This window comes from Kogia breviceps, chromosome 10, assembly GCF_026419965.1.
Source record: "Kogia breviceps isolate mKogBre1 chromosome 10, mKogBre1 haplotype 1, whole genome shotgun sequence".
Taxonomy (NCBI): domain Eukaryota; kingdom Metazoa; phylum Chordata; class Mammalia; order Artiodactyla; family Physeteridae; genus Kogia; species Kogia breviceps.
The window spans coordinates 71,468,051-71,582,133 of record NC_081319.1 but is presented as its reverse complement, the minus strand read 5'-3'; the positions used below and the strand labels follow the sequence as shown (position 1 = coordinate 71,582,133).

The 114,083-nt window shown below is 50.7% G+C and overlaps 1 protein-coding gene across 1 annotated transcript; it reads left to right on the top strand.

Moving 5' to 3' along the window:
• The first annotated feature begins 5,707 nt into the window (after positions 1-5,707).
• Positions 5,708-63,180, top strand: MDGA1 (MAM domain containing glycosylphosphatidylinositol anchor 1). Its single transcript, XM_059077213.2, has 17 exons — positions 5,708-6,022; positions 34,185-34,324; positions 38,271-38,445; positions 39,541-39,737; positions 40,507-40,639; positions 40,881-41,150; positions 43,046-43,375; positions 46,254-46,550; positions 47,402-47,686; positions 49,267-49,418; positions 50,244-50,421; positions 50,665-50,688; positions 51,676-51,828; positions 52,186-52,320; positions 56,934-57,064; positions 57,283-57,391; positions 58,157-63,180. Exons 1-17 carry the CDS (start codon positions 5,956-5,958, stop codon positions 58,246-58,248), a joined length of 2,868 nt encoding a protein of 955 aa, XP_058933196.1. The 5' UTR covers positions 5,708-5,955; the 3' UTR covers positions 58,249-63,180.
• The last annotated feature ends 50,903 nt before the right edge of the window (positions 63,181-114,083 follow it).

The window sequence follows — 114,083 nt, the reverse complement described above, 5'->3', positions numbered from 1 at the left end:
GGATGGTGGATGTGGAATTCCTTGAAAAATTCAAATGTGCAGGCACTCTTGGAGGGTTGTAAAATAATTTACAAGAGAATCTAAATAAATTGGACTTTCAAAAGTGATCATGGTTCCCATTTTCACAATCTAGCCCCATCAATTTTCATTTGTCATTTTATGACAAGTATTTATGGAGCACCCACTAAGTGCCAGGCACCGTGTCAGGTGCTAGGGAGGTTGTGGCACCCCCTTCAATCAATTCCTCACACAGAGCCAGAACAAGCCTGCTAAATTAAAGTCAGATCCTGTCCCTCTTTTCTTCATAACGCTGTCATAACTCCCATCTTACTCAGAGTAAAGTCCAACATCCTGCAATGAACGCAAAACCCAAATGACCTGCCCCCTTACCTTCTCTGATCTCAGCTCCTACTACTCTTCCCTCATCTACTCAGCTATAGCCAAATACTCCTCATCACCGCAGGGCCTTTGCACTTGCTGCTCCCTCACCCTGCGATGTTCTTCCCCCAGACATTGGTACGGTTTGATCCCTCTTTTCTTTAAGGTCATGACTCAAGTGTCAATGGGGTCTTCTCTGGACACCTTCTCTAACATTTCAGGTCTCACATTTCCTGCTCCTCTTCCTAGCTTTCAGTATTTTCCTTATTATCTAAATACTATTTATAGACTATATTGTCTGTCTCTTAACTAGAATGTCACCTCCATAAGAGGAGGGGTTCTTGTCTGTTTTGTTCACATTGAATTTGCAGTGCCTAGGGTAGTGCCTGGCCCAGAGCAGGAGCCTATTAAATATTTTTTAAATGAATGAATGGTGAACATATGGTCAGGGTCCCTGCTCTGAATCCTGCATTCCATGAGCAGAGAACCTGTTGGGGGTATGGAGTGAGGGGGCTACAGACCCTTTGAACAACAGAAGTCTCTATGGCCCTTCCTTTCTGAGGATGTCATTGCAGGATTGCAATATTACTAGTCTCGAGCAGCACGATTTATAACAGGAGTTAACTGCTTACTAATTAGCAGCTGGAACCATTAATTGGCTATTTGTTAGAGCTGGAATTAATAAACTGGTCTTTCAGCGGGGTCATAACTCTCCCTGTTCCTCACTCCTCCCAGCCAGCCTTCCCCTACCTGACCAGAAAGTGGCTTGCCCCTAGATTGAATCAATACCTCTCACTGCACGATTTTCAGAGACAATTTCCCTTGCAAGGTGGTGACGCTATTCCCGCAAAGACTCTTTCTCTCTCTCTCCTTTTTTCCTCTCCCAGGCTCTGCCTTGCTGGAGACGAGTGAGAGAGTGAGCGAGAGGTGAGAGGAGATGGGAGAGCTTTCTAGAAATGCACTCTCACAACAAAAGCCCGAAGCTGCACTGCTTGGCTCAGGTCTGGGGCTCCTGGTTCCCTGGCCTCTCACGTACCCCCCCACTCAGCAGCTAGTTACTTAGTCTTCCTGGAGGTCTCAGGCTGGTCTTTCTCTAGGGCAAAATAATGGGGTTTTTCTTAGAATATCATGGGTGGAACCCAAGAGTTGGCAGTTGGGTGCTGACCATCGAGCCTCCAGGCAGCCTGTGCCCAGTGGTCCGCTTCATGGATGCCTCAGGTCCAGTGGTCTAGCTCTCATCCCCCACCCCACAAGAGCCCAATTTGGGGTCCAGAGGACTGTCCTCTATTCGAGAAGAGAATAGGAACACTTCTTGTGAAAATATTTACTACATACCTAGGCCCTTACGTCTCTTCTGTACAGAACAGTGGGAAAGAGCAAGGCCGCAAAGCCCACTTCAGCCACTTAGCAGCTGCGTGAATCATTAAATCTTTCTATGTTATTCTATGAGAATAACAGTCCTATCTCACATAGTTGTTATGAGGATTAAATAGTTAATACACGTGAAGGGCTTAGAACAGTGCCTGGCATGTGGTGTCAGCTATTACTATTATTACTTGCTTCTCTCAACCACTCTCCAAAATAGGGATCCTACTCACTTTACAGCTGGGGAAACTGAGGCCTAGAGAGGTTAAGACTGGAGCTCAGGACAGATGCTCCCAAGCCTAGTGCTCTTTTCCTTCTTCAGGCTGCCTCCCATTATCATACTCAGGGCTCTGTCAGAGGCAACAGGCAAGGCACACCTAGGAGAGGAGATGACTGAATTTACAGGCACACACAAGCAGGCTGTCAAGGTATTTACACTGCATACAATTAGCTGCAGAGTATTCACAAGTGGATTAGCTACAGTAAATGTTCAATCCCAGCCTGGCTAGAATTTGGTTCTCTGCTCCCCCTCCCTTTTATCCCTCCCCCATCGCAAGTCTTCTCTCTCTAGGCCAGTGTAGGTATTCAGAGATGGTAAATTCAAGTGACTGTCAGCTGAGTCAGTGGGGTTCCTTGTTCACCAGTAATGTGCCCCAAAGCCAAAGAGGATCAATTAACTGCTATTTGGGGTTGGACTAGCTAATTGAAAAATAGGAAGGCAGTTTCCCATGACATGGACAAGTGCTCATTCAACTCAAAATGGGCAAAGCCAAGGAGGGTGCGAATCACTGTGATCACTCCCTGAGAGCTTCCTGGAGGAGGTGATGATTTTTGAATACTGGGACAAAGATGACAATAAAAGAAGCTACTCACCGTCACATCCTCAATTGGTGCCACTTCCTTTTCAGACTGGTTGGGGGAGGTGGGTGGGAAGATACAGAGCCTGATAGCTCTGTATCTCTGTGGGGCAGAAAATGGATTTTTCTCTTTGGTTTGGGGGGGGGCGGTAGTGGGGAGTAGAAAAGATGGCGGCATTGAGGGTATCCTAGGTCTGTGGTATCTGGCCTTTGATGGGAATCACTCATTCATTTAACAAATCTTCAGTTGGCATCTGCTGGGTGCCCAAAACTAAGTTGGATCTGGTTCCCTTTATTCAGCCTTGGACACACAGGTAAGGAAGGAGAGGAAAAAAAGGAGGGGTTGAAAGAGGACCAATCAAGTGGAGGGTGGGCTGCAGAATAAGATTCTTCCGACAAAAGAATATGAAAAAGAATGTATGTATTGGGTTGGCCAAAAAGTTCATTCAGGTTTTTCCGTAAGATGTTTTATATATATAACTGAATCAGTTTGCTGTACAGCAGAAATTAACACAACATTGTAAATCACCTATACTCCAATAAAATAAATTTTAAAAAAAGATTCTTCCGATGGTCTCGGACTTTCTGAGATGGACAGAAAGAAGCTGAGGAGATGTAACCTGATGGCACGCCGGCCCCACCATGCTGCCTGGAATTTCTCCAGACACCTCATATTCCTGCCACCCCATCTCCGAAGCTGGGGGCACGTGCTCCTGTGAGGGTCAGCCCCTGGAGGGTCAGGAGAGGAGGGAACCAGCAGGACATGGGCCTGGGAAAGGGGTGGCTTTTAAAAAAAAATTGTGTTTTAATTTGCGTACTGAAAAATAAAGTCTTTTTTTGGTATACAGTCTTTGAGTTTTGACAAATGCTTGGAGTCGTGGACCACCATCACAACCAAGATATTACGCAGTTCCGGGGGGTGGGGGAGGAGGGTTTGTAATTTCCCCGCTTGTTAGTTGCTGCGGTTTTCCGCGCTCCCACGGGCAGCCCGAATACAATCCTTGCGCACACGCCAAGATAAATAACGGCGACAGGTGGAGCAGGTGAGATTAGCAAGACCTGGGTAGAGGAAAGCGATCGGAGGTGCGGGGGAGGCCGCCCGCCTTGCTTCCTAGCCTTTACCTCTCCCTGCCGGCGTTGGGAGGAGCGCTCTCCCCACCTCTGCTCTCGGAGGGCCGGTTTGAGGTAGCGGAGTCCCGGGAGTGCGGGACCCCGCAGCTGGAGCTGGTCCCTGGCTTGGCTGCTGAAAGAGAGGGCGCCCCTGCGGGGGGGGGGTGCTGAGGTCCTGAGGGGAGGCAGGACGGAGAGAGGGGCGAGCTGGGGATAATGGAAGGTGGCCTGGGGAAGCTCCGGCTGCGGGGTCCTGCGGACAAACCTGTTGGCAACCCGCGGGCCGATGCAAGGGCAGGAGCTCTGATCGCGCCCTTTTCGCCCCGGGCTCAGCCAGCTGCTCCGGCGGTGGCCCTCACGCCGGACGCCGGGAGAGACCGAGGCTGCCTGGAAAGGGGCGGGGCTCGGCCTGGGGCGGAGGGACTCCAGGGCCGCGCAGACAAGCCTGCAGACCCACAGCAGGCGACCGGCTCGCGAGCCTGCAGGACCCCAAGAGCCGCGGGCGCTCCGGCCCCCGGCCTTTCCCTTCGACCCCCGCTTCAGTCCCGCCCCCCAAAAAGTGCAAAACATTTACAAAGTGGGCAGTGCCCTGCAGGCTAGGCTAGAGTCCCCGGGGCGAACCGCCGTGCTTGCCCAGCGAGAGTACTGGGATCCGTGCACCCGGCTCGGGCAGCCGGTCTGGGTGTGCAAGGGCGGGCGAAGAGCGAGTGTGCGAGCGCGCTGCAGAGCCCGCGCCGAAACCCACGTCTCTTCGCCTCTGTCCTCGGGATAGATGGATCCATTTCTGCTTTTTGACATTTTCCTGCTGGGGGGATGGGGGGGCGGAGAGAGGGAGAGAAGGGGGGGGTACAGAGAGGGGGAGGGGGGTGGGGGAGGGAGAGAGAGAGAGAGAAAGAAAGGCAGTCTGCTTCCCCCAGCCCTGTTTTGTTTTCTCTAATTGGTCCTGGGGGAGGCGAGGAAATTGGACAGAGGCTGGGCCCGGCGAGCTGCGCTGCCTTTAATTGGCTCCTTTTTTTTAACTGGAGGGGAATCAAACAGGAGAGCGAGCGACAAAGGGTGGGAGAGCGAGAGACCGAACGAGGAGACGCGAGGAGGAGGGAGGAGAGGGGGAGGCGGGGGGAGCGCGGAATGAAAAGCTCGGAGGGGGGAAAAAGCAGCACAGCGAAGCCCAAGTTGCCGAGCGAGCGGAGCGCTCCCGCGGCCCGGAGCCCAGCTGCAGCCGCGCCCGGCAGCCCGGCCCGGCCCCGCCTGCTCTGGGCCCCTGCCGGCGGAGGCCGCTGGGCGGGGGCGGGGACGACCAACTTGGGTCGCGGCGCAGCCCGGCTCTCCCGAGAGCGCCGAGCCCGGGAGCGCCACCGCCACGGCCAGACGGCGGGAGCGGAGCGGAGCGAGGCGAGAAGAGGCGGCGAGCGGCTCCCGCGTCGCAGCCCAGGCCTTGGCGAGAGCGCGAATATTTTTCAAACGACTCAAACTTTCCTTCTTTCCCCGCGTTCTGGGGTCTCTCTTGGATGGAATTGCTCTCCTGATTCCCGCGGGGCGCTGGGGAGCGATTCGTCCCCGGGGTTCCTCGGTGGCTCGGCTAACTTCGCGGACCCGTGGACCCGTGACTCTCGCCCCTCCGCGGAGCCTAGCCCGCGCTTCTCGCCTGCTCAGGAGGGCCAGAGCCGGGGCTTTTCGCTTTCGAGAGGACGCTCAACCCGGCCCCCTTGGGTCGGGCCATTGAGCCCCCAGCACCGGCCGCAGAACTGGAGACAGCGGATTAACCCCAGCGGAGCCCCGGCCTCCCCGCCCCAGCTCCGCGGAGGGGCGTCCCCTGGGCGGGGAAACGACAAGTTTGTCAGTCGTCGGTGGCCTGTTGTATCGAAGCGCCACCGCCTCCGCAAAGGGGTCCCTGGCGCCCAAAACCCCGAGCGGACAGCCCTGGGAACCCGGAGAGGCTCGGCGGCCGGGCTTCTCGGGCCGGGGCGCTGGCTGCTGCGCCGGGCGCGCCGAGGCACCCGGGGCCGGGCCAGCGCCCCCTGCGTTCCCACGCGGGCAGCGGCCCCGCCGGAGGAGAAACCCGGGTCGCTGCCGCCGCCACCTCCGCCTCCTCAGCCTCCTGATTTCCGTCGCCGCCGCCGCCGCCCCCTCCGTCGCTTCTCGGGGAAGGGGAAGACGCAAGGGGCATCGCAGGGCCCCGGCGGAGGCGCCCCCCACCGCCTCTCGGGCTGCGCCGCCTCGCGGGGATGAAGCACGGGCCGTGAAGATGGAGGTGACCTGCCTTCTACTTCTGGCGCTGATCCCCTTCCACTGCCAGGGACAAGGAGTCTACGGTAAGAGCCCGCGTCCCGCTCCATGCCGGCTTAGCACCGCGCGGAAACTTTGCAAGAGGCGCAAAGTGCGCGCTGCCCGGGTTTGGTGGATACCCCGGCTCGGACTCTGGAGTGGATGCCCGGGTCCCCGCCCTTTTCCAGAGCGCGAGGAGATCGAGCTATCTGCTTCAGAGCACGGAGATAGGTTGTAGGGTCTGGCGTGAAGCCAGGGATGCCAGGGGGAGGTAGTGCCCACTTTACCAAACCCTGCCAGGGGCGGGAGTGAATCGGAACCCTTGAGAGCACCCAGTTGGCTCGAGAGACCCTGACAGACCGCACACCGGGGGCTGGGAAAACGACTTGCACCGAAACCTCATCCCACCCTGGCTCGGCCTCCGGAGTGGAAGCCGAGCGATGCAAGATGCGGAGTTGCGCCCGGCTGGCGAGCGAGCTGGCTGCCAGTACCGCGGCCCGGCGGCTGGCTCGCCTTCCCGGCTTTCGCTGGGCTTCGCTGCTTCGCTTCTAGACAGCCCAAGCGGATGCAGGCATCCCCTAGATCCGGCTCGCAAGACCCCAGAATCCCTTCTCGGACCTCTCCTGAGCCAGTTAGTTCTTCCTGTCCCCGGTTCCCAGCTACAAAACCCCAGCCCCACCTTCCTTCTGTCTTTGCGCACACATTCAGCCACAGTCCCCAGGAAAGCACGCACCCATCAGCCTACGTGTCGACACTCTGCCTCCTGCCACGGAGCTTTGCTCCCGCGTCCGCACCCACGCTCTCAGGTGCCAAGGGAACTCTGGTTACCCCTTCTCCCTTCTCTCTCGTGGGTTTTCCGGGAGAAAGATCCCGGGAGCGGGCATCATCCGTTCAAGATCACGAGGGCTCATCCCTCTCAGGGACTTTCCCTCTGAGTTCTGGCAGCCAGCAATGCCCTGACCCACAGCACAAAAAGTCTTTGGGGCCCGGTGGCCCCTACTTTACCTTATTCTGACTGCAGGGTGGTCTGTATAGGTCATTTTTTAATGATGTGTAGCTGGAGTGGGGGAGATTCTCTTTCCTTCTTTCTCTAGGGTTGAGGACCTAATTATTCACCTTTAGATAGGGAGAGGGTTTGACCTATTCTGTTGAGGGGGTGGGGCCAGAGGCATTGTCCCTCAGCTGCCAGCTTCAAGTGCAGATGCTAAATGCTTCTTTCTGGGGATGCCTGGCCTGTCTCCCTGAGCCTGGCAAGAGGGAGGGGTGTCCTGGGGGTATCTGGGAGGTGACATCCTCCTGGCTCTACACAGCTAACTGGCTTGGGCTTAATTCCCTGGGGAGGCTGGCCCAGGCATCTGGCCAAACTCTGCTTCTTAATTAGTTTGTGTGTCTCTTACTGCCTGGCCCTTTACATAGGCCAGAAAGGGAAAGAAGGAGGAAAAATGCAGCAGGGACTGAGAGAGGCTGCATTGTGGAGAGGAGGCCACTGAGCGTCTTCCAAAGGCCTTGGCCTCCCCATGGTAGGGGAAGACATCAGGGTGTACTGGGGGGTCCTCTTTCTTTTTTCTCCTCAAGGTTTCCCTATGGCTTCACTGTCTCCTTCAGAGGTGGCCTAAGGAGCGGCCTGCTGAGGTCTTTGCCTTCTCACCACACCCCAGGAGCTCTGGAGAGCGATGGGGAGCCCTCCGCCTCTGCTGCTATCCTCCACCCTGCTCCTCCCTCTGAGTGCCCTTGGGCAGATCTGGCAGGCCCATCTCCTGGCCATTCCTCTTCTCTATCCCTTCCAGTTTCTTCAACCTTATCCGGGGCTGCATGGGACCCATCTTGAAGAAGCTCCCCTGAGCGTAGCCTGGAAACCCCAGCAATGAAGGCAGGGGGTGGGGCAGTAGTTTCTGTGGACCCTGATTCAGACTACTTTGGGGCCAGGATTTAGCCGTTGGCTTGTAAGTCCCCCTTTCTCTGTATTTTCTCCACTCCCTCGTGTGCCTGGATCCCAGCTGCTCTTCCTCAGAGCAAATCAAGGTGTGTTGCTGTGAACTGGGGCCAACCCAGAGCTCTTGGGTGACATTCTTTCTACTTGCCCTTTGAGAGCATGAGTCCAAGAAAGGCCTCAGGGGAGCTGCAGGGTGAAAAGTCTTAATCGAGGTGGTTGGAGAGTGGAGGATCCAGTGAGGAGGAGGACCACAAGAGGCTGCTGAGTTCCTTGTGATGCTAGAAGCTTTGGCCAGATATAGCAGAAGGGAGAACTATGGTATCACTGGGTCTGGGTTAAAGAAATGGTACAGGCAGGGACTTCCCTGGTGGCACAGTGGTTAAGAATCCACCTGCCAATGCAAGGGACATGGGTTTGAGCCCTGGTCCCGGAAGATCCCACATGCCGCGGAGCAACTAAGCCTGTGCGCCACAACTACTGAGCCTGTGCTCTAGAGCCCACGAGCCACAACTACTGAGCCCGTGTGCCACAACTACTGAAGCCCGCGTACCTAGAGCCCATGTCCACAACAAGAGAAGCCACCGCAATGAGAAGCCTGCGCACCGCCATGAAGAGTAGGCCCCACTCACCGCAACTAGAGAAAGCCCGCGTGCAGCAACGAAGACCCCACGCAGCCAAAAATAAATAAATTAATTCTAAAAATATTAGTTCTTTAAAAAAAACGAAATAATATGGTGAGCTAGTTCTTCTGCTCCGCGCCACCCCCCAAAGCAGATGAAGCAGTTTGAGAAAGGGTAGAGCGTAGGGGTGAGGGATGGTCACTCATGCCCATCACTGCATGTCAGCACCTAGCATGGTGCCTGGCACACAGCAGGAGCTGGCCAATATTTGTTGCATGAATGAAGGGCCATTGCTGGGGGGAAGTTGAGGAAATGCTCCTTGAAATTCTTTCTCTCCAAGAACTCTGTCTAGGATGGTTTCCAGCAGCGTAGTGGGGTCTCTCTGAGAGTCTCTGCTTAGGGAGAGTCATAGAGTCCTAGGCTGGCAGCCGTAGGGGACCTCAGCTTCCCTGGCAGTGAGAAGGGATGCAGGTTTTACTCAAGGCACTAAAGAAAAAAATGTGCCGGAGGGAGGGAACCCCAGCATCTCCCCAGCCTGTGTGGCTGAGGGAGGGGCAGATTAACATGGAAGCTGAATTGAGGAGAGGGAGGAAGAGCAGGATGTGGAGGATAAACCCGTCAGGATATGGCCTGGGCTGTGGGTCTCTGATGAGGCTGGTGGGAGGCAGGTGCCTAGAGCCCTATGCCTGGCTTCCCTCTGGGTGTGCTCTTGTCGTCTCTGAAGTCCTCTGTCTACAATAGGGCTGAGAAAGTGCTCTCAGTCTGGTCAAGTGGTTTTGCTCTTCTTGGAGGCACAGATGCTACAGGAGCTGAGTACTGGACCAGATGGTCCATTTGGAGCCTGTCCCCACTTCCCTCCTGCCTCCCAATCTCCTGGTCCAGTTTGTGGTGCTCCCAGTGGATCCTGTTATCTGCTTTCTGGCAAGCCAGGGAGGGTGGGCTGGCCCCAGAGGCCTAGTTCTGGGGCAGACAGTAGCTAGGTGATGGAGGAGGAATATCCTATGTGTGGATAGCATCAGAAAACACCCCCTCCTCCATCCTGGCTTCCTCTCTTCCTTCCATAGCTGCTGGACTTCCAGCCAGGGGCAGGTCAGTGGGACTCCTTTACAAAAACACAGCAAACCCCTGGATTATTTAATATGCAGGAGTACGAATTGACATTATCCTTAAGACAGGTTGTTTGCAACTTAACTGGTGGAAGTCAAAATATTTCACCAAAGGTGTCATCAGAAACTACTATCCTATGCTAATTTTTGTGGGAACATGAAGACAGATGTTGAATAATTTGACAAGAGCAACATAGCTTACAGAATTATCACCAAGTCAGGTTTTTTTCCCGTCCTCTAATGGGTGCGGAGAGGGAATTTCAGGAAGTGTGTTTCCCAGTGCCGTCTTCTGGGTGTTGATCTGCGTGTGGGCACCCTTGGGATTTTTCACTGGCATTTCTACCCCATGCCTCGAAACTGGCTGTCCCCTGGAGAAGGAAGGCATCGCATCAGGAAACTCTGGCCTCCCAGGGCAAGCAGAAGGCTTGGGGGTTTCTAAATGTCCTCAAGAAGATCCCTGCCTCTGTCCCTTCTTCCTTCTCCGTTATAGAAACTACGTGAGGGAGAAAGAGGGCCTTGTGTCCACAAATCCAGGCTGTATTTTTGCTTTGTCAGCATTTTCTGCACCCCTGCCCCACCGAGTTTAAGTTGACCCCTGTGCTAGTCTGAGGGCTCCAAGGCCTGACGTCAGGCCGGAGAGTCCTCCTTCAGGTCAAGAGCCACATGATGTCCCATCCTACACTTCAGGCTGCAAATTTGTGCCTCCTGACTGGAAGGGGGCTCTGGGGATTATGGGGCTGGGGGTGGTTAGAGAGGATGAGTTTGTTAGCCAGGAAGGCACCTTCGAGAGGCGGGCTGGGGACATGCCAATACCCTACTGGTAATTGGCCAGGCCTGGCTGTGAGCTGCTGGGGCCAGGGTGGCAAAGCCTCCGTTAGAGCCTGGTATTAGCTCTGCTTTGCTGGAACATGGAGGGACGGGTGAGAGCTCCATAAGGAGAATGGAGGGAGCTAATCACAGCTGCCAAGGCCAACAAATGAATGATGCAGGAAATCAATACTTGGGGGTGGGAGTGGAAATCCGGGCAGTGGTAGCAGCCATGGCTTCTCCTGCTGCCCAGGAGGTGCAGGTGGGCCTGGGAGGAGTGAGACAGAGGCGGCAGTGTGAGGACCCTCCTCTCCCCCATAGCCTCCCCCCTCCCCTTCGTCTGCCTTCCTCTCCCCCACTCCTACCTTTCATCTCCTTGTGGCTGGGCTCAGGGAGGATGGGCCAGGAGATACCCCACCTGGCAAACACAGGGGACCTGGGAGATGGGACCTTGGGCCACTCAGTTCTGGAAGAGCACTCCCCAGCTCTGACTTGCCTCTGGACACCTGAGCCTGACTAGGCTCCAGGTGTGAGGGTGTGTGCCTGGGGACCCAGCCCTGTGCCGCGGGCACTGCGACTCCAGAAATGGCCAGCAGGGGGAGGGCTTGGCTGTCACATTGCTTCTTGCCTTTCCTGGGCTCTCTTGGCCTCAAGCCTCCCAGTAGGATGAGCTTAGCCTGGGGCCCATGGGAGCTCCTTGGGCCTTCTGAAGCTCCAGGCCGCCCTCCACCTCCCGTGTCCCCACCCCAGTGTCCCAGGGCATTCGCCTGTGGCCAAAGCCACACTTCCTGAACCCTAGGCTGGAGGAGAGCTCTGTGGTGGGGCTTGGCTGAGTTGTGTGCAGAGCAGGGGCTTGTGCCTTGGCAGAGCTGCCTCTTTGTGAACCTGGGTATGGCCCCTCTTCTGCATCTTCCTTCCCATAGTCAGAGACCCTGCTTTGCAGACACACGTCTGCTGACGGCTGAAACTAGGTATTAAGGGGCCCCTATTGCATTTAAATGCTGATATGGAAGGCAAAAGCAATGCTTAACCCAAAGGAATGAATCTTTTTTCTTAAGCAACGCAATCTCCCTTTTCCCAAGTCTATGAGTAACACGTGTTCTCTGCAAAAACAATCAGAGTAAACATAAAAGTATAAGGAAGAAAGTAAAACTCACTTGTCATCCTGCCTTGCATTCAATGATGATTCTTTCAGGCATCTTTTTGGGCAAGTAGGAATGAACTTTTTAGGGGAGAATCGTTGGTGATTACGACCATATCTTATATGTGTGTACGTACCACGTGCATTGCCAAGCATTTTCATGCGTCTACCTCCTTTGATCCTGTAACATTCTGAGAGGTCAGAACAGGGGGTCCTATTGTCCCCATTTAACAGATGGGAAAACCAAGGTTCTAAGAGTTTAAGAACTTGCTTAAGGTTACACAGCTGGTAAGAAGTGGCTTGTAGACTCAATCCCAGTGGATCTTCTGATTTGGGGGTTGGAAAACAGTATGGTGTCCCTCTTGCCATTCATTAAATATTTACTGAGCACTTCCCTTGAGCAAGGCCCTGTTCTGAGCATTGACAGGGCTACTGAGATACATAAGATGCCCTCAAGGAGAAGGGGAGAGGAATCACATACAAGATGGTGGTTCCTGGATGATCTTGATAAATGCCATGTGGCAAGGGCAGATAAAGGGCTGTGGGAATTCGAAAAGGGAGGACATTACTTCCAAGACCTGGTAGAGGAGGGGGCATTTGAACCGGCCTTGACAAATAGAAGTAAGGAGTGAGAAGGACATCCCAGGTGGAGGACTCATTATGGCAAAGGCATGGAGGATAAAGAACCTGCGTGTGTTGGGGGGAGTCGTGAGTCGTTGATTTGGGCTGGAGCGTAGGTTGAAAGGGAGTCAGGGCAGTTAGAGTTGGAACAGTAAAGGAAAAATAATAAAAACTGCTAACATTTGCTGCCCAGGCTGAGATCGGGAATATGTATTGTCTTCTTTAATCCTTACCATAATCCCTTAAGAGAGAGTCACTCATCAGCCCATTTTACCAATGAGTAAACTGAGGCCTCAGAAGGATGAAGTTACTTGTCCAAGGGACAGAGCTGGGCTTGAACCCAGATTTGCTGATTATAAAGCCTGTGCTTGTGGGGAGTAGGCTGGAATCTTGGGTTTGTGAGGGTGTTGAGCAGGGGAATGGGTTGATATGAGCCCAGGTACCTCATATCAGGCTGGGTAGCCGTGCAGCTGTGTGTTTGAAGACGCTGCGGTCAGGCGGAGGGAGACTGGTCAGGAGATCCAAAAGTTGTCTGGGGAAGTCGTAATGAGAGCTTGATCCAGGATGGTGGCTGTGAGAATGGACAGGAGGGAGTGGGTACAAGAACTGCAGCCAACCAACAAACATGTAAGTGAAGCCTCTGTGAGCGGCACTTGAGATATTTGATGAAATAAACATGCTCTTGTTCTCCTAGAGTTTAAGTTCAAGTTGAGGGGAAACAGGCAGTAAACAAGTCAGTAAATAAGTAATGCATTGTATGGTGATGAATTTTATTAAAAAAGGGTAAAGCAGCTAAGGGGACAAGGTGTGGTAGGCGGTGGTTCAAGTTCATACCCATTAGTTGGGGGTAGAGGTGCTCCTTGAGTAGGTGCCACCAGAGCAGAGACCTGAAGATGCCCGAGGGAGGAGGGAGGAAGCCCCGTGGATGTCTGCCGGAAGTGTGATCCAGGCGGGAGAATAGCCAGTGCAAAGGCCCTGGGGTAGAAACATGCCTGGACTATTTAGTAACAATGAGGAGTCCAGTATGGCTGGAGCAGAGTGAGCCATGGGGAGGGGAGTAGGAGGTGAGGTTAGAGAGTTAATGGGGGCAGATTGTTTGCAGCCTTGAAGGCTAAGTAAGGACTTTGGATTTTATTCTGAGAGAGGTGGGGGCCATGGGAGAGTTTTGAGCAGAGGACAGATATGAACTGACACCTTTTTTTTTTTTTTTTTTTTTTTTTTGGTGGTACGCAGGCCTCTCACTGCTGTGGCCTCTCCTGTTGCAGAGCACAGGCTCTGGACGCACAGGCCCAGCTGCCATGGCTCACGGGCCCAGCCGCTCCGTGGCATGTGGGATCTTCCCGGACCGGGGCACGAACCCGTATCCCCTGCATCCGCAGGCGGATTCTCAACCACTGCGCCACCAGGGAAGCCCATGAACTGGCACCTTTTTAATAGAATCCCTCTGGCTGCCATGTAGAGAGCATAGACTGTAGGAGGTTGGGTAAGGGGGAAGGATCCAGTCAGAGACTTACAAAAGACGAGAAGTGAGACTGTACAGTCGTTGGGTCCTGACAGTATCTCAGAGCTTGGGCAAGGGATGGGGGCTGAAAACGGCTCTGAAGTTTGGTGTTGGGAGGCTTGGCACACAATGGCAATGAGATGGAGCGAAGGCCATGGGAAGTCAGACAGGTTTGGGGCAGTGGAGTGAAGCAGTTAAATGCCTGGACTTCTGGGTAAGGAACCCATGTTTGAACCAGCTGTGAGAGCCCGAGAAATTACATCTGCTTTCAAAGCCGTGGCTTTTCTGCTTGTCAGATGGGTTTGTGATAAGCATGCAATAAGCCGTAGCTGGCAGGCCCTGAGCACTGTTCTTGGCACTTAGCAAGGCCTTGGTGAATAGTTTTATTTGAATGACAATATGCCAGTGCAGTTTTGAACTTCATGGGATTCTGGTGCTGGGGTGTCTGGGAGAGATGTTGATGGACATGAGTGGTGGTGCTCAGGAAAGAGATCTGTTCTGAGAGGTGGACTTGCACATCTGGATTTATGTCTACACAACGATGTGAGGTGAGACCACGAGGTGGGATAAAATTGCCTAGGAAAAGAGAGTAGAGTGAGAGAGGAGACTGGGCTGAGACCAGTGCCCTGGGGGTGAGAGGAGGCAGAGCAGGTGGCATCAGGGAGGTAGGAGGAGACCCAAGAGGGGACAGGGACCAGAAAGTCAGGGAAGAGATGGAATCCAAGGGAGGAAGGGCCATCTGAGGTGAGGGAGGAGACAGAGTGAGGGCTGTCTGGGGACTGGGAGGTTGGTGGGGATGCGGCTGCAGCACAGAGCGGGGCTCCTTCTCAAGGGGACTTCCCAAGGAGTCCCCTGGGGATTTTGTGAAAATGCAAATTCTGTCTCAGTGAGTCTGGAGCTGAGCAGAGATTGTGCATTTCCAACAAACTCCTGGGTGATGCTGGTGCTGCTAGCCCGCAGATTGCTCTTTGAACAGCAAGGGCAGACAGGGAAGAGGATTGGACTCAAATGGGAAGACTTGGGTTGGAGGGTCAGTGGGCAGCTTGCTGCCACTGAGAGACTCTGGCCCAGAAGCCTCACCTCTCTGAGCTCAGTTTCCTTATCTGGAAGGCTGGTTCAGGCACTCCCACCTCTTGGGATTGCAGAGGAGCCGAGAGTGATAGCACTTCGTGAACTCTAAGGCAATCTATGGGAACTTTGTTTCACGAGAGCAGAGGTGGATGGCAGGCAGATGGTAGGGAGCCCTGGGTGTGGGTGGTGTATGGAAGCAGGAGGTGCAGGCTGCTCTTTTGAGAAATGTCACAGGCCAGGGAGGGCTGGAACCGCAGTTCCCCTACCCAGGCCAGGCCTTCTGCCTGTGGGAAGCTGGGGTTGCAGGGCTGGGTGACCTCCCAGAAACTCAGCTGGGATTGACTTTGATTATCTGGAGGGTTGGGAGCTGTGTAGAGAAGTGTTTCTCAGCCCGGAGGGGGGGGGGGCATGTCAGAAACACCTGGAGAGCTTTTTCAAGAACAGATGCCTGGCTCCATCCCCGGATCTCCTGTATCAGAAACTCTGCAGGTGGCATCAAGGCAGCTGTGGTTGGAAGCTCTCCAGTTGATTCTCAGGCACAGCTGGTGTAGACAGTGCATCTGAACGAGTGAGGCCCAAACAGATGCCTTCTTCCCTTGGGCTTTCTGAGGGCATTTCTGGGTTTTCCAGGTCACCACCCAAGCTTTGTTTCAGCCATGCTCATCTAGACCCTCGGGTCTTAAAAAAAGCTCACTTATCATTTTTAAAATTATGAGCCAGGGGACTTTCTAGTTTAGTAGTCTAACTGGAAAGGTCAGGAGCTTGGGAGAGTAGCCTCTCTCACTCTGCTTCTAGCCAGGGAATTTCCAGACCTGAACCTAAAGAGACCGAAAGAAACTGCTCCAGAAATGTTGTTTTCATTGATTTTCAATAGGTAAATTCTGTTACCTTTTTGAAATGTGGCCCTTTTGTTTATTCTCTTCTCTTTTTGGTTTAGAGAAAATGAAAATTTCAGAGCTGGGCCACATCCTAGCAATTCAGTTCAAATGTAAACCGAGCAAATGTTTAATGAGCAGCTGCTAAGTGTCTGGATGGGAGGTGGGCGCTGTGACTTCAAGGAGGGCTGAAAGATACCTGCCCCCAAGGAGCTCGCAGTGGCGCAGGAGAATGCAGCCTTTTCCAGCATCCTCATTTTCCAGATGGCGAAGCTGAGGCTCAGCTTGAGAGACTTGCCCAAGCCCCTGAAGTTAGCAGGTAGTGGAGTCAGGATTTGAACTCAAGCCTGCCCAATACCAAGTCTGGTACTTGCCTACTGCCCCCAGTGTGAAATTCCTGAGGGCAGGATCTGACCTTTTTTTTTTTTTTCCCCAGACTTAGCTGTGGAGAATGGGTTGCTAATGGGAGCGGCTTGAGGACCCTCAGTCCCATATCAGTTAGGAATCACATTCTGTTGCCAGAACCAAAGACCTGACTACAGAGTCTCAAACAAATTAAAGTGACTTTCTTAAGTCTAGAAGTAGGCTATCCATGGCTGCTCTGGTGGCTCCTTGGTCACTAGAGATCCAGGCTCCTTTCATCTTGTTGTTCTGATCTCCTTACAGTGGTGCTTCTCAAACCTTGCTGCATATTAGAATTACCTGGGGGTGTTTAAAATTTGTGATGCTTCAGTCATACCTCATATCAACTAAGTCAGAATGTCTGGGAGTGAGAACCAGGGATCAGCAATTTTTTTTTTTTTTTTTTAAAGAAAGATCCCGAGATGATTCAGATGTGCTGCAAAGTTCGGGAACCCCTGCCTTAGAGCATTTTGTCTTAAAGTCACCAAGGGGCTGCTGGGGCTCAGCCATCATGATACATTCCAGGCAGGAAGAAGGGAGGAACACTTAAAAGGCTGAGTCATTTACCAGTTGAGTCAGTTTTTCCAGAAGCCCCCTCCCAATGATGTCTGCTTACATCTTACTGGCCATTCTTTTATTTTTTTTTGGCTTAGTCGGGTCTTAGTTGTGTCACATGGGATCTTTTATTTATTTATTTATTTATTTATTTACTTATTTATTTTGCAGTACGCAGGCCTCTCACTGTTGTGACCTCTCCCGTTGCGGAGCACAGGCTCCGGACGTGCGGGCTCAGCGGCCATGGCTGGCTCACGGGCCCAGCCGCTCCGCGGCATGTGGGATCTTCCCAGACCGGGACACGAACCCGTGTCCCCCGCATCGGCAGGCGGACTCTCAACCACTGAGCCACCAGGGAAGCCCCACAAGGGATCTTTCATTGTGGCATGCAGGCTTCTCTTTATTTGTGGCGTGAGGGCTCTGTAGTTGCGGTGCGCGGGCTCCAGTTGCCCTGCGGAATGTGGGATCTTAGTTCCCTGACCGGGGATCCAACCCATGTCCCCTGCATTGGAAGGCGGATTCTCAACCACTGAACGACCTGGGAAGTCCCTTACTGGCCATTCTGAGATGAAGGGAGGCTGATAAATGTAGCCTATAAGATGGACATATTCTCACCTAAGAGAATATCAGGGTGTATTTAGATAGAAGGGGAGAATGGAAGTTGGCAAGGTAATGAGCAGTCTTTACCACAAATCCCCACCTCAGGATCAGCTGGCATTTCTTGAAATGAAAGGATTTAGATGGATGTGAACAGCTGTTCTTCTCTCCGCCTCACTCTACCCTGCCAGCCTAGCTCAGATTGGGTGGGGTGCTCTGGCGACTCTGAGGATGGCCAGAAGGAACCTTAGAGAAGACAGAGAACCAGAGCAGGGAAAAGGCTTGCTTGGGGCAACCCAGACGTTCATGTGAGGGTCCAGCTTCCCATCTGCTAGTGCTTGTTTTCTCCTCCTCACCCCAGCACACTGTTCATTCACATTTCCATGAGGTTGTTCATTTCCACTGGTTGGTACCTCCTTCCACTAGCAGGTGGCTTCTTTCAGTCCCAGCCGCAGGAGAGCTCTGTGGACCCTCCTGGTTTGGAGGAACCAGAAACTGAGGGACCAGAAACCATGATCTACCTCATCTTTCTGCCTCTCAGCAAGCCCACACCCACATGAGCCCAGGCAACCCCACTGCTGTTTGCTCAATGTCTAATCCTTTGTTGGGAAGTTCTTCTCATGTCTGACCTTACTTCAGCTTGTTGTAACATAATCTCTTATCAGAAAGATTCAGAAGCTGAGGCCTCTGACCTGAACTTGAATATCTCTTTAGCCCTGAGACTTTTCCTATGTGAAACTCTAAATGAAGGCCCTTATCCCGTCTCTGAGAGGGACATCTGGAGGGTAGACTTGGGGAGGGAGCTGGATTCTGGTGTTCCAGTAAAATGCAGGGGGCCTCTGGGGAGGTCAGTTTATCTCTAGAAAAATACATAAGCCCACAAAGCAAGCTGAAGGTCTCTGCCATCACAAGACCTGGCTTTACTCTCCTTTCTGGAATAAGGCCATGTATTCTAGACACAGAGAAGGCCAGGAGATGGAGCTTGAGGGTGTGGCAAGAAGTGAGCTCAGCTGCGATACAGTGGCCTTAACTGACCCAGAGGCACTTGAATCTCAAGGTGTCTGTGCAGGAAGAGACTGAGACCAGAGAAGGTAAGGTCAAGGTCACACAGCAATTAGATGCCAAGGCTGAAGTTAAAAGTCACGTCAAAGGACTTTCCAGCTGGATCTTTCTCATTCTCCTATATTATCCTGTGGGCTCAGGAGAAGCAAGGACACATCTGCATGGCATTTATAAGCTCCCATGAAGTTCAAAACTGCACTGGCATTGTCAGAACCAGAAGGGAACTTAGATCAAATATAATAATTTGTTAGAAAAGCAACCTGAGGCCTAGAGAGGGCAAAAGAAGTCCCCAGACCACATAGCAAACAGGCAGCCCAGCTTGGAATCATGGAAGGTCAGAGGTAATGGGCTTAGAGGTTACCTGGCCCTAACTGGTCAGTTTTTAGAGGCAGAAACCAGTGGTCAGAGGTGAAGCGTCGCTCCAAGATCTACCTGCCATTGAATACACGCTTCTCTCCCACTTCTATCTCCCAAGTCATATCTGGGCTCTAGGATACCAAGAGGAGTGTGTGTGTGTGTGTGTGTGTGTGTGTGTGTGTGTACGCGTGCGTGCGCACGTGTGGCTTAACGTGCCAGGGACAGCAGGCAGGAGACATAAGAGGCTTTCTCCAGATCAAGCCACCCACCTCCTTCTGGGGCATTCAGAGGCTACAGTGAGTTCTCCCCTTCCCTCCTGGCTTCCTCCAGTTCCCCATACAGCCATGGCCCCTGGCGTTGCCCCACTGGCACAGTGGCCTCTGGGGTGTTGGGAGGGCTCAGCCCTGAGGGATGCCCTAATCTGCCTGAAGCACCGACACCCTGCCTGGTTCACTCCCTCTATTTCTCAGGAGCTGAGGGAGCAGGGGCGGTGAGGCTGTCCAGGGCGAGGGTGGGCTGCATCTCCCCACAGTCTCCTCCCCTTCATTCTATCGGAGCTGGGGCCGATGAAGCTCCTTCAGGCTCCCTTGCAGAATTATAGAGCCAGGGATGCAGGGCTGAGGGGTGAAAGGAGTGATTGGTGGGGAGGCCTGGCTGCTGGTGGAGATCAAAGGAGTGATTGGTGGGGAGCCCTGGCTGCTGGTGGAGATCAGTGTGTGTGTGTGTGTGTGTGTGTGTGTGTGTGTGTGTGTGTGCGTGTGCGTGTGCGTGTGTGTGTGTGTGTGTGTGTGTGTCTTTCTATCTGTCTGTTTGTGTATGGAGAACCATTGGCAGGAGATAAGCTGTTCTCACTGGGTACCTCAGCAGGAGCTTAAATACATTCCCCAAGTCCTCTCTACACTGGGCATGTACACTTCATCAGTATTTTTCGTGCACACGTAAATATACGTGGGCATGCATGTGCTGAAAGTGTGCATATGTGTGATCATGCCCACAAGAACATGGGTTTATGTGCAGGGAGTCATGTATGTATGTGTGGGGGGACTGCAGACCTCTTTGGGGGCTTCTTTGGGTCTACCTTTATCCCACTGCTCCTCTTGGCAGCCCCTGGTCATCCAGGCAGGGGGCGGGAATGGGCATCCAGCACTCTGGACCGTCAGCCCAGCTCTATGTCCAGCCTGGGTTATAACTGCCCACCACCGCTTCTGGGAGACCTGAAGTGGGGGCCAGGGACAGGCTGAGGCTGGCCTGAAGCTCCTGGCTAATTCTCCCGGCCTCCATCGATCCAGAAACTTCTCCTGAGTCTATTAGCAGTCGGCAAGTGAAAATATCCCCCATTTCAAGCCCTGACCTGAGACAGGGAGGAATCCATAGCAATTTGTTCAAACAGAGGAAAGCATTTCCCTCTGATTTGTATTCCAATTTATTCCAGGCAGGAAGGGGGTCAGGGTAGGGGAATGGGGAGCCCTGGCACGGCCAGAGCTGAGCCCAGGCTGTCCCCCTCAGCCCCCCATGCCAGCCGGGGTGGCAGCTGGTACTCCCTATGGCTCCTGGGGGGTGAGGGCTGAGGAGGGGAGGGTGGGCCCCAGCAGGGGGATGGGAAGAGAGACCCTTCCCAGTAGGCCCTGCTTGGCTAGAGAGCTTAGCTGTGGATGTGGTTTTTGCAAAATACAAAGCTGCCTGCTCGGAACCTCTCTCCCCGCACCGGGGCCTGTGCCAGGTGTGCACTCACCCGCTGTGCCCGTGCCAGGGTGGGGGCTGGGCTGAACGCATGGGCACAGTGGCCCCGGCTGGGCTGAGTGGCAGGGGGGCCTCTTCTTCTCCTGAAGCCCTCCCCAGTCATCCTTGCAGGAACAGAACTGCCCAGGCTCAGAGGGGAGCTGGCACGTTGGAGAGTCCCCTTGCAGGGCAGGGAGCCCCTCACCACGGGAGCCCTGAGCACATCTGCCTGACACAGCACTCACGCTTCATTCCTGGCCTGAGCAGACTGGAGCTCACGGGTGTCCTAACCAGGGAGTCTCTTTTGAGCACCTAGGATAACGATAGCTCTGGCTGACATTTATTAAGTACCAACTACTTGCTGGGCACTGGGCTAGTGCTGCCAAGCACCCAGTTTTGGCAGGGTCCAGGCGTCCTCCTGCCCCTCACTTTCCTCAACCTCTTGCATACTTCTGTCACCTCCCTCAGCCCTCTCTGCTCAGTGTTTTCAGTTTCTCCTGGGAATCACTTCTCCCTTCCACCTGCGGCTGGCCCTAGTGACCGAGGGTCTCAGGACTGATGCCTCTGCAGCCCCCCTTTTCCAAGGGCCTCCACAGACATGCCAGCTTCCTTTCTTCTGGATCACTTTCTTTGGCGCCACCTGGTCTTCCGCTCCCCGCCAGGGCCCAAGCCTCTGCAGAGGTGGCTCCATGGCAACCAGAGAGGAGGATTCTGGGAACGGTCAGCCAAGTGGTCCTGCAGCTTTGCCCCCAACCCATGCTCTCCACTGTTTCCTTCCCTCATGCCTCAGTGCCCCAGGGAGGAGAGTAACCAGAGAAGTTCTTCACACCAAGCTGTCAGTGACTACTGGCAGCTCTGAGGTCAGCTGTCGCACATGACTTGGCAGGCTCCATGACACCACCGAGGTCTAATTTCAGAAGCAAGCAACTAAATATATCAAAGTCATCTCTCGCTCAGGTGGGAGTGTCAGAAGCAGCGTGGCCTGAAGGCTCATAGCAGAGGCTTCTGCAACAGGTCTGGGTTCAAGTCCTGCCCCAGTCACTCACTGGCTGTGTGATCTTAGGCAGGGTATACTCTGTGCCTCAGTTTCCCTGTGCACAAGCAAATGATAATTATAGTGCTCCCCTCAGGGGGCTGTGGTGAAGAGGAAATGGGAACTTGTGGAAAACCATTCTGAGCCCAGTGCCTGGGGCTTTTCAGAGGAGGCACTGCTAAGTGAGTGATTCCAGCGCCCAGGCCTGCTCAGGGCTGATTGAATGAGTCACAGAGGCTGCCACCAGGGAAGTGGCAGGTGAGGCTCTACGTACAGGCATGTGACACAATACTGGGGGACAGACAGAGACCCTGGTCCTGGAGAAAGTGTGGCAGAATTCCACCCCTCCTCCCATCTTCCTCTTGGGGAAGTTTATAGCAAGAATGTTCCCTTTGAGCTACTTTATGAGTTGGGAGACAGGTGTGTTTTGCACCCAGCCCTTTACTGCCACCCACATGGCTGCCCATTCCAGACCTCACTTTCCTCCTAAGAGGCAGTGCCCCCCACCTCCTGTCCTTAGCCCCCAGGAGCCTCCTAATGGCAGTGACTTTTCTGTCCCTGGCTGTGATTGAACTTAGGTCCAGTTGGCCTCCCCCAGCCGACTGAGTTTCAAGTCATTTACAAGTTGTTCAGAGACTTGGCATGCTGAGATCCTACAGTGCATGCCACGTATGTGGTTTCTCAAATTTCAGCCAAAAAAGGAGAGAAACCCTTCAGTGATGGAAGAAAAAACTAATGACAATACTTAAGCAGGGGGGCAGGTATTACGTTTCCTGATTTATAAATATACCTGATGCTGAAAGAAAATATGTTCCCAAACTTTATGCTTCTGGAATTGACTCTTGAAAAAAAAAGAAAAAAAAAAAGATTGGTCATCCCTTTCAGAAATTTAACGTGCTTTCCCTCCCAGGGGTGTTCTCCTTTTGAAAGGGACACAGAAAGAGAATGCACAAGTGACTATTTATTTATTTAAAACATTTATTTATTTTTTTGGCAGCGTTGGGTCTTTGTTGCTGCACGCGGGCTTTCTCTAGTTGTGGCGAGCGGGGGGCTACTCTTTGTTGTGGTGCACGGGCTTCTCGCTGTGGTGGCTTCTCTTGTTACGGAGCGGGGGCTCTAGGCACGTGGGCTTCAGTAGTTGCAGTGCACAGGCTCAGTAGTTGTGGCTCACGGGCTTAGTTGCTCCGTGGCATGTGGCATCTTCCCGGGCCAGGGCTACAAACCCATGTCCCCTGTATTGGCAGGCAGATTCTTAACTACCAGGGAAACCTGTGAGTGACTATTTAATATGCTGGTGCTGATGAGTGGTATGAAGAACACACAAAGCAGGTAAGGGGATTGAGAGTGATGGCGGTGGGGGCAGGAATGCTGTCTTAAAAAGGGTGGTCAGGGAAGGCCTGTCTCAGAAGAGAGCTGAAGGAAGCGACGGGGTGAGCTCTGGAAATCCGGGGAAGAGCAATCCAGCAGGGGGAGCTGCAAGTGCAAAGGCCCTGAGGTGGAAGTGGGATTGGTCTACGTGAAGAACAGCAAAGACAGCAGTGTGGCCGCAGCTGGGAGGAGGGCAGATGCAGGGTGTGGCAGGCTATTGAAAAAGCTATGGCTTTGACTCGAAGTGAGAGGAGACCCACGGTAGGGTTTTGAGCAGAGAAGGGACAGGATCTGACCTAATGTTGTAAAGGGATCCCTCTGGCTGCTTGTGGAGAACAGACTGTGCCAGGCAAGGGAGGAAGCAGGGTAGAACTCTCTGGAGGCTGCTGTAAAAATCCAGGCAGGGGATGGTGGTAGTGTTTTCTAAGACCAGGTTGGTGTTTCAGGGGTCGGATGCAGGATCAGTTCCGAAGGTTGAGCTGGTGGATTGGGCATGGGATGTGGACGGAGAGAAGGCAGGGATGACTCCCAGGTTTCTGGCTGCCAGTGTGTTTTCAGTGACGGAGGGTGAGGAATGGCTCTCAGGCCTTGGGGGTGTGGCGGGGTCACTAAGTGCTGTCCTCCTGAGGTCAATGGATGTGGACAGAGGCATAAAGTTAATCAGGCCCTTGCATCTCTGATCCCTGGTTTTTAAACCTTCAGAGGCAATCCTCCTCCTGCCTCCTGAGCTGGGGTGAAGGTCCAGCCTGGGGGAACTACACAGGGGCTGCTTTAAGAGGTTTCAAGCAGTCAGGTTGTGAGACCCATAATTCTAACCCCCAGCTGGGCGGGATGATGCCCAGGAACCCACAGTAGCCTGGGGTGGAGGTGGGGGGAAGCAGAGTGCTGCCCCGCCAGAGTGGCAGTGGTAAGCTCTTCAGAAACACTGTCCTTCTGTCCCCTGTCCTTCTGTCCTGGCGTCTAAGGCCCCGCCTGCTCTTAAGCTGCAAGATTGATTTTGCTTTCAGGGTTGTTATTATTATTATCCACTTAAACAACTTCATAGGAAAAAAAAGGAACCCAATGACCATCAAACATTAACCATTCATTCTAAATTCCCTGCCCATACCTGTCAATATATTTTTACATAGCAGTAAACAGTGGTCCATTCTGCTCTCTTGGCTGACTTTATCTCCTACACACATCTCCTGGTATTGACTGAGCCCTCAGACCTGTCAGCTTAATGGCCACAGGGCACGCCCTGCATTGATGCGCTGGAGTTTGGTCACCATTTCACCAGTGCTGGGTATTTGGGCAGATGCCAATTTCTTCTTCTAAATAGCTCTGCCATGAATATCCTTATGTGAATTACTTTTTCCTTTTAAATTATTTCCTTGGGGCCTATTCCCCAAAGTGAGATTGCCTAATAGGTCATAAGTTAGGAACAGTTTTATGGTTCTCATTTCGCACTGCCGGCCCATGCTACAAAAAGTTTGATCCGGGCTTGTGCACAGCCCAGCCACAGTGGATTTTTAATCATTTTAATTTATTTTCACTGGTTTAATAGGTGCATTATGGCCTGCTTCTTAACTTCCAGAAGCCATATTTGGGTCTTTTGAACACCAAATAATAATAAGATCTGATCTGTGCAGAACTTTACAGTTTACATGGCACTTTCTGATATGTCATCTCAAGTGAGATGACATATCAAGTGAGACACTATGAGCCTAATATTATTGGCCTCTGTTTTATATGGCGAAATGGGGGTTTAGTCAAGTTAAGTGCTGGAGTGGAACTTCCAGCCAGTTCTTGCAGGTTTTTTTTTTTTTTTTTTTTTGGTGGTACGCGGGCCTCTCACTGCTGTGGCCTCTCCTGTTCCGGAGCACAGGTTCCGGACGCGCAGGCTCAGCAGCCATGGTTCACGGGACCAGCCGCTCCGCGGCACGTGGGCTCCTCCTAGACCAGGGCACGAACCCATGTCCCCTGCATCGGCAGGCGGACTCTCAACCACTGCACCACCAGGGAAGCCCTTCTTGCAGGTTTGGTTGGAAAGAACTCCCACCCACTTGCCACCATTCCGTTCTTTCAGAGGCCCCAAACCCCCCGCCCCCCCACCATCCTGTTCTTTCTGAGGACCCAGGTCCCCAGATGCTCATTTCAGCCCAGTCCAGTGCCTCAGCCCCCTGTCTCCCTCGGTTCCCACAGCCAGGCCTGTGTCAGGCTGCAAGCTGTGCCCTGTGCTTCAGGCTTGGGTCTCAGCTCGGGGGGTGAGAGGAAAACACTGGGCTTTTGGATCATAGGAGCCTTTGAGGGTTCTTTGCTTTAGCGAGGCCACTGCTCCCTCCATTCCCTCGCCCAGGGCTGGCCAAGGCTCTGCATTCTGGGTTGGGGGCCTGGACCTGGCAGTGTGTCTCTGGCCCCACCCAGGATGTGCCCCGTCCCTAGTGTTGGTCACAGGTACACTGGTGCCCAGGTGACTGAGCCTCAGGCTCCAATAAACAGGGTTACTCAGGGGCCTGTCAGGCTCTACACTGGAGGCTTTGACTCTCAGACTAGGGGGACCTTCTCATGGTGAACACACCCTTAGGTATGAGTTTGGTTTTATTCTGCTCCCTTCTAACTATACTTCTAGAGCATCTACTAGGCAGCATGTGCTGTGATTGGTGGATTCCATTCTTATTGTATTTAACACTCTCAATAGGGAGTATTCTTATGCCCATTTTATAGGCAGGAAACTGAGGCTGTAGACTAGAGAGTTAAATGATTTGCCCCAGGTCACACAGCAATTATTGCAACAGTCTGAATGAGAACTGCTGTGTCTACTCCAGCCCTACCCCTCCCGTGGGCTTGGTTCAATAGGTATGCTTTGTCAGTTGGAAGCTTGCTCACCTCCAGAATTTGGCCCACTGCCAGGGTCCAGAACCAAGTGAACTGCAGTGATGGGGTCTCCAGGACTGCAGATCTTGGTTGGGGTTGTGTAGCGGGACCCCAGCAGAAAATTTTTACACGAGAAACCCTATGTCCATGAGCCCCACAGCCCTGGGCCAGGAAGGCTCAGGTCCTGGGTTCCAGAAACCATTCTCTGCTCTGATGGGTGGTAGCCTCTCTCTCTCTCCATCATCCTGGATGTTCTCCTGGGGAGAGCTTTCCTTCCAGTGATTACCTCTTTCTGTCCACATTGACGTTCTGGTCTCTCGGGATTATGGCTCTTGCCATCCCCCCAAAGTAGACCTCTTCATTCAGTTTTACATTTTCCTCTTACAGGCCCTTGGAACAGGTTCCCAAAGGGTCCCAGGCTATAGGATCAAATGGAAAGGGAACTGAAATTTATCGAGCACTTACTAGATACTAGTGATTATGCTCTGTACCAAATGTGCATTATCTCATTTAATCCTCACAACCCAGAAGTTATTTTCACTAGAGCTGAGATGTAGTATTATCCCCATTTTACAGATGAAGAGACTGAGGCTTCAAGAAGTTAAATAACATGCCCAAGGTCACAAAGTTATTAGAGGAGAGATAGAGCCCTACCTCCTGCCCCTCATACTACACCATCTGGGCAGCCCCTCAGACTTGCATTTACAGCTTCGGCTCAAGCAGTGCCCAACTTGAGGCATGTGCCTTTCTGATCTCTCTTCCCTGAGTGTCCTGCCTATAATGTTAGCACTGTCCTAGGGCACCTCATTTGTTGATAGTTTTGATCTCCCTGCCCACCAGGGAGAAAGTCCCTTTATAGTTTCCTCTAGGGGACCTCAGAGCCCCCACTTAGAGGGCTTTCTGGTGGCCTGTCCTAACATCCCTGAGTTCATTAGTTGTGTGCAGATTAGACTTCCACTGGTATGCAGACAGTGAAGATTCTATGAGTAGAACCTGGCACTCTCAAAACCTGTGTGCCTTCTGATGGGGCCGGGATGTAGGTGCAGTGGTGCCAAACCTTCCCAGGGACGGGGGCACAGATGGATTGTCCACCACTTTCAGCAGTGCCAGGCTCTGCCAGAAGCATCAGGCTCTGCAAACAGCATCACCTCCTGAAAATGGAACCAGGCCTTACACACAGCAGCAGACTCTGCGAGCCCTACCAGGCCCTGCCTCTGAGAGAGCAGAGCTTGTTTTCATGCTCAGTCATGGTGATAGCCTGGCACCTGTGCCCTGATCTTTCAGCTGTGGCTGCTTTCCACACTCAGTGACAGTGCTCTTGGACCCGGAGGTCAGAGATACATACATACTCAGGTTGGGGAGAGATTTTTGAAGCCAAAGGCGAGGTCGGCTGAATGTGGATCTGGTTTTGGTAAGCAAAAAAGACTTGCTGCTGAGAGCAGACTTTAATAGAGTCGGCAGCAAGGGGAGGGCAGAGGTGCTTCAGGGAGGGGCATGTGCCTGACTGCCTCTGCATTCTAAAGCCGAGGGCAGGACAACAGGTGCTCAGGAAATGTTACAGAAGGGATCCATGAATCAATGGTAAGTTAACAGGCAATTGTATGTGCCTTTGAAGGGCTGGGAGGCCAGGGAGCAGGAGGGAAGATGGAGAGAGAATCATCCTGGACCAAGGTCTAATGCCCTGAGAGAGTGACCAGAGGTGGATGGGGCAGGGTGTGCTGGTGCTTTCCGTCAAGATGACTGACATTAAGGTGAGGCCAGGGGAGATGGTACTGGTGGGGGGACTGGTTCAAATGTATTTTCCCAGCATGGAATTGGAGCCTCCCCTAGACTCCAGAACTCCCGAGAAGCCACCTGGCCTGCCCCCTGGCCAGTGGCCGAAACAGAGGGCAGGCTTCAGTCAGCTCTGCAGACAGGGCTGTGGGGAGGGCAGGGCGAAGCCCCACTGTGGAGAGCACAGAGAGCAGGGTTAATTTTCCCGAGAGGTACACATCTGATGGCCTGTGGTCTGCAGGAGAGGTGTGTAGCATCATCCCTAGCAGAAGGAGGCCCAGGCAGAGCCAGCCAAGCGCCTGCCCTGAGAGCCTCCTTTCAGACCCTGGCCGCCATTCTCTGAGCAGCTAATTAAAAGAGAAAAGGCTGTTAATATTTCAGCACTGTTAACTCTGCTAAATTATTAAGTGTCCATTTGCATTACATACAAAAGAGGATCGATAAACATGTGTGTACCAGGAGCTGGGAGAATGAGGGAGGAATAGTTTCTAAGGATGCCACGTGGGACAGGCCCAACCAGTGACTCAGAGACTATGTCCTGCACCTGGACCCCTGTGTCCTCAGCACAGTGCCAGGCACTTGCAAACTGGAAATGCATGGAGCTTAGCATAAAAGTCAGAGAGTCAGATGGACTCCAAATCAGCAGTGTCCTTGGGCAAATTACTTAAACTTGCTGAGCCTCAGCTTCCTCATCTGACTAATGGGAACAATAATAGGCTTGTTGTGGGCAATAAATAAGATAATATATATAAAACACTCAATAAAACGCTGGCACAGAGTAATATTATTATTATGTATATATTATTATATGATTGTTATATTATGGTGATAGGAAGACCTGAGACATAACTCCAGCTCACAGTAATCTCTCTTTGTTTTCTTTCTGCCTCTCAGCAGGCCTTTATAGGTATCATTCTTATCCTACCTCTTCTAGACTATGCACTTCCCTAGTGCAGGGCCTGGGTGCCATAGCTCTCTGTACCCCCAGCACCAAGCTCAGCACCTCACACTTACAAGGATTTGTTGAATGACTATCTGATGGAAGCTAGGACCAGACCACAGATTCTGTTTCCATATCGCCTGGCCCGGAACACTCAGTGATGCTTCCAGGAGGTGGTTAGGGTGATGGTACTTGCCCTGCCATCCAGTAACTGGGAGATAGAACCAACTTCAGGTTGGGGAGTTGGCAGCACCCCCTTCTTCTTTTCTCTCCTTGCCTTCCCACCACTCTGCTCTGTTTGGAAGTTTCCGCAGCCTGCAGACACACTTCCCCTGAAAGAGTCAGGAGGAGGTGGAAGCAGGACACCAGATCCCACTTGGTCATGATTAACCTTTTAAAATTTAGGGTGGGGAAGAAAGCTGAAGGAAAGCTGATGTGATGGGGCTTTTAATCAAGGGTTTTCATTCCCTTTGCTGTCTGTCAGCCTTGTTTGGCTCTACATCCTACTGTTGCATCCTCGTGTACTTCGCCAGCGTCCTCCACCCCCTTGGCTCGCAGCTGGGGAGAAAATTCTCTGATGGGGGACGGGGATCCTTGATGAAATTCCCCTTCTAGGTTCCAGTGAGAATTCTCTTCAGAAGGCCGCGGATCAAGCTGGAATTTGCCTTAACATGTGTCCTTGAGAGTTTGTGGCTTCTTCACTGGGCCTCCCGGGTGCTGGCAGTCCCTACCCCTACCTACGGTTTGGGGTGTACACTTTTGGAGGTAGAAAGGAGTGAGCTGATAGACCAGAAGCATCTGCCAGGGACTTGCCATTTCTGCTCAGTTGCCCTCCTTAGGATGCTGCCTCATTGGTGACATGTCTCATGCTGCTGGTTACTCTCAACCAAGGGGCTGGGGAGGGGAATGTTACTTGACTCCACAGCCATTATACTATGTTAAGAGCTTTATGGTCAAGTGGAAAGCACTGGATTAAACCAAGTTACATGGATGTGTTTACTGCAGGACTTTTCAGGCCCTTTAATAGTATACTCTTGTGTGCTAAGACTCTGAGAGGGAGAAGATGCAGCATCCTTATTTGGCGATGGGCTGTCTGTGAGCATTTTATGGCACACAGGTTTGGCAGACAGTGTTTTCCTTTTCCATGGGGTTTGTTGCTAAAGCTTGGGAGAGTGAAATAGCAGAAGTCTCATAGGCCAGAGAAACAGGGAAATTGTTCCACAATCCTTCCTATTTTCTATCCACCAACGTGGCCTCAAGCAGAGATAAACAAATCCAGCAGTGCCTCTGAAATTCAAAGGGAGTGTGTTACAAATACAACCTCTGAGGCCTGCCCCTGAAGAGTCAGGGCTAGTGGTTCTGCATGGGCCTGGAATATGCATTGCAAAGGGCTCCCCTAGAGACACAAGGCAGGGGTAGAGGAGTCCATGGAGGGCAGTGAACTGAGTTCCAGGCTAGTGGGCAGAAGGCCTGGGTTCGAGCTCCAGCTCTGCTACTGTCCTGTGTCTGTGAGTAGTCCCCATCTCTTGCTCCTATTTAATCATCTCAGGAGCTGTCATTTATTGACAGAACACATACTGTTTGGCCAGATGTTTTACATATATTGTAGTCAACCCTCACACCAGCCCTGGGAGAAGGCATTATTGTTCCCATTTTACAAATGAAGAGGCTGAGGCTCAGAGAGGTTAAGTAACTTGCCCAATGTCACCCAGCTAGTGGGTAGCAGAGCCAGAAATTAGTCCCAGATTGTCTGCTCTTTCCACCTCTCTCCAGCAGATTCCTCCTCTGCCCACTGTTCCTTTTGTCACGACGCCCTGCTTTAGGGTCACCTTAGCACTTAAACACACTCTGAAACCATCCGTTCATTTCTGTTTCCTTGTTTGCCATCCATATCCCCAACAATGCTCTTTCAGAGCTGGTCTTTGTTCGCTTTTCATGACAGTCTCTCTAGCGTCCAGTGCAGCGGCCTGCTTTTGTTGTTTGATAGACTGAATGAAGGGATTATGTCATGGTGCCTCTTGACTCAGGCCCCGGCCTGGTTGCCTTTAGAATCAGAAAATGTTGCTTCTGGTAGTGACTTCCTGGGGTGTGTAGAGCGAGAGGTTGAGGCTCAGTGGGACAGAACCCCTTTGGGGGTCTGTAACTTGGTGGGATCTCTGTTGGTTTAGGGTCAGAAAGCAGTACCAGCCATTCCAGGGGTGAGCAGAGTGGGGGAGGCTGACTCATGTTAACAAAACTCAGTGGGGGTGATGGGCAAATTGGAATGTCTATGCCAAGGGGGCCTGAGTGCTTTGCAATTAGGCAGCACTTGCTCCAGAAGGAAAATCTGAACCGGGAAGAAGTCAGCCATGGGAAGTGGCTCATCAAGTAGGACTCAGAGTAAAGGGAGTGGGTAATTGTAATGGTTAGTGTCAACTGAGGAAGCTGGATAACATCAATGGACAATGTCATCAAAGGGGGGGGTGGGTGGATGCTCTTTTTAAAAATCTAATTGAAGTGTAAAGTGATGTAGTAAAATCTTAAGCAAATACCTTGATGCATTTTTACATGTAGATCCACCCGTGTAACAGCCGCTCAGATTAAGACTATGAACATTACCATCTCACTAGATGGGATCCCATCTCCTCCCCAGAAACTTCTCTCGTGCCCTTCCTAGTAAATAATCGCCTACCTCCACCCAAGGGCAATCACTGTTTAGATTCTCTGTTACTATAAGGTTGGTCTTTCCAGCCTTGAATTTCAAATATATGAAATCATACACTATTTCCTCTTTTATGTCTGAGCTCTTTCACTCAAATTGTGCTGTGAGATTCAACAGGGTTGTTGTGTCTATCTGTAGTTCTTTTTTCACTTCTGTGTAATATTCCATTGTATGAATATGCCAGAATTTATTCATCCTTGCTGCTCTTGATGGACATGTGGGTTGTTTCTTGTTTTTAGCTGTAATGAATAAAGCTGCTATGAATATTCCTGGACCTATTGTTTGGTTGTCATAGCACTAATTTCTATTGGATACATACCCAGGAGTGGAATTCCTGCATTATGGGGTGTACACTTGTTTAGCCTGAGTAGGTGCTGCCAAAATCTCTTCCAAAGTGGTTCTACTATTTTAGAGTTGGACAGTCTTAGAAGTTAATGTCATTAAAGGGCGTTAGATAATCTTAATGATGTCATCACCCATGATGCCAGCTCATAGCCCAATGTCCAATGAGGAAGAGTACCTGTCAGGCGGCCAGAGGCCTTGTGTCTGCTGGCCAGGCCCCATCTTTTCTGGCTTGAGCTGGCCAGGCCCTGAGAAAGTCCAGCTCTCCAGCTCTTTTTCAGTATTCCTTATCAGTCACCAAAGTGTCTATCATTACAACACTGCCTGGCTACGGGCAAGCCACAGTGTCCAAGATTACAGCTTATCTTCCATTGGAGCCTGTTAAATCAATGTCTTCCTTGTTGAGAGGCACCCCAGGCCTCTTGCAGACATCCACGCAGCCTTCTGGGCTTATCAACAACTGGCACACACATCACACATTGGTGGGTTGTTTCCTGAGGACCTTGGCCACAGATGGCTATCTTTTCCAAAGCATTTTCATTGCAGGGTGGGGTGTGATAGTTTCAGACCCATTCCCTAGATTCCAGGGTGCATCTTATACAGGGACCATGTGCTGTTTATAAAATTCATAGAAAGTATGAGCTGAAAAAAACCCTCAGAAGTCATCTAATACACTCCCCTCCTATAGGTGGGAAAACTGAGGCCCATGGGGTTTGACTTGCCCAAGGTTACACAGCTTGTCTCCTGACAACTAGCCTAGGTTCATTCCTCCATGGCAGCCAGACTGGACACTCAGACTCTGGGTTGGTAGCAGCTGCCACTGTTTGCAGAACTTGCTGCTGTTTGCAGAGACTCTCATGGTTAAACACAGCCTACATCACCCCCAGATAGCTACCCCACAAACGTCTTGATGTGTGGCCGGGCTGCCTCTGTGGACCCACCTCTGTAAGGAGTTCATGACTGTCCCATCAGTGTTGGTTGGAGAGACGCTGTTAAGGTGCTATTTGTGGCAACAGTAGAACACATCAGAGTTCTACTAAGCACTTCTCATTTATCCTGTGTGATGATCACATCCACCCTGTGAGTTCTCAGGGTTGGTAGCATTCTCTCCATCTTAGAGATGAGAAAATGAAGGTCCAAAGATCACTAGTGTTTTACCCCGGGTAATATGGAATATAAGACTGCCCTGTCAACCTGCAGGAAGCCCCCCTGTTTTCTGAGGGCTGGTTCAAAAGCTGCCTCTTCCATAGAGCCTTCTGTGATTCTTTCTCCAGCAGACAGTGATGTCTCTCTCCTCTCACCTCCTCTTTACCTTTCTTACAATGCTTAGCAACTTCACCATGGCATATTCCTATAAATTCATTCATTCAGTGTTCACTGAGTACCTGCTGTATTCAAGGCTTTACGCTGGGGATACCAAGGTGTGAAGCTCATGGTCTGGTAGGTAGAAAGATAAGAATGCTGAATTTGGTAGACACGCAGATTGATGCTTTGTTGTTGCACTGGAAAAGTGATGGATACAGAAGGAGGGAGGTAGATCAATCATGGAATGCTTCCCGGAGGAAATTACACATTTTATGAACAGGTTTTTATCTCACCTCCCTGTACCTCTTTAGGGCAAGGACTCAGTTTTCACCCCCTTGTGTCCCTCTCGTGCCCTGGATTAGCTCTCCTGCCTCCACTCCCTCCACCCTCATATGTGAGCAGACAGGTTTGAAATTGGGGGCCTTGCCCTCCTTCCCAGAGCCCAGGTACTGGTGGGCTGGGGGCTGGTTTGCCTTTAGGACAATGGGGCTAAGACACTGAAGGAGGGCTATGAACTTTTCTGGTTCAATCATTTTCCCTTTGGGTCCCCCAGCCATTTCCCAGCTCTGGTCCCCCAGCCCTGGCCACTGTGAGAGAGGTTAGGGAGGATCCAAAGTCTTGTGAGAGCTTCCAGGCCCCCGGTGAGAACTTCTCTCCCTTGGAGAGGAGGCTGGCATAGGTTCAGAGAGCAATGAGGGAAAAGTAACAGGCGTTTGGGTGAGGAGAATGTGCAGTCCGTGGGGCTGGGGGATATCTTACTTAGGTTCGCTGAAGGTTGAGCCTTGGATGGTTGGTGGCAGTGAGTTCAGGCAAGTGATTTGCTGAGAAAGTGCTCTAAGGACCAACTGAAAGGGGACAAGGGAAACAGCCAGGTGAAAATGTGGTTTAGTTGACTTAGTCTCAGCCTGTTCCCCGGGGTGGGGGTAGGGGGCCTCTGGAGCATGAACAGAGCCGTGGTCACCCCAGCTTGAGGCAAGGTGGCTGGGCTTTTGCATGATGTCCACCAGTCATTGGGGTGTGTATGTATTGGGGAAGGGATGACCTCCTAGGCATGTCCGGTCCAGGCAGCTCCCACTGGTTGAGGGCAATTCCCTGGGGCAGGTGAGCTCTGCGTGCCTAGCAGCTAACACAGCAGCTGGGAATGGAGGCACCTGCCAGATACAGGGAGCTGGGCAGAGCACCAGCAGCCTGCACGACAGGGGGCTGCTAAGACATGATGCTCACTGGGTGATAACCATTCTGTACAGATTACAAAGCCCCCTCACAATCCTCAGCTCATTGAAGAGCACAGATCTCTTGCAAGGGCCATGGGATGGGGAGGAATTGCCCCTGTCCTGAGTCCCTGGCCCTTGTGGTCTGGCCCGGGGCCCTAGGAGGATTCTTTCCTGAGCTCGATGGGATCAGGCCTCTGAGGGATGTCATGGAGAAGTCTGGGCTGACCCCTCCCCTGACACACTCGGGAGGGAGCCTTAGACCCCCTCTGGCCTCGGTGCCTCCTGTCTAAACCTCCCCGTCTCCCGCCAGCTCCAGCCCAGGCTCAGATCGTGCACGCGGGCCAGGCGTGTGTGGTGAAAGAGGACAACATCAGTGAGCGCGTCTACACCATCCGGGAGGGGGACACCTTGGTGCTGCAGTGCCTTGTCACCGGGCACCCTCGGCCCCAGGTAAGCCCCTGGCCTGGCTTGAGCAGGCCCCTCCTGACCCACCCGGCTCTGGGATCAGAAGAGGCAGTGGGGAGCTGTGACTAGAGACAGACAGCAGCAAGTCAACAGAAGACAGGAGCCTGGGGCTGGGGAAATAGCTGGAACATAAACTCTGTGGGGAAGGGCTAGAGGCTGTGGGCTTACTCACCTGGAAATACTGACGACTGAGGGCAAAAACTGAATGTCAGTTGTTCAGTTCCACTCCATTCCCTGTATCTGTTGAGCAGACACTCTCTCAGATATACACCTTCAACCACTGTTTGAAGGCAGACCGTGTGCCAAGCATGATGCTTGTTACTTTCTCTCAGTGTTTTCTCTTTGGAGCCTCGCAACCGTGCTGTGAGGAAGGCATCAGGGCCTCCATTTTAAGCTGAGGAAATCGAGGTTCAGAGAGGTTGGATAAATTCCCAAGGTCCCCAGCTCTTGTGAGGGTGGGAGAAGAATTCGAGTCCAGAACGAGCATTCTCTGTAGCTTGGTGCACTTCCTCCTACTTCCGGAGGCTTCCAGTAGGCAAGCCCCACACTTTTGACATTAAGAGACTCAAAGCTATTAGAAAGTAACAGAAGGGGAGTATCTGGAGAATCTGGGTGAATTTTGTCCCAGACTAAGTGTTTGGTTCAGGCAGGAAGTATTGGCTCGTTATCACTGAGAGCTGACAGGAGGAGGCAGGAGGGTAGGCTGGAGGGATGGGTAAAATTTGCTGGCGAGCTATGGTGACCTTTAAAAGCAGCAGCAAAGGTTTTGATTGGATCCTAGGAAGCACAGTGATTGCAAAATCCTTTTTTGGGGGGACAATTTTGGGAACAGGGACAGCTTTAGTAGGTTGGTCTTGAGACAAAAGCAGATGGACAAGAAAACTCCTAAAGACTTTTTCAAACTGAAACTATCATCACCGCTTCCTCCCTCTTCACGGGTTTTTTTTTTTTGGAAGTGGAAACAATGCTGCCAGTCTTCAGGTTGGTGTTTGCATAGGTGTGACTTTAGGGATGATCCTCCCTAAAGCCAGGGAGGCAGCTGGGCCACCTCTCCCTCAGGCTGCACTGGCCATCTGTGTGTGTCCCCTTGTGCATCACATGCAGGAGTCGTTTGTGGCTGTGGCTGTGAGTCCATGGACCCATTTTCTATTTCCATTTGTAGTTTCATTATTCTTCCTGCTACCTAGGCTCAAACCCTTGGGCTCATATTTGACTCAGCTGCATATCATTCCCCACGCCTAGCCAGGCTCTGAGGCCTTTCTTTTTACGTCTCTTGCATGGGTCTCCTATTCCTCATTACCCCTTGAGGTCAGATGTTTAGTCTTGTCCCTTGGACCACTGTAATAGAACTCTAACTGGCCTCCCATTCTCCTACATCTCCCCCTCCAATCCATTCCTGCACCCTGCTCCCAGAATCATCATCCTTAGGCCTGCTACATTATATCACTCCCCTGCTCAGAAACCTTCGATGGCTCCACATTACCTACCAGACCCAGTTCAGTCTCATAGGGGTGGAACTAAAGACTCCCCCACAATCCAGCCCCCACCTGCCTGTCCTGTCAGATCTCCCACGGCCATCCTCCTCACACCCTGTCTTCAGTGAACCTGTCCAAATACACCCTGTTCATTCTTGCTTTAGCCACTGCTCTTTACCTGTCCTGAAATGCCTTCTAGTGCCTTTTTGCTCATTTCATTACAATAAATATTTATTGAGCACCTGCTACGTGCCAAGTACTGTGATGGGTCCTGAGGATACAGCTGCAGTTCCTGTTGTCATGGAGCATCCAGTCTAGGGGTGGAGCACGTATCATCTCATAGCCCACTTTGTTGTCAGATAGAGGAATGAGTGTGTATGGAATTCCCTACTCCAAACTAATAGCAAGAGAGAGGGACTCTCTATGGTAAAAATGAAGAAGAAATCTATAGCGATGGTAGTGAGCAAAAGCTGAAGAAACTGGTACTTGGAGGGACTTAACTGCATACTCACCTCAGGGGTAGTAGTATTAATACACATATAGGGGGTAGGAGCTGAGGCCACGGGCTCATCTATGACTGGAGCTAGAACTGGACTTCTTACCTAAAGCTGGAAGCTTGATAAGAGTGGCATCACCTATGAATGGGGACCAGAAGATCTCTGCCCCATAGTCCAGAGTCACAGCAGGGAGCAGACTTTCTGCTTCAGGGTGTGGGTGCAAACAGAGTCACCTATGAGGGAATAACCCTAATCCAGTCTGTGTCTTGCACTATCCAAGTGGTGAGGAGACCTAAAGCTGAGAAGCTCATATAAAAACTGGCACTTCCCTGACGGTCCAGTGGTTAAGACTCTGTGCTTCCAGTGCAGCGGGCATGGGTTCGATCCCTGGTCAGGGAACTAAGATCCCACATGCCGCAGGGCACGGCCGAAAAAAACCCAAACTGGTTGAAACCTGTGAATGCATATATCTTGGGCATAGGCAACCATAAAGCTACACCAACAGACAGGCCTGTCAGGGCCCAAGTGGGAGTTCTGAGGAAGAGAATTCCTACTGAATACAAGCCCATGGGGTGAAATTTTAAAGCATATCTAAAAATACAGTGCCAGGAGAGCCATTCCATAGACCCAAATAATTGAACAATTCACATCTGAGAAAACAAGAGATAATAGAGCAATATGAAAGGATCTTTAAAATAAATGTTTAAAATGTCTAAAGAGATAGTAGAAGGAATAGAATCTATAAGACAGGAGATTATAAAACCTGATCAGTTAAGATATGGAAAAAAGCAAACAGAAATCCTAGAAATAAAAAATAATATAGTCTTTAGAAAAATTTGGCCTCAATACCATAGAAGTAGCTAAAGAAGAAACTGGTGACTTGGATAATAGATCCAAGGAAATCAGCTACAATGCAGTATAGAGAGGACAAAGGGATGGAAAATGTGAAAAGGAAGTTGGGAGACATGGAGGATAGAATGAGAAGCTGTAACAAATTTAGGCATTCTAGAAGAACTAGAGAAAACTTAGAAGAGGCAATATTTAAAGAGATAAAGCCTGAGAATTTTGTAGAATTGAAGAATGGTATGAACTCTCAGATGGATAAACCAAGTCCTAAGCATTTGTAAACAAACCCCATCTAGATAAATCATGGTAAAACTGCAAAATGTCAAGTACGAAAAGCAAAAACATTTTCATGGTCTTGTTCTTTTTCCAAAGCACCCTCTGATCTACGTCTGAATGTCCTGAAACTGCATGTAGCCGTCCCCAAGTTTTGTAACCCCTGGGTCCATGAGGGTAGAGTTGAGGGTGGTGAGGAGATGAGAACAGCGGTGACACACCATCACTCCTGCCAAATTATATTGGTCACACAGACCATCCCTGGTACAAAATGGGAGGAAAGTACAGAAAGGTGTGAATACCAGGAGGTGGGGACCAAGGGGGGCCATGGTGGAGGCTGGCTATCACATAGACCTCTTACACAGATGAGAAATCTGAAGCTAGGAGATGAGTAACCTACCCAAGGCCACTAAACTAATAAGTGGAATAACAAAAATTTAATCAAATTCTTACTTTTCCAGGAATGAATTTTATACTCCTTTAGTCTTCTCAGTAAGGCTAGAAAGGGAGTAATATTTCCATTTTACACATGCGGAAAGGAAGGCAGGAGAGGTTGGGTAACTTGCCCGCAAATCCATGATGTTAACAACTGCACATACTGCCTTTTTAAAAGCCTCCTCCACCTGACCCCAGATTCCCCAGGCTCTTCACTGAGAGGTCCTACCTCCAGCATGCATTTCCACGAGGCTGTTTGGGTTAGTTTCGCAGGCCTGTGTATACCTTATGTACACTCGTAGAAAAGTATGTGGGTGGGCGGGGAGCCCCCCACCCCTCCCCCCTCCCCCACCCCCACCCCTACCCCTCTGTGCGGTCTGACTCTGCGCTGCCTGGCTGGCCCAGGTGCGTTGGACCAAGACCGCGGGCAGCGCGTCGGACAAGTTCCAGGAGACGTCGGTGTTCAATGAGACACTGCGCATCGAGCGCATCGCGCGCACGCAGGGCGGCCGCTACTACTGCAAGGCTGAGAACGGCGTGGGCGTGCCTGCCATCAAGTCCATCCGGGTGGACGTGCAGTGTGAGTCGGGTCTGCCTCTTAGTACCCGGGCCAGGGGCCTGCTTCTGGGGGCTCAGGCTGGGAAGGAGGAGTGGGGAGAAGGGTGGAGAAGTGGCACCTCCGTGGAGAACAACTGTAGAGACTTTCTCTTTTCCGGGATAGAGAAGGGCATCCCTGATGTTCCTTTGATGTGCACTAGCTCATACCATTCACCCATTTCTATCTTTAATCCCATATGAACCTTGAAGCATCCCTGCAAAGTGGTCAGGGAGGACAGGACAGGTTGGATTATACCCATTCCACAGATGAAGAAGCTGAGACCAAAGGCTTGTGACTTGCTCACTGCATAGGTCTCTTCTCATTATGGTCCAGTGTCCTTCCCACAGTACCTCATGTCTCTGCTTTTGTCCCAGGGCAGCTCTGAAACTTCCCTACCCCAACACCTGCAGGACCAGGCACCACTCAGTCCTTGCTGCAGGTTGAATGGGAAGCCCTCAGTCCCTGCCTGCCCTCCACGGATATTCCCTTGACCACCCAGAGGCTATCTCCCTTCTTGCCATCTGCCTCTGTGCCATCCAGGCTGACCTAGGTACCCAGAAGCTGTGGGGCCAGGTCCAAAGGTCTGTCTGCCACCATCTTAATATCTACAATGAACCTATCCATTAAATACACCCCCCTGCCCCAAGTGGGACCTGATAGAGTGGTGGAACCCCAGGCCCTCTCTTCTGTCCCCTTTCAGCCACCCAGGGGCCTGACAAACCCTGGGGCTGAGGGTCGTTTCTCAAGTTATTGCAGCTGGAAGGGTCTGGCAGGCATGACCTGATTTCCAGTGTGCAGCTGCTTCCTCCATCCCATGATAGGAGGGTGAAGATAGACACACACATCCCCCCACCCCCGCCCCACCAATGCAGGTCCCTGGGGAGGGACTGCTGAGAAGCCAACACATCCAGTCCCCTGCCTCTGCCAGGTTGCTCAAGCTTTCAGGGCTGGGAGAGCATCTGGCTCTCTGGAAGCATCCCATGAGGGTAGCTTAACTTTCCCTGAGAGCTGCCAGGGGCCCAAGCCCTCCACCTAGAGGGTCACGCATCTGACGCCACTGGGGCTGTGCCCTTGCAGACCTGGACGAGCCAGTGCTGACAGTACACCAGACAGTGAGCGATGTTCGAGGCAACTTCTACCAGGAGAAGACGGTGTTCCTGCGCTGTACAGTCAACTCCAACCCACCTGCCCGCTTCATCTGGAAGCGGGGCTTGGACACCTTGTCTCACAGCCAGGACAATGGGGTCGACATCTATGAGCCCCTCTACACCCAGGTCAGGATGGGCGGCAGCTGGCTTGGTCTCCTCATGGCTCACCCCACATTCTTCCTACTGCACCCCACAAGGGAGGGGGCCAGCGGGGGCTGAGGCCTCACCATCTGGAGTTCCAGGGACTGCCCTGACTCCAACAAGTTTCTTCTGACATCAGAAGCAAGCATTCTGATTGGGCTTCAGACCACCTGGGGCAGACAAAATCGAGACAGAAAGGTCAGGGAGCAGTGGTGAGGACAGGAGAGTCCTCAAGGCAACATGTCCTCTAAGAAATTTGCCAGTTAGGAAAGGCACCTCCTGGGTCAGACAAGTCATCCCTGCCTGTTGCTGGCTGGCAGAGTCTTTGGAACGCATGGGCAGGAACAGCAGGAGTTGGGGTAGAAAGATGAGTCACTTCCCATGGCTCTCCTGCAGTCCTAGGAGATGGTGATGAAGCCATCCTGCAAGAGGGAGTTTTCAGAGGCAGCTTTCCTAGGTGGCTGTCAGAACTCCACATGTAGCCATGGCCTGTGGGGCCAGCCCTATATTTATATGGGTTGTAAGACAGAGCAGGATTCCCTCCTTATCTTTCCATTTCCTAGAATGGGGAAACTGAGGCCTGGTCCTGACCAGTGTGTACCAGGAAACCCTCAGACCCATGGAAGCCCAGGGTATGGGGAGTGTGCCATCCACCCCAGGCTCAGTCCTGAATAGGAATTTGCTTTAGCCTCTGGTGCTTGGTGAATGTGTGTGAGACCCAAGCAGGCCCCTCACCCCAGTGGTCACTGCCCAGGGGGAGACCAAGGTCCTGAAGCTGAAGAACCTGCGGCCCCAGGACTATGCCAGCTACACCTGCCAGGTGTCTGTACGCAACGTGTGTGGCATCCCGGACAAGGCCGTCACCTTCCGGCTCACCAACACCACGGGTACAGGCACTTCCCCGCCCATCCCCTTGCCCACCTGGGCTGAGTCCTCAAACAGGAGGTGGTGCCCACCCCATGCAAGACTCCAAGCACATCACCACGAGTGTTTCCCCTCCTCCCTCCTGCCTGCTCCTTCCCTTCTCCCCCTGCAGGCCTTCCCCGGCCCCCATTCCCTCCCTGATTCTCCTCCCCCACATCCGGCCCTGCCTCACGGTCCCCTAAGACCCCATTCTTCTCCTCCTAGCACCACCAGCCCTGAAGCTGTCTGTGAACGAAACTCTGGTGGTGAACCCTGGGGAGAATGTGACGGTACAGTGTGTGCTGACAGGCGGTGATCCCCTGCCCCAGCTGCAGTGGTCTCATGGACCAGGCCCGCTGCCCCTGGGTGCCCTGGCCCAGGGTGGCACCCTCAGCATCCCTTCAGTGCAGGCCCGAGACTCTGGCTACTACAACTGCACAGCCACCAACAATGTGGGCAACCCTGCCAAGAAGACTGTCAACCTCCTGGTGCGATGTACGTGGCTCCGGAGGGGTGGAAGGAAACTTGGGAAGCAGACAGGGTCCCTGTACCTTGAGAACTGGAATGGGAAAGGGACCTGTCTGCTTCTCCTTGGTAGGGGAGGTAGGCTGAGAAGGCAGATTCCAGGTACTTTGATTTCCCTGCAATTCAGGTGTCTGCCAGCAGATGGCAGGACTAAAATTTGCATAAAGTTTTATTATAGTTTACAATCAATACATTTTCAAATATAACCTCAACAACCCAAGAAGTAGGAAGGGCTGGTGTTGATTACCTAGATTTTTTTAGATTGGGAAACTGAGGCTGCAAAAAGCTAAATGTGGACATTTCAGACTCTAAGAGGAAGTTTCTGACTCTCGCCCTGTACAATGGTTTCTACATGATTAATAGAATTAAAGTGAAAATAACACACATTTCCACATACCTCATATGTAAATCTTTATTAGCAAAGCATTTCAGTGAGTATAAAGATAATTACTAAATGTAAAAATGATTAAAACTTGGAGCACAATATAAAGAAGTACACATACTTTCCTAACTAAACTTCAGCCTCAGTAATTATCATGAGCTGCTGGATGAGATCTTGAGTTTACTAGTCTGCTTTAAGGAGAAAATTTTAATTCTTCTGCTTGTGCAGCTTTAGGTGGTTGTTTTAAAATTTATTAAAAATTTTTTTTTTAAAGATCCAGCCTTGTTTCCAGCTCTTTAGCACTTGAAAGTAAGATACAGCTTCTGTCAAATTCAATTGAGCATCTTCTGATGAACACTCTTCTTTGTTCATCTGTCACTGACCAGTCTCTCCGACTCTCCTCACCAAGAGAAGCTAGCTCTCTATGACTTTTTACTTAATTATGATTAAGTAGTGAGAAAGATAATAGTCAAACTGTGGTTATCTAATGACTACTGTTTCCTTTGATGGTACTTTTCCCATCAGAAGATTTTTCTTCCCCACCTGATCCATATGCCCTTTAAAACCTGGGTTGATAAGATTGCCATTTTCATCAAATACTTGTGGTCACCTCTCGGGGTGACATACAGCCTGCTTCACTCAGCCCAGTCCTGATTCATGGCTGTTGTACCAGAGTCCTTTCCAATGAGAACCTATTATTAAGAATTCTGTCTAACTCTTGGCATACATAAAACAATATTTAGATTTTTAAAGGAGGCCAGACCATTTTCTTTCTAAACTCTGTATTTTTATGTAATTGCATGTAAAATGATTGTATTGGTCTTTTTTTTTTTTTTTTAATGACACAAACTTGTTGCAAAGAGCTAAACAGCACAAAAGGGCAAGTTAAAAATTTCCCCTCAATTTCCCTCAGTCCCATTCTCTAGATAGAACCAGTATTACATTCTGGTGCCTCTTTCCAAAATTTGTATTTTGTATATTCTGGGTTTAAAACAACAATAAAAATAAAGCAGCATAGTAGTTAAGAGCACAGGCTCTGAGTGTGAATTCAAGATTGGCTATTTACCAATACTTCTTTGAGCAAGTGAATTAAACTGTCTGAGCCTCATTTCCCTCCTTTGTAAAATAGGGACAATAAAATGCCTCCCTCAAAGATTGTGGGATGGGCTAAATGAGGAAACTCACATACAGTGCTTAGAACGGGGCCTCTCATAGTGTATGTTTGGTCAACAGTGGCTGTATTGATTACTAAACCCACTTTTCTACAGCAAGCTTTTTTTTTAACTTTTGGAAACACATCTGAGAGAGTAGAACAATTTCCAAGCAGATAAAGTGATGGTTTCTCCTGGGAGTGGGATCGTAGCCCCCAAACTCCAGGAAGGCCAGTTGGAGGGTAGAAGCTGCATCTCGATGGGGGTGGTGAGACAGGGAACTCTGGCTTTGGGCCAGGTCCAGCCACCTTTCCCTCCCCATCCACCCATAGCCATGAAGAATGCCACATTCCAGATCACCCCAGATGTGATCAAAGAGAGCGAGAACATACAGCTGGGCCAGGACCTGAAGCTGTCATGCCATGTGGATGCAGTGCCCCAGGAGAAGGTGACCTACCAGTGGTTCAAGAATGGCAAGCCAGCGCGCATGTCCAAGAGGCTGCTGGTGACTCGCAATGACCCTGAGTTGCCCGCTGTCACCAGCAGCCTAGAGCTCATTGACCTACACTTCAGCGACTACGGCACCTATCTGTGTGTGGCTTCCTTCCCAGGAGCACCTGTGCCCGACCTGAGCGTCGAGGTCAACATCTCCTCTGAGACAGGTGGGAAGCTGGAGGGGGGCAACAGGGAGGTATGAGGGGGCTGGAGAGACCCACAGAGGGGAGGTGGGGGCAGCAGCTTGGGAAAGGGAGGCCAAAGTGAGGAGGATACCATTTGTTCATGCCATATGCATTTGTTAAACACCTGTTATATGCCAGGCATTATGCTAGGCACTGGAGTAAAGTGGTGGGCAAAACAGGCCACATTGAACTTAGTAACAAATGTTTTTCAGATCATCCCACAGATAAATGTATCACTGCAAACTGTGATGCATGAGAGTCAGGAAAGAGTTTTCTAAGATAACAGGTTTGATCTGAGATCTGAGGGAGGGGCAGGATTTTAGCAGGCAAAGGAGAGCAAAGGGAGGGTGGAAGAGAAAAGCAGGCCAAGGAATCAGCATGTGCAAAGGCACCAAGGCAGGAAAGTACATGGAGCATTTGGTGCACTGAAAGAAGGAGAGTATGGCTGGGAGAATAGAGTGAGATGAGAGTGAAGAGGTTGGCAGGGGACAGATTTTGCAGAGGATTTGGGTCTTAATTCTAATAATAAATAACGATAATGAAATAATGGCCAACATTTACTGAGTGTTTACTATGTGTTCTGATGATTTTATATTTATCTCATTCGCCTTTATGATTTACTTTATGGGGTAGATGGTTCATCTTCAGTTTTTAGAGATGAGGAAACTTAGGCTCAGAGAGTTTAAGAATCTTACCTAAGGTTACACATCAATAAGTGGTGGAGCTGGGATTCAAACCCAGGCAACCAGACTTCAGAACCTGCTCTCAGCCACCCCTGAAGGGTTTACACTTTGAAAATTACAAGAGTTTGGAGGGAGTGACTTTGGAGGAGGTCTCTGGAATCTCATCTCCAGTCCCCAGTACCTTGCACTGAGTTGCTGGCTGACTTTGGCTAAGCCTCTTCAACTCTCTGGGCCCCAGTCTCTCCTCTATGAGACATTGAACCAGATGGACTTGGAAGCTCTTCCCATCCTGACATCTGAACAGGGAGAGGCCAGGTGTAGCTGGAGGTGTCAGGAAAGGCTTCCAGAAGGAGACAGACATGAGCTGGGCTTTGGGAGTGGACTAGGCCTCCATAGATTCCACAAATCCATTTTGCAAATCACAGAGCCATGTCTGGGGTGAGGGGCTGGGGACTCAGACATGAATGCCACAGCCCCATCATCAGAGCTCACTGCCTAGACAGAGAGATAGACCTGTTGCAGAAGGGTCAGGCAGGGTGGAAGAAAAGGAAGGACAAACCTTAGATAAGACTCAGGAGCTAAAGGTGGGGTCTGCAGAGCATCTGGGGGCACAAGAGGAGTACCAGGCTGCCCGGGGTCGTCAGGGAAGGCTTCTTAGAGGAGCCATTTTCCATGTGAGCATTTGCCCATGCTCAAGCCCATGAGAGGAGGGACAGGGAGCTCCCAAGGCATATGAGACTTGCTGTGTCCAGGAAATATGTTCCTTACAAGTGATCCCACAGCTGGAACACAGGATGGGAAAGGAAGATGAGGCTGGGGGTTGACAGAGGACAGAGCACAAGGGCCTTCTTAGAAGAGCCAAGGAGTTTGAGCTTTAACCTGAGGGCAGTATGGCCTCAAAATGGGGGAACAGCCCTTTATCTTGTGGAGGCAAAGAAGGGTTGGGAGCTGGGGTGTTTTAGAAGCAGGGAAATCAATGGGGTACAGGGCCATTTCCTTCATTTCACTCGTCAGCTTGATGCCTAGGACATAGAAGCTTTTTAAGGACCTGTGGAGATGGTTTAGAATTGGAAAAATAAGTTAACTGGCTCCAAAATACAAAGGGAAAACTGCAGAATTAAAGCCAATAAATGTATAAATGTTTACAGAGTATAAATTATGCTAACTAGAGAACTGGACTTCAGCTTGCCTTGTAGAGTTATTTACAATTTATATTTAATGTAGACATTAATTAGCTTGATGTGATGTGGGATGGGACCCATGGAAGTTTTTTAAAGACCCTTAATTTGGGCAATGTGTTGGGTTGGATTAGGTTTGGCTGTGAATAACAGAAAAAAAACCTAAATAATGGTGTCTTTAAATGAGCTAGATGTGTATTTCTTCTTTATGTAAAAGTGAGCAGTCCAGGCTGGAATAGTGGCTCTGCTCCACCAAATCCTCAGAGCCCCAGACTCCATCTTGTCTTGCTTTTCATTATCTTTAGCATGTGCCCCCTCGTCCACGATGTCAGTGCCAGCTGCAGCGATCAGTCTGCATTCCAGCCTGCAGGGAGGAAGAGAGGCACTGCCTCTCCCTTTAAAGACTCACACCACCTTGGCCAGGATTTAGTCACGTGACCACAGCTAGCCATAAGGCAGGCTGGGAAATACAGTCTTTATTCTGGCTGTGTGTCCTGCTAAAGCCCAGATATTCTTTCACTTTTGAAGAAAGGGTAAGGATGTTGGGGGACAGACTACCAACCTGTGATAACACTCCAGAAAGAGAAGATGGAGGCTTTCACTAGAGCAGGGCCAGTAGGCAGGAAGGAGGGGATTGAGGGAGAAGATATTTAGCAGAACTATTTAAAAAGTGGAACCCCCCCAAATAAATAAATAAAAGGTGGAATCCCCCCAAACTTAGTAATGTTGGGGGGGTAAGGGGATAGAAAGAATTGGCCTGGATGACTTCAACACTCTTTCTGAGTTGGGAGACCTTGAGGTAGAGACCCAGGAGGTGGAGAGGATTTGGAGAGGGGAGTTCTGCTTTGAAGATACTGCAGGATCTGTGGAACATCGCAGATGGGAAAGGAGGTTCGCACTTAGTGGGAGGGAAGCAGGAGCCCCAGAGGAGAGGCCGGGAGATGGGGGGGCGGTGAGGGGAAGCTCTAACCCCGCTCCTACCTCTTCCCTGCCCCGCAGTGCCTCCCACCATCAGCGTGCCCAAGGGCAGGGCCGTGGTGACTGTGCGTGAGGGCTCGCCCACCGAGCTGCAGTGCGAGGTGCGGGGCAAGCCGCGGCCGCCTGTGCTTTGGTCCCGTGTGGACAAGGATGCTGCGTTGCTGCCCTCGGGGCTGCCCCTCGAGGAGACCTCGGACGGGAAGCTGCGGCTGGAGCGCGTGAGCCGCGACATGAGTGGAACCTACCGCTGCCAGACGGCTCGCTATAATGGCTTCAACGTGCGCCCCCGCGAGGCCCAAGTGCAGCTGAACGTGCAGTGTGAGTCTCACCGCCCCACCCAGACTACCGTCCAGAGCTGTCCCTCCCGGTTTACAGTCAGGCCTGCCCCCTCTTCACCCCTTCACCCACCCTGGTCCAACCAAACCCCTCTGGCTGATAACCCTACACCCTCCTTGACCCCCGTGCTCTAAGACATGGAGGTCCATGACCCTTGCCGCACTTCTACTCCATCTTCATTCCCAGGGACCCAGTGAGCAAAGAAATAACAGATTTTGCCAAGTGAAACTGGGAGTTTGAAGGAGGAAGGAACCTTAAAGGGAACACACTGCCTCTGATAGTATAATGACGAGAGTTAACTTACCACGGGCCAAGCACTGAGTGTTTTAATGCCCTAACTCATCTAGCCTTCCACAGCCCTATGTATAGATTCTGCTATTCACCCATTTTTACAAATAGGGAAACCGAGTCACACAGATGTTAAGTAACTCGCCTAAGATCTCACAGCTAGTTAGAGGCAGAGCTGGGGTTTGAACCTAAGCTATCTAGCTCCGGAGATCATGCTGTAAATCCCGATGTTATGCTGCTTTTCATTACACGGAGGGTGAGGGGACCATTTGAGGCATGAATAGAGGCCCAGTCTGGAAAGCTCGGCTGGAGGTTTTGGCCGGGAAGGAGCAGGTATCTGCAGGTCGGGGAGGTATGAGTGTGGCTATTTTGTATGTTGTGAGTGTGTATCCGCCCTGAGACCATTCCAGAATGCTGGGGGGTGGGGGGAGGGGTGGGGGGAGGGGTGGCGGGAGTAGGGGCGAGTACGTCGCCTCCCCATGGGGCTGCTCCTCAGACCCCACTCGGTGGGGAGAGGCCCCGCTGACCGCCGCCCCCGCCCCCAGTCCCGCCGGAGGTGGAGCCCAGCTCCCAGGACGTGCGCCAGGCACTGGGTCGGCCAGTGCTTCTGCGCTGCTCGCTGCTTCGAGGCAGCCCCCAGCGCATCTCCTCGGCTGTGTGGCGCTTCAAAGGGCAACTGCTGCCTCCGCCGCCTGCCGTCCCCGTCGCCGCCGAGGCCCCCGACCACTCTGAGCTGCGCCTTGACGCCGTCACCCGCGACAGCAGCGGCAGCTACGAGTGCAGCATCTCCAACGACGTGGGCTCGGCTGCCTGCCTCTTCCAGGTCTCGGGTGAGTGTCCCGACTGCCCCGCCCCAGCCAACCCCGCCCACCTGGGACCAGGCTCCGCCCCAACCCCAGCTCTGCCCAGGCTCCGCTTGGGGCCCCGCCCTTTCCGGCCTAACTGCACCTGGTTTAGGGCTCTGCCTTTCCAGGACCCGCCCATGCCAGGTACAGATCCCGCGCAGGCCTCTCGGATATAACAAGGACCTCCTCTCACAGCCCTGAATCCTCCACTTGCCCACTCTAGGTCTAGGCCTTCCCCTTTCGAGGCCCGCCTCGACTTGGCCTAAGCCTCACCTGTTTTAGCTTGCCCGGCTCCTGGGATCTGACAGGCCCGCTCCCTTCACCAGGCCTAGACTTCGCCCCTCTAGCCCCAGGAGCACCAGGTATGGGCCCTTGCCTTTAAAGGCCCATTCACACCTGGCTTACGCCCCGCCTACGTGAGGCATAGGCTCCACCCCTTCCAGCTCTCTGCTTCCACCTGTTTGAGTAGCAGGCATCGCTTTCCCTCCAGCTCTGTCCACGTCAGGTTTAGACCAACCCGCTCAAGCCCTGGGCACTGCCGCATCTCAGCCATCACTTCTCAATGTCTTCCTGACTGCGGGCCCAATGTGAGGGGCCTGAGCTGTAGCTTAGAGGAGGGAAGAAGCGCCTCAACAGCTTCTCTGGAACCTCGTGGGTGGCGCTGGGCCAGCCAGCACACATTTCCTGAGCTGTCACTCTAGAGGTTCATGCCCCTCGGTGTCCAGAAATCCCTTTCAGCCCCATCTCTTCATGTCATTCAGGTGGGCATTTGGGGGCTGCAGATGGGCATGGGTGGGTCAGAAAGGAGGGAAGGTCGTGGTGAGAGTGGAGGGGAAAGGCCAGACCCACTCCCCTCTCTTCCTCCCTTGGGGAGAGCCGGTACCCTGTCAGAAGCAGCACCCCAGAGGAGAGTCCCAGGTGTGCCTGTCCCCCATTTTACTGCACCCCCGCTCTCCCAACAGCCTCCGACTGACTGGGTGCCCCTTTAGCTCTTGTTTGGATCTCCTCACTCAACAGTGGGGGGCTAGGGCCACAGGTCACTGGCCACCTACCCAGCCCCTCCCCACCCCATCCAGCCCTGCCAGCCAGAGGCCCCTGTGACATTTCCCACCTCCTTCCCCCTCCCCTGTTCTCCCACGCTTTCCCTGTCTCCCCACCTTTTGGCCACTCTCTATCTCTCTTCCCTTCCTTCCACCTCAAAATCCTTGACCCTTCTTGGTGTCTTCTATCCAATTCTCTTCCCTGTGTCTTCTCTAATATCCCTTCTCTGTGTCTTCCCACATTTCTCTTTTCCGTCCTTACCTTGGCCTTTCCACTCCCTTCTCATCAACACCACCTCTTGGATTCCCAATCTCCCTTTCCTCCATCTCCCACCTTCCCACCTACCCCTCATTCTCCCCAATCTCTTCTCCCACCATCTCCTCTCCTCACAATATTCCTTCTTTTTGTCTCCCCCCCTGCCCCGTACCATGCATCCTCTTCTGTCACCCTCTCCCGCACCTCCTCTCTGTCTCTCCTCATCCCCTGCCCCTCACGGCCCCATGCCCCCCTCCCGGCCCTCTCAGCCAAAGCCTACAGCCCGGAGTTTTACTTCGACACCCCCAACCCCACCCGCAGCCACAAGCTGTCCAAGAATTACTCCTACGTGCTGCAGTGGACCCAGAGGGAGCCTGACGCTGTCGACCCTTTGCTCAACTACAGACTCAGTGTCCGCCAGGTGGGCCAAGGGGGACAGGGGCTCAGGTGCAGGCTGGCCCTGGGAATGCTCATCAAGTCAGGGGGAAGGGGTTGGAGACACATTGACCCTCTTATAGATAACTCTTCAGAGCCAGGGAAAAAGTGTTCTGGACACAGGAGCTGGGAGGCTCTAGGGACCTGTCCCCTTTGAACCCATGCTCTGAGAATTAGGCAGGGGTCTGCTGGGTTCATGTGGGGGTAGGGAGGCAAAGCCAGTCCTGCTCACAAAACAGAGAATCTACTCTTATATCAGAAGCATAAAGCATGAGCTTAAGTCTCATCTACAGGGTCTCTAGGACACAAGGCCAGAGCCACTATAGGAGTCTCGAGTCCAGTCTAATTGCATGTGGTTCTGCCCAGACTAAGGGGTAGTTGGGTGGAGGGTAAGAGTGTGACTCTGAGGCAGACTGCCTAAGCTAAAATTCAGTTCTGTATTCACTTGGGCAAGCTACATCTGTTTGGCCTCAGTTTCTTCATCTGTAAAACGGGGGTAATTATACTATTCCAACTGATAGGATCATTATTTTGAGGACTGAATGAGTTAATAATTGCAAAGCATTTAGAACAGTGCCTAGCACACATTAATTTTTCAATATGTGTTACTATCACTTATTATTAAGACAGCCCTGGGAGGTGGGCATGGAAGAGGTGATTGCTCTGTCTTACAGATGAGGAAACTGAGGGCCTGGCTTCCTAGTCCTTTGCTCTTTCTGCTCCCCTATGCTGCCCCCCAAAGTTACACCAGGGCCTGGGCTGGTGCTTAGGTGGAGGGTGTCGGGCATCTGGGAACTCCCTGTATCTACAGTTGAATCAGCAAAATGCCATGGTGAAGGCCATCCCGGTGCGACGTGTGGAGAAGGGGCAGCTGCTGGAGTACATCCTGACCGAGCTCCGAGTGCCCCACAGCTACGAGGTCCGCCTCACGCCCTACACCACTTTTGGGGCTGGAGATACGGCCTCCCGCATCATCTACTACACAGAGCGTAGGTGGTGGTGGCTGTGGTGGTGGGATAGGTGGGCCCATCTCATGCCCAGGGGACCCCTCCATATTCCCCACGTGGTTCCTGAGCTTGGGGTTCTCCAATGTGCAGTGTCCTACTCTGTCACTGCAGGCCAGGAGCCTCTGGCCCCCAGGCCTACTCTGGGGACCCTGTTCCTAAGCCCAGGCACCCTCTGCACAGCCCCACACCTTGGTTCTGACTTGGTTTTCCTGCTTGCTTTCTCAGCCATCAACTCTCCCAATCTGTCAGGTGAGACACCCCTACCCACTTCCCCTTCCCTTTAGAGGCACAAAGGCTCCCCTGGTGGGAGGGACCCCAAGAGATAACCCAGAGAGAAAATAGTGTGGAGGCCAGAAGTTGGCAGAAAAAGCAGAAGGGAGCAAGGCTGGGCTTGGAGATATTTGCATCCAGGATTTATTCTGGGGCTTAAAGGCTTGAAGTGAGGGTGGAGTCAAGAGGACATCTCTCTCACTCAGGGCCTTTTGTCCTCACTCAGCACCATTCACTGTCCCCAAAATAAAAATGGAAAGACCAGGCTAATCTACATTCTCTGTTCCCTGGGGCAGAGGTCCTTAATCTGAGATTCATGGACCATCCCTACAAAGGATGAGGAGGGTCCATGAAACTGGACCCTGGAAGGGCATGCAATTACTTCTTTATTTTCCGTAACTTCTAGAAATTTAACATCTTCAATGATGAGTGTAGGAATGTGGTATAATCACTACCTGTGACTCTGTCGTCAGTGGAAATCCAATCACCTAAAAGTTTTTGCAGCCATCTCTAAATATCATTTCCATTTATTAGTATTTCAAACTACAGTAGTTAGACCTAACACTGGATCCTGTGATTTAATTAGATAATAGAGAAGCCCACTTATTATTATATCACAAATCTATTTTTTAAATATTTTGACAACTGTATTTCAATATAATTGATTTCCTTTGTAACCCTGTGTTTTGCATTTTATGCACCTAAATAATTATTCTGAGATGAGATTCTTAACTTCACTAGACGCCAGAAGGGTTTGTGGTACAAAAAAGATTTAAAAGTCCTGTTCCGGGAATAGATTTGTCAGGGGTTCCATTGCCTGGTTTCTGAGGCCCTGGGATCCTGGGCCTGCTGCTTGGATGCTTGGGAGCTGTCTCAGGGGTGACCAGGAAGGCAAAGCTGCACCAGGGGACTTGAGGAGGCTGACTCTCTTTGTCTCATCCCCTCCCAACTCTGCCCTGAATACAGACAACACCTGCCACTTTGAGGATGAGAAGATCTGCGGCTACACCCAGGACCTGACAGACAACTTTGACTGGACCCGGCAGAATGCCCTCACCCAGAACCCCAAGCGCTCCCCCAACACTGGTCCCCCCATGGACATAAGTGGCACCCCTGAGGGTGAGGACATGGCCTGCTGCTAGGAATGGAGAACAGCTTCAGGGAGGGGTCTAGCCCTGGGGAGCCCCGGTCTGAGGGGAGACACAACCCTGGCCTCAGGGAGCCCCGGTCTTAGAGGAGAGAAATAGCTCTGAGCTGCTAGAGGATTGGGAAGAAGAGAAACTGCAGCAGAGCTAAGAAGTCACAATTGCTGGCCTAGACTCCTGTGTTGTGCCATGAGGCAGGGAGGACTGGGTGGGGTGGGGTGAGGCACCTGGGATTCAGGCAGCTGATACTAAGGCCAAAAAGGAATCAGATGGAAAGAGGCCTGAGAGGGGTGAGGGGGAGGCTGTTGGCACATCTCCCCCTTCCCTGCAGGCTACTACATGTTCATTGAGGCATCAAGGCCCCGGGAGTTGGGGGACCGTGCAAGGTTGGTGAGTCCCCTGTACAATGCCAGCGCCAAGTTCTACTGCGTCTCCTTCTTCTACCACATGTACGGGAAGCATATCGGTGAGTCGAGGGACCAGGTAAGCTGCACGAGTGGGTGCTGGGGCAGGGAGGGGTGTCCACAGGAAGCTGGGGACTGTCCCAGGTAAGGCCTGGGCATCCCAAGTTGGCTGAATCACAGATCCTTGTAGGGAATATGAGCAGAATCTGGGCAAGGGGAAGTCCAGAGCCAACCTGTCTGAGGTTTTGAGATGATCAAGGCTTCCTGAGTCTGCAAAGAAAATGGATCCACCAGGACGAGTCTTGCAGGGGATGGAGAAATCAGCTAAGAGGTTGCATATTGAGTGCCTGCCAGGTGCCAGGTGACATCCTGGGTTAGGGATGCATCTGTGGTCTTATTAACCCTCACAACCACCACATGTGGGAGGTGTTATCATATAGACCAGAGAGGTTAAGCATTTGCCCAAGATCACACAGCAACCCAAGTCTGTCTGACTCTCCCAAGCCCTAAACGCAAGGTTGGAAGGGAGCTGCTCTGTGAGCAGTGAGGGGAGGTACTACTTCCTAAGCATGACCATGAACCTAAGGAGTGCCCTTTGGGAAGAGATGGCACTGGTAGGAGTGCCACATTAGACAATGAACTCATCAGTTCAGCCATCATTTCCAGAGCTCCTGCTCTGTGCCAGGCATCCAGTGCTGCAGTGAACAGGATGGACAAATCCCTCATCTTTTTGGCACCTACAGTCAAGTGGGAGAGACAGACATTAATTAATTGCACCAGATAGGATTTGGTGACCACTGTAATGTGTGTCTGCAGCAGAAGGACAGTGGCCAAGACAGCTGTTAAAAGGAATAGTTGACTGACTCTGGGGGCTGGTTATGGAAGACTCTGCTGAGGAAATGACAATTTTAATTTTATTTATTTGTTTGTTTACATATTTATGGGAAAAGGTAATGTATTTTGCACAGGTCAGAAGGTACAAAAGGGTGCATAAGGAGAGTCCCTCTCCCATCCCAGACCTCCTGCCACCTAGAGTCCCTTCCCAGAGGCAATCAATGTATTAGATTTTGAGGCAAACTTCCAGAAATGCTTTAAGCATGTAGAAGCCAGTACACATATATTCTGTTTCCCTACATTTTACACACACTGTTCTGTGCCTTGCTTTTCCCTCTAAACTGTGCATCTTGGTGATCAGGCCTTAACAGACCATAGAAAGCTTCATTGTTTTCCTTAGCTACAAGGTAGAGGAAGTGACTTTAAGCCAGTGTGGACCTAAAGGCTCATTGTGAAGTGTCCACAGCTAGAGTGATGGGTCGGGCCGAACTGATGAACTAGAATGAGGTGGGATGGAACCTTCTGCATCCACTGGGGTCCCCCGGGCCATCCACACAATCCGATTCACCCATGACTGGGTCTGGACTTCGTGAGAAGCTTACTGTGGGGTAGGTGGGGGTGACGGTGACCAGGACCTCCCTGCCCAGCTAGAGTAACCACTTCAAACCAATCCTGGTTTGCCCCAGCGTTTCCCACTTTTAACACTAGAAGTCCCACATCCCAGGCAAACCAGGACAGTTGGTCATTTTATCTTCAGCTCAGGAGGGGCACGGGGGACCCAGCTGGCAAGAAGAGCATGTTGGACACAGTAGGGCCCTGGGAGATCAAGCCTGAAGAGCTGGGATGCCCAGGTGCCTGGGAGCAGAAAAAGCCCTGAGGGAGCCATCTGTGCTTCAGAGCTTGCTTGGTGTCCCCCAGCAGGTGGGACAAACACCAGTCACTGAAAGCTTCTGGGAGGCAGGTGTGAAATTCCACCTGAGGAAGATCCTATAAGTATCAGTTCTTCCCAGCAAAGGAAGGGGCTATCCTGTGCCTGGACAGGAGGACTGTCCAGCAGGGGTGCTATGGAGGTGACCCCTGTCCCAGGTCATGTACTCCCCTGCTCGGCCCCCTTCCATCACCATCTTCTCTAGGCCTACCGTACCGGATCCACCCCTGCCTGCTTCTCTGACCTCATTTTCTGCTGCTCTCCCCTGACTCTACTCAGTTCAAGCACACCGGTCTCCTTGCTTTTCTTTAAGTACTTGAGGCCTTAGAAGCCTTTGCTTGTGATATTTCCCCCCGCCTAGAATGTTCTTCCCCTCCCCTCATTCAGGCCTCCTTGGAGAGGTCCCTGACAGCCCCATGTAAAATACCTCTGTGTCCCTTTCCTGCATTATTTTCTTTATAGCACTTACTGCCAAAAGAGCATAAGCTTCAGGATGCAGAGTTCTTTATCTTATTCATGGATGTGTCTCTGGTGTCTAGAATAGTGCCTGCTTGATTAGATGAATGAATGAATGAATGAATGATAGGGAGGTAGGGAGGGCTGGGCTTGATGAACCCTGAGAAGCCTCTTTTCAGTCAGTCCTGATGACAGTGTTGGAAAGTTCTTCATTGAGCATTCAAATATTGAGAACAGATAGGAATTCAATGGGGACTTTCCCTCAGGAGCCAAATAGGTAGAGAGAGGATATGAATCCCAGGAACTGCCACACTGTAGAGCAGGGAGTGGTTTGGGTATGGGGAGCTGAAGTTTAAGGTCTCCGAGTTCACAGGAAGCACAGAGGGCTCCCAGCTCAAGCCTGGGAAGACTTCTTGGAGGAGGTGACATTTCAGAGAGGGCTTGAAGCACAAAAAGGATTTGGTCAGGGAAACATAGTAGGGGAGGGCATCTCAAGCTGTGGGAACAACGCTGGCAAAAGCCCAGAGTCTGGAAAGCTGGACTGTGTCCAGGCTGCAACATGTAGCTCAGTGTGGCTTTGGAGGTGACAGGAAGATAGGGAAGAATGTAGTGAGCAGGCACCCTTAAGGCCCTGTGAAACGCTGTCAGGAAGAGGGGAGATCTTGTAGCTTGTGGGATGATCAGGGAAGGGGGCAGAAATTCAATTTTGGTTTGAGTAGTGAAAAGGTGGGGTTCCCCCATTAGGGTCCTTGGGGCAGGGTGGTGGAGGAGGAAGAAACGGTTTGGAGATTGAGGTTGGACCCTGGAGGTTGGGGGATTGGAACCGGGGAAGATCTTCAGGAAGGGGAAGAGAGGGAGGTCCCTTTGGGGCTGGTGAGAAGCCCAAAAGTCACTGGGGCTTGGGCCCTGCCTAAGCCAGTGTGGCATCTCCCAGCCCACTGGGTGCTGGCTTCAGCCCTCTCAGGGCCCCATCTGCTGGTGAGGGTTCTCCACATGCCTTGAACCTTTGTTTGCTCCTCCCCCAGGCCTGGGCCTGCTGCTGGGGAGGGGTGGGTGTTTCTTGCTATCCTGGTCCCTGCTCTCCCCTCCTCTCCCACCCCACCTGGCAGCTCCGGGCACCAGCTGTCTCCAGTCCTTGCGTCTCACTGGCTCTCCTAGGTCCAAGCCAACTCCTTTAATCTCAGGCAGGTAACATTTGGTGGCCCTCCCCCACTGGGGGTCCATCTATCTGGTGTCACAGATGGTGTGGCTTTGTCTGGGGCAGTGCCATGGAAATGCCAGCTATCAGGTGCCATCTAAGATTGATTCCCCTTCTCTCTGAGCCAAGTCTTTTTGTCATAGGGGGCTTGAGACAGGCTAGAAGAGCTGGCGAGGGGGCATGACATTGCCTGGGTGCTCTTCATCAAGGCCTGATCCCTTCCTTCTCTTCCACTGCCCCTCAGCATCTCCACAATCCCAGGCCCCTGGGTCTGTGGGCAAAGGGGCTCAGCATCCCTAGGCTAATAACTCCAAAATTTCACATTTTACCACAGCTGTGTAGCACATATACTAATACCTTTCTTTAAATCAACTCACTCCTTTTTTCTTGGCTTTGTCCTAAGCATCAATATTAGAGAAGTTGTGGGTTTGAAAGGCTAGCTTTATTCACCTCTTAAAACATATATATAAGTATGAAATTTTTCACTGAGGTATAATGGACATTATATTAGTTTCATATGTACAACATAATGATTTGACATTTGTGCATATTGCAAAACAGTCACCACAATAAGTCTAGTTAATAACCATCACCAGAATTTTTTTTTCTTATGATGAGAACTTTTAAGGTCTATTGTCTTAGCAACTTTCAAATATGCAATACAGTATTATTAACTATAGTCACCATGCTGTACATTACATCCCCAGAACTTATGTATTTTATAACTTGAAGTTCGTACCTTTTTAGTCCCTTCACCCACTTCACCCACCCGCCACCCTCCCTCCAAGTGTTAAAGTTTTAAAGTCCGTTCCTGTACCTCCAGAAATCATTGCATGTATCGTGTACCACCAAGCGTGTGCATTACGTGCTTCGGGAATCCTGCTCTGTGTTCAGATATGGGCCCCCGTGTCCTGGGACAACTCCCCTGTCTAGAGGGGGGAAGGGTGCTGTGTGTGGGTGTGTTTGTGTGTGTGAGTGAGTGAGTGAGTGTGTGGGGGGAATTAGCTGATTAGGAAGGAAAGGAAGAAATGAAAGAAAATTTGCCAGTCGTCCTGATAAATTGAAGGCCTGCTGCTGTCCCCTTTCTTTCCCATGCTGAGGTCCCCTCTGGGATAACAGGACACTGAGCCAGTCTGCGATGGGGAGAATGTCCGGTCCAGCGGGGACTCTGCTGCGGGCAGTGGTAGGGAGTTGAGCCTGGTGAACGGGGAAAGGTGAGGGTACCCCCTCACTGCCCCCTCTCCTCACACCCACCACAGGCTCCCTCAATCTCCTGGTGCGGTCCCGGAACAAAGGGGCACTGGATATGCACGCCTGGTCCCTCAGTGGCAATAAGGGCAACGTGTGGCAGCAGGCACATGTGCCCATCAACCCCAGCGGGCCCTTCCAGGTGAGTCTGCTGGGCCCAGGGCTCCTCACAGCTCTCCAGGCCCTGGGCCATCGTTCCAGCCAGGGAGCCCTCAGGAGGGCCCAGGGCTTGCTCCCGGGAGCTGAGGAGAAAAGCTTGCAGGGATGGGCGGCCTTCCAGGGAGATGGAGGCTAAGGGCTGAAAGTCTGTGGTGCAGAACCTCCCTCATCCCTGCTCCCTGCTCTCTGACCCCACCCCAGATTATTTTTGAGGGGGTTCGAGGCTCGGGCTACCTGGGGGATATCGCCATAGATGACGTCACACTGAAGAAGGGAGAGTGTCCCAGGAAGCAGATGGATCCCAATAAAGGTGCAGGATGGAAAGAGGGCGGGGGTGCTGAATCTCTGGGGGACTGTGTGGGTGGGTGCCTGAGTCAGGGGAGGCGTTGCTGTCTGAATTGGGGTTCAGAGTGGCTGGGCGATGGGATGCATGTGCTGGTGACTGTGGGAACAGCTGCTGGTGTGTATGGTACCCACCTTGGGCCCCACCCTGGCTCAGGCTGTGGGCCGTATGGAGGACAATGAGACCACCAGACCCTCCTGTGAGCTTACTAAGTTTACAGTAGCAGCTACAGTAGCAGCGTCTGTGTCTGGGTACATCCGTGTGTGTGTGTGTGTGTGTGTGTGTGTGTGTGTGTGTCTGTGTGTGTCCAGGTGTGAATGTGTACCTCTTCCCCCTCCGCCACTGGGGGCCAGGTGTTTGCAATAATAACAGCTGGAGTTTACCAAGTGATTACGATATACCAGGCAAGGTACAAACACCTGTATATGCGTGATCTCATTTATTTCTCACAGCAGTCCTCCGGGTGGCTCTTCCTATTAGACTCATTTTACAAACGAGGAAACTGAGGCCACTGAGGTTGAGTGAATTGCCCTGTGTCTTATTTAGTGAGCCACAGAGCCAGGATTTGGACCTGTGCTCTGCAGAGCACACCACCTCATGTCTTACGAGTGTGTCTGTGAGCACAGAGAGGGGGCAGAGGAACAGCCCTCCCGTGGCCTGCTGGCTGCTGCTCCGTGGCCCTGCTGAGCTGACCGGAGCCCTGGCCTGTCTCCCTTCTCTTTCCCGTCACAGTGGTGGTGATGCCGGGCAGTGGAGCCCCCTGGCAGTCCCGCCCACAGCTCTGGGGGCCCGTGGCCATCTTCCTCTTGGCGTTGCAGAGATGATGAGCGCTTCGTGGCCCCCCACCCCGCCCCCGGCACACCAAAGTGTCCGCATCGTACCAAAGACTGACCCCATGCCAGCCGGGGTGCCCAGGGGCAGAGCCGCCCGCCAGTGAGGGGGCCTGCACTGGCTGTGAGGATGAGCAGAGAACAAGGACAGCGGCCCAGCACTGAGGCCCTGGAGACGTTCGTTTGTTCGACACACGCACACACCCACACCCACACTCACACACACAAAGATATATTAAAGCACAAGTTTCTATCTGACCTGCCAGCACCTTCTTTGCTGCAGAGACAGGAGACTCGCCTGAATGGCATCCACCACCCCAGGGACCTCGGCGCCACCTAGGCCTTGTCCTGGCTGCACCTGTGGTGTGTTTCTGACCTTCCGCTGTCCCTGACTCAAGGCTGAGCTCAGCCCCATGGCTTTACCAGAAGGAGCCAGAAGGGGAGCAGACACAGGAGCCCTGCCCTTGGCTGGACTCTGGGGCCCCCTGGGATGGCGGAGGCCGGGGTCAGAGGGGGCCAAGCGGGACTGACTCTGCGAACGACAAAGGACATGAGGCACCAGCTGCACACAACTCTGTTCCCAGAGTGAAGGCCAGAAGCCGGAGAGCCCAGGCCACCCATATCCCCTGACCCATTCATTCCTGGGATGTCATATCCCGCCCCCCTCACTGTGCCCCCTTCGAAGGGACCTAGCGCAGGGTCTTTGGCCCGGACAGTCTGGAGACTGACCCCTTCCCCACCCTCCCCATCCCACTGCACCCCACCCCACAAGCAGCTGTATTCCTGAGAGCACAGTCCCTGCCCTGCTTGGCTGGCCTAACCTCAGTCCCCAGCTGAGCCAGGGGGGGAGGCATGGTGGCCAAGCCATTTTCTGGGGTGAGGCTTGGCTCTGAGAGGGGCAGAGGAGAAGTCCTGCTTTTATGATTTCACGCCCCTATATTGGACATTGATTTTAGGAGTAGAGTGGAACCTCCATTTCTTATATACTTGCCACAAAGGGGTGCTCTGGATGGGGTGTGTGTAGGGAGCTGCCCTGTCCTCCTCCACCGCAAAGCACTGTCTAATGGGCTGTTCCCTTCCCCGCCCAGGGTCAGTGAAGGAGGAGGGATTTGTAGAGCTGGGGGTGGTGTGGGGGGCAGTTGCTGGTCACCATGTTCCCTGGGAGCTGAGCCTTGTGCCCTAAAACTGGGAAAAGGCTCCGTGCCCTTGGTCCTGGGTTGGGAGACTGAGACTGACATGATGGGACCTAGACCTCCTCCTCACCGTCATCCCTGAGCCCCCCTCCTAGCGGTCCATGGGAGAGAGGAGGCCCAACCCATTCCAGGGTGAGTCATCACGCGTGTGTGCATGTGGCTGTGTGGGTGTGCACGTGTGAGCATGTGTGGGCCCATCTGTTGTCTGTGTACCACTGTGGGTATATCTCTGGCATGAGTGTGTGCAAATATGCATCTGCCTGTGCAGTTATCCATATGTGAGGCTGGGTCTAACCCCCGTCTCTTGTGAGTGCCTGCGTACGTCAGTATGTCCATCTTCATGAGTGACATGAATGTTTGTGGAGTGCTGGCCAACTATGCCGCTTCATCCCTATTCTGTAGTCTCAAGCTGCCTGCCACCACCTGAATTTCTACCTTTTATCCCCTATGGGTGACAAAGAGCTTACAGATGACCCTATGGAAATGAAGGCACCTTTGGTGGAGGTGTCACAGGGCTCCTCCTGGAGCATTTGGTGGGGACAGCTGCAGAGAAGAGGCAGAGCTGCAATGCCAGGAGGCAGGCAGGAAACCAAAGTAAACGCTGCCCATCTCAGCTCTGCCAGGCTGGTGTTAACATCATCACCAACAGCTGGTGGGTGGCCAGGCCAGGGCTGGAGTGGGGACTCCTGATACCCGACCAGCGTGGCTGCCTTCCTGGCCCAGCCAAGGCCTCTGTCCGAAATGAGTGGCTCCAGGTTCCCAGAACGTGCTGCCATTTTTCTGCAGGTATTGTTCCTTAATTGTCCCATCTGTGCAGGGTCTGTTGTCCCAACTAGACTGTGAGCTCCTCCTCTGAGCCTTCCAACCCTCCCCTGACCCCATCCTACCCTCATGCCCAGCACAAGTGGGTCTGTTATGGAAATCTCTCAACGGACTTTGCCTAGCGGAATGGATTATAGAAATCAGTGGTTCCCAGCCTGGCAGCAGAATAGAACCACCAGAGATTCTTTTAGAAAGCACCAGTGCTTGGGGCCCTCTCCAGAGATTCCAGTTTAATTGGACTGGAGTGCAACCTGGCATCGGAGATGTTTAAAAGCTCCTCAGGAGAATCCTAGAGTAGGAACCACTGGCTTATCACCTGCCAGGTGCTTCCCCCGTGCCCTGGCTGGCGTGGGTGCTGGAGATCCAAAGCGCTTGTCCTTGGGGCTCCATGGTGCCCCATGCCTACTGCCCTCAGATGACCTTTGAATATATCTGTCCCCTGCTCTGGCTGCTCCATGATGGAGACCCTCTCTCCCTTGTTCACCTCCACATCTGTAGAGCTGGATACAGAAAAGGGACTCAGCATATGTCAGCTGAGCTGAAGCACATACATGTGGCCCCTGAGTTCTGGTCTGTTTGGAGAGAGGGGACATGGTCACGTGGACAGAGAGTGTGGGGTGGGGGAGCACCAAGGAGCACTGCCAGAGGGAGGTCGGGGTGGGACCGAGACAGCCTTGACTCCAGGGTCCTTGACCTGGGCTAACAAAGTGCCCAAGGGAGCTGCTGAGATCCTTGGTCCTTGCGTGTGTCTGCATGTGCCAGCAGGTCTGCAGCGGATGTGGGTGTCAGTGTGTGCTGACATTAACAGTGTGTGATGTGAGCACCTGAGGGTGTGCTAGCCTGTGTGTGTGTGGGAGGGGGTCCTGCAAGGAATGAGTGTCTTTGTGTGTCCCTGGGTGATTTGTGAGTCAGTGTTTGTGTGCCTGTGAGTCAGCACCTCTGTGTCAGCGTCACCTGTGCCATGCGTGTCTTTGTGTGCCAGTGGGTATCAGCGTCCATGTGTTGGTAGGTGGCCCATGAGGACCCCCAGCCCGGGGGAGACCAGCCTGGCTGGATCCAGTGCATCTCCCCAGTGGCAGTCTCACCCTCTGGGTCAGGGTGGCTGAGGCATTTTGTGGCCTTAAAACAGGGAGTCCAGGGTCAGCCCTCAGGGTGTTAGGGTCCTCTACCCCTGTCCCCTCCAGCTTGGTGTCTGGGGGACAAAGGGACTCCTGGGGCCAGGTGCTGTGTAGGTAGGAGACAGGGAGCCTCAGCTTGGCTGTCCTGCCCCTGGAACCATAGATGGCCACCCGGGGTGCCGAGCTAAGCCTGCAGACCAAGGCCCCTGCTCCTGGGACATAGCCCTGACTCCTCTTTTTCATTCACTTTGCCCTCTCCCTATGCTCAGTGAAAGCCCCTGGCTCAGGCTGTCAGTGCTGGGATGGGCCGTAGAGGTCCAAACTCCTCATGGTAAGAATGAGAGTTAAGCCCAGAGGGGGCGAGGGACTTGCCCCAGGTCACACAGACAGTTAAGGTGGAGTCAGCCTTGGAAGCCGGGTACTACAGTCCTGGGCTTGTCACACCTCTGGCCACTGCACATGCCAGGCAGCAAGGCGGAGCTTGGTCAAACATCCCTGTCTCCGGGTGCTGGTACAGATGTTACAGATGTTACTGGGCCCTGCACCGGGAGAGGTACTGTCTCCCTGCCCCCAATTCTTGCCCCGCATCCCAGGCCACAGCCCCTCCTGCCTCAGGTCAAGCCTGGGTGCCACATGGAGGCTGACGCCCTTTGCCCACACTGGCTATGGCTGCTGCCCTCCTCCAGGCTCCCAGATGAAAGGGACTCTGTTTCCCCTCCCCTCTGTCTTCACATGAACCTGGGCTGGGAATGAAGGCCAATGTGTCCTGGTGTCCTTATCCTGTTGACTTCCCCCTAAGGACCAGGGGAACCTGGGAGAGCAGGGCTAATCCTTGGGTTTTCCTCTCTCTGGACAGCTCAAGGGGGGCGTGGGTATTTTCAGGGTCTGTCCTCAGGAATGGGGTGGGTGAACCTGCAATGGAGGGTCCCTGTAGGGCCACTGGTTGAGTTTCTGGGTTCAGGGGAGCCCTCCTCAATTCCAAAGGCAGGATAGCACCCCCCTCTCTGTTGAGTCAGTGCTGCTGTGTGTGTGCGTGGATGCGAGGGTGTGTGTGAGTGAGAGAGAGAGAGAGAGAGAGAGGGTGTATGTGTGAGTAAGAGTGTGTGTGTGTGTGTGTGTGTGTGTGTGTGTGTGTGTGAGGGTGTGTGTTGGGGCAGAAGGGCCACTCTTTCCTGGGGATCCCTTGACCCTTAGAGCTGGAAGGGATCTTAGAGACCATTTAATCCAGTGTCCCCACTGTACAGGTGAGAAAGCTGAGGTCCAGAGAGATGGCCCTTACCCACCACCACCCCCTCCCCTCCTGTCACCTGCATTCATTTCCCAGGGGCCCCCCTAGGAGTGCCCTCCCTCCTGGCATCCCCCCCACAGCTGCTCACATAATCACCATCTCAGTGCAACTCTGCTGGCCCCTTTGCACCCATGGCCTCCAAGCATCCTTCCTGCCCCAGGGTAGCCAGCTCACCAAGGCCTTTATCTCCAACCCAGGAGAAAGGGCAGGGGAAGGAGGGGACTGCTCCAGCCCTAAGGCCTCAAGACTTGGGAGAAAGCCAACCCCTCCGTGCCCAGGCCCACCCTACCACCAAGGTAAAAGCACAACAGGAGACCCTCATTAACGGGTGAAAGGGATTGGGGTTGTTTTAGTCACATGACCCCATCCTCACCCCTTTGCCTTGCTCTCTGTCTCCGCCCCAGCCTCTGCCCTCTTTTTGTTCCCCTTCCCCCCAGACACCCCCCAGATGTAACCTCTAGTTGCGGACGCGGTTGTTTCAATCAATAAAGCTGCAGTGTTCTAGCGTTCTGGGTCAGGCGGTGTGTGTTGGCGGCAGGTGGGCTGGGCCTGGAGGGGGTATGGGTGAGATCCTGGGGGTTCCCCTTAGGCCCCTGGAGGGAGCCCTTCTTCCCTTCGGCCCCAAAATCATGGCTCCTGCTCTGTGACGTGGACAGTGGGGACCTGCAGCCTGGTGTCCAACCCAACTAACTCATTCATTTGTTGCTCCAACAAATAACTAGCTAAATGCTGCCTTCGTGGAAGCTCCTGTTTAGTGGACACTAAGCTCATAATTGCACTGGGAAATGTATCCTTCTGAGCACAATTAATGCTGTGGGGGAAATTGGTGCTCTGGAAAAAGGTAAGAAGAGGGTCTTATCTGGGATGGGGCTCCAGAGAAGACTTCTCTGAAGAGACATTGAGAAGATACCTAAAGAATGATTGGAGTTAGCCTTTTGGCGACAGAATGAATCTTCCAAACAGAGGAAACAGAGTACGCACAGGCCAAGAGGGGTGAAAAAACTTAGAAGGCTCAAGGAAGAGGAAGGAAGACAAAGAAGGAGGAATAAAATTGATCCACTACCTGTACCAACTCTGCCCTTCCCTTCTCAGCACCCAGCCCCACCATCCCTCCTATACACTTGTACTGCCCCCCCAACCCCCAATCTCTGTTTCTGTCCTGGCCCCATAAGCCCCACTCTGCACTCTACTTGGCCTCCCTTATTCACCACCAGTTAGCTGCCCACTTTCCCCCAAATCATTTTGTGCCAACCTTTCCCTTTTTCCAGACCTCTCAGAATGCTAAAATTTCAGAGCTGGGATGTCCTTAAAGTCACCTATTTCAATCATCTACTCCTATGCTTTCCTTGGGAGAAACAGACTTACCAAGATCATGGGGACAGGCAGTGATGGGGAACGTTCACTTCCCTGTGAAGGTTTGTGACATGACCCCAAATCAAGGGCACATGTGTTATGATATGAACTACTGGGAGATCAGGCAAAGAACAGGAAGAGAGTTTATCGTGTTACTCGGTAGTAACAGGTAGGTAGAGCAGAGAGTTTCATTTCCTTGTTTCAGATGGGCAAACTGAGGGTCAGAAAGGTGACAAGACTGCAGGCTCCATGCCCCACCTTTGTCAGCTCACATCTTGGGTAACTTGTTGCTGCCACACCTGGGATTTCTCTCTGGAGCTTGGAGCCCACCACTGCTTTGGGTGGGTTGGCTCATTGGGTACCAGGAAGAGAGACTCACTCGACCTCACTCAAGTACAGGAGCATTACTGTGAGTCTCTATGTAGAATGGGGGACAGACTTTCTCAGAAAGCCAAATACAAGAGCCATAACAGGGATGAATTTCTTGAACCAGATGGGTATTCTGCATTCAAGGTAGTTTTAGGAGTTTATGGCTCCTCACCTGGCAGAGTAAAGATGGCCACAAATCTTTTGTTATCCTACCTATAGGGAACAGGACTCTAATTCCCTTCCCCTTGAATCTGTATTGGTCTTGGTGACTTGTTTGGCCCATAGAATGTGACATTCTGAGTTGAAGATGCCTTGCAGTTTCAGCTCAGGCCTCTTGGAATGTTCTGTCTGGGAGCCCTGAACCAGCATGTAGGACATCCAACTCCCCCAAGACCGACATGCTGGAGAGGCTGCGTGAAGGGCTCTAGTAGACCATCCCAGCTGAGTCCAGACCTCCAGCTGTCTCCTGCAAAGCACCGGACATGGGCATGAAGCTGCCTTGCACCCTCCAGACCAGCCCATCCACAAGCTGAACACCTCTGTCGATGCCACAGGGAACAAAAGAATGGCCCAGCCCAGCTTGCCCAAATTCCTGACCCATGAAGACATGGGGTAAAATAAAATAAGTGTTAAGTCCCTGAGGTTAGAGATGGTTTGTTACAACAGCAATCGATAACCGCCCTGGCATGACTCAGCCACTTTCCAGCATCTGCTTCTTTTTACCCACGCAGTTCTCTCCTGACTCATAGTGTCTGCGCTTTCATGACTTCTGCTTTCCAGACATCTCCAGCTCTAAGTCTCCCTCGCAACCTTCCAGTGACAGCTGCCAGCATTCACAGACTCAAGTTCTCGAGAGAAAGAGCCCACTGGACTGGCTCACCATTTTGTGCCCGGTCATACGTACATCACTGGGAAACCTGTTGATAAGTTGCCCTTGGGTTAAGTGCCACCCCTGATCCAATCCACTGGGTTGGAGGAGAGGGTCATGAATATAAAACATGGCTGCCTGTGGGCCACTGCTTCAGAGAGACTGCGCGTGGACCCACTTCAGAAGGGCAAGGGGCTGGCAGGCACCATAAACGTACTTCCTTGGTTCTTCCCTCTCGTTCCTCCCCTAATGATGATCTATTCCCAGGGTCACAGTTATGCAGTGTGTGCACCATGAAGCTGATCCCATCCAAGGGTGGGTCTCAATGCAAATTGTACAGGTGGGTCAGGTAACTTCCAGGAACGGAGTCGTGTGTTATGCACTTGTGGTGACTCAGATATTTTTATTTTCGTGTCTACAGATGAGGAAACTAAGGTTCAGAAAGATGCCGTGGTTACCCAAGCTCATACAATTAGGAAGGGGAAGGACCTGGAGATGAATCTAGATTTTTGACTTTTGGTGCAGTGTTTGTTTATGTCAGCCAGATCCTCTCGTCTTCCTCCCCTTTGGGGTCATTCTGCTTTTCTCACTGGCTCACCCCCAGGAGCTGGGAGAAGCACGGCCCTTTCCTGTGTGGCCCTTCACTTCAGATGGAAATTGTTCCTGGGCCTGATTTTCTATTTCTAGCTGCCTGACCTTTTTGCATATGTCCTTTGTGGAAAGCTACTATAATACCTTTTTAGAAAGAGGTTGGGTATAAATAGATCCAAGAATAAAGTCGAAACTCTTCTTGAATTCACCCCAACCCTGCATGGAGGTATCCCTCCATACTGCTTCTTGAACTGCCTGCTCCCAAATTCACCTTTCTGGGCATGGAGCCCTATCAGCGCCCAGCAGATCTCTGTGCTCTGAGGTCAACTTGGCAGGCCCCCTCAAATGCAAATCCTACCACTCCATCCATCACCCTGTCTCTCTAGAAGTTCTGGTCTTTAAAAATATTTTGAGTTTCCCATTTCTCTGAGGCCTCATGAGGCCAGCGAAAGCTCGGCCGAATGGACTCAGCACTTTGCAAGGCCCCATTGCACCTACACATGCTGTCCTAAGTAGAGCCCCACTCTCAGTGTCCCCACCTCCCAGGACACCCACCAATTCACTCTCAACTGTGAGGTGTGAGAAGTAGAGTAAAACATGAGTCAGAGAGGTTGCGAGTGACAAATGTCCACGCAGTGGGAGTCGCTGCTGCCATTTAGAGATGTCTATAATGTATTGTTGAGAGAGAAAGGCAGACTAGAAAAGAGCATGCTTATTACTCTGGGATTTTTTAATATAAAAATATCTGTGTGTACTTGTGTGTGTGTGTGTGCATTTTTTTTTTAAGTCCAGAAGAATATTCACCAGGTTATCTGTCGTTCTCTCAGTGGTGAAATTTCAGATGCTTCTGGCTCATATCTTTAGACTTTTCTGTATTGTCTGAATACTTTTACAGGAACATGTATTATTTTTAATAACCAGGAAAAAAATCTGTTTCCTTGAGAAAAGAAAAGCCAGAAGTCATCAAGGACTAGGACTATAGATTATAAATAAAGGTCACTTTCTGTTCTTAGCATTATTTTTATAACTACACATCACAAAGATTGGGAAAGGGCTTTGAACTTAGGCCTTGAAATCTTTTTCTTGCTGATTTATTCAAATAAAAACAGATAGTCAGAAAGAAAGGGAGAAGAATTGGCCTGCGTTGATCAGGAGTGAGGAGGTGGGATGGTAAGCCAGGTTTGTTTTTTTTTTTTTTGCGGTATGCGGGCCTCTCACTGTTGTGGCCTCTCCCGTTGTGGAGCACAGGCTCCGGACGCACAGGCCTAGCGGCCATGGCTCACGGGCTTAGTTGCTCCGCGGCATGTGGGATCTTCCCGGACCAGGGCACGAACCCGTGTCTCCTGCATCGGCAGGCGGATTCTCAACCACTGCGCCACCAGGGAAGCCCTAAGCCAGGTTTTGACTAAGAGAAATCCCAAGGAGAAAGAGTAACACTACTCGCAGCAACAAACACTAACATTTGAGGTATGCCCAAGCCCTGCGCATGTGTGAGTGTATGAACGGGTGCATGGGTGTTGGTACATGGGTGAGTGCGTGTGCATGCCCTCTTTTGGACACTGTGGTGTTGGCAGCCCCCGTGCAGTGCTGGCATCTCCCTCCTTCTCATGAATGCAGGGCCATTTAATGAGGCTTCACTCCAGCCGAGGTGAGTGTGTGGACAAACACACCCACTGGTGGGGGGAGTGGGAGGGCTGGCCTGTGTGGCCTGGACAGGGCCTGGAGGGGATGGGCAAGAACTGCCTTTGGGCCCTTCCCAGACTCCTTCCCGACCCAGGTGGCAGAAAGCCCCTTGGAAACTCTCAGACCCTTGACTAGAAGCATCCAGGCCTGTGCTGATCTCTGCCTCAAGACTGGGGTCAGAGAAGGTGTCCTGCTTCCATGGGAGAGAGGGAGAGAGAGGGGTTGAGGAGAGGTGGAGAGAGACAGAGACTCAATAAGCCAGCCCCATCTGGGCCTCCGTTTCCCTGTAAATTGGGGGACAGGATGGGCAAGTTTAAACTTAAAGGGTCTTCCAGCTCTGGGATTGAATGAAGTGAGGAGGTGGGGTGTTCCTGAGAAAGGGGGCTCCCCCACAGGGGTCAATGGGAACCCCAGCGACATAGCCCTGTTTCTGTTTGTGGGACTGAGCATCTTTCTGTCTATGTCCCCCTTCCCAGAACTGGGGACCCCTGTTACCCAGGTCCACCCCCAATCCCTGAACTGGGCCCCACCCCTGCCAAGGGGCAGGCTGGGGTCCTTGTGGGGCACTGGCGGGCAGATGCCGACTGTACCAGTGCTGTGCTGGGAGTTGAGTGGGACCCACTGGGGTCTGGCTGAGACCTAAAGCAGGGGGTCTTAGCAGGGTGGGGTGGACATCAGGGTTGAGCCAAAGACAGAGGAGGAAAGAGGGACAGTCCTCAGGGAGGATGGCTTCTGAGTGGGAGGTGGCTACAGGTGGACTTGAGGGGTTGGGGGGTGGCAGCTATGAGGATGGGGGGAGGAACTCCTCCCATCCATGGCTCCCCAGAGGTATCAGAAAAGCCCTCTTCAGCCTGGCCTTTCTACCCTGGTGGTGGGGACAGCATAGTAAATCCAGAAGTCTTCCAGGAGGTCATTGGCCAACCCTGGACATCCTCTCCTGGAGTGAGGGTGGAAGTGAGTGAGAGGCAGGACCTAACTGGGTCTCAGAGATGTCCCTTCACCTCTTCACCCTGGGTCCAGAGATGGGGACAAGATGGGGGAGGGGGGTGGTGCAAATTCCCCATTTCCCCTCCCCCTGAAATGGGAATCTGAGCCCCTTTTTCTTTGTCTAAAACTTGAGAAGCAGAGAAGGTCAATCTCCCGCCCCCCACACAGGTTGCTACTGCTGTGGGGACTCTGGCAGGAGGCAAGTGCAGCGTCTGGTGACTTCTGGCCTGTGCAGTAGTGATGGTGGGGTGGTGAGGTGGGAGTCCTTGTCTCCGACCCTCTCTCCAGACCCCCAATCTGTGAGGGAAGTGAGCAGCCTGCCTCTGTGGGAGCCCCCTCCGCTGTGGCCTTAACCACACCCCTGCTGGCACAGAGTCACACCTTTAGAAGCCTCCAGACATCTCTCCTCTGGCCTCTTTCTCACCTACCTGTCACCATGGGGACAGCCTCCAGGGCTGGCAGAGGTGTCTGCTGCCTCCAGAACTCAGCAGTGCCCAGCCCCTCTTGGCTGGTGAGAACTGACTCAGTCTGGAGATTCAGCGCTGAAGAGAACCTCTGGTCACCCCCTCCATGGCTGGCCAGAGTCTCCCCTACAATATCCCTCCAGCCCTGCTCGAACTGTGCCAGTGGCCAGGAGCTCAGTACTTTGCAGGCAGGTCACTCCCTCTTGGCCAGCGATTGTCCCCTACCAACCCTCTGCATCTTGTGTGATGGTGGGGAGAAGGCTGTGGCAGAATGGGGGTGAGGGCTCTGTTCCCCACTCTAACATTTCAGAGTGGTCTGGGGAACCCCAGACTGTCACTCCATTGAGACCGTGGCTCTGCCTTGAGAAGCGATGTAATGCCCAATGGGAGGGGCAGACACTGGGGTCTTGGCGCCTGGGTTCTGGCCCAGGCTCTGCCATGGACTTTCCTTGGTTCCTGTCTCTGAGCCTCAATCTTCCCACCTGTAAACTGGAAGGAGTTTGGATTGATTGATTTTCTTAGGGTCCTAAAGCTCTGACTTCCAGTGTTATTTGCTATTAAGGTAAAGAATTGGGCATGAAGAACCATCACTAATAGCCAGAATCATTGTTTGTTTGTCTCTCTGGGTTAGAAGAGGATAGGTTCCTGCAACACACATTTAATCTGAGGGCCACTGCCCACACCTGGGACGCAGCACCCTTGTCTGTCCCCCAGGCTCTGTCCAGGTTCTTAGGTTTGACTGAGCCCTGTTCCCTTTTCCAGGAATTGCATCATCTTCAGGCCAGGGTGGATTTCTCTCTCTCCCCTGTTGTCATGTGGGTCACCCCGCCCAGCTTCCAGGTTCCCTGTCCACTCTGGATGCATCTAGTTATTTCTGAGCCTACCACCCTCTCTACCCACTCTGACTGCAGAAACTCTGACCTCCTTCTTTCCTCTAAACCCAAGGAGAAAAAGAGTGGATATATGTATTTGTATGGCAAATTCACTTTGCTGTACACGTGAAACTGGCACAACATTGTAAATTGGTTATACCCCAATTAAAAAAAAAAACCAAACATGAGCATCTCTATCCCTTTCCCTCCATTGTCTGCTTCTCCCTTCTTAGATTCTGACCCTGAGAGGACATAGTAGCATTTTTTTTTACTATGTAGTATTTGTTCATTTATTCACTCATTCACCCACTTAGTCACTGTTGCAGACATTGCTGTTTACTGATGTCAAGTAACTCCCTTCTTTTTTGCCCACCTCCCACCATAGAGCTTGAAAATCTGAGGTACTCATTTTTCAGTCTCCCTTGCAGCTAGAGCTGGCTTATGTGACCCAGTTATGACCAACAGATACAAGAGGAAGTATTCTGGGAGCTTTGGGGAAAGGTTTTCCTCCCTGTTGAAAGAAGGAAACTCTGGAGAATAATCGTATCTTACTACCCTGGCCCTCAGCCTGCTTCCTGCCCATGGGCATGATTCTGTGAGCTCATGATGCCTGGCACAGCGGTAGCCACTTTGTGACCATGAGGCACCAAGCACAATGATAAAAACCAACACTCTGAAGATGGTGGAGTGGAAAAGTAGAATGAACTTGGAGTCCTTAATGACTGTTTGAGCTGTTGAGTCATTCCTGAAACCACCCCATGACCCCTTCATACTACTTGTTAAGTAAACAAATGTCATAATTGTTAAAGCTTCATAAATATTATTATTATTATTTTGCTGTCACCATAACAGCACAATTTAGACATTCATTCAGTTGGTCATTTACTTACTCACGAATTCACTCATGCATGTATTCACCTTCTTACTGAATTGATTAGGATAGTGGTTCAGATGTTCTAACAGAGACCCCATGTAACAGTGGCTAAGTTAAATAGGAATTTATTTCTCTCTCACATAATAGTCTGAGTGTAAGTAGTCAACAGCTGGGGTGGCAGCTCTGAGATGTCAGGGACCCAGGATCCGTCTAGCTCATCGCTTCACCAGCCCTGGGGTGTTCTCTTGTCCACATGCTTCAAGGTGTCCCCACTGCATCACATCTCAGCTTGAGGGAAGGGAGAAAGGCAAGAGGGCCTTGTTCTCTCTTTCCAAGGTGTGATCTGGAAGTTAACATATCCCACACTTTTTTGTTCACGTGTCATTGGCCAGAACTAGCTACAAAGTTCTGGCCCCTCCTAGCTACAAAGGAGACTGGGAAACGCATGCTCTATTCTACATTGCTATGTGTCTAGCAATAAATTATAATTTTTGTTTTACTGTAAAAGAAAGTGAGAAAAGATATGGGGGGCAATTAGCAGTCATTGATTTTTTCACTCATTCACTCACTTGTTCATTCATCAAACATGTATAAACACATACTTTGTAGAAAGCACTGTGCCATGTGCCAAGGCCCCAGATTTCAGGAGCTCATGATCTAGTGGGAGAATAAGGCAAGTCTAGACATTCACATCCAACACACTTTTGTGAGCACCTCCTCTGCCCAGACACGTATCCAAACCTAAAAGCAAAGAGCACCAATGACATTACATGTGGGGGACTGTGTGTTGGCCCACCTGTCCTCTCACGTGGACTACCCCTACTGAACCAGTGATGTAGAATGAAGGAAGGGAGAACAGTGACGATGGCAAGTGAGAGCATGTCTCTCAGAACAAATCTGTGCTTAGAAAAACCATTCTTGGGGACTTCCCTGGTGGTCCAGTGGGTAAGACTCTGTGCTCCCAATGCAGGGGGCTTGGGTTCAATCCCCGGTCAGGGAACTAGATCCCTCATGCATGCTGCAACGAAGAAGTCCGCATGCCACATACTAAGAAGCCCATGTGCCACAACGAAGATCCCATGTGCCTCAGCGAGACCCGGCACAACCTAAATAAATAAATTAATTAATTTAAAAAATCCTTCTTAGGTTCTAATGAGAATCCTGCCTGCTGAAATGTGACCTCTCTCTGTTCTTGGGTGTGACGGGCATCAGTACTGGCATCTCCTCCAGGCCCCCTTCTGATGCCTCTGAAGATAGGCTGTCAGTCTCCCACTCTCAGGGTTGCAAAGTGACTCACTTCCTTTGGGAAGCAGAGACTCTGTGTGAATGGTCCTCACTCTGTGTTTGGCACTCCTGGGCATCACAGGAGTTTGGTACATGGATGAAGAATCAGGAGTGTGTGCTAGATTGTATTTTGCAAAATTGGCATCAGCAATATTTCTTCCAGGACCTGACCACTCCTCATCAAAAGTGAATCCATTTTGGGGACTTCCCTGGTGGCGCAGTGGCTAAGAATCTGCCTGCCAATGCAGAGGACACGGGTTCAAGCCCTGGTCTGGGAGATTCCACATGCCGCGGAGCAACTAAGCCCGTACGCCACAACTACTGAGCCCGCGCGCTGCAACTACTGAAGCCCACGTGCCTAGAGCCCATGCTCCGCAACAAGAGAAGCCACAGCAGTGAGAAGCCCGTGCACCGCAATGAAGAGTAGCACCCACTCTCCACAACTAGAGAAAGCCCGCACACAGCAACAAAGACCCAATGCAGCCATAAATAAATTTAAAAATATATATATATGTAAAAGTGAATCTATTTTCTCTCCTCTCGAAATTGGGCAGATTGTGACTGTCTCCACCAAGAAAATGTGATACAGCTCTGCCTGGGTCCATCTATCTGCCACTCTCTTTCTGTCCGACTCTCGACACTCTCCCTGGGAACCCATCTCCATGCTGGGAGAAAGCACAAGCCGCAGAGAGGGACCACATACAGGTGTCCAGGACAGCAGCCCCAGGTGAGGTGTCAGCTGAGAGCCAACATCAGCCCCCAGTCACCTGAGTGAGTTTCAGATCATTTCATCCCCATCCTTCAAGCCACCCTAGCTTGAAGTGCTGGTGGAGTAGAGATGATCTGTCCCCACAAACCCTGTCCAATTTGAAGATTCATGAGCAAAAGAAACACCATCATTGTTTTAAGCCACTTAGTTTTGGAGTGATTTGTTATGCAGCAAAAGACGACCAGATTTTATTTATTTATTTATTTGTTTGTTTATTTATTTATTTTCTTGGATTATTTAGGCTGCATCGTGTCTTAGTTGCGGCATGTGGGGTCTTCATTGAGGTGTGAGGATCTTTCGTTTCAGTGCAGGCTTCTCTCTAGTTGTGGCATGCAGGTTGTCTCTCTCTAGTTGTGGCGCCCCGGGTCCAGAGTGCGTGGGCTCTACAGTTTGCGGCATGCGGGCTCAGTGGTTGTGGCGCGCAGGTTTTAGTTGCCCTGAAGGATGTGGGATCTTAGTTCCCCAACCAGGGATCGAACCCACATCCCCTGAATTGGAAGGCAAATTCTTTACCACTGGACCACCAGGGAAGTCCCAGACAACCAAGTTTTAAATGGCCACAAATTCTTTGCCGCTCCTCCCATCAAGAGGCAGAGACTGCTTCCCCAGCCCTTGAATCTGGGTTGGCTTTGCTCAGTAGAATACAGCAGAAGTCATGTGCAATGGCCAAGCCTAAGTCTCGAGGGCCTTGCACCTTCTCTTCTCGCTCTCTTGCTGAGCTATCCTGCTAGATGCTGGAGACAAGGCCCAGCTGACGGCCATCACCAACCTCCAGACATGTGTAAGTGAGTTCACCTGAAAGCATCCTGCCCCAGTCAAGCCACTGACCACAGCCACGCGAGGGATCCCTGGTAAGAACCCAGCCCAGATTGCGGACTCCCAGGATTGTGAGTAAATAAGATGGTTCTTATTTTAAGCCCTTCAGTTTGGCACATACCAGTAGATAATTGATAATATCAGCTTCCTATTTCTGAATCAACATATGAATTGAGAGGTATTTTGAGTGCCCAGTGCTGTACCAGGTGTGGGCACAGGTAAAGTGGATGAGATCGTTGACCCCAGGAGCTGACTGCCTAGTTGAATGTCAGGGAAAATGAAGTCTCACACTGGAGTACATTGTTAGCTGACAACCCAAACCATTCTCCCTCGGTGATGGGATAGTAGCCCAGCAGCACATGGCTGCCCAGCTGCACATTGTTCTCAACCTCCCTTGCATCCATGAACCATGGGACTAAGCTCTCTCTGTGAGATGTGGTGGGAAGTGATGGAGGCCAGCAGACTACGAGCGTATAGTCAGGGTCTCCACATCCCCTTTAGAGAAGAGCTTCTTACCACCCTGGCACTCAAACTGCATCGAGGAAATTATAATCCTCTTACTTGCATTTTGGATTCTCTGTTATAGCAGTTTAGTTTTACCCTATTTAATAAAACCAGCCTCTGCTGCAAGGCGGCCTGCAGCAGCCCAAGTCTAAATACTTGGAGCTGGGTCTGGCAATGGAGGTTGTGGGAAAGTGGGTAATGCTTCCTTCTTAAGTGTGAGTTCTATAAGGGCAGGGCCTTTATTCTTTTTCTTTAGACTTATTTCTTCAATCCAGTGCTAGAAATGCAGCATGACACCCAGTAGATGCTCAATAAGTACTTGTCCAATGGGTAAGTGACCCAGGGAAAAAATAGTATTTCCTAATCCAAGGACAGTGCTTATATGGCCTCTTCAGACTGGGGCTCCTGAGGCCGGGGCTGTGTCTCCCCTCAGACTGGGGCTCCCTGAGGGCGGGGCTGTCTCCCCCACCCTGTCTGGAAATTATTGAGTGCAGATTATTGTCTCCCCATCATGCTAGGGCTTTCTGAGGGCTGTGATGTATCTCCCCCCTAGACTGGGGCTTCTCTAAGGCAAGGCTGTGTCTCTTCCTCCTGCCCAGCCTTCATAAATCTGGAATCCCCTGAGGGCAAGTCTCCTGGTCCCTTTATTTTCTCAGGACCAGAGCAGTGCCTGGCTTCTGATACCAGTGCAGGCAAGAATATTTGGTCTTCCGCCCTGCTCCTAACCCCCTCTAATTTGGGCAGTGACTGTGACACGGGCTACAGATGGCATCCAGTGATGGCAGAGGGTGGTTAAGCACCCTTGGAATGAAGCTTAGCCTCATTACAGCTTGTTTGAGAGAAGAGCCAATTAAGGAAGCAATTTTCCTTGAGCAGTCTGGAGAATGGAGTGAAAAGATACGCAGACAATAAACCAGCAGCCTCTCCTAGGCTGGCTCCATGGAGGCCCCTGCCTACCCCCTTGCCTCCTAGGAGTGCCCCCAGCCACTCAGATGTGGCCAGTGGGTAGAGAGGGGCAATGACGCCCCACCTGAGGTCAAGGTTCTAGAGTACTTCATGACCAGCCCCTCCCCCATGCTGCCCTCCACTAACTTATCATGGCAATAAATAAACACTCTCAGCTTCTGAACTTCATGCTCACGGCATTGGGGAGTTTTTCTTGATCACTAATCAGCCTTCTTTGGGGCTGCAGTTTCTTTTCCTTAGATCCTTTGTGAGGAAGGAAAACAGGAAGCACTCTGAGGAGATGCCCAGAGGCCCTCTCACCTCCCCTTCTCCATTCACAAAGTCCTGTCCCTTTTGTTCTCTGGCAGATTGCAGAACGATGGTTTCCTGGGAGTTCTGTGTTGGCCAGAACTACTGGATGGGGAACAAATGACAGAAACCCAGCTTAAATGACTGAACTAAGGGGAAAAAAATAAAGAAGGAGAGAGTGGGGGACTTATGAGAAGGATTCAGAATATTTCTCATAATCAAAGAAAGGGAGGGCCGAGCAGGCCGGAGAGCCTTGGTGAGAACTGGATCCCAGGACTCAAACGCTGCCAAAACTTTCTGTCATTTTCCCCTCTGGTTTCTACCTCTCTGCCTGTTGACTGAAGTCTCTCAGACCCTCTTCCTCCACATGGCAGGCACTGTGACTTTCTCCCTCATGTCTCCCAGCTTCAATTTGAAGAACCCCAGGGAAGAATTCTGATTGGCCCCGCTTTGGGCACTGGTTAACTCCTCAGCTGGCCATCTATGGCCAACGGTGGGAGGAGGTGCCTGATAGATGCTTTCTACCAGGATCCCAGAGCTGGACAGGTGGGGTCCATCCCCCAGAAGAAGGGGCATGCCAGTCCCAGGAGAGCAGGTGGGGGTGGGGGCTGGGAAGAACATATAAGAGTTATCAGGAGGGCACAGCTGTCTCCTTCCCTCACAATGTGCCTGGCAACTGGTCAAATAGTTTATCTGTCTCATCTCCTTTATTTCTTGAAACAGGCATGAAATAAATTCCTATTATTATCATCCATGGTATTCAGATGAGGAAACTGAGGCTCAGTGAAGTTAAATCACTTGGCCCAGGTCACACAGCTGTTAAGTGAGAGAGCCACAATTTGAATCCCAAACTTTGGGTGGCACAAGTGGGGGAGGAAGGAAGAATCAATCCATATGATGAGCTGAAGTTGGACATGTGAAATAGAACTTCTAATACCAGGAGGTCTATGCCAATTGTCAAAGCAGAGTCTACACAGAGCTGAAGGAAGCCAGATTCCATGGGGCAGAGTTGAGCAGGCTCTAGCAATCAGGATAGGCTTCCCAGAGGAGGTGTCATTTGTGAGCATAGCAGGATGTTTTGGGCTGCTCCAGAGAGTGAGCAGGCAAAGAGCTGCAGGTGCTGGCAGTTGGGAGTTGGGCTGGTGCCCATCCTGAGGCAGCACAGGCCTTAGTCTTGGAAGCCAGCCCTTTAACTAGCTGAGCCACACTGGAGGAGCAGCGCCTAGCACAGTGCCAGGCACAAAATAGGCGCTCAATAAAGAGGGGTAACTATTACCCAGACTAGGTGGTGACAACACTGCCAGGACTACTCTGTCAGCCTGATCATGAATGGAGACCACGAGAGAGAACACTCTCGACTACTGAGCACCTCCTACTGTGTGCTACACACTTTACCACATTCTGCAGAAGGTAAATCCTGAGAGCAGGGATTTTGTATGTTTGTTTTGTATGTGTCCTGCACATAGTAGGGGCTCACTACACATCTCGTGAATCTGCAAGGGGGGCCTCACAACCCCTCATTTTACAAATGGAGAAACTGAGGCTCAGAGAATTAAAGGGACTTGTCCAAGGTCACAGGGCTAGAAAGTGAGGGAATCACGTCCTGCTGATTTCTCAAAGCTATTTTTTCAATGAGCAACCCCAGTTGCTTCCCCAGGGACAGGTGGTTGCCAGGCAGAGGAGGAGGTTGGGGTCCTGCCTCTCCCATCAGACTCACTGATGAGAGGTGTGTTTTGGTGTCCCTCTATCCTTGTTGGGCCCTGCTCAGGGTTCAAGCTCTTCAGACCTGGATGAGGGCCAAAGGAGAGAGGGGACCAGCAGAGGCTTCATAGGTCTGGCCCCTGCGGTGTACCAGCCGCTTCCTGGGGAGTCTGAGGGAGGTGGCATTAGCCACAGGGGCAGCCTGCTAATTAGGACACGGTCTTTATGACTCAGTACTCTGAGATGTCATTTTCTAGACTTGGGGTTGGGGGTGGGAGTGGAGAAGGCACACACAGAGTTGTTTTTAATTACATTTGGTTTGCTAATTTCTGATAGAAAATAAACATTTACCAGGAGCCATATTTCTTCATTTCACGCCGGCTGACTTCTGAGTTTATCAGGAGCCCAAACTGGCACCTCCAGCTCACCTCCCCACCCCCCTGCTGCCCCCCCACTGGAGTCACACACTGGAGCTCAGAAGTTGGCCGGGAAGGGAGAGAGATGGGAGGAGATGGAGGGGTGGGGGAGGGCAGGCCCTGCTTCTGTGGGTGGCAGGTCCACTTTTCGATATGGACAGAGGGGAAGGGGGCCTGAGGACGGGGAGCTCCTCACTCCTGATGCCCAGGTAGCACAGTGGCTGGAGTGGGGGCAGGGAATATGGAGGGGGCATGCCCTCCCCTTCCACCCATGAAGATGATCTCTAAGGATACTTCTGGCTTCCACATCCTAGAGTGGTGATGGGTCTCTCCGAGGACTGGCCTTGGAGGGCTTTTTGGTGATAGGGATGGCAAGGAGCTATGCAAGGTCATCCTGTACACTCCTTGGTCTCCAGATGGGCCCATGCAAGGGAGTTGGAGGGAGGGAGAAAAGAAGAAAAAGGGGAGAGGGGGAAAGGTATGGGAAGAGAGGAAGGAAGTCAGGGTGAATTCCCCAGGGGGGAGATAAGGGGTCCCCATAAAGTAGAGACATCTGCCCTTCTCTCTGCTGAGGGTGAAGGTCTTGAAATTTACCGGGGACACATAAAAAAGAGGGTGCCTCCTAATGCTGGAGAGGGGAGAGGAAACTAGTGGTCCCTTGGTTGAGGGCTGGGCCTAGGCAGGGTGGAGAGCTGGAGCGGGGCACTTTTTCAGCCTCAGCACTGTTAACATCTGGGGCTGGATAATTCTTTGCTGTGGGGGGCTGTCCTGTGCCTTGTGTCCCTGGTCTCTACCTACTAGGTGCCAGTAGCACTGACCCACCACCCATCGTGACAACCAAAAATGTCTCCAGACATTGACAAATGTCCCTTGGAGTGTATATGTGGGCAAAATTGCCCCAATTGAGAAGCACTGTCTAGGATGCCTGGGGGTGAGGATGGGGGTAGAGAGGAGCTGCAGGAAGATAGGAAGGAGCTTGTGGGGACCCTGGACTGAGAGGTGATGGGGTCCCCTGAGGGATGGGGAAGAAAGAAGGAGGTTTGGAGACTAGAGATTAGAGAGTCCCCTGCCCCCAACCTGGTTTCTAAATCCATGTTAAGCCATGATTGGTTTTTTTTTTTCCAATTACATTTCAATTTAGCTCAATTACTTTTCCATTATTGTTCAAGCGACTCGGTTTTAATTGAAGCTGCTGGTTCTTATCTCTCTCATTCTCCCACATAGAAGAGGGGAGGGAGGAGGACAGCGGGGGTTAGAGGAAGCCCAGGTTGGTGGAGTTCTGGGGGCAGTGGGCATCTTCAACAGAAGGACCAAGGCCTTGAGGGGTGGAGCACACCCAGGAGCTCTCTGTGGCACCCCCCGACAGACCAAAGAAATCTGCAGGAGGGGAAAGGGAGAGCAATGATAATAACACTTGTCAAGTACTGGACATCATTGTAGCTAAAAGCAATAAGGTATCTACTATTATCAAACTCACTTTCCAGATGGGAAAATTAGGCACAGAGACATTAGAAAACTTGCCCTGAGTCACACCTGGTAAGTAGCAGAGCTGGAAGGTAATCTAGCTCTTTTCCTCTTGAGTTTAGGTGCTTAGCCTCAGGCTCTACTCCCTGTCCGTTGAAGTTATGCCCACTGGCCCCCTCCCAGCCGCAGCCCCATCTCCCTGGCACTCCCTCCCTCCCAAGGTCTGAAGCTCTAACTCAGTTCCTTCAAGGATGTTTGGCTTTTCATCTGTCTCTAATTTCTCCCCAGGCTTCGAGGCCTGGCCTTCCCTACCTCTTCCAGGAAGTCTTCCCTGATTGCCTCTGACCTCATATATGCCCCCAGCCCCAAGCTGCCCATCATGGTGAGGTGGGGTGGGGGCTGGGAAAAGGCAACGATTTGAAGTTGGACAGATCTGAGTAAAGTGTATTAAGTCACTTAAGAGCTGTGTGATTTGGGCAAGACATGTAAGCTCAGTGAACCTCTGTTTCCTTGTCTGTAAACTGGGTATTAATAATACCCACCCCACAGGATGTGGGTGGATTACACTAAAGGAGATGAAGTATGTAAAGCACCAGCAAGGGATAAGAGGCTTAAGCAGGATAAGGGGTTTTCTCAGTCAACCCTAATGTCAACCCTGAGACACAGGTATAGCAGGGATCAATCTCTCCACTTCACAGAGCAAACAAATGAGCCCCAGATATGTATTCAAATCCTGCAGGGAGATGGAACAGAGACTGGGACTGGGATCTCTCTTAACCTTGAATTCAGCAACCCTGTGGCAGAGGAGATGAGGGTCGAGTATAAACAGCTGTGGACTTTCTGAGCCTATGAGGGTGACGGGTTTGGATATTTACTCTTCCCCCACCTTCCTTGTTCTTCCTGAGATCCCAGTGAATGCACAGAGGGGGTGCCCCTGAGACTCTGAGGGTGGATAAGTGATGGAGGTGAGAGCAGACAAGCCCCCTGCCGCGCAGTTGTGGTGTGTACTTGGTTTTCTCAAGTAAGAGAGATGTCTTCCACTAGAAGGAATAGGATACTAGACCCAAAGTGGCTTTAAATGGTTTTTCTCAAAGAACTAAAAGTCTGGAAGTGGTTCCAGTGTTGGTCAATGACCTGGCTCTTCACAGATTCCTCTGCTCTGCCACCTTCAGCATGTTCATAGTGTCCACCTCATGGTCACAAGATGGCTGCTAGAGCACCACATCACAACTTCCAAAGACAGCATCCTGAGCTGCAAAGGAGAGAGAAGAAGGGGACTCCCCTCATGCCCTCTCTCCTTTCATCAGGGAGAAAAGTCATTCCCAGAACTTGTCCCACAGATTTCCCCTATGTCTCATTGATTAGGATTGGGTCATACATACAGTCGTCCCGAACTGCAAGGGAGTATGGGAAAGCCAGGCTCTGGCACCCTTACCCCAAGGGTGCACCCTTTGGGGTGGGGCCCCAGCTTGATGTGGGGAGGGCCTCCTGGAAGATCCCCCCACCTGGGCCTTGGTGGACCTTGACTTCTGTATCTCTCATCTGGAACATCCCCTAAACCAAAGCCCAATGAACAGTGTCTGCAAAGAACCTCAGGATAAGCAGCATTGGTGCTTACCTCTCGGGTTATGAGATTTCATCCCCAAATTAGCTTGGTATTCCCTGCTGTCTTTTCACACTTTTTGAAGCTTTTAAGTTTACTTCTTAAAATGTATTTTTCCAGTGCTTTTTGTTGTTTTTAGAAGAAGGGTTGATCTGAAAGACCTAACAAGTCATTGCCTGGAGCAGGAACTGCAGTGTCTGACAAAGAGGAGTGGTCAGTCACACTTGGCTTAGACCAGTGACTCACGCTAGAGGCTGGGCACATTGCTGAGCCCCAACAAAATTAGGGTTCTGGGCTTCCCTGGTGGCGCAGTGGTTGAGAGTCTGCCTGCCGATGCAGGGGACATGGGGTCGTGCCCCGGTCCGGGAAGATCCCACATGCCGCGGAGCAGCTAGGCCCGTGAGCCATGGCCGCTGAGCCTGCGCTTCCGGAGCCTGTGCTCTGCAACGGGAGAGGCCACAACGGTGAGAGGCCCGCGTACCGCAAAAAAAAAAAGAAAAAAAAGTTAGGGTTCTCTGAGAGAAGGAGAAGGGGGAGTGGCTGCAATGTGGGCCATCCGCAGCCCACACCAAAGCAGTGATAATTATTGCTGAAATCCCGAGGGCAGGACCCAGTGGACAAGAGAGGAGGCTTGCCTGTAAAATGTGCCTTTTTGCCTGAACTTGGAGATTTATTGATATTTTCCTCCAACAAGTATTTTATTTTTTGAGACAACAGCAAACTCACAGAACAGCTGGAAGTATGTTACAAATAACTATGTATTTTCTGAACCATTTGAAAGTAAGTTGCAGAGCTAATGTCCAATCATTCCCAACTACGTTAATATTTCCTACACATGAGAGTATTCTCCTGCACTGCCACAATACAACTATCAAAATCAGGAAATTAAAATTAATATATTACTACCACCTGAGCCTCAGACTATGTTCACGTTTTGACAGCTGTCCCTATAATATTTTTTATAGCAAAAAGATGCAGTCTAGAATCACGTGTTGTATTTAGTTGTCATGTTTCTGTCATGTGAAGATTCTTTCACTCCAAAACGGTTCTTTGATTTTTCTTTGACTTTTTTTTTTTTTTTTTTTTTTTTTGCGGTACGCGGGCCTCTCACTGTTCTGGCCTCTCCCGTTGAGGATCACAGGCTCCAGACGCGCAGAGCGGCATGTGGGATCTTCCCGGACCGGGGCACGAACCCGTGTCTCCTGCATTGGCAGGCAGACTCTCAACCACTGCGCCACCAGGGAAGCCCCCTTGACTTTTATAACTTCAACATATTTAAAGATTACAGGCCAGTTATTTTGTGCAATGTCCCTCAATTTCAGTTGCTTTCCTCACAATTAGATTCAAGTTATGCATCTTTGGCCAAAAACATCAACAAAGTGATTTTGTGTTCTTATTGCATCCTATCAGGTTTCAATATGTACAATTTCTGATAACGTTCACTTCCAACAAACAGTTTTTGAACATATGTATATAAATCATTGTCTTTGACTTCTCAGTGTCCTCTAGCTGCTGTCTGGACCCTCACACATAAAAACAAACTGTGCCAAATTGCATGTTTCGAGAAATTCCATGGTTTATTCATTCAGAGGAGAGAGCAATCAGGGAGAGCTTTAAGGAAGAGGTTTTGTATGGCCTCCAAGAATGGGGAGGATTTGGCAGGGACTGAAGGTAAGCACTCCAAGGTAGGAGGAAAAGTACATGCAAAGGCTCAGAGCTAAGAAGAGTAAGGCATGTGTGACAGAGACAATGTTATGTATTCAACAAAGCGATGTCATTTCTTTCTTGGGTATTCAGAAAGACTACATTTCCCAGACACCTTTGCAGTTCAGTTGGCCCATGTGACTGAGATCTGGACAACAGACTATGGATGAAACTAATGAGCACTGCTTCTAGGCTTCCCATAAATTCTTCTGCTTGATCCTCCATACTCTCTCCTCCTCTTGCATGATAACCTTGGAGTCTGCAACTTGAGGATAGCGGTGTTGCCAGATGAGAGAGCCTGGGTCCCTGAATGACTATGTGGGACAGAACTTTACCTCTCCCCCATCAGACTGTGACATGAGGGGGAATTAACCCTGCTTATGATAAGTCACTGAGATTTGGGGGTTACTTATTATAGCAGCTGGCATACCCTGACCAAGATAGTATGTGATGGAGACCTCAAGGAAACCAGTCTGTTTAGCACAGTAAGCATGTGTGAAGACTGTGAGACAAGATAAATCCAGTTAATAGTGGGACCTTGAATGTCAGGGTAATAAATATGGAATTACTTTCAGTAGGAAATAGGGAGCCACTTAAAGTTTATAAGTTGGGGAAAGACATGAGAAAAGTAGTGCTTAAAGGGGAGGTGGTTTGTAGGATAGCTTAGGTTGCAATGAAAGAAGAGGGAAGGCTATGTAAAGGCTCTTGTGGTCATCCAGTAAGGGGTGTTATTAAATAGGATTAAGTTCAGATTGACAGAAAACCCCAAATAACAGTGGGTAAATCAAAGTGAACATTTATTTCTTTCACATAAAAGAAATCTTAGTGTATCAGTCTAGGGCTGATCCCCAGGCCCCTTTTGTCTTTTTGCTCTGCCATCTTTAGTAGATGACTTCTGTGTCGTAGAAAGAGGTGGCTGCTTGAATACCAGCAGCGAGTCACATCCACTTCCTGGTCAACAGGAAGAAGAAAGGGGCAAGGAAGAGAGCGCCCCCTCCCTTCGAGGACACTCCACAAAGTTGCACGTATCGATTCTACTTACATATTCACCACATGTAGCAGCAAAGGAGACTGGAAGATTTAGTCTTTATTCTACGTGACTCCAGATGCCCAGCTAAAATTGGGAATACGAGGAGAATGGATTTGGAGGGATAATTAACATTCTCTGCCATGGGGGGGGTGCCTAAGCCCCAGGGGTGGTGCTGAGATTGGAGAAGCAAAGGCAGGACCAAGAATGATGAACAACTGAAACAAACTGTCCTGGGTTCAAATCCTGGGTTCTCCATTTTACTTGTTATGTGATTTAGTCAAGTAAGTTTCTTAGACTAAGCTTTTAGTTAGTTAAAGAGAATGATACTACCTCCCCCACTGGGGGATTAAATGAGATATTAAATGCAAAATGTCTGGCACATAGAGGATGCCCAATAAATGGTAAATTAATTTAGCCCTTGAGAGGCAAGAAAGGACTGGGAGAAGAGGGGCCAAGGGGAAAGAATTAGATCATAATGTCATTCATGCATCCACTCATCATCTCTTTATTTTATTCCTTTTTGTTTGTTTGTTTTTTGGATTTTTTTGCAGTACGCGGGCCTCTCACTGTTGTGGCCTCTCCGGCTGCAGAGCACAGGCTCCAGACACACAGGCTCAGTGGCCATGGCTCATGGGCCCAGCCGCTCTGCGGCATGTGGGATCTTCCTGGACCGGGGCACGAACCCGTGTCCCCTGCATCGGCAGGTGACTCTCAACCACTGCGCCACCAGGGAAGCCCACCAATTCTACACAATCTCTTCCAGAGAACAGAAAAGGGAAAACTCCCCAATCCATTTTATGAGGTTAGCATTGTCAGATTGCCGAAAGCAGATAAAGAAGAAAACTACAGACCAATATCCCTCAGGAACATAGAAACAAAAATCTTAAACAAAATACTAGAAAATTGAATACAACAATACATATAAAAAAGAATACCCCATGACCAAATGAAGTTTATTCCAGGAATAAAGCCAAAACAGTTCAATATTCAAAAATCGGGACTTCCCTGGTGGCTCAGTGGTTAGGAATCAGCCTGCCAATGCAGGGGACACGGGTTCGAGCCCTGGTCTGGGAAAATCCCACATGCCGTGGAGCAACTAAGCCCGTGAGCCACAACTACTGACCCTGCATTCTGGAGCTCATGAGCCACAACTACTGAGCCCACACGCCACAACTACTGAAGCCTGCGCACCTAGAGCCTGTGCCCTGCAACAAGAGAAGCCACCGCAATGAGAAGCCTGTGCACTGAAACGAAGAGTAGGCCTCGCTCACCACAACTAGAGAAAACCCACACGCAGCAATGAAAACGCAGTGCAGCCAAAAATAAATAATAAAAAATTAAATATTCAAAAATCATTTGATGTAATCCATCATATTAACAGATGAAAGAAGAAAATCCACATGATCATTTCAAACTGAGATAATAAATTTATGTGGTTTTAAGCTGCTGGGTTTTATGATAATTTGATACTCAGCGATAGATAATATTAGCAACACAGTTAATATTAATATTAGCAACCCATCTATTTCTTCTGTATTTCTTCTCCCACCCATCTCATACCCCAAGAGAAAATATTTTGGTAACCTCTAGGGAACCACTAACCTGAATGTGTTATCTTTCCCATGCTTTAAAAAATACTTTTACTTAATGTGTATATATGCCCAAACCATACATGGTTTATTTTAATGTTTCTGTATATAAATGGTATCACACGTATGCAATTCCTGTTACTTATTCTTCTCAATAATGTATTGTGATATTCATCCATGTTATGTGCATAGATCTTATTCATTCATCCTTACTGCTTATAGTATTCCACTGCAGGATTATGCCACAGTTTGTTTATCCATTCTTATATTATAATGGACTTTTAATTTGTTTCCTTTTATTCCCCCCTTTCCAGTGTTGCTGGGAACCTTCTTGTGTATGTGTGTGAAAGTATGGGAATTTCTCTAGGGAGGGGAAAAGCTTGGTCTAATCCTTGGGTGTTAATGCTTCTCCCAGAGTCCATAATGAAGTGGTCACAATCCAAGTGTCTGATGAGTGTGTATTTATGAGGGTTGAGGAGAAAGAGTCATACTGTAACAATGAACGACCATGACCAGGAGTCACTGAGCCTTGTCTCTGTACCTGAACCAAGCACTTGAAGTACTTACCATAGAATGTTCATGAGAGCAGCAGAGGCCCCGGGAACCACAGCCCCAGCTGAGCTCCTACTTGGCAGCCAGTACCAACTTGCCAGGTGAAGAAGTCGCTTTTAAGCAACTCATCCAGCCTTAATCAATCTATCCCAACCGGTGCCATGTAGAGAACACAGCTGCCTTGCTGAGCCCTGCCCAAATTACAGATATATGGGAAAAATAACTGATTGCTGTTGTCTTAAGCCACTAAGTTTTATGGTGGTTAATTACACAGCAACAGATAACTGGAACATGGGTGTATCATACTTTATGTAAGCATCATACTATATATGCATATTTGGGTTGTTTCCAATCCTTTTGCACTGATGTCCAGCTTTCTTCTTCAGTCTGTCCTGTCTCCTGGATGGCTACAGCCTCTTCTTCTATGTCCAAGGATCCCAGTACTGGGTCGGGTGCATACAGGAGGAACTCAGTATAGCCTTACTGTAGAGGCTGGTGAGGGGAAATGGAGAATCTCATGGGGATCTGGCCTTCCCACCCCTCTGCTCCTCGGCTGCAACCTGTTGTCTGCTCCTGCTAGGCCACCTCTCTCACTGCACTTATCACTGGCTCCCATGGGTCCCTGAGAAGGGTAGATGAACATAACAGGGGGTACAGATGTGGCCTAAGGGGTTTGATAGAGAGCATGAATGAAAGGGGGTGATGGAGAGCAGTATTCTCCCCAGGGAACAGAAACAAATCTCTGAGCCCACAAACTTCCTCTGGAGCCTGGTCTCCTGGAGCGAGTTGAGGGCAGAGCTAGACTGGTGGTGTGGAGAGAGGCTGCAGTTGCTGGCCAGGATGCCCATAGACCTGCTGAGGGGGTGGGGAGCATGTCCTCTCTCCTCAAAGGCAGTGGTTCCCCTCCACCGAAACACACCTTGCTGTTACAGGAAGGCTGAGCTGGCCTGGGGTGTGGGCAACATCTCTGGCCATTTGGGTCCCGTCAACCTGGGTCTCCTTGTGGCCAGGCAGAAGGGCCTGTCTTGGCCTGTCTGCACTTGCACTGAGCTGCTGAAGTGGCAGCCGGACCTGGATGGATTGGTGGAGAAGCTGCCCTCAGGGAAAGGCAGTGGGTGAGCATCCTGGAAACACAGCCACTCCTGGCAGACCACTTGCCTCTGGAATTTTAGGGGTTGGAGAAATCTCTCTACCACTCCAGAGCCAAGCCCCACCCCTGGGTTCAGACTGCTGGTCCTTCCCAGTTTAGGGCCTTTCCCACCCCCAAATAAGAGTTATCTGAAGCCAGAAGGAGAAATCCAGGAGCTTTCTTCATTATAGTCTCTAAAGCCATCTTCCAGGAACTTCTATAAGCAGAGTTGGGAGGATACCTCAAGACTATGGAATCCAGGACTTTGCCTATTTGAATGTGCACAGGAATCACCTGGGACCCTATTAAAATGCAGATTTTGATCCAGTGAGTCAGGGGTGAGGCCCGAGATTCTGCATTTCTAACCAGCCCCACACAATGCTGATGCTGCGGTCAGTGAGCCACTCTTTGAGGAGCAAGACTCTTGTCCACCGCTTCAAGCTCAGGGGCCCAAGGAGGCAAATGTTTGGGCTCAAGGCCGCACAGCGAATTAGAACGTGGGCCCATTTTTGCCCCGCACTCTGCATAGTCCAGGACAGGTACAACACTCCTCAGCTGCCCACACCAAAGAAGAAGCGCCGGAAGCACCCCGCCTCCCCCGCTGCGATGGCCAAGCTGAGGATGTAGACAGGCGCTTGCTGTAGGGGTAGCACAGGCCAGTGGTGGGAGATGTGCTGGGGCTGAGGAGCCCTTTCTACCTCCAGAACCGGAGAGGCAAGTCTCTCTGCGCACAGGACCCCACGTCTGGGGCACCTGCTCTGTAGCAGAGAGGAGGTGAAATAGCCTAGAGGTGGCCTCTCAGCCCCAGTGTCAGCCCACTTACTGTGGCACATACACACACACACCCCTATAGTTAAATCACTCAGCTGCCCCCTTGATGATAAGGGACAATCTCCCACGGTTCACTCTTGGCCTAGCTGTCCCAGCACAATCTAAATGCTTAGTTAGGAAGAAAATCCAGGCCCCAGGGCAGAGGGACAACACTGAGAGTTTTCTGCTCCAAGTGCATTCAGGGTCTACCGAGCCCTGTGAACTGGCCCCTGTGAATTGGACTGAGGAAAGAATGCTGGGGAGCCCCCAGTGTGAGGGAGGAGGTGCAGCACCTATCCTCAAGGAGCCCCCAGTCTGAGGGAGAGGAGCTCCCAGCTTGGCTGATTGTCACTGCACAAGGTAAAAACTAAAGATGCTGGGGTATGAAAGATCCCTGGTTCTGGAACTAAGGTCTATGGAGATTATTGTAACTTGTGAGAAACCATTGATTTCTACTTCTGCTGGGAATGTACTGAAATGGCAGGAGAACTGGAGGCAGACAGCAGGAAAGAGTTCCTACCCAGGAGAAAGGAAGGCACTGGGATGGTGGGGTTTGGTGCAGGGGAGATCTGCCCAAGCTGCAGGGCCTCTCCCCTGACTGGATGTTTACCCTTGAGGCTCAGTTGCCATCCCACGTGGAGGAAGCAGGAGGGCTAGGCCACTTTTCAAACCTTCTTTATTGTGAGGAAGTGCCATCCTTGAAAATGAAGAGTGTCTAGCAAGAACCCCTGCCCAGGTGTTCAGGAAAAATAGAACTCCCCCCACTCCCCTGAAAACTACTGCCCTCGTCAGCAGCACCCTAATTGAGAAGGCCCCTCACCATTTCCTCCACCACCAGCAGTGCAATGGCCAGGACTCTGGGCTACCACCAGGAGGCCTAGGCTCAAGTCCTAGCTCTGCTGGTTTGCTGTGTGACCCCTGGCAAGTCAGTGAACTTCTCTGAGTCTCATCCATCACAGAGAGAAGAGAGCCCAGCACCTGGCGTTGTTGTAAGTGTTAGATGTGATGCTGTCAGTGAAAGCAGCTGGTAGGCCGAAAATCACTGAGAAAGCACAATGGCCTATTACTACAGTTTAACTGTTATCACATACCTCACTGTGGTGGCAGCATCCTGGGTCACCGGTCAAGGGTGACATGACAGTTGCCTGCCCTCTGGGTTTTCAGAGTACAAGGCAGGAGCACAGGCCTTAATGTATGGGTTCCTCTTAAGAGCCAAGGCTCATCTTCAGGAAGCCAGTTAGAACCCACTGGACCCCATCCCTGAAGGTTCATGCAGCCTGGCCAGATGGATGGTGGGGCCTGTGGAGGTCATGTCACTCTGCCTGTTCAGCCCGTCCCCCAGGCCCCAGGAGCTGACAGCCCAGAACACTGAGCATTAGCTAGTCACGGTTCCTCTTTCTAAAAAAACACAACTTTATTAAAATAACAGTGTGATTTTTTTTAACTAAATTGATTGATTGATTGATTGATTTTGGGCTGCGTTGGGTCATCATTGCTGTGTGTGGGCTTTCTCTAGTTGCGGCCAGTGGGGACTACTCTTCGTTGAGGTGTGCGGGCTTCTCACTGTGGTGTCTTCTCTTGTTGCAGAGCATGGGCTCTAGGCACGTGGGCTTCAGTAGTTGTGGCTCACAGGCTCAGTAGTTGTGGCTTGCAGGCTCTAGAGCGCAGGCTCAATTGTTGTGGCGTACAGGCTTAGCTGCTCAGCGGTATGTGGGATCTTCCTGGACCAGGGCTCGAACCCATGTTCCCTGCGCTGGCAGGCGGATTCTTAACCACTGCGCCACCAGGGAAGTCCCAACAGTGTGACTTAGTTAATTATTCTCCATAGTAAGTGGTAACTGTAGAAATACAATTCATCCAGCTCCCTGATGCTTGATTGAGTTTCCTAAAGTCCCTCTTTGCTCCTGTCACTTCATCTTCTCCCCTAAGAGCTTTCAGTGGCTCCCAAGATTGCATAGGATAAACCCCAAAATCCTAGTTCTGAGATATTGGGACTTCCACCATCTGGGCCCTTTCTACATCCCTGCCTCACTACAGGACTCTACATTCTGGAAAACTAGGCTGTCTATTCCCTGTCCTTGTCTCTGTCTTCTTCAGCTTAGCCCCTTAAAGACTCTGGTCAAATCCAGTTTCCTCCACAAAGCCTTCCTTGATTACTAGAGCCTAGAGTTTCTTGAAGTGGCTTACACCATCAGTATCAGAATCACATGAAATGTATAGAAGGCAGTGGGTTTTAAATGCTGATTTATGGGCTCCACTCTGGATCTATTGGACAAGACTCTGTGGGGAAGGGGATGTCTGGGACTTTGCTCATTTAATAACCCACACCCTCACCCCATCATGTGCCACTGCCCCAGCTTTTGGTAGACCTGTCCTGCTCTGAACCCCTGTAGCACTTGTCCTGGACCTCTCATCTAGATACATCACTTGCAGAAACGTGATGGACTAGACATGCCAAAGGGCTCTCTGACTATAAAACACTCAAATCCTTAATAAACCATATGTAATGATGTGGGGCTTGGGAGAAGTCAGGGGACTCTTCAAGACTGCCCTGAGGAAACATGCTGATATTAGCTCCACAGCTGGGAAGGCAAGGAAATTGACCCGGTGCTCCTGCTTTAAATACAGACTTGACCTGCAAGAAAAAAGAAAAAAAAAAAAAAGTAGAGACTCAGTGCTTCAAGCCCACATTCCCTGGCTTCCAGAAAAACCTACTGCAAATCCTCTCTGAAGGAAAATATACCAACTTAGTCCCCTAGGAGTTCCACAGATTAGGGTTAGGAAAAAAAAAAAATCTCATGATCAAAGTTCACCAAACACTTATGAAAATGAACCATCATAGTGAAGGCCAGCAGAAACAATAAGCAGCAGATGTGAATTCCCAAGAAGTTCAGATACTAGGATAATTAGACACTGGTTTCAAAAGAATAGCATAAAATTTTTCTTTTTAATTAAAAGTTGAATGGCAAAGACAATCATGCAACAAAAGTCTAAAAATGACAAGGCAGTTTTTTTAAAGGACTGAATTCACCTCAGTCACTTTTTGGGTTAACTGACTTCCTGAAGATGGCCCTTGGCTATTAAGAGAAACTCAGTGACAGAATATCAAACAGAAAGAGAAAATCCTAACAGCAGCCAAAGAGAAGACAGACCTCATGTCATGCCTCCTTATAATGTCAGTTCCCTGTAGATGAGCATGTACAACCTCTCCTGCCAGATCCAAGTCCCATGAGGCCCAAGCCTCTATCATCGTGAGCTCAATTTAACCACTGAGTCTCAGGTTTTCCACTGGTAATAGATTGAGGGGGTTGGTGGCTATGGTGGGAAACAGTCCTGGCTTTGGAGTCTGGTGGTCCAGGGATAAACTCTAGCCCTGCTACTCACTGCCTGTCCTCATTTTTGTTTTCCTGGGGCCGATGCTCACACCTAAGTCTTTGGCTTGTGTGTTGCTGCTGAAGTTAAAAAAATGGAGAGCAAGATAACAAAACACCCATGGAAGGATTCCTATTTTTTGAAAGATTTACTTAAGTACCTACTCTGTGCTCATTCTTCAGACATTCTCTCAGGAAGCTCTTGCAACATCTCTGTAAAGTAGTCAACACCTGGGGAGGGGACCATGGGGCCAAGGCAAGGGAAAATCACCCCTCAGCTCATGGTGTACTTTTGTTGGTCTGTGCAAGGACCCCCCATCTTCATTTTCTTTTCTCTCCTTCGTCCCTGGCTCCCACTCTCATTCACTGCCTGACACCAGCACACATTCTGATGCACTTGATGTGTCTTTGAATATGTATGTCTATCCTTGTTAAATATGTAGTATTGGTTTGCCTGAGAACGTGTTTCTAATTTCCATACATGATTTTGTGCTATGGACCTTAATGCTGTTTCTTTTTTCCCACTCAACACTAGATGTTTAATATCTATCTCTGTATCTGTGTATCTAGCATGTTGTTTTTCATTACAGCCTAGCATTCCATGGTGTCCCCACTTCACAGGTGAGGTAACTGAGTCTCAGAGAACCTAGACAACCTTGCCCAGGGTCACACAGCCAGTAAAGAACTGACCTTGATTCACAGATTCAGAGAGAGATGCTCATTGCCTCTTCTCACTGGGTCCACTGACCTCGCTGCTCACTGCAAGGGGAAGGTCCCTGGCTGGGCCTCCACTGGCCTCCAAAATACCCTACTCACCCTGGTGCCTTGGTTCTGGAAGGCCCCATCCCTTCTTCTAGACCTCTTCAGTGGCTTTCTTATACAGTATTTAATGAAACATATTTAATTAGGTAATATAATTTAACTTATTTAAGTAGGTGACACAAGTGCATGTTTCAATATTCAGAAGATATGAAATGGTATACGGTGAAGTCTGGCTCTCTGCTGACCCCAGCCACCAGGTTCCCCAAGCTGGAAACACCCACTGTTACCAGAGATATTTTATCCTTACACAAAAAAATAGGTTTACATGAAGTTCCCATACCCCCATTTTTATGCAAATGCTAGCATACTCTTTATACTGTTCTACACGTTGCTTTTGTCACTTCTGACTGTATCTTGGGGGTTGTTCCACATTAGTATTCTAGTAGCTTCTGCTTTCTTTCTGGCTGCATAGAATTCCACTGTGTGGATATACCACCATTATTTCAACAAAGTTTTTATTGAAGGACATTGTCCGATCTTTTGCTGCAATAAACATCCCCATGCATGTGTCACTTCTCATGAAGGCAAGTGGAGTGGATATTAGGATGCACGGCTCAGACTCCTTCAGGAACGGGATGGGCGCTCATTCCCCCAGCTGCCTGGAGCATTGATCACTAACAGCTCACAGCTGCAAACCTCCTCAGCCACTGCCCTCAGCTGACCCTCACCCAAGGCTGTGCCCCTGCCTGGGGCATAAACACCCACTAACTGGATCGTAAGGGCCCCCTGCCCCAATCTGGGACATTCCTGCAGGGCCAGCCCAGCCCAGAGCTCTCATGGGATCTGCATGGAAGTTCAACTCCACCCTCAGCCCATTTTGCCTCTCTCACTCCCCTACAGGTGTCCTTCCCCAGAAAACCTCCTGCGAGAAAAGTTCTGCCTCAGAGACTGTTTGTTTCCAGGGAACCCAATCAAAGACAGAAAGGCTGTTAGTAGGATAAATTTCTAGTTAGGGAATTAAAGGACCAATGTGCTTGTAATTTGGGTAGATTTCAACGTAATTTCAAAGGACAGAACAAAAGGATATGGACGCAACTGGAGTCCATAACCGCCCTGAATGGAGCCCTTTCACCTGACCCAGGTTAGACGGCGCTCTCGTGCAGATGGTCACATAGGGTTTTTACAGCATCCCTATGCAGCAAGCAGGACAGAAAATCCAACGCTTTGCAGCTGGGAGGCTGCGGGTGGGGGCAGGGGGCTGCTTGCCCAAGATGAGGCAGCCAGCACAGCGAAGACAGGGTCATCCTTGTTTACGCCCAACATGGGGATGCTGAAATGTTCGCTTCCCCTGGGGACTGCAGGAAAGGGTGATGGGGGAGGAGACTGCAGGAAAAATACATACACATGAGGGTGAGGGGAAGACAGAGTTAGCAGGACCTCCTAGTTAGGCCCCCGCCCTTCTCTGATGTCCCCCAAAGTGCCCCAGTCTGGCCCAGCCCTCCCTCTTCTCCCCTGACCTTCCCCCTACTTCTCAAACTCTGAAGGCCACTGAAGCTGTCAGATGCCTGAGAGAAAGTAGTTCAGAGTAACATGAAGGCCATGTGCAACCTCTCCCAAATGTCTCAAATCTCTGCCTGATTTTCAGACTGTATGAAAATAACCTCATGCACTAAAATCACCTTTCTAACCATTTATAAGAGCCCAGCTTTCCTCTGGAGGCTGACGGCTATATCTTAATATGAGCCTTCCGCCTGGACAGGCTTTCCCATCTCCCTTCCTCTTCCACCCTGCAGATGTGTCCTCTTCATCCTCCAGCCCTCACCCAGGCACCACCTCCTTTAGGAAGCCCTCCCCCATCTTCCCAGGGGACTCTGCTCCCCCCCTGCCACAGACGCTCACACTCAGTGTTATAGGTTGAATTGTATCCCCCTAAATTTGTATATTGAAGTCCTAACCACCAGTGCCTCAGAATGTGACCTTATTTGGAAATAGGGTCATTGCAGATATAGTTAAGATGAGGTCATACTGGAATAAGATGGGTCCCTAATCCAATGTGACTGGTGTCCTTATAAAAAAATGCCACATACAGAGAAAGAGCCACATGCAGAGAGATGATGTGAAAGTACCATATGCCAGGAAAGCCAAGGGTTGCCAGTAAACCACCCGAAGCTAGGAGAGAGGCTTGGATCAGACTCTCCCTCACAGTCCTCAGAAGGCATCAGCCCTGCTGACACCCTGATCTCAGACTCCCAGTCTCCAGAACTGTGAGAGAATAAATTTTTCTGTTTAAGCCACCCAGTCTGTGGTACTTTGTAACTGCAGCCCTAGGACACTAATGCCCTCACTAAGCTCTCAGTGAGCACAGACCGATACTAAGCTCCTCGCAAGGATGAGTGAGTGCATTGCTGGGATGCTGCAAGCTGGGTGCTAGCACCTTCCTTTACACTTTGGGAAACTGAGGCTTAAAGCTGTTTAAGTGGTAGAGCCAAGATACGGACTCAGGCCATCTGACCGCAGAGCCTGCATTTTTAACCACGGGCCTAGATATCCTTGTAGTATTCATTATCAGTAGTAATGCTGAACGAAGACCCACAGTATTACTCCAGGCTCTGGACTCAGTGCTGATGCCTCCCACAGCACTGAGGGGGGGAAGAAATCTTCCAGCAGCCTCAGGGGCTTGCCAGACTCGTCGGTGAGAGGCCAGCCCAGGATTTGATGTAGGGCCTTCTGTCTCCTAGAGACAGACGCATGTCCATATGCACATCCATCCACCAGCCCAGCTGTGGGCACCCAGTGGGGTGCCGAGCTCACAGCAGGTGCTCCATAAATGTGGTGGGAAGAGTGACCCAGATGTGCCTCCAATGTGGCGGCCTCCTTGGGTCTCATAACAACATTTCATACGCTGCTCCAAGTATTGACAGAATTCTCATCTCAGCCTGCTAAATGCCTGCCTAATTTTCCACTCTATTGATAGACTCCATTTTACTTAACTGGCCCCTATTGTGTAGCAATTGGATGGTTTCTCATCCTCTCCTAAACTCGGGGGAGGCGTCAGGGATGCCTGTGCTGTACTGGTGGTGGCTTCTAAAGGAACCGGCCTAGGAAGAACATCTCTGTGCCACTGGCAGCAGCAGTGAGCTGGGGAGAGGCCTGGAGACAGGCCTGGTCTCAGGAGATGTCCCCCTGTCCGTGGTCACCCTTGAGTTCTGTCCTTAGTCCCTGCTCACTTTTGCTGACCCCCTCAAGGGAACAAAGGACAGAGCTCCCACATGGCCTACTCCCTGTCCCCTCTCATCCTGCTCTTACCCCTCACTCTCTCGCCTTGCCCGTCCTTCTCTGAAACAGAATTCTGGAATTCTTTCCATAACATTCACTGAGTGCCTATCTGGTGCCCAGCACTGATCCAGGTGCTGGGGATGCAGCTGTGAACAAAAGAGACAACATCCTTGCTCAGAAAACTGACAGTCCAGAGTGGAGAGATGGACTCCAAACAGAGAGAGAAGTGACAGTCACATGGTGATAAACGCTATGGTAGCAAGGGGAGAGGGCTGATCATTTAAACAGGGTAGTCAAGGAAGGCTTCTCTGAGGAGATGGACAGAGACTTGAACAAAGAGAAGGAGCGACCATGTGGACATGTGGAGGAAGAGTTTTTCAGGCCAAGAGAACAACAAGTGCAAAGGTCCTGAGGTGGGAGAGCCTGGCATGTTCCAAAAAGAGTAAGGAGGCTGGTGCGGCTGTGGGTGGGCAACAGCAGCCACAAGGTGTAGGGCTTCTGAACCTCCCTCACAGCTTTGGCTTTTACCCTGGGTGAGATGAAAGGGTTTACAAAGACACAGGCTTGAACCGCCTTGTTTGAAAAGATCCCTCTGGCTGCTGTGTGGAGAGTAGACTAGAGAGGGGATGGGGTAGAAGCAACTGCAATAATCCAGGCAAGAGACAATGGCGGCCTGGACCAGGGTGGTAGCAAAGGAGCATGTGTTGACACACACACACACACACACACACACACACACACACACACACACACACACACACACAGCATTGGGAACATAGACCTGGCGTCCAGTCTCAGCACCTCTGCTCCTGTGCTCTTGCTTCAACATCTCTCTCCACCACTTGAGTGTTTGATTGTGTGTCTCCTCCCCGCTTTGTCTCTCTCTGTGCCCAGCCTCGGTCTCCCTATCTCTGTGGATGCCTCTGCATTTATTTCTCCTCCTGTCAGGCCCAATTTGGAACATTAATTAGTGATGAATTAGCAACATAAATCCCAGCAGTTGCTGTCGCCTGGGTGCCCACGGGCTCTTGGAAGGGACCTTGCAAATCTGATCTTAATACCTCTCGCCTCCTCTCCTAGGGCAATTACTTCTCACAGCATTTGTCTGTGGAGGCTGTGGCCATCCCCACCCTCCCCCCAGCCCGGCTGAGGACAACAAGTTCATCTTTGTCAATTAATTATTGAACGGTTTATTTCGCACTGGGAGGTGATAAGAGAAGGGAAAGCCCCATGTGAAATCATCACCGTAATTATACAGACGCTGCTGCAATGCCCAGCATCAAAATGCCACAGGTGCCAGTGAGGGCAGGGAGAAAATAAAGGGTAGAGGCCCACTGGTGGGCAGGAGGCCTGGCCGTGTGGCCTTGGGACAGCCCCTGGGCCTCTCTGGATTGTGATCCACAGACATACCCATATTGAGCTTTCAGAGTCCCATTCCAAATGGGAAGGGGGATACAGGGAATTAAGCAGAGGTCCATGCTTCTTCACTTGGGGAGATCAGAACGTGGGAAGGCTGATGTCCTCCTTAGTCCTTCCCATCTGAGCATAGGAGCCCCATAGCACGCACAAAATATGGTTGCATGGTAGAGGGCTGTGGATAATCTAGCAGAGTACACTTCCAATGGATTGCAGAGCCTGGAGCATCTGTCTCACTCATCCCGCCCCACAACCTACACCTCATCTCTGACTCCTCTCCCCTTTGCTCCACTCCAGCCACACTGGTCTCCTTGCTACTCCTTGCAAACACCAGGCACACTCCCACCCCAGGGCCTTTGCATGTGCTGTTCCTTCTGGTTGGAGTGCTCCTTCCTCAGAAATTTGTATGGCTCACTCTCATCTTCTGGAGGTCATGAGCAAGCATCACCCTTCAGTAAGACTCTCCCTGAGCACCTCATTTAGAAATGCAACCCACCCACCCTGACACAAACTTTATCTCTCTTCCTGCTTTTTTTTTTCCAGAGCATTTCATCACATTTGACTTATGATGTGTTTTACTTATTTATTTGTTTGTTCTCTGTCTCTGTCTCTCTGCAAAGTAAAAGCTCCACAAGGGCTGGGGTTTTTGTCTGCTTCCTCCCTGTCCCTGCCCCAACCATCAATATTCCGTCTGTGTCTGCGGCACTAGAACACTGCCTGGCACAAAATTAGCACAGAGTTAATCACTGTTGAATGAACGAATGAATGAGTATTTGTGTGGGATGGGGTCTGGATGTGGAAAGGAGAGGGGTGATTTCCTTTTCTGGGAACAGGCTGGCAAGTTCCACAGTGGCACCAGGAATTCAGGAAGATTCTTGGCAGGGATGCGGGACCCTAGCCAAGGAAGAAAACTGCTGGAAAAGTCATTTTAAAAGTGCGTGTTCCAGTTGATTTCATGTCTGTGCATGCCTCGGGGCTGGCGTGTTTGATGCTGCCCCTCTATCGGTCACACACAGACTGGTGGCCACCCCTCCTCCCAGTTCTCCCAAGGGAGGGAACAGGAACACGAGAAGCTGTGGACACTTTGATTAACTCCCAGCAAGAGCCCCCACGCCTGTCTCCTTCTGTCCCCAAGGCTGGAATGAGGGGCAGTGCACTGAGGCTGGGAGCTGGAGGCGGGGCATCTTCACAGTGTGTGAGAAGGGGGAGCTGTGGCCCTTGAGGGAGGGGGGCACTGAAGAGCATTTCTGGGACAAGGGACAGTGCTCTGCCCCACCAGGAAGAGATGGAGAGGGGTTGGGTGGAGAGATAACAGGGAGATGGTGTGAGGAATCAGCGCAGTGGGTAGGGAAAGAGGCAGGTCTCTCTTTGGGGCAGCAGGAGATGCAGAGAGAGAACCAGGGGCTTCCTGGTTCTCCCCTCCTGCGGAGGGGGTTCAGGAACTGATGGGGGCAGCAGTGGGCCTGAGGGGGCACCAGCTCTTCTTCCAGGACCCTGTCACCCTCAAGCTCCTCTCCTCTCCATGGAGCTCTGCTGCCCTCCCCACCTGAAACAAAGACAGTGACTTTTCTTTTTTGAAGCATAGTAAAATATTTTATAATCATCTTCCCATTTAGCAATTTACATCACATATATATTTCCATTGTTATAAATATTAAGTGTATTATAATCTATTATTTGTTTCTTGCTATATGTTTTTTTTTTAACATCATTATCGGAGTATAATTGCTTTACAATGGTGTGTTAGTTTCTGCTTTATAACAAAGTGAATCAGTTATACATATACATATGTTCCCATATCTCTTCCCTCTTGCGTCTCCCTCCCTCCCACCCTCCCTATCCCACCCCTCTAGATGGTCACAAACCACCGAGCTGATCTCCCTGTGCAGTGATTTTTTAAAGCCAGTTTTCCCCCAAATCTCAGGAGACACGGGAGCTGCTGTTTCCATGGAAACCTTCCCCCCACCAACCTCGGGAAGGAGGAGCTGGGCAGCCGCCACTGCCCCCTACACGGCCCCTGCTCCAGCCTGCAGGGGGGCCCCAAGCTGAAAATAATGCCCCTCCCTCACGTTTTCACAGCAGGGGCTCCACTTCTTCACTCAGGGGAAGGCAGGTGGTATTGTCTCTTGGCTGAGGACTAGATGAGGGACACTAAGACCTAGGCAAGAGAGAAATGGGGCTTTGGGGGGGGGGCTGGGGGCTGGATGCTAGGGCAAATTCTGCCTTCCTGAAATGAATGCCCAGGAAACCAGTCCCTAGGGAGGGCCCAGGAGTAGGATCTCACCTTCCCAGGAAATCCCAGAAGATCCCGTTTCTCTCTGGCCCTGTATAACTCTGGGGAGTTTCCCTCCCCAGACCCCAGACCCCAGTCCCACCTGAACTCATCAGGGATCACATTGCAAACTGTAAAAAAAAAACAAGAAAACTGTCCACCTCAAGGAAGGAAGGAATTTATTGGGAGGACACATCATAACTTCTTAAATTGATGAGAAGGTGGGGGAAGCAGGCTCGGAAAACTGGCCAGAAGAAAGAAAGGTTGGTGAAGGGGAGGCAGGCAGAGTCACACAGAGGGGCAGCCCAGCTAAGGCAGAGGACACTGCTGCCTCTGGCCACTGGCCACCTATGGATGGCAGCATGTCAGGACCCCAGCACATTGTGAACAATTTGTAATGGTCCCACTTCTCCTGATGGTGATGGTGGTCACATGAATCTATACCTGTGTTAAAATTCAGAGAACTGTACACCCCAAAAGTTAAATCAATTTCATGCATGTTCATGTCAAAGATAAAATCCTGGACAAAAACACACTCTGGCCAAGATGGCCTGTGTGCCCACAGCCCAGCTGCCCGGGACAGGGGAGGGGGCCTGTTTGCACCCCTTTGGCTTCCACAATGGGTCAGGGCTCTGCCTCCCAGCCAGACTCGCACTGGAAGATTCCATGAAGAGGTAGGGAGTTTGGGTGCCCGGCAGCCAGCAGATGGGTGATATCCACTTTCCTGGAGAAGCATTTGGGTGCTTGGGAGCTTCCTCAACGGCCCCCACTTCAGTCAGACCAGAAGCTCCTGAAGGAGGAGAGAAAGCAAGTTTCTGATGCAGTGGACACCGGAGAACCCAATCACCCATTCGAACAAGCACACACACACACACCCTGCACACAAATGCCAGAGGAAGACACGCACTTGGGCTTCAGCACGTGCTTCTAAAGCCCCTATCACTAGTTTGAGCAGCAGGAGGCTTTGACCTAACTTACTGCATGATCTTGGATGAGCCCCTCTTCCCTCTGGGCTAAGTCACCTCGTCTGTAGAATGGGGGCTTCTCCAAGGTGCTGTCCAGCTCTGCCATGAGCGAGGAGGCTGGAGAATGAATGGAACTGCTCTTAGGAAGCCTGGGTTTCTGGTTTGAGTCTGTCCTGCTACTGTCCTGGACTATAGTGGGGTGGAGAGAGAATGACCCCATGTCACAGAGAAACCCCCTTGAGGACTCCCCTGAGAAGAAACACTCTCATGTCAAAGGAGGAGGCTCTGGTGACAGGGAGGACCCTCTTGCTCCAGCTAATAGGAATGCAATGCCAGGCAGTGCCTGTCCTAGGAGCCAGTGCTCTGGAGCTTCTCTGAGAGCCTGGGTGGGGAGGGGCAAGTGCAGTGCCTTCCCCAGGCCGGGCCTGAGAGAGGCTGTATCCCCTGAGACCCAGCTCTCAAGGGTAGTGGAGGGTCTTTATTAAGGCACGTAGGACAGCCCAGCACTGAGCCTCACACACTCCAACTCTCAGTATCTCAGGGACTCAGGGAGGGAAGCCTCTTCAGTCCTCCCCCAGTGGTGCTCCCCTGGCCCACACTAACCTCCACCAGTTCTACCTGTGTCTGGAGTGAGAGCCTATTCTACTTTCCAACCAGGAGGTTCCCGAAGGCTTGTGGACAATGCCCTCCCTGGAAAAATGTAATTCCTGACTCTAAGTTCGCACATGGTGCAGCAGGGAGAGAGGGGTTCCCAACCTGCTCAGCCCTCAGCTGTCTCTACTGGCTTCCCCCCCAACCCCCAGGCTCTAGGTGGGAGTGTCTGGGGAGGCTGAAGGCCAGGGAAACAGCTACAAAGCGGCTTCCTGCTCAGGTCTGAGGAACTGGACCAGATGGTCCAGAATCTGAATACAGCAGGCTAGGGAGGAATGGGGGGGAGGGCAGTGGAGGGTGTGGGGGGCACATAATCCATGTAATGCCCCCTCTCCTCCCTTCATGTGACCCTGGGGCCTGCTCTCTCCCTGCTTCCCTGCCCCTACCTGGAGCTCTGCTACCTGGGCTAGGACCCCAGAGAGGAGGTAAGGAGGGAAGGCAGCAGGGCTCTCCAAGGGGCCCTGTCCTTTATGGCAGGAGGTGAGGGGGATGTGCCATGGAGCAGCGCAGGGCTTCCAGGAGTATATGCACCAAAAAATCTTCTCTGCAATTTTAAAGGTCACATGTTAGGGGACTTCCCTGGTGGCACAGTGGTTAAAAATCTGCCTACCAATGCAGGGGACACAGGTTCGAGCCCTGGTCTGGGAAGATCCCACATGCCGCGGAGCAACTAAGCCCATGCGCCACAACTACTGAGCCTGTGCTCTAGAGTCCGCAAGTCACTACTACTGAGCCCGTGTGCCACAACTACTGAAGCCCGTGCTCCTAGAGCCTGTGCTCCGCAACAAGAGAAGCCACCACAAAAAAAAAAAAAAAAAAAAAAAAATCCAGTAAGTACAGTTGGGAGGGTGAGCTCATGGGGTGCGGGAGCATCCTGGAGGGACACCCAGGAGGGCAGGAGGCAGACTGGGGAAGAGTCAGGGGAGGCAGGCAGGAGGGAGAGCCGGGGGCACCTGGGAGGCTGGGAAGGGGAGCACCTCAGAATTATACCTGCTCGGTATGAAGCCGCTTGTGCGCCCTAGGCAGTGTTTCCACCTGCTTCTTATTAGCTGATTTTTATCACAAAGGATGATGGAAATGTTCTAGATCTGCCCCGCTCAGTCGGGTAGCCACTAGCCACACGTGGCTCCTTAGCACTGGAGATGTGACTGATGTGACTGAGGGGCTGGGCTTTAAGTTCCATTTCATTTTAATGTCATTTAAATGTAAATGTAAATAGGCACCTGGGCCTCCTGGCTACTGGAGACACTGGGACACATCCGTGATATTATATTCCAGTTGGAGAGACAGACATTAAACAAATAGCTATGCAGTCTAGGTTATGACCAGTGCTATGGAGAAAAATCAAGTTACAGAGTGATGTAGTGGGCTGCTGTTCTAGAAAGGAGGTCAGAGAAGGCCCCTCTAAGGAGGTGACCTGTGCAGAGAACTGAGTGAAAGGAGGAAGAGAGCCACGTGTCGTGGGGAAGGGCTTATGACGGCAGAGGGAATGCAGCTGCAAAAGCTTAAGATGGGAATGCACTTGGGCTTTCTCGGAGGCCAGAGTGGCTGGAGCACTGTGGGTGGGTGAAGAGGTGGGGACAGGAAATGAGATCCAGGCAGAACCAGCGTCCAGAGCAAGTCAGGCCTTGCAGGCCATGGAAGGAGCATGGGTTTTTTGGGGTTGTTTTTTTTTTTTCAGTACGTGGGCCTTTCACTGCTGTGTCCTCTCCCGCTGCGGAGCACAGACTCCGGACGCGTAGGCTCAGCGGCCATGGCTCACAGACCCGGACACTCCGCAGCATATGGGATCTTCCCGGACCGGGGCACGAACCAGTATCCCCTGCATCGGCAGGCTGCCTCTCAACCACTGCGCCACCAGGGAAGCCCAGAGCATGGGTTTTTTGCTGTGATGTGGAGCACTTGTTGTTGCCACAGCCAACTGGACCAGGAATTAGTAAACCAGCTGTGCACTTAACTCTCTGCCTGCACACACCGCTATTTCTGTTGTGGATAAAGGAAACAAACATGCTTGTTTCGTGTCTAGGCTCCTTAGTTCCTCCTCCTGCTGCTCCCTCCCACCAGCTCTGACTCTCTGAGTCTCTGCCCTCACCTATTCCCATCTCTGTTGCTCCTTACCTCTGCCCAGCTCTTGGGCTAGTATCTGAAATGTCTCCCTGTGACTCTGTCCTCCTGGCTGGTACACCCTCTGCTTCCCCTGGTGGCTCAGCAGAGACAATGATGTGCCTTCGGGTGCCGTCTTTCAGCTACCACAGGGCCCCACAGAGGGTATCCTGCTGCAGGCACCAGACTGTGAGGTCCCTGAGACGGGAAGCCTGTCTTTTCTTGCTGCTGTTCCTGTCCTCCGGAGTTTGTGCAGGATCACAGGATCGTATGGCCTCTGGAGCTACCTGGATTCATTCCTGCCTCTTCCTAGAAGTGATGTTGGGCAAGTCAACTTAACCTCTCTCTGCCTCAGTGTCTTCATCTGTAAAATGGGAATAATAGCAGTACCAGCCTCAAAGCATTTTTTTTGTGAGCATTCAATGTCTTAATTCATATAAGGTGCAGAGAACCTCACCTGTGTGTTAATAAATGCTGTGATCAGGGTGTACAGTGCATAGCACATAGTGAGCACGTCAGCTGACATCGTTATGACTACAATTCCTATTATCGAGCTTCTGATGGGCTCAGCCCTGTGACAGGCAGGCGGAAGCTAATGAAGAAGGAAGGAACACGGCTTGTTCTCAAAGAATTTACCATCTAATTGGGAACACAAAGGCTTACAGAAACATAGAACTTTTTTTCCTGGAAGGACAGCTTCTAAAAATTATTTCACAAATGTTTATGCTGTTGAAGTTTCTTCATGATGCATCTGTGATAGTCCTTAGCACAGCTGGCCAAATTTTTCCAGCTATCTGCCTTCTGGATACATGGTTGAATTGCACTTGGAGGCCTCAGTGTGGGAGGGTGGGTGAGGGGGGTTCTGGGACTGCTTCTGGTCGATGAGTTGGGAGCAGAAGTGAAAGTGTCACTTCCAGGCCTGAGCATTTAATTACTGGTGCAAGACCCTCCAGAGTTGGCTCTTTGCCTCTGGCACAGTTTCTCTTTCAGCCTGACTCTCCCAGTGACTGCAGTGAGCAGAGCCTCCTGATGAACATGAAGAACAAGTGAAAATTAAATTTGGCTGTTTTAAGCCCTTGCAATTTAGGAATTACTTGTCACCTCAGCATAACCTCTCCTGACTGACTCAGCAACTGAACTGGTATAGGGGAAAAACCCAGTCAGCACCATCACACTGTCACTGATGAGTCCCCACTCATGATCTCTGCACTAACATACAGCTTACATAGTTGTGACCCATGAAGAGCATCCACTCTCTTGTCCTACTTTTCCACTTAATATTTTCTCCCTACATGTATGCCTCAGTGGGAATTCAGTTTGGCTACTAATAACAGAAAACCCAAACGAAGAATGACTTCAAGACCCAAGGTTACTTCAATCTCTCAAGTAAAAGCTCTAGAGGGAGGCAGTTGGGGGCTGTTATGGTGACCCCGTGATAATGAGAAATCCAGGCTCCTTTCATGTTACTCTGCCATTCTCATCAGATGGCTTCCCCCAGATGGCTTAAGATGGCTGCTGAGACTCAAATGATCATATTTGCATCCCAGCCAGAGGGAAGGAGGAAGTCATGGGGTCGAGGGAGGGGAGATGTTCCTTCTCTGTAACGACATCACATATGATTGTTCTGATTATATCCCATTGGCTAGAACTTGGTCACAAGGCCACATCTAGTTGCAAAGGAGGTTGGGAAATGAAATACTTATTCTGGGCAGCCATGTACCCTGCTAATTTTTTTTTTTTCTAAAGTAGAAACAGAGGTGGTTCCAGGGAGGCCACTTGCAGTCTCTGCCACAGTACAGTATGGTATTCCGTCACATATAAATTCCATGGTTTAATGACCACTTTGGACCTTTTCTAATTTTTTTCAACATTCCAGATAACCACATTAGTGCAAATTGCTTTTCTCCCTTTGTATTATTTCCTTGAGACTTATTTCCAAATGTGCGACAACCTGCCAGGCTGAAAGGTGTGACTTGTTCTCTCCAGCAATAGCGGCTGTTACCTCTTGCTGGACTGGACTCCCAAACATCAGCCCAGACAATAGAGCCATGGGGGAATTTATGAGCCAATGTTCCTCTTTCTTCCCAACCAACATCAGCTGGTGCAATTTTAATTTATTTTTACTGATTTAATAGGTGTGTTGTTTAAGGATATTTTTGTTTTCCTGTCATTCATTAGTGGCCAGCTGAGGTTTGGGCCTGGGCTGGTTTACCATCTATATTTTCTCAAATAGCAACTGTTTTTTGACAACTGCAAGGGACACTTAGAAGCCCATTTTAGAGCCGAGAAAACTGAGGCCCTTCGGCTGAAGCCATGAGCCAATTATGATCAGGACAGGCCCTGAGTTCTGACTCCTAGCCCAGTGCTCCGATAAACAGGACCTGTTTAAATAATAAAGCAGGAATGCAACGGATGCTGAGGTATGGCTGGAAACCACTGCGTGGGGAATTGTGGGCCTCCCTAGGTGAGGTTTGGCCTGACTAACCCCCGTGGCTTTGTGCAAGCTGCTTCCTCTCTCTGGGCCTCAGTTTCCCCATAAGCAAAGTAAAAGGGGTGGAGCAGACCTCCTCTAAGGCTCCTCCCAACTCTGATGGCAAATGCAGTGATAAATACTGGGGCAGTTTAGGAGGCTGGGGTGTGGTGTGGGGAAGGAGGAGCACTGACTCCTGGGGCCTGGGGAACGTGGGTGGGGGTGTCCTTGGAGAGGAGTGGGCTGCAGGGAATCTGGTCTGCCCATCGGTGTGTGCACTGCACTGTCACTGTGTCCTCCTGAGTCTCAAATCTGGGCTGAGGGTAAACACGCACAAGTGCATTTTGGACTCGCAGGTGAGGATTGAGTACACGGACTCGGCACTGACACTCTCTCTCACCCCAGGGAGGTGGGACAGGGGTGGAGGTGGAGTTTGGGACCCAGGAAGGGAGGCACAGACAGGCCTGTTACTGGAGGTCTGGGGTGCCTTGCTCCAGTCACTGAGGCTGGTGGCCTTGAAAAGGTGGCACTGGGAAGTCAGTGGGTGTCCATGAGACCCCAGCCTCCCTGGCCAATTTCTCCCCACCCTCACCCAGTTTACAGCACCCTCCCACTTAACTGATTTCATAAGAATCCACTGCCCTGTAAGGTGAGAGGCTAGTCTCACACTCCAATTTACAGCTGAGGAAGCTGAGGTGAGAGGTTGTGACCCCACTTGGCATGAGGGAGCTAAGCCTGGGCTTGCAAACCTGGCTACTCTGCTGTCGGGGGGGGCCGAGAGCTCCCCACTAATTCTAAGACTGAGACTGTGTGAACAACAAACGTCATGCAAACACTTCAGAGGGATGGGATGGGCGAGTGGTTCCAGGAGAGCTGGGGGCAGGAACAGAGTGTTAAGAACAGAAAGGTCAGGACTAGGGGAAGGACAGGCTGACTAGAGCATGACAAAGCCCTGCAGGCTATTATATATAGAATGGATAAACAACAAGGTCCTGTTGTATAGCACAGGGAACTATACTCAATATCCTGCAATAAACCATAATGGAAAAGAAAAAAATTAGAAATAAATAAATAAAAATAAAGGGCGGCAGTTCTGACCTGACTCCTGGAAGGACGGAAGTGAGGCCCACAGTCAGTTAGCAACTCAGAGTCAGAGCTGCAAGGGGCCCTGTTGGTATCAATCCATCAATCCCTTCCCTTGGCTTCTCCTCCCGCCTCCCTGGGTGCCCCTTCTGAGCCTCCTCTGCCATGTGTCTCCACCTCCTGGCCCTCTGAAAGTTCCAGTGCTGGGCTCAGTCACTGATGCGTTTCCCTGCTCTGTGTGCACTCCCTCAGTGGTCCCAGCAGTCTCCTGCTGTAAATGTTTATCCACAACTATTAAATTGATTGACACTGCTCAGACCTCTTTCCTGAACTCCAGACTCATATGCGTGTCTGCCTATGATTCTACATCTCCACGAGGATGTCTAATGGACATCTCAAATTCAACATGTCCAAAACTTAGCCCCTGGTCTTTCCTCCACAAACCTCTTGCACCCAGAGTCTTTCCCTACTCAGTAAATGGCAACAACGTCCTTCCACTGCCCATTGCAAAAATCTATGGAACCATCCTTGACTCTACTCATCTCTTACAGCCCCCTCAACCCATCAGCAAATCCTACAGGCTCTACCTACAACACCCATCCAGAAGCCACCCACTTCTCACACCTTCACTGCTGCCCTCCACCCCTGGTCCAGCCCCCACCATCTCTGCCCTAGAGGACTCCAGAAGCCTCCTCCCTGGTCTCCCAGCTTCTGTTCCATACTGCTTACTGTCTGCTCTCAACACAGCAGCTAGAGGTAGTCTTTAAAAACACAAGTTAGGTCATGTCCTTCCTCTCTGCTCAGAAGGGCTGCTCATTTCACGTTGAGTGAAAGCACAAGCCATCACAATGGGCCACAAGCTCTATACAGCCTGGCCCCTCATCACCTCTCTGACTTTACATCCTTGCACTCTTCCCCTCATTCACTTCATTTCAGCTTCCCTGGCCTCCCTGATGGTTCCCCAAACACACAGGCGCTCTCCTACCACAGGGCCTTTGAACTCACTGTCCCCCCATGCCTAGAAAGATTTTTTTTTCTCCAGATATCTGCAGAGCTCACTCCCTTACCTCCTTCGGGTCTTAGGTCTATGTCACCCTCTGTGACCCTATTTAAAAGTGTAATTCCACCCCAATCCAGACTTCCTTATCCCTCTTACCCTGCTTTATTTTTTAAAGCACTCATAGCCTTTAATGTATGATGTAACATAATCATTTCTTTTGTCCCTATCAGCTTTTCTCCACTAAAATGTGTGCTCCATGATGGCAGGGATATTTGTCTATTTTGTTCACTGATGTCTCCCCCACCCTCAGGATGATACCTGGCACACAGTAGGTATACAGGATATATTAGCTGAATGAACGAATCTAGTCCAGCCCCTCATTTCACAGATGAGGAAACAAAGGCCCAGAGAGGTGGGCAGTGTCCCTGAGGCACACAATGTCAGTGGCAGGACCCAGGAGCAGATCGAGCACCTCCAGACTCACAGTCCAGTGATGCTTCTTCCCTTCCAGGCTGGTAAGGCTGAGTGTGGCAGACATTGTTGGGGCCCTGCCGTGACTGCCTTAGATCCATTTAACTGGCCTGTGTTTGTTGCCAGGTTCCGTGTGCTTTGCAGCTAATGTCTGGAACCATGACCTTTTCCAGCAGTTTCCCTTGGACTGTCAGAAGCACCTCATCTGTAAGGAGAGCTGGAAGTGTCTGGGAGTCTGCATTCCTTCCTCTCCACACACATCCAGCCAGACTATAGACAGTTACTGGTGAGAGAATAAAAAGACCAGGAATCTCACCTTGAAGCAGGACTAATGCTGGGTGTGATTTAAACCCCAGAGTTCCCCACAGGATCAGGCTGAGGTTAGGACCTTCCTGGAAATCTTCCTGTGCTCGGCTTCTTCCTCTTTCCTACCCTGCTTCTCCCCACTCTTCCCAGATTCTCAAGTGAGCATTCCCATAATACGTCACCTGTGCATGAATCATCACCTCAGGGTCAGCTTCTGGAAGAACCCAACTTAAGATATGGGCTTCTGTGCTAATCTGGGATGGGCTTGTGAACAGTCAGGTGTAGGAGAAAGACCACAAGGTTTAGAGACCATGTTTCAAATCCAAGCTCAGCCCCTGACCTAATGCAAGATCTTGGGGGGAAATCCTGAGCTTTTTTTTGTGTGTGTGTGGTACGCAGGCCTCTCACTGTTGTGACCTCTCCCGTTGCGGAGCACAGGCTCCGGACGCACAGGCTCTGTGGCCGTGGCTCACAGGCCCAGCCGCTCCGCGGCACGTGGGATCTTCCCGGACCAGGGCACGAATCCATGTCCCCTGCATCGGCAGGCGGATTCTCAACCACTGTGCCACCAGGGAAGCCCAATCCTGAGCTTTTTGAGCCCAATTTCCCCCACTGGAGAAATGACATGAATTATATTTTTCCATAGAACTGCTGTGAGGATTAAGTGAGTAAGTATGAGAAGGACCTTGTGCAGTGGCCAGCACATAGTAGTTGCACAATAAACATTAGTTTCTTCTCGGTCTCCCATCTGTGGCCTGTTTGTGACCCCACTTGCCTGTTTGGACCCCCAGATTCCTCCCCAGCAGCTGAGCAGATGCTGCATAGCTCGGAGTGTGATGAATTCGAAATTTGTCACTTCAGGGAATACTGGAGACATAAAGTAGGGGGTATCTTGAGGCCATTGGGGCATCTCCCAAAGGACAATAGGATGAGGTCAAGGGTGAATAAGACTGTCCGGGAAGAAGAGTAGAAACAACACACGCACACACAGACAACTCCCCATGGGTTCCCATACTTTGCCAGCAGATGAGTTGTATCACCAGGCAAGGAAATATTAACAATCAATTCCAGACTGTAAAAGCTGGTCCTCAGCTGGGTCGGCAGCATGCCTCTGGGTGACATAATGGCAGCTACAGTGGACAGAGGTGAGACCCAGGAGCCCTAGAAGCCATGGTGGAGTTGAGGTCAAGGAGGCCTGTGTGACTGCAGGATCCTAGGAGGCTCTTCCACTAGTGTCCACCCGCCTCCCACGTACTGCTCCCCGCTGGATTGCCCCCAAGCTGACGGGCACACTCTTTTCATCCTGCCCCCTCTATGGCATTGTATCAGCAGCCTGCAGCCCTGTCCCCACAGCCCCACTCCTGCCCCATGTGACCAGGCTTTTGTAGAAGCCAGGGTCAAGTTTATCTTTATTCCTTTTGGAATATAGGTATAAGAGATTGTATTTTATAGCTAAAATTTTATCACTCATCAAATCCAATCCTCCCCTATATTTTGTAAACATAACAACAGAAGCACAGAGAGGAAAAACTGGCTTTCTCAGGGTCCCACAGTGAGCTAGTGGCAGAGCCAGAATGGAGTCCCTGATGCTATTCTATTTTATTTTGCCACCACAGGGAGAGATGAGGGTAATGCCAGAGACATACTCATCCTGCCAGTGGCAAGAACTCTGACACAGCCTTTCATGAGGTCCCATCTACTGAGATGGGTGGGAGTGTGGACCACACAGAGCTGTCCTCCATTTGCTTACAGTTTTTATCTGGGCTGACAGAAGCCTTAGGGAAGACAAGAGACCATTATAAAGTGCCTGCCGTGCATTGGGCACTGCACACATACCAAAATATTAAAACTGAGTTTTCAGTGGAGTCACCAACATACATTAGAGGTGAAATTCCAAAGTCAGATCCTACATACAGAATTTACCAAGGAAATGTTCAACGTTTCATAACTTGTAGCACCCTCAGCCAAGTCAAGAGCATGTCAAGAGGACAGATAGTGGAAAAGAGAGGATTTGTTGAAGAGATTACTTTGGAGAGGCCTCTTGCTATGCTGTAGACCCCAGGTCACACTCACTATGATGACTATAATAATAAAAAAAAAAAAGAAACAGGTAAAACCAAGGATTGGTGAGGATGTTGAGAAATTGAAACCCTCATACTCTGGTAGTGTCACTGTAAAAGTGTGTACCTGCTTTGTAAAATAGTCTGGCAGCTCCTCAAAAAGTTAGTTGCCATTTGACCCAACAGTTCTACTCTTAGGTATATTCCCAAGAGAAATGAAAACATGTACATGCAAAAACCTGTACATGAATGTTCATTGCGTCATTATGTATAGTATCCAAAAAGTGAAACAACCCAAATGTCCATCACTGATGAATGGACAAAGAATGTGGTATATCCTTATGACGGAATATTATTCAGCCATAAAAAGGAATGAAATATTGATCCATACTACATCACGGATGAACCCTGAAAATGTTATGCTGAGTCAAAGAAGACAGACACAAAAGTCAACATACTGTATGATTCCATTTATATGAAACATCCAGAGTAGGCAAATCCATAAAGGTAGAAAGTAGATTACAGTAATAGTGGCCTAGAGGATGGGGTGGGACAAGGGGAATGTGGAGTGACTGCTAATGGGGACAGGGTTTCGTTTTGGGGTGATGAAAGTGTTCCAGAATTGATCATGGTGATGGTTGCACAACTCTTTGAATATACTAAAGACCACTGGATTGTACACTCTAAAAGGGTGAATTTTATGATGTGTGAATTATATCCCAAAAGCTGTCATTAAAAAAAAAGTGACTGTGGAACCATCACTTACCTAAGAAAGCAGAAAAAAATCATAGGCATGCTGGTGTTTTCATTTGTGTCAGGGGAAGATAACCCCCACTGAATAAATTTGAAAGAGACTCTGGGACACATTAATTAAAAGTTTCAGTATTTGTTCATCACACCACTTAGATACACGCTACCTTGTTTAAGGAGCTTGTCCAACCTGCTCAGAACTGAGAGCTGCCAGAATCCAGTTTTGAAAAGACCTTGACAGGTTGAAATGTAAAAGATGAAAAAGATTGGGGGAAAAGTGATCTGGTGTTTAATATCTACATAAATTCAGAAGAGGCTGAGGGTGTTAAGTTCAATAACAGTTTCTGTGAAAAAGACCCAGCTTTAGCTTACCATAAGTTTAACAGCTGCTAAACATTTGATGTGATAGCCATAAAAGCTTGCTCTTTCTTAGATTACATTAAAAGAAATAAAACCACTGGGTCAAAGGAGGTGATAGTCCCAATGTGGTGAGAACCCAGCTCACCTGTTGTGTTCTGTTCTGGGCATAATATAAAAAGTACACTGGAAAACATTAACCAGTTCAGAAGAAAGTGGTCAGAAATATAAGCTCCTAGAAACTGTGTCAGACTGACAACAACAGAAATATCTGAGAGTATTTAACCAAAGCACAGAACTGGGAGCCATGTAACTGTCACATGGAAGGTTGAGTGGACTTGTATTCTGCCATTCTTTAGTGAAGAGCAAAGATCATGCATGTAACTTATAGAAAGGTAGGTTTGGGTTTAACATAAGGAACCAAACTAGTTAGCAAAATAGACTTCCTCAAAAAGAAATTATGCTAGCTATAGTTTATTGAAAAATAAGTGAAGACACTTATTTTTGTTTATTTTGATCAGGTAATACATACACATGGCTCAAAAAGCAACACAACACAGAAAGGTTTATGGTGAAAAGGCTTGTTCCTATCCCAAGTTATCCTATCCTCATGCATACAGCTTTTCATCCTTCCAAACCTTTCATATGTAGATAAAAACATATGTTCTTATCCTAATACCATTGATGGATGAATGGATAAAGAAAATGTGGCATATATATATATATACATATATATTATAATGGAATATTATTCAGCCATGAAAAGGATGAAATCTTGCCATTTGTGACAAGATAGATAGAACTTGGGGGCATTGTGCTAAATGAAATAAGTCAGGCGGAGAAAGGCAAATAGTGTACTATCCCACTTATATGTGGGATCTTAAAAAAAACAAAACAAAACAAGCTCATAGACACAGAGAACTAGTTGGTGGTTGCCAGAGGCCAGGTAAGGAGTAGGCAAAATGGGTGAAGGTGGTTAAAACTTCCAGTTATAAAATAAATAAGTCATGGGGATGAATGTACAGCATGGTGACTATAATTAATAATACTGTATAGCATATTTGAAAGTTGCTTAAAAGTTCTCATCACAAGACAGAAAAATTTTTTGTGTATGGTGACAGATCTTAACAACAACAACAAATATATATGTATATGTTCTTATCCCTCGTCAACTTTACCTAAAAAGTAACATAGGATACACATGACTATGTATTTGCTTTAGTCTGGATATTTTCTATTGGCCTGTTATATTTCTCTTTCTATTGTTAGTCCTCTGATTAAACCCTTATATTGAGTTCTTAATTTCAGTTATTTTATTTTATTTATTTATTTTTTAATTTTTATTTATTTTATTTTATTTATTTTTAGTTTTGGCTGTGTTGGGTCTTCGTTGCTGCGTCGGGTGCTACTCTTCGTTGCGGTGCGTGGGCTTCTCAATGCGGTGGCTCCTCTTGTTGCAGAGCACAGACTCTAGGTGCACAGGCTTCAGCAGTTGTGGCATGCGGGCTCAGTAGTTGTGGCACATGGGCTTAGTTGCTCTGCAGTATGTGGGATCCTCCTGGACCAGGGCTCGAACCTGTGTCCCCTGCATTGGCAGGCGGACTCTCAACCACTGCGCCACCGTGGAAGTCCCAGTTATTTTATTTTTTAGTTCTACAATTTCCATTTGATTTTTAATAGATTCTGTTATCTGATGAAATATTCCATTTTAAATGATTTTTCATCTTTTTTTCAGGTTTCTTGAACATATTAATCATAGCTTTTTTTTAAGTCCTCAATATCTGGATCACTTGTGGGTCTGTTTCTATTGTCTATTTTTTTTCCTTGACTAAGGTGATCTGGTCCTGTCTCTTGGTATGCCTACAAATTTTTACTGAATGCCAGATATTGTGATTTTAAAACTTCATAGTATATCCTAAAGATCTGTCCATTGAGAGAGAGAGAGAGAGAGAGAGAGACTGATATATTTAAAGATTCCTCTTTTTCTAGATAGTCTTTTTAGAAACAGTATCTCCAAACCATACAGCAATTCTGCAAGGTATGCGTTTTGTGAATATGGGGTCCAAAGAGAATATATGACTTGCCAAGAGAGAGTCCTGCAACTAAAACCCAAAAAGGATGGGATTCATGTTCAAGTCTGTCTAGGTCCGAAGTGGGTGCTCCACCCACAACACCTGTGAACAGCCATCACAGGAGGGACTCATGGGGATCCTGGAGGGTCAGCTGTTGTAGAGACAGTTCCAGCCAGGCTCTGCTGGTTATGAGAGCCATTCACATTAGCTCAAGAATAAAGGGTCATATCAGTTAAGAATGCTTATGGCTATTAAAACTATTAGTCAAGATCTCAACAGCAGTAGGTAACTCACTCAAGTTAGGATAATTCGAGGGGGGCTTGTTTACAAAGGGATTCATTACAAAGGTATGGGTGGGATTTAGGGAGCCCACAGGGGAAAGTGAAGAAACTCAGGGCTGGCAGCAATGAAGCTGTCACCACCCCAAAGCTCAAAGGGATGAGGGTTACTGGAACTCAGAGAAGAGAGAGTCATGGAGAACAGGCCACCTTGAGAGGAGCAGTGAACTTCAAGCAGCCCAAGTTGACATACAGGTAGAGAGCCAGGGAAATAAACAACCTCATTGTCACTATTCTCCCTCTTTCTGGTCTTTTGCAGGGGCTCACTATTGGCCAAACACAATCAGAAGACTCCTGAGGCAAAGAGGAGGAGGGGGAAGTGATATACAGTGGATCTAGACAGGGAGGAAGATATCTGGCACAGACAACACACACACACATATACACACACAAAAGAGAGGCTTAAGCAATAATGACATTTAATTATGTCACATATGAGGAGTCTGTAGGCAGTCACAGTGTCTTGAGTGGGCTCAGTGATGTCATTGAGGACCAGGCTTTCTACACCTTTTCACTTCACCATCCTCATGATGGTTGGCTTTTTAATCCTTAGGTTTGTTCCCTCATGGTCACAAAATGGCTTCCATAGCTCCAGACATTACACCCTTAGCCACATTCAAGACAGGAAGAAGGTGCATGCTTCCTTACCTATCTCCTTTAATCAAGGAGTAGGATCATTCACAAAAGGCTCCCTGCCCCCAGCAGTCTTCCCTCTCCATCTCATTGGCCAGAACTTGGTCACATGCTTACCCTTGAACAAAAAACTAGTAAACGTGTATAGGATTACCTTGGTTGGCTTAGACCACCCATGTTCCATCTCCTGGGGCCAGAGATTGGGTCCACTTCCTTGAGCATGTTTTCCCCCCAACAAAATCAGGGTTCTACAGTCTAAGGAAGAAGGTGGGATGGTGCCAGGTAGGTAATCAGCCATATGGGCCACAGGCTTTTTTAACTTTCCCTGGGGGAGCCCAGGGCATCTCACAGGAACCCAAGTGCTCA

Bases quoted from the DNA above. Each gene is read 5' to 3' on its own strand.
- MDGA1 (XM_059077213.2), top strand. From the start codon at position 5,956: ATGGAGGTGACCTGCCTTCTACTTCTGGCGCTGATCCCCTTCCACTGC. The intron at 41,151-43,045 runs GTACGTGGCTCC...ATCCACCCATAG, and splicing joins TGTCAACCTCCTGGTGCGAT to CCATGAAGAATGCCACATTC. The intron at 50,689-51,675 runs GTGAGACACCCC...CCCTGAATACAG, and splicing joins CAACTCTCCCAATCTGTCAG to ACAACACCTGCCACTTTGAG.